Source organism: Mustela erminea, chromosome 1 (assembly GCF_009829155.1).
Source record: "Mustela erminea isolate mMusErm1 chromosome 1, mMusErm1.Pri, whole genome shotgun sequence".
NCBI lineage: Eukaryota > Metazoa > Chordata > Mammalia > Carnivora > Mustelidae > Mustela > Mustela erminea.
In genome coordinates, this window is record NC_045614.1 from 211,817,053 (window position 1) to 211,961,231 (window position 144,179).

The 144,179-nt window shown below is 47.4% G+C and overlaps 1 protein-coding gene and 2 long non-coding RNA genes across 5 annotated transcripts; 2 read left to right on the plus strand and 1 right to left on the minus strand.

The window, feature by feature from the left end:
* Positions 1-9,233: 9,233 nt before the first annotated feature.
* CLDN14 (claudin 14) lies at positions 9,234-69,163 on the minus strand. Of its 3 annotated transcripts, XM_032354713.1 has the most exons (4): positions 68,874-69,163; positions 46,172-46,305; positions 43,628-43,765; positions 9,234-10,330 (listed from the first exon to the last, which is right to left on the minus strand). In XM_032354713.1, exon 4 carries the CDS (start codon positions 10,282-10,284, stop codon positions 9,571-9,573), a length of 714 nt encoding a protein of 237 aa, XP_032210604.1. In that variant the 5' UTR covers positions 10,285-10,330; positions 43,628-43,765; positions 46,172-46,305; positions 68,874-69,163; the 3' UTR covers positions 9,234-9,570. The 3 variants fall into 3 exon arrangements, with proteins under 3 accessions (XP_032210604.1, XP_032210599.1, XP_032210616.1); XM_032354708.1 differs by lacking the exon at positions 46,172-46,305; XM_032354725.1 differs by lacking the exons at positions 43,628-43,765; positions 46,172-46,305; positions 68,874-69,163 and adding an exon at positions 21,617-22,010.
* LOC116597257 lies at positions 32,323-35,755 on the plus strand. The gene is made up of 3 exons (XR_004288531.1): positions 32,323-32,409; positions 32,896-32,949; positions 35,019-35,755. It is a non-coding gene; the product is annotated as an uncharacterized LOC116597257 (long non-coding RNA).
* A 42,165-nt stretch (positions 69,164-111,328) lies between the features above and the next one.
* Positions 111,329-132,760, plus strand: LOC116567644. Its single transcript, XR_004276284.1, has 3 exons — positions 111,329-111,602; positions 128,976-129,201; positions 132,602-132,760. It is a non-coding gene; the product is annotated as an uncharacterized LOC116567644 (long non-coding RNA).
* Positions 132,761-144,179: the final 11,419 nt, after the last annotated feature.

Here is a 144,179-nt window from a genome sequence, read left to right on the forward strand (position 1 = left end):
TTAGTCCAACTATGGCCTAGAATCACCTACCACAGTTCGGAAACTATCCTCAACTTTTATGAGGGTAAAAACAGATATCCAAGGGAGCCCATTACCCTAACATTAGCCATATTACTAGGAATTGGGGGAATAGCAGCAGGTATTGGAACGGGAACCTCTGCCCTACTCCAAAGCAACCAGCTTATGCATTTACAAGCCGCCATGACTAATGATTTAGAAGCTATAGAAAAATCAATCACTGCCTTAGAAAAATCCTTAACCTCCCTCTCCGAGGTGGTTCTACAAAATAGGAGGGGACTAGACCTATTGTTCTTAAAAGAAGGAGGATTATGCGCAGCCCTCAAGGAGGAATGCTGCTTTTATGCTGATCATACTGGAATTGTTAGAGAAACCATGGATAAACTCAGAGAAAGACTAGCCCAAAGAAAAAAGGATTTTGAATCCCAACAGGGCTGGTTTGAAAGTTGGTTTAATCGGTCTCCTTGGTTCACCACGTTACTGTCCACCATTTTAGGGCCCCTTATTATATTTCTACTAATTCTTTCAATTGGCCCTTGTATCTTAAATAAACTCATACAGTTCATAAAAGGTCGCCTGTCAGTAATCCAGACAATGGTACTGACACAGCAATATCAACTAATTAAACAGACTGGCTCCCAAGCGGACTTACTTCATGAACAAAGTAAATGGATATAGGATTCTATCCATGATAAAGAAAAAGGGGGGAATGAAAGACCCCCTTCCTCCTTGGTAAGGTTTGTTTTAGCAACCTATTGTCCCCATAGCCTGATGGCAACACATTGTCTGTGGTCACCCGGTCTGTCAAAAGGAGAGACAAATGAGAAATGAAATGTACCGGGACTTTCCAGAGTGCTGCCCCAAGGAACCGCCAGAACGCCCTGACCCCAACGCCCAATCATGCCTGAATCAAATTGATCAATTAGACTCCTGTAACCATGCATATCTGCTTCTGTAGGATCGCTTCCCGCCACCGCCTCCCGCCAGAACAAACCATTATGTCCTTGCCTTGAACACAGTGCCTAACAATGCTTGATTTAAGTTAACCAATCAGACCCCTGTAACCAAGCATCTGCTTCTGTAAACTCGCTTCCCGCCACCCCAACCTTGCCCTATATAATCTGTTCCCCAACCTAGCCCGGGGCACTCAGCCCACAAAGGCTGATGCGTCCGCAGGCGCCTGTGTAACCAATAAACCTCTTGCAACTTGCATCCAGTGGAGGCTTGGTGTCTGCTTCTTGGGTGCGGATCGAGGGTCTTTCAATTTATGTATCTGATAACAGAGCTTCAAAGCACATGAAGTAAAAGCAAACAGAATTGCAAGGAGAAATAGGCAGACCTCAATTTATAATTAGAGATTGCAACACTCCCTTCTCAACAATTGGTAGACCAAACAGAAAAGTCAGGGCAGACATCAAAGAATGGAACAACAACAGGACAGAGAGATACAGTCAAGGAGGCAATCTGGAGAAGTCTGGCGGGTCTGAGACCCCCAGTTTGTGTGAGGAAGGCTCTTGAGAGGGAGAGAGGCAGAGAGGAAGCAGAAGCAGGGATTAGACAAGTGAGCTGGAAGATTTGGATATAAGACGGGGGAAGCTTAAAGTCTTTTCTTTAAACATAAATGAAAAGATTTTACTTTCATTAAAAGAATTCCATGCATGGAAGACAAGGTGTGCGAATGCTCAGAGCACCAGACTGGGACTTCTGTGCTGCTCACCAAGGACCCTGATTTAGCCATCACCCTGACCACATTTGGGCCCAGCAGGGGACTGCGTCTCTCTGCTGTGTATTATTGACTCTCCCGGTGAAGCGAGATTCAACCTCCACTTGGAAAAAGGGCTGGGCTCTGGGGCACTGTACAAAATACATCCCTACTTTTTCTTCTCCTTTTCAGCTTTGGGCAAGTGGAGTTTCCAACAACTCAGTGGCCCATGATGGTAGGGGCCCCTGTTTTCCACACAATGTGGCCCTGGGAAGTTCTGTGCAAAGAGATTTTTAAAATAAATGAAGTCACATGTGAAATATGTAAGAAGAACTGCATATCTAAAGGGATTCAGTAGCTCTTGGGGAAGCACAAAGCCGTGAATTCAACCGCAAGTCACTTGTTGAAGAACTACCTTGTGCAATGCCATGGGAATAAAGCTCCCTAGATCAGGGAGATTCACAGTCTCATGGCAGATGGAGGCAAACACAGGGAGAGTTTTAAAGAAAACAAAACAGAATAAACATATCCCAATTAGGAATGTCCACCCAGATAAATGATCATAGAGTGACTATAACTGAGTAACTACCGCCCAGATCTAGAAAGGGGACATTAAGAGCACCCAGAAGACACCTGAGGACCCCCTGCCCATGACTGAAGTAATGGTACTGATTTGCCTCCTCCATTCTGGGAACAGAGGTCGCCATTCCTTCCCCTCCCTGTCAACACTTGATATGTTCAATCGTTTACATTTTAGCCATTCTACTGTACATGTAGTGATATCTCATTGTGGTTTGAATCAGAACCGGATTTGATTTCAGAGAATCAAAGTCGTGTGATAGTCGGATATCTGGGCATCACCGACCAACTGATAGTCATTACAAAGAGGGGTGGTGAATTTCGTAACAGAAGTATCTACGGAGCTGTGAATGGAAAAACAGTCTGCCTCTCCAGCCCAGAAGGTTGTCTGGGGAGAGGCTGGGGACTGGGTTTGGTCTAGGCTCAGGGACTCCCGAACATAGCCCCGGATCTCCTTGTTACACAAGCTCGACACTGTCCTGGACCCTCATGGCCTCCAGCTGGTGTTGACCAAGGTCGTGGTGAATAGCAACCCAAAGCAAACACCAGCTCCCCCAGACACCGGTTGAAGCCACCAGACCAAAACTCTCCCGCGTTTTCCCGGCTGTTAAATCCTGCCTTTTTGCTATTTATTAGGCTGGATGGGAAATCTATGCAAATGCTTTATTTTGGAAAAATGCCTGGGATGACTAAAAAAAAAAAAATCCCAGACCTCCCCAGAGCTGGAGGCAGCTGGTGCTCCCGACCGGAGCTGGTAGGCTACCCTGGTGGGACGGAAAGCTTGGGTCAGTCAATCATTTACCCAGCAGGGAGGCAGGGTGACAAGCTTCTACAGAGAGAGCGCCTCAGCAGAAAGGAATTGAGGTGCATGCTGTGCATCACTCTGAGCTTTCCTGAGGTGAACCTGCTGGAGAGGAGGTTTGAGGAGGACGCAGGTGAATCACCCCCGGGGGCTGGGCTCTCCCAGATTTATGAGGTGACCTCCGTTGGCCTCTCCCAGGCAGGAAATGGGCTGTTGGCTCTTTCCCCTGCCACGCACACCTGCAAAAGCCAGTTGGTAGTATTTTAAAATAATTTACTAGAATGAAATTTCTGTGTTTTCATTTGGATGGTTGCCCAGGAATTGGCTTTGTGCTTTTTGATTCAAGAAATAGCTTCAAATATCCAGGTCCTCCGATTTTGATCTCTCCTCCTCCGTCTCTGTCTCTGTCTCTGTCTCTGTCTCTCACTCACACACGCCCATGGCTCATCCTGGGTGGGAAAGGTGTGAGGATTCTATAGGAGACGCGTGAAGGCTTGAGTCTTCCAAGTCTTAGTTACACCTGCTTTACTCACCTCTCATTCCCCGGCATCTCCTGCTTGACCCTCCCTCTCCGGCGCGCAGTGACTGTTAAGCGACTGAGCATCATTAATTCTAGTTTCATTTGTCTAAAACTGACGCTTCTAGCAGAAGAAATGGGTGCTGGGTTTGTCTTTGCTCTTGGCCTGAGCAAAGGTTCAGCAAGGCCGTTCCCAGGGACTTGTCTCTCTCTCTCTCTCTCTCTGTCCTGTCTCTGGACCTTACAAACAGCCACCAGTGACACAGGAACTCCCACGCCTGTGTGCTTATGCCTGGTACTGCTCCGGCCACCGTGAGGAGCTCCTGCTCTGTCTACAACACGGGGATACCACCTGCGGGTCACTGTGATTCACTCCCCTGGGCCACCAAGCCGGCTCTAACTGGGTGGTTAAACGTGGAGCTGGGTTTCTGCTCTCTTCAGGAATCATGCTCAGGTCTCGGCTGCTGTTCCGGTGTCCCTTTACCCCCCAGATATAAGGCCTCTGAGGTCCCCGGGGAGCTTTTAGGGTTTATATTAATTTTTTTTAAAGATTTTTATTTACTTATTTGACTGACAGAGATCACAAGTAGGCAGAGAGGCAGGCAGAGAGAGAGGAGGAAGCAGGCTCCCTGCTGAGCAGAGAGCCCGATGGCGGGACTCGATCCCAGGACCCTGGGATCATGACCTGAGCCGAAGGCAGAGGCTTTAACCCACTGAGCCACCCAGGTGTCCCGGGTTTATATTAATTTTTAACAATTTTTCTGAAAGTTATTATTTTTTAGTAATCTCTACAGCCAATGTGGGGCTCGAACTCACAACCTGGGGATCAAGAGTGGCATTCTCTTCAGACTGAGCCACCGCGCACCCCTTCTAGGGTTTATTTTAGTAAAACTATTACTTATGTGCAGAAGGAAATTTGAATTTCTGGTTCCACGAAGTCTTTTCAAGTGATGGGGTTTTAAACGATGTGATGGGTCTTTACGTCATCTGAACAATTTGCTTTGAAAATTTCTTAAAATACTATTTATGCTGATTATTGTTTTGGCCTTGCAGTATTTATTACTGAGTATTGTCATGTAGTACATTCACAAAGGAGCACGACTGTCGCTAGTAATGTCCTACTTTATAAATATTTTGACAACACATTTCAATTTCATTGGTTTCCTTTTTGAATCTTACGTAGCTATCTTTTTTCTTTATATTCAAAAGTATTAAGGCTGCGTGGAGGCCCTGGGAGCTAGGACAGAACCTGGCGAGAAGACTCCTGATGCGTTATCTCGGGGGAAAATCCATGGTAGGTCTGCCTTAAAGCTTATGTGTGAGCTTTAGATTTTCCCTGAGGGCTGTTGCAACCTTATGAACTGGCAATAAGAGTGTTCTAACCTCAGGATGTCCAATTTCCACTTGGGTAGCTTGCTGTCTCTGCCTGGCAACCCTCAGCTCTCCCTTTACTTTTCTAAGTCCAGTGCCTCCCCTGCAAATGAAGCCCTTTGTAGAGCCCCCATCCCACCTGACTGTGAAGATCAAGTTCATTTAAAGCTTCTGATCACTCCCTTCTCCTTGGTTTCTAGAACATCCTCTTCTTAGTTCTTGCTCACTGGGCATTGTCCCTCTGGCTGCTGGCTAGAGTTATCCAAACCTGAACATCTCTGGCCTCTTTGACTCCTCCGGGTTCACTTCCAATGGGATCCTTTCCAGCTGCTGACTTACGTGGCCTTCCTGGGCTGAGGGCCCCCAGCGTGACCTCTCCCCGGACTTCAGTCCACTCCACATCTGCACTGGAGGCAGCTCAGACCAAAGCCCTGGAAAATGGGTTTAATCTACCTTAGCAGACCAGAACATTTTCTTTTCAGAATCTTCTTCACTTCAGAAAATAGTAACCCCATTCTTCCAGTTGATCCAGCCCCAAATCTTGCCATCAACCTTGAAGCCCTTTTTTTCCCCCACACCCAGAAGCAGGACCTCAGTACATCCTACGGGCTCTGCCTCCAGGCACACCCTGGTCTCTTCCATCCTGCCACCTGGTCCGCACCCACATCTGCTGCCCGGATTGTTGCCATTCATGCCTTTCCCTCTGGCTGGCAGGGAGAGAGCAAGGAGGGACCAAGGCAGGGAGGAGCAGGGTAGCATTGTGGCCAAGTGTGGGCCTTTGGGGCCAGGCACTGAGGGCGAAATCCTGGCCGTCTTCAGTTTATCGCTACAAAGTAGTACGTGATTGTTGTATAGATCGTAAGTAAGCGGGAGTTCTCAGATTGTTTCCATTTAGAGTGACAGTGGGTGACATGAAAGCAGGGTTCTCTGCGAGATGTCAGAGGCCTTTGATTTCAAGAGGCAAAATTCATGAAAGCAATCAGAATGTGTTATCCAAGAGGGGGACACCCAGGAGCTTCAAGTATGGGAGGGGCGTGGCTCCAGCTTGTCAACTGGCTTCCAAGAGACTGGGCTGGACAGAGGTTCCCAGGGTTCAGGTTTCCAGCGTCTGCTCACGCGGGGCCAGGGAGCCCCTGGGACATGACGTGCAAGACCGTGGTGATGGACGGTGATGGACGGGCGGTGGCCAAGGAGGGGCGTGGAGAGGGCCTGGGCTGTGAAGGCATCGGCGCCAGCAGTCAGTAGGTAACAAGGCATCCCCCAGGACTAAAGAATGGCCTTCACCCCTGCACATCCAGGGCCTCCCTTAGTGCTGGGGCCCAGAGACATCCTAAATGCAGGGGAGGAACCGGAAAACATGGCAGGCTTTAGACCTCTCTGGAGCAGAGCCAAACTTGGTTTGATTTAGAGAAACACAGAAATGTAGCATTTTTTAGTCCCATGAGAGTCATCGTAATTTATATCCATAACAACGGTGACTTACGTTTCCTTTTTATTCTGAAATTTGGGGCTGTGAGTTTTACCTCCAAAAAGAGATCATACTGTCATCAAAGCAAGCTTGGTTAAGAACACCCAGTCCTGGGGCGCCTGGGTGGTTCAGTGGGTTAAAGTCTCTGCCTTCGGCTCAGGTCATGATCCCAGGGTCCTGGGATCAAGCCCCGCATCGGGCTCTCTGCTCAGCAGGGAGACTGCTTCCTTCTCTCTCTCTCTGCCTGTCTCTCTGCCTACTTGTGATCTCTCTCTCTGTGAAATAAATAAAATCTTTAAAAAAAAAAAAAAAAAAAAAAAGAACACCCAGTCCTGAAGGTTTGGGCAAAAACGGAAAAAGGCATCTATTTGTTGGCCCTGGTGGTAATTTGGCAAAAGAGGGGCCTGCGTGGCCTGAGGTACTTGTCCTGGGAGTGAAGGAGGAAACTGGGAACTGCATTCTTACGCTCTGTTACTTGAGAGAGAGAATCAAGGTCCTATTCGGACCTACTTCCTGTTCGGGCTGGCCAGCCATAGGACAGAGCCGTCCCCGTGTCCCTTCTTGTGTGTTGCTTCCTGCTTTCTATGGGGACCCAGATTTGGACCTCTGGGTCTGACATCACCATGTTTCACCAGTCCGGCTAGAGCCCAGTTAACAGAAGCTCTACGGAGAGATGATGTGGACGGAACCATACATGGTCATGGACTAATGTCTTAATTATTTGGAAATAGTCTGGATATAAAAGTAATTAGACCGTGGGTCATGACACTATTTGCGGGAACATATTTGTTCCCTGCTTACCTGTCTGGCTTTGAATCCTGAGCCTTTTTACTCACAGGCTCTGTGATCCTGGGCAAGTAACTAATCTTTGTGTTTTAATTTCTCCCCTTGTTAGACGGGGGGAAGGGAATACTGTTTATCTCGTTGGGTTCTCATGGTTCTCATTGGACCAAATTAGTAATCAGAAAGTATGCCTGGCATATAGTAAGTGACCAATAAAATGTAAGCACTATTGTTATTGGTCTTTCCCCTGATTAGGAGATAGGGACACATTTTATTTCAGCAGTGACAGAATTAAAGAAAGAATTAAAAAAAAAAGCCATTTTATTTTTTTTCTTTCATTTGTAATAAGTCTATTACCTAGCGTAACTTCACCAGATACCTTCTAGACCATGACCATCACGGCAGGACTGACAGAATGTTCAGTTTTTAGAAGATTTTCGTTCCCTTCTTTATTGGTTTAGATTGACTTATTTTTATAATTTAAATAGTAAGTTAAAATTGCTTGTTTCATCCTACATGAATGATGAACTTTCTGGTCTAACTCCCCGGCCTGACGGGATGCAGATCCCAGCCCTCCCAGCTTCTCTGTGGTCAGATGAAGGCTAACGCGTGCTGCACCCCCACCTTCCAAACAGACGTTGTCTGGGGTCATAAGGTCAACAAAAAGTGGTATAGGGCTGCTCCTTTAACCTCCACTTCTCCATGTCAGGAAGCTTCTCCTCTTATAAGAACTCAGCAATGGGTAGTTTAAGGTAAGGCCTTAACTGGTAAGGCCTCAAGGAGCCAGAGGGTCTCTCAGTGGACACACATTACTCCCGAGAGCCTCTGCCTGCAGAAGAAGTACATGGTGGCTGGGTTTCTCGTTACCGTCTCATTGTCCTGGTCTGAGCGCCTGGAGGACGCCGTCAGGAGGAAGCAGGAAGTCAGCGGAGTATAAACCCGCCTTTGGCCTTGTTGGGTTCAGGGGATCCAGGCTGCGGCCGGCCTGGCCCTTTGACTCTTGTCTGGGAGGCTCCCCTTCCTCCCCCACTGGCCCTGTTGCTGCACCAGTTGCCCGCGGGCTCCATGTTTGTCCTGACCGGGGGTGGCTCTCTACTTTGCAGACAGTGGCTGCCGGAGCCCTGGTGGTCTTTCTCCAACACCCCTTGAGAACGCAGGGATTTCTTTAATTGATGCCCCATGTCTAGGTGTCAGGTCCCCCCTTCCGCAGGACAGGGTATGCTCTTACCACGTTCAGAACTTGAGGTTCTGGACAGAGGCAAGAGCAGGGCACCACAGGGCCCGTGATGGGCAAGGCTATGAAATGGATGAATGTACGGTCCTCAGGCTAATAGGCGATCAGTGTGTGTATATGTATGTGTGTGTGTGTGTGTGTCCATGTACCGCTCTCTGATCGTGAGATTTAGATCATAGCCAGACAGCATCATCAGTGTTCTTAAAGCAGTCAGAGCTCATCTGGTTCTCTCAGCAGTTTGTTCCAGCTAAAGGAGAGGCCAACATATTCATTACCCCTCTGATGGCAGCTGCCATCCTGCCTCTGTCCCCAGTAAAAAAGCCAGTGGGGTCCCGTGCAGCCCTTGGGCACAAGCAGTGCTCCTAACCGGGCTTCTTGCCAATGCCCAGAGAGCCAAGCAACGAGGCTCCTTTTTCTGTGTTTTTAATGCTGACATTCGCTTCCTGACTAGTGGGGGCTACGGGTAGAAAACATTATCTTTACCGTGGGGTTTCTGACAGCCATCGTTCCTCCTAGGAAGTCCAGTACTTCCTGCCCCGCCTCTGGGCTTCAGCTGGAGTGACTGTTTTCAGTGGGTGCTGCTCAAGCAGCTTCTAGACAAACGTCAGCCCAGCCCGTCTCTGATTTCTCATCATGTGTGGGCTGGGGCCACTCCCGGAGTGTCCCCATTGCTTTGCAACATGGGGCCCTGACAGCGTGCTGTGGGAGTAAGACCCCAGCAGACAGAACAGACTGGAAACGGAAGCAGATACTGTCCTTTTCATTAACAACCACATCCACAGGTTTATTCCTATATCGCAAACAAACCCTACAGACCAAACTCCCAAGTTGCCTTTCATTCAGCGGTTATTAAATCACCCACATAAATACATATAATAAATAAAAAACCAGAAAGGATGAAGTCTTTGGTATATAGAGATTTTCCCCCATTTTTTCCCCTCCGTCTCTGTGTTCTAAGCCCACTCCCTCGTGTTCATATTATTCCTCTGGACGCCAAAGAGTAGTCCAGAGGTCAGCTGGGTGCCAGGACACGGCAGGGGTGCGAGCCCGGGTCCTGCGGCGTCTGTGCGCTCGGGGAGGGACAGGCCCTGGGCACTCACACATAGTCGTTCAGTCTGTACCCGCTGAGGGAGGCCGAGGTGGCCGAGGGGGCCCGGTTGTCCTTGAAGGCGGCGGGGGGTCGGTAGGCAGGTGCGGTGGTGGCCGGGGCGCCCCTGGGCTGGGTCTGGTAGGGCCTGGAGGGCGCCTCGTCCTGGCAGGAGAGGCAGAGCAGTGTGCCACCGATGAGCGACAGGGACGAGGAGATGAAGCCGAGGTACAGGGCCTGCCCGATCTCGAACTTCATGCCGCTGGGCAGCAGCGGGTTGTAGAAGTTCTGCACCACGTCGTGGGTGGTCCAGGACACGGCCACCATGCACAGCAGGCCGGCCAGGATGAAGAGCGCGCCGCCCAGCGCGGCGAACGTGGCCTTGGCCGGCGTGCCCTTGGCGCAGCGGGTGCACTTCATGCCCACCACGGCGCAGGCGCAGGCCGCGCCCGACAGCAGGCAGGAGATGACCATGAGCGCGCGGGCCGCCTGCAGGTCTCGGGGCAGCGCCAGCAGCGAGCGGTAGATCTGGCACTGGTAGATGCCCGTGCTGTGCCACACGCACTCCATCCACAGCCCCTTCAGGTAGGACACGGCCGTCAGGATGTTGGTGCCCACGTGCGCCGTGCGGCGCCAGTGCGGCAGGAGGGTGGTGATGAGGGTGCCCACCAGGCCCAGGAAGCTGAGCAGGAAGCCCAGCAGCTGCACGGCCGCGCTGGCCATGGCCCCCGTGGCCGGCTGCCGGCTCGCTCAGGCGCCCGCCGCAGTCCTAATGAAGCCGGGAGGTGGGGCGGGGAGAGAGAGGAAATGGGTTAAAGATTATCTTGATGCATGCATTTCTGCCGCCGAAACTGAGTTTTCCATAGGCAGTTGGTAGAACAGTTAAGAGTTTTAAAAATAGTTTCTGCGACTTCCCTGGGTGATGGATTGCGCTGCCGGTCAAAGACAGTTTTCCCCTCCAGGGGAGGGGGCGAAGGCAGACATCTGGCTGGCCTGGGCTTCCCAAGGACCCCGAGCAAGGGCAGTCAGAGCCCCTCTCCTGATCTGTCAGCCCTGAGCAAGCCCTGTGGAAAGTTCTACCTTATGTCCACCCTAAACCACTAATGCTGCATTCGAATCTCATTCCGTACCCTCTGATTAGTGGTCACTTTGGTTGTTAAACCAACACAGGGACTGACAAGAGTTAAGGCGTGTGCTACCTACGACTTGAAATTAGCCTCGGATTGCGGGTCAGGATGAGATGTCTTCCAAAAGTGGGTGACTTCCCTGTGCTCTCGGGACGTGAGAGGGTTTGTACCCACAGGCAGGTCTGACGCTTTCTTCCAGAATTCTAGAGCTGGATGTGAACTTAGAGATTGCCCACGGATGCCAGGGGCCAGGAATGACCAAGGTCACCGTGCCTGAGGTGCTGGGGCAGGACCGCAGATCAGCAACCACCCCTCCAGCAGGCCACCTCCTGTCACACCTCTCTGCAGAGGGGTGGGTTTGCTGTGAACTGGGTACTGCTACCGGCCTTCCAGAGAGACAGGAATGCAGAGCCATTTCAAAGGTTTAAAAATTCTAACCACGGCAAAATCCAGCGCATTGTGTGGGGCAAGGACCCAGGACCTCTGTCGTGACAGACAACTAGGGGACACTCGGGAAATATTAGAAAGGAGGAAGGAGAGAAGCAGGGAAAAGGAAGTGAGGAAAGAGTAGGGGAGGAAGAAAGAGTAGCGGTTTAGGTGGACCCCAATGGACCCCGCGGTCTCCTCTCTGGCCTGGGGCACGGTGACCATCCGTGTTGCCACCCCCACCTGCTGGGGGACTCTCAGGGGGTCTTTCCAGGCTCAGCTTCTTTCTCTAATATGAGGGAGCTCGACTCGGTGGACCCAAAGTGTCTCCTGGTCCTGAGGACAGTAAAGGGATGGTTCTCTGCAGGTGAATAAATCTTTTTTAAAAAATTTATTTATTTGACAGACAGAGATCACAAGTAGGCAGAGAGGCAGGCAGAGAGAGAAGGGGAAGCAGGCTCCCTGCTGAGCAGAGAGCCCGATGTGGGACTCGATCCCAGGCCCCTGGGATCATGACCTGAGCCGAAGGCAGAGGCTTCAACCCACTGAGCCACCCAGGCGCCCCATAAATACAATCTTTTAAAAAAACAAAACAAAAAAACCCCCACATCTGTGCAAGGATGATTTGTTCAGGACACCATGTTTTTCACATACACTTCACACTGACTGGCCACCTGCACCTTGTCTCCCCACGAAGGGTTTTTCCTTCCACTCAGCAAGGGCACAGTTGGAGATGCTGGGCTCAGGGTGGGGGGGGACCCTGGCAAGTCCCTGCCGCCCAAGGGCCGGCTGTCCTGCAGTCACTGTGAGGGAGGAGAGGGTCCCACCCAGGGGTCACTCTGCTGTGTGGGCCAGGGCTGCTTCAGCGACCCCCAGCCCCCACCACCGATGTGCTGAGCAGGCTGGCCGAGCTGACACCCAAAGCGCCAACTTCCAGATGTAAGCGGTGCCAGGCGCTGTGCAGACAGAGTGCTGCCCGGTTTACTCCCCACCGTAACCCAGGGATGCAGCAGCTGCTCATCCTGTTTTATACGCGGGGCAACTGGGAGCAGGGGATGAGGTACTGGGCCTGCCTGGCTGGTCTTCTCTGTAGTTTAATTCCTCCTTCAAACACTTGCTCAAGTAAATAGTGACACTGCTGTGAAGTCCTCCCCAGGGGTGGGGAGAGGGGGGACGGGTATCATCGGTGCCTTCTGGAGAGTTGACTTTTCTCCCCAAAGACGGCCCAGAACATTGGTCTCAGTCCTTTTGCAGTGGTCCAGGCAGCCACGGTGACCGACCATTCTGGTTTGCTGGAGACGGGGAGGCTTTCAGTGTGAAATCGGGGTAGTCCCAGGCCGAACCGGACACTCGGTTCCTCCAGGAAGCCCAGAGGCTTCGGACTTTTCCAGGTGGCCTTTAGGATGCTTCCAGTCCTGTCTGGAGGCTGTCCCCAGGCTGATGGCCGTGCAGCCTGTCCCTGGTCCAGGGCATTCTGAGGCTTCTCAAAGCTCTAGCTTGTCAAGGTCAATCATTAAGTACACTGATCCTCAAGAATGTGGCACAGAAGCTAAGCCTCCCTGACCCCATTAGTCTAGGGAAGTGGACCAGAAGTTTACTGGAGGTCTAAATATTTATGGAGAGCCATGAGTGCTAATTTTAGAAACCATTAGGTTTCTATTTTTAAACTTGTACTAGAAGGATTTGCTAATTTAAGAAGTGGGTGTTAATGAGCCCCCAACTCCCAGCCACCAGCTCCCTCACCCCTTGCCGGTAGTTACCAGCAGCTGCTACTGGCATTAGGTCATAACTCAACTTCCCCGCAACCACTTTTCACTTTGGGGCCGTTGGATGGAAAAACAGCTTCAGATGAATGCATCTCCTTGGAAACCACATAAAACTCATCCCTGATACTCCGGAAGGATCCTGCCCAAGCATGCCTCCCAGGAGGGGCCGTGCGTGCAGAACTCAACAAGCCAGCCGTGTTGAAGAGCTGCGACTAGCTTCACCGATGAGCTACTCTTTTCCTGCAGATGTGTGTGTGCTTGTGGAAGCATTTGCTAGAGAGACGTGAGTCCAAGACAAATATGGTCCTAAGACTCGAGTTCCAAAAAGACCCTGACAGGCTGGGCAGGTGCGGCTGAGCGTAACAAGATTAGCCACTCCAGGAATAAATGTTGGGTCCTGCACTGGGGTTCGCAAAGTCCCCAAAGCACCCTCCGGGGTGGGTAATACGTGGCTTAGTTGTGTGAGCGAGCAGGATTTAGGATTTGCAGGATGTCTTGTGTGAGGAGTGTATGTGTCAGGTGGCTTTGAGAAGGGCTGGTGACTGCTGGTCTTCTCACCGCTCTGTGCAAGCCCTGTGCATCTCCCAGAAAATTCTGTGTAGCATTTGCTAAACTTACTTGACTAGGGACATCGTCTCTTGGCTCTTCCAGGAAAACCTTAAGTCAAATCACTCTGGCAAGCAGACCCAGAGGGTACAAGTCCCTTAAAAGTTTAATGGAGCAATGGTGAGCTAGAGCTGCTAAAAAAGGCAAAACCAAGTAATTTGATTTTCGGGAGGCTGAATGAGCACAGATAGGAAGGCCAGCAGGACGTAGGGTTTGCCCCCAGCAGAGTCTCAGAAAGCCCCGGGGCTATAAAGTAACATGAAAATCCATGAAGGGCAGCTGTGGAAAACACCAGAGCACTGTTGGCCCCTCAAACTGGATCTGGTTTTATGAGCACCAGATCTGAAAGGTGAGGCTTTTTTCCATAACTTTTATGTTGCTCCTTCCTCTGTTGTCTGTGAGCTACAGACAGCTTTAGCACATGGCAGAGTTCAACCTCCCCGCCTGCCTGGACTCCAGCTGTCTCCCAGTGGCCAGTGGGGACAGCCTGGCTAGGACGACAGACTGAAGCACTGTTCTCTCAGCCCCCTGCTCCTGCCTTCTTACTGTCCAGCAAGAGATGTCCTGAGCACATCTAGTTCATTCTTCATTTGCTGGAGTGTGAGCTCCGATCTCCCCCACCATCCAGATGGCCTGGAGGGGTGCAGGTGTGAGGCCAGTAAGACATTTGAGTCACATGATGTCCCCATGCCTTAGAAATCTCACCTTTGGCTACCTGTAGCTGTCACCTACCTTACCCCTTGAAAACTCAATCCCATTACGAGTAGCTCAACTGTGGGCAGGCATGGCTTGCTGGCCCTTCCCCACCCACAGTGCGGAAGAGTGTGTCAGACCCGGCGTGGGGGTAATGGGAAAGGAGGGCACAGGCCGGGTGTGTGGGATTCTTTATCCTGTATCCCCTGGACACTCCTGTCTAGAGGAAGAGTTGGAAGGTTTGGCCACTCAGCCAATTTTCAACTTGGAACTGGCCTGCAGTGGGAACAGACTTATAGCCATCTGGGAATGAGCCAGCCTACACACGTCTGCCCCAAGGGCTCCTGACGTGGTGTTGGGTCCATAGTGGAGACAGCATACAACCTGGCTTCCTAGAGCTTATCAAGGACAAGGAAGAGCTGCCTTAAAGAAAAATGGCCCTTGGACTTCGTAAGTATGCAGAGTTGTTTCAACTTTGATAGTCAGCAATTTAAGAAAATGTTTGGTTCAAAAAACCCAACTGGACTGGCTCTTTTTTTTTTTTAACTTAATTTAATTTTCTTTATTTATCTGACAGAGAGAGAGAGATCACAAGTAGGCAGAGTGGCAGGAAGAGGGAGAGGGGGAAGCAGACTCCCTGCTGAGCAGAGAGATCGCGGGGCTCGATCCCAGGACCCTGAGGACCATGACCTGAGCGCAAGGCAGAGGCTTAACCCCCTGAGCCACCCAGGAGCCCCTGGACTGACTCTTCATTATTGCTTAGCTATTTCATAAATGCTACACCTTAGGAACTAAGAATAAACTCAAAGCAGATTTGGATTCACCTTAATGAGATGAATTAACAAAATGAACATGAGAAAAGAAATGACTTTGGTGCTATATCCAAATGAAATAACTACACCTAGTATTTCCTAAGTATATGTTGGGCACTGTGTTTCTTATTAATGTACAAAGCAAACAGATCTCTTTTCTAGAAGCTCAGGTATACTCTGGAGGTATGTTATAGTGCATCCTCTTACCCAAATATATAAGAATCAAGAGAAAAGGATCAAGTAATATTTTGGAAAAACCATTTCATATTCATTCAGGATGGGCCACACTGTGGAGTTTGGGGCTCTAAAAATAAAGTTTCCTTCATTACCATTCCAAACGTTCTGTAAATTTTCTTGGGTTATTTTTCAGACTGGTAGGCATCTGTAGTTTAAATTTATGAGGATTTCTCTGCCATCTACAGATGTTGCAGAAGAATGGCAGTCTTTCTGTGACAGCCAGAGACAGAATAATTGTATGACTAACTTATTACTATCATGGTGGTTAGAGATTGCTTGTGCTAATCAGGGATATTGATGTGAAATATCGTGCCCACATCATATAGATATGACAATTTATAGATTAAAATTTTCCCCTCTCTTTTGGATGACCAAAGAAAAATCTATTTTTCATAACAAGCACTGGTTTGGGGAGAAGCCTGTGTTAATACAGATGAAAACCATGGCTTTGTGGTTAGACCATTTTCAACTCAGTGAGATTGAACAGTCTATTGATTTTAGTGAAAACTGTAAGTTTAAGTAACTGCAGCCATAAAAAATTCTAAACCATTTCTCAGGAGACATTATCTCTCTAATTTCAACTCACCGGATTGAATTAGAATCCATTGCAAATACAGCAGATAAGTATTTCTAAATAAAATGATTGACTTTCATTTAATAAAATACACTGCTGCTTTTGCATAGCTGTTTTTCCTGATGAGATAGTTGTCTAGATTTGTTATGTTGTTGTTTTTCATTTTTCAAGGCATAGGTGAATAAAAACCTGTTACACAACAAATGTATTAAAAGGTATGGGGCACCTGGGTGGCTCAGTCATTTAGTGTCTGACTCTTGGTTTTGGTTCAGGTATGATCTCATAGGCGGTGAGACTGAGCCCTGGATTGGCCTCCATGCCCAGTGGGGAGTCTGCTTGAGAGTCTCTCCCTTGCTCCTCTCCCAACTTGTATGTCTGTGCTCTCTCTCTCTCTCTCTCAAATAAATAAATAAACCTTTAAAAAAAAAAAAGGTAAGAAGATATGGGTATTGTCTAAAGTATTAAATGAGGGGCACCTGGGTGACTCAGTGGGTTAAGCCTCTGCCTTCAGCTCAGGTCATGATCTCAGGGTCCTGGGATTGAGCCCCGCATCAGGCTCTCTGCTCAGCAGGGAGCCTGCTTCTCCCTCTCTCTCTGCCTGCCTCTCTGCCTACTTGTGATCTCTCTCTCTGTCAAATAAATAAATACAATCTTAAAGAAAAAAGTGTTAAATGATGATTAGATGACTCACAGCTAAAATGTTTCAAGGGAAAGTTTTGTATAAGGGATGTTATAGGCTGAATTATGCTTCCCCCAAGAAGCTAATGTTGAAGCCCTAATATCTAGTGCCTCAGAATGTGACTTTATTTGGAAATAAGGCTGTTGCAGACATAATTAGTTAAGTGAAGTCATACTGGAGTAGGATAGGCCCCTAAACCAATAAGAATGGTGTTCTTATCACAAGACGGCCTTGTGAAGACACAGAAAAATAGGCAGGACACCATATGACAGAGGAGGCAGAGGTTGCAATGATGTATCTTCAAGCCAAGAAATGCTAAGATTTGCCAGCACTCTCAGAAGCTGGGAGAGGGATATGGAACAGAGTTTTCCTCACAGTCCTCAGAAGGAACCAACCTTGCTGACTTCTTGATTTTAGACTCCTGTCTCCAGAATTGTAAGAGAATAAGTTTCTGTTTTTTTAAGCCACCCGATTTGTGGTACTTTGTCACAGCAGCCCTAGGAAATCAATACAGGAGACTAGCTGAATGGCAGCATGGCACGTTGTAGAAAAGAAGCGCTCGTGTCTGAATATGAGAAGTGGATCCTTCCCAGAACAGGCATCGAGCACAGTCTGATGACTTCACATTTGTCATGGAAAACAACAAGGCAGTAATTAGCTTTATGTCCCAAAGTGGAGAGGACAGAATCTAAGGAGAGGTTAGAGAACACAGAGAAGGAAGAATCTGGAAGACTGTAGTTGTGGAAACTCAAGAGCAAGTGCCAACTACAGTAAGTAACCCATACAGCAATCAAATAACTCAACCTCTCCAAATTGGAAAAGTGTATGAATCCATTGATCCCAGACTGCCAGGCCTTCCTGTGGAAATCCAGTAAAGCTCAGTGGTACCTCCCTTAGGACCTTAATGTCAAAACAGAAATGAAAACAAGCAATAGGACATTGTCCTAGCTGGGCCAGAAGCCTCCATGAATAAGGTAGCTTGCGAAACTGAACTGGGGATATATTGCAGTGACTAAAAGTGTGGTGTCAAATGAAAACATATGACTGAAATTTATTAATGCTAAATAAAATATAGTTAAAAATGATGTTTAATGTTCATTCTCTGTAAATTTAGCTTTTTGAGCCCAGGTGCACAGAAGCTGTTCGTTATTAATGCTAAGAGTAAAGCAATCACAGCTAAATGTACTGTTTGCAAAATGCCAAACATAGGCTAAGTGCTTCTGTTGGCATTACCTTATTTAATCCTTTAAGAAATCTGTGATGTGCATGTTGTTGTCCCCATTTACAGATAGGGAAACTGAGGCTTAGAGAGGTAAAGTAACTTGTCCAGGATCACACCTGGGCTGAATCAGAGACCAATGCAGATTCCTGTAATGATCCAGTTCACGATGCTGACAGTAACAAAGGTGAGTGCTGAAAAGAGGTCGGTGAGGCTGACAAGGTTCACCGACAGGTTAGCTGTGGGGTGTGAGAGACAGGAGTCAAACACAGCCCCAGGGGTTCTGCTCAGGCAGCTTGAGGAACGCAGCTGCCAATTATTGAGAAGGTAGAGACAGTAGGGGATGGGCAGGTTTGGAGGGTGAAGGGCAGAAAGAATCTTGTTTTGAACATGTTGAGTTTGAGATGGCTATCACTGCCCAGGTGGGGACACCCATGGTTAGATGAAGATGTGCAGAGTTCAGGGAAGAGACTGGATTGGAAAAGGCCATTTGAGACACAACAGCACACACCTGGGATTAAGAGCCATGAGACTGGATGACACCCATGGACACGGAAGGGCAGGGCCTGCCCAGTGACTCAGGAACCCTTTAACATCAGAGATTGGGTGACGAGGAGGAGTCAGTAGCATGGGGCACAGGAGTGGCCACGAGAGGGGAGACAACCCAGCGTAGTGAGTGAGGACAGAGATCCATGTTGGAGAGACTGATGCGCCAGGTCAAGTCATCAGACAAATCAAGCAATCTGAAGGAATACTGAGAAATGTTATTTCTTAGTGGGGTTCAGCAACATGAAGGAAACTGTAGACCCTGGTAAAAACAGTTTTGGTGGAATGATTGTAATGGGTTCAAGAGAGGACCAAGATGGGGCAAATGAGCCCAGAACATTCTTTCGAGGACTTGGACAATCAAGTACCCGCATAGCAAGTTTGTTTGGTTTGGTGATAAGTTTGTTCTTACCACCCAGGCCTCTTTTACCCAGCCCCTCCTGGGTACTCAGCCCACGTCGTGTATCAATCTTGGCCAACATAGGGCATTTGTATTTTCCTGGATGGCCCCCTGAGAACAAATCTCCTGTCCTTGGCCCCAAAGACTATCACTCACGTCAGTAAAGATATGACTGGATCAGCCCTAGGAGGGAGACCAGTGATACTTCCAGGTATGCGTTTCTAAGACGTTTTAAGAAATTTGAAGTTAGGGGGAGCCAGGTGGTGGGTATTATGGAGGGCACGTATTACATGGAGCACTGGGTGTGGTGCATAAATAAGGAATTCTGTTACGCTGAAAAGAAATAAATAAATTAAAAAAAAAGAAATTTGAAGTTAATTGAGTGAGGTATGAAAGTCCAGATTGCAGAAGTCTTCATTAAGGCAAAAGCCCGCTGATGAAATAGCGCACGGCGTTTCTAGCTTAGTCTTCAGACACATACAAAGGGCCGTGTTGTGTGTTTTCTCTGAAGAGTACAGGCCACCATAGGTTACATTTGCCCATTCTCAGGACGGGCTACATCATTGCCAGAAGCCAGTGCAAAATGAAAATGCGGGGTTCCTTGTTCAAAAATCATTACGAATTTCAAGATGAATGAAATATAATGCAGTGCATCCAACAAGCATGGGCCACTCCTGAGGGTGGGGTCTTGTGGGACCTGGCAGGTGGCAGGCCCTTGAAGCCTGTCCTACTGGTTATGGACAGAGCCAGGAGCTGGACGTGGGGAGTTTTCCTTAAGCCCATGAGCACATCTCATTGAGATGTTGAACAGGAGACACTTTTGCAGTATGCTGCAGAATAAAAAAATATGGTTTCCTATGTTTATTTTTTCCTCATTTAAGTGTAGCCCAGATGCCTCGGTAAATGCCTGGCAAGGAGGAGCCTTTGGAAAACAAAGCTATTGCCGGCCTCCTGTGCCCGAGAGGGGCCTCCAATGGAAACAGACCTGTCGTTCTAAATCTGTTTTCACTTTCCTCTTGTTCCAGGGAAGCTGGAGGTGTGCGTGCCATTGGGTGTGCACGTCCAAGCCCAGGAGCGAACAGCTAGCTGCCTCTGGGTGGCTTGCTTCTTCTTGGAGACTCTGCTCCAAGCCCCCGGAGTCTGGCAGGGCCCCCAGCCCCTAGTGAGAAGGGGTGAGGTGCCTGAGCCCCAGCTACTCCTTGTTCCTTCCAGGGTCCCCCACACGGGAGCCCTCTGAGTGCAAGCCCTGGGCCCCCTCCCAGCACACAGCCCCCAGTGGAAAATTCCCGATGCCTTATTGCTGTTGGCAGCCCCGGGAAGAAGCCTGTGGCCCTGGCGGCTGCTCGTCCCGCAAACAGTGTAAGGAGTATGAAGATCATCTGCGGGGAGGAATGTTTGCGTTTCAGAGCGCCAAGAATCACTCCTGAACTGGCAGGACGGACGGACCGTCTGTATTTTAAAACAAGGCATCGGAAGAAGCCTTGAAAACAGGCTCTTAGCCTTCTTGTTCTGTGTAATGGAAGAGATTCCCTGATAGAAACGAGAGAACAATTTTTTTTTTTTTAAAGACAAGAATTGGCCTTCAATTGTATTGATTTTTATCTAGAAAACCCTAGAAAACAAATATTTGCAGTAACATTTTCATGGTACCAAAGGAAGAATCTATGTTTCTTGCCCCGCCCCTTTTTCTGGGACAGGTTTCTCTGCAGATGCTTAAGAAGCATCCATCCCATTGTAGATGTGGGTAAGTGACACACAGTAACTGGTAAGTGACACACAGTAACTGTCAGAGATTTTTGCAAAGCAGATGGTGCCAGATAAGAATGGAGGCTGACTTCAAGTCTCACTAATTCGAGCAAACAGCTCAGCCTTACATGACTCACCTGGCTATCTACCTCATAACAGCTGCTTCCCAGAACTGTCTAGAAGATGCTGAGATAATATATGTAAAAACCTGTAAGTGCGGTGAGGACGCCCGGCGAATGCAAGGCCTGTGCTGCAGATTTATGTCATCACGAATAAATCCGTTCCTGACTCCATCCAAGCCAGCCTGGACACCCGCACTGAGCCCAGAGCTGGCACGGAGTCGCCGGAGAACACAGCAACGGAGCTCTTCTCTGGTTTCCCGAGACTTCAAAACTAAACCGAGCGATTAAAAGATTTTTGGTCTTGAAAACTGCAGGAATTAAATGTCTCGGTGGGAATGTGCAGCCAAAAGCCAGTGTCCTGAGTGACTCCACGTTTGGGGACCCTCTCAGGGCACTAATCCCAGATCCTTTTCTACGTTGCCTGTGGCCCTCCCAGCAGGCCTCGGGAAGGCCGCCCATCCTGGGAAGACCGCGGCAGCTGTTGGGATGTGGGGTTCAAGGTAGTTGAAGGATTAACTGACGGATCAGATTGCATGGAATTTCCCCCTGTTTTACCCTTATTAAGAGAGATCTATAACTTTCCTGCCCCTTCTCCCATGCAGTGTGTGTGTGTGTGTGTGTGTGTGTGTGTGTGTGTGTGTTTGTGTGTGTGTGTTGGCGGCGAGCGGTGCGGGTTGTGGGGAGGATAAGTCTCCAATGTCTGAAAACTCTGGACGCTCCGCCTGGCCCTCTTTGCAGGAGAAACAAGCCAGTCACAGTGCAAAGGGTCAGGGACAGTGAGCTCAAGCCGACACTGCCTTGAAACACTCAACAGATTTCGTCCTTGCCCCCAGACCGGGGCCAGCCAGTGATGAAAGAGTTCTGCCCGAACACTCAGGAACGGGGTCTTGACCTTCCTGGCTCATTAGGAACCCAGCTGCCCTCACTCCTGGCTGCTGGGGTCCCCCCAGGGGTCCCCAGGCCCCCTCCAGCTGCCTTCTTGCCTATCACCTGGAGAACACTTGCCTGCCCACGGCGCTGGCCGGTAGGGCCTCACAAAACCCCCAGACAATGGACTGTCAACCCCAAACCCTCCCGACTCATCGCCTCACCGCAAACTCACATGCAGCGGCTCTGAGTTCCATCCGCTTCATCAGGTCCCTCGTCAGTGGGGCTGCTCCAGACCCTGGCCCGGCCAGCCCGTGTGGAACCAGGATTCCTCCAGGACGCCGCCACCTCCAGTCTTCCCTCTTCCACCAACTGGAAGCTTCAAGGCCAGAGGATTTGAGAGAAAAGTATTACCTTGCCCTTTGAGAAGGACCTGCGTGGGCACAGGTGTTATCGGTTGAATGGTTAACTGCCCTGTGCACGATAGGAGGCAGCCCGGCCAAGGCGGACATTCAGGACCAACCAGAAATGTCATTTCTGCACTTTGGAAAAGTGCCCAATATATCTGAACATAGTCATCTCCTCCCTAAAACACCCTCCAGTGACTCTCCAGGGCGGCCGGCAGAAAGCCTTGACTGCCCCGCCAAGCGCCGAGGTCCACCCACTGTCAGCCAGGCCACCTGCCTGCGCTCCCTGCGCCGGGCCCATGGCCTGTGCGCTCCTCCTTGGCGTCCATACTCAAGACGCGCCTGCAAACAGCCCGATGCCTGCCCATGATCCAGCCCCTCCTGTGGCCCTGACCACCCACCATCCCCGGGGCCGGTCAGCGGGTAGTGGTTCCCGTGCCGCTTGGGACTTTTATCAAATTGAGCAACCCAAGAGTTTCTCAACTTGCAGGCCACTGTGCTCTGGACACAAGCCATCGAATTTTGGCCAACATGCAACCGCGTTTTATTTTTTCAGCCACAATTGCAGATATAGGCAGTTAGGTGATGTCTGCCGGTAGAGTATGGGACGGGGTGGGTCGTGGGGCACGTGTGGAAGGAGGGACGATTTGCTTTGAGTTGGAGATAAGGGACAAGGCAAAGTCTGAAGCCGGTGCCAAAAGAAGAAGGTGGCTTTCTTGGGATTTATGAGACATTTGCCTGGAGAGCCTGATAGGACTGGGCATAATCCTGGAAGGTAGGACAGCACCCAGGGGAACGGGGCTGTGCTGGGCGTTCTGGGATCCAGAATTTAGCTAGACTCGTGTGTCTGTCCCTTTCTCACTGATTCCATCACGATGCTCCAAGGGCGGGGACTTGGGCCCCTGTGTTCTCTTCACTGCAGTCCTCGGTCCGCATGGCTTTGGTGGGTGCTCAGCGACGACAAAGGAGCTCAGCCACGGGGGCAAATGGCTCTGAGCAGGGACCAGAGTCTGGCCTCTGTGTCGCTGGCAATGGGAAGGTGAGAGCAGAGGGCGTCTTGTGGAAGCGCTGGGAGCTTGGAGCAGTTCAGACGGGTCTGTTACATTATTACTGACCCACAACCAAATCCACACAGCTTCTTTTTAAAATCTCTTCTCGAGAAGTAACTGTTGTAAACAAAACCATCTTCAGTTCTGAGCCCTCCCAGGGCCCGAACCTCTTCTGCCCAGTGAATATCATCTACAGTAAAACGCACCCGCACCATCTGTAATTTTATGCTGGGAGTTTGGGGGGATGATTTTTATCCTTTTGTCTTTGGGGGTGATTTGGCTACGAGTAATACATTTAATTTACAACTGTCTTCGATATCTTGGCACTGATTGTGTATATTTGGGAAACCCTGCACAGACAGACAAAATGTGAACCCAAATACTTTCAAAAGATTATGTTTTTATAAATACTACATTTAACAAAGAACAAAGTGCACAGAATGTTATGTTTTGTAGACTTTTTAAAAATTTCCATTTTTAAAAAGCTTTTGTTTATTTATTTGACAGAGAGAGAAAGAGAGAAAGAGCAGTAGGATCCCCTCCCTGGGATCATGACCTGAGCCAAAGGCAGACGCTTAACTGACGGAGCCACCCAGGCGCCCCTATGCTTTATAGACTTTTGTTAAACCTTTGTTAATATCGATTTTCTCTGAAGCAATTCATTTCTGTTCTGGGCTGAAGTGTGAAAACTCTGAGGCCCATGGCCCTGGCCTATGGCTCCTGATGGACAAATGAGCCTTTCCTGGGCGAGAGGATGAAGACACAGGTTCATCAATTTATTGACTGATTGATTGATTGAGCTCAAACCTATGTGAGCAACAGGGGGCTTGGTGAGCAAGATAGACACTGCCCTTGCCCCCTCAGTGGGTGGAGGGTGCGGATCCTGCTGCACGAGCGACAGTCGGCAGACAGGGAGGTTAGGCTTGGGGACTCGGCCCCTCCTTTCCAAACAGCCGAGACCCTCATCCTCGTCTCCCCTACCTGCCATCAAAGCCCACTCTTGGATTCTTAACACTTTATCCCGCCCAGGAGGTATTTTTAAGTCTAAAGGATAAAGGTTTAATCGTGAAATTTCAAACACCAGTCAGGGTACAAAGGCGGATCGGAAGAGGAAGGTTTTGAGCATTTTCTAATACTCCTAAAGTCACTCCATTGACTGGTGACTTCTGTCCTTGCAGATATGATAGAAGCCAGGAGATACTTCAGATTAGATGGATGGACAGATGCACGGATAGATGGATGCATGGACGGATGCATGGACGGATGCATGGACGGATGCATGGACGGATGGATGGACAGATGGATGGACGGATGGATGGACGGACGGATGGACGGATGGATGGACGGACGGATGGACGGATGGATGGACGGATGGATGGATGGATGGACGGATGGATGGACGGACGGACAACAGATGATGGACGATTCTATCACCTTTATTCTCTCAGCTTGTGTTTGAAGCTTGATTCGTTTTCTGACTTCTCATAGAGCTAGGCTAAGGTCTGACAGACATTAGGGAGTTGGTAAAAAGTTTGTTGAATGAACAATTTAATGAAAGGGAGGTTCTATATGAAGGAGGCCTGTGTTTTTGGGGTTTCTGTTTTGGGCTCCTTTTGATTTGAGTAACACACAAGCAGGCAACTTGAGTCTGCAGTTAGCAGAGTCTTGGCTCTCTTCTTGGGGTAAAGGCCATTGAAAGCTTGACCTTGCTCAATTTATTGACAGCATATCCAATCGAAGCCACGAGACTCCCATGGAAACCTCTGTTTCAGATTTCATTTTAACTTGGCAGAGGTCTGACCTTGGTGGATTCCTCGTATCAGTAATAACAATAGTAAAATGATACCAAACACTAACATAGCACTCACTGTGTGCTGTTTGTGGTTTTAAGCACATTACATATATTTACTAACTTAACCCTTAAAATAGCCCTTTGCTTTAGGTACTACTATTTATACCATTTTATGGGTGGGGAGATGGAGGCTCCAGGAAGAGAAATGACCTGCCCAGGGTCACCCAGCTCTAAGGGCAGAGGCAGGACTTGAACCCAGGCAGATTGGCCTCAGTGTCTGGGCTCATATCACTGTATACATCACATCCCCAACATCAGCTGGCAGCTGCCATGCTGCCGTCACTAAAGGAGAGTTTTTGCTGCCCCCTCCCAGAGAGGGCTCTTGTGGGCACCAGGCTGGTCAGGGGCTGGTCTGGAGTCCTGGCATCGACGATGGTGTAACCTATGGAGGGACCGGCGAGGTGGAGGCTGCTCCTTGCCTGCCTGCTGTCAGCTCAGGGGTGAAGAGAAGCCCAGTTGCAACAAGGAAACAACCAGCCTCGCATCCTTACCACCCCACAGTGGGCTGAGCGGGGCAGGGACAGGTGTGTATCCATGTATCCATCAGAGGACTGGGCAGTCTGGTCTCTCTCCTGAGGATGACCAGGGACTCACTGGCCCTTCATGGGGAGGCATGGGGGGGGGCATACCAGACCATCAGGTTCAGCCACAGTCTACTTCAGAATTGGGGGCCCTGGGGCCATTTGGGAGAAAAGATACTAGAAATTTACTCTCTCAATTCTGGAGGAGGCCAAAATCCAGGGGGCAGCAGGGCCACGCTCCAGAGCGTCCGGGTAGGATACCTCCTTGCCTCTCCCGGCTTCCAGTGTGGCTCGCCATCCTAGCCCTGCTCGGCCTGCAGCTTGTTTTACTCCAATCTCTGCTTCTGTCTTCACTTGGCTTCTGGCCTCTGCGCCCTCTCTTCACCGGGCATTTTCCTCTTATGAGGACACCAGACGTATTGAATGAGGGCTCAGTGACCTCGTCTTCACTTGATTGTATCTGCAAAAACCCTATTTCCAAATGAGGTCCCCTTCCCAGGTACAGAATTAGGACTTAAACATCTTTTTTGGGGGGACAGGACTCAACCCATCACAGCTGGGGGTATCTGTGGCTCACCAGGTACTTCTTACGATTTCTATGCTGTGGGATGAGACTGTGATTTTCATTAGGACCAGGAAGTCTCAGCTGGCAGCATTGATACCTGAATGTGGGCTAGATCGATAGAGCAGAAGGTGCTGTATCAGTGAAGTTCATTTCCAAATACAGAGCAAAAGCAAGATGCCGTCCTAATCTTACACTTTGTTTTCTGAAGCTTCTGCCTTGGCTGCCTCAGGACCCTCTCACCCTGAGTTAAATGGCAACAAAGTGACAACAAAGGCAAACCGAGTAATTATCTGGAAGCCACGCAGCCTCATCGAGGGGAACCCCTCATTTCCCATCAACTGTAAATCACAGCATTTGCCCGTTTCTTGAAAGAATTCTACAGAAATAGCTAGGGTTAATAGTGCTTTGTAGTCTACCTGGAAAGAGTGTTGGAAAGAATTTAGTGGGTACATTTCCAAGTAGAAAATAGACAAGTGGGGCGCCTGGGTGGCTCAGTGGGTTAAGCCGCTGCCTTCGGCTCAGGTCATGATCTCAGGGTCCTGGGATCGAGTCCCGCATCGGGCTCTCTGCTCAGCAGAGAGCCTGCTTCCTTCTCTCTCTCTCTCTGCCTGCCTCTCAGTGTACTTGTAATTTCTCTCTGTCAAATAAATAAATAAAATCTTTAAAAAAAAAAAAAAAGAAAATAGACAAGTGAACTGATGGCAAATGTATTTAACAGGGAAGACCATGGAGAAATGAATTAAATAGGATCCTATTCCTGCTTTTATCCTAGAAGACGAGGTAGATTTTAGTTCAAGCAGGGCTTCTCTGGTGCTGTCTGAACATAGATATGTTGGCTAAGGCTGGTCTCTTGGTAGGAGATGGGAAGTTTCTGAAATTTAAACAACCCATCTGTGAGACATAACCTCCCTTTTATTAATCTGGTGCCCCTAATGCAGCTGACCGCAGTCTCAGCAACACGTATTTCAATGTGATCTTGTATTTGCTAATGGCTCTTTTATACTGTGGACACAGGAAGATTTAACCTGTTAGATGAGATAGATACCAGGAACGCCACAGCCCAAGTGCCCAGAGATCATGATACGTAGTGACCACGAAAGAATTATGGCTTGAATACTAAGAGGCCACAAGAATTGAAATTGGAAACTCAAACAGACATTTCTACACCCATTTCATTCCAGCATTATTCACAGTAGCCGGAAGGTCGAAAGAGCCCACATGTCCAATGACAGATGAATGAATAAGCAAAATAAGGTCTCTCTAAACAGTGGAGTATTGTTTAGCCTTAGAAAGGAATGAAATTGTGACACATGCTACAGCACAGGTGAACCTTGAAGACATTATGCTCAGTGAAATAAACCAGTCACAAGAGTCAATATTACATGATTCTACTTAAGGAAGGTCGGTCCCTAGAGGAGTCTGATTCATAGAGACAGAAAGTAGCAGGACAGATACTGGGGCCTGGGGAGGGGGAGGGGGAGTTGGTGTTTAGTGGGGACTGAGTTTCTGATGCTGAACAAGTTCTGGAGACAGTTGGTGGTGATTGTTCCATGAGAATGTGAATGTACTTGATGCCACCGAACTGTACACTTAGAAATGATCAAAATGGTAAGTTTGATGTTCTTTGTATTTTACCACAGTAAAAAACAAACACACACATACACATAAGATGTGTGTCTTGTCTTTGCCAGTCCGTGTGGGGCCACCCCATTCCGTGTGGTCTTGGAGGAGTTCGTTAGTTTATGGGAAAGGAGTTTCATTGGGATAAAGGTTCTCAGATATGAACCGGGACAGCTCTGTCCTCTTATCCCTGTTCTAGATAATTCTGAGAGCCAAATGCCAGATCCAGACCCTGGCCGGCCTGGGAGGTTGGAGGACTGTTGGAGGATTTAAGGCCAGGAAACAGGGGCCTCCCTGCAGTGAGTCCTCCTTTCCTCGAGGAGGCACTGTGGGAAGGCCTGCTCAGCCTGGTATAGGTCGAGGGGGGGGCCTTGCAGCCCTTTGCAGGACCTGATGGGGAGCCCACGGCCCGGTGGGATCAGTGAAGATTGCCACGTCTTCCGCCTGCCATTCTGAACAAAGGCCTCACCTGTGCCAGACTCCTAATTGTTACCCTCCCCACGCGCAGACAGTCGGATGACGTTGGTGCCACACCTCTGGGTTCCCCACACCGTCTAATTTACCAAATGCTTTCGCGCAAACTATTATCTAACCCTACAGACGGCTCTGTGAGGCATCTGTTATCAAGTTTAGGCATCCTGTCCAGTCTTCACAGCTGGTCCTAGAAAAATCTGGGCCTCCAACCCAAGCTTCAGTTCTTTCCTCCACAGGCTGCCAGCCGGGAGCTCATCGCCCTCTCTCAAGCCTTCGGAAAAGGCCTCGGTGATGAGCAAAGTGGGCTCAGGGCAGAGCCCTGCAGGCCGGCACGGAAGGCTCCATCAAGGTTTGTTGAGTAAGCAAGAACGGGGCTCAAGCAGGATTCTCAGAAAGGCCTTGCTCTCCGTTCCGGTCCTGGCTAATGTTCGTTGGGGCTGAGTGACCAGCACGGCTTTGCTGGGGCCCAGATGGAAACTGTTCACAAATATCTCAGCTGCCACGGATCAGGCAGCATGTGGATGGGAAAATCGGGTTCTCAAGACACACTCAGACACCATCAGGCCCCTTTCCAAAGGGACAGGAATATTCTCAATATTCAGTTTGAGAAGCACAGAGTGACGTTTGCGTGTGCCCTCACGGACCTTACTCAATCTCCCTTCTGAAGTTTGTGCCCTAAAATGAGGCCCTTGAATCTCTACCTTCAGCAATTAGTGATCCAGAATCTCCCTCCCTGACCAGAGGCCTCTTCCACGAAGAGGTTAACCAGAAAACAAGAAAGAACACACAGAGCTTGCAAACGCAGAGCAGCAAGGAATGCACTCTGTTTCAGAGAGTCGACGAAAATAAGAAAGAAGCCCGATGTCAAACTTAACACCATCATTTTAATTTCCAAGTTCTTTGGGGTTTTTTTCATGTTGGTTTCATGGAAATTTATGTTTGCGGAGAACACTGTATTTGCTACAGGATCTTGCTGTATTCATTTAGCCCGGTAATAAAAACCATCTGCCTGAAATCCCTTTTGGAACAAGAAAGGGTATAAACAAATAGGCAAATAGGCATAAATGACCATGGGAAGGGGGGGCTGTTTCAGAAAGGGGGAGCGTGGGTGAGCCCGGAGCAAACGCTGCAGGCCAATATTTGCAGGAGCTGTTACCTTTGGAAGGCATGTGTGAGGCTATTATGAAAACCTGTACAGCTTTCAGATAAGTATGGTACATTTTGGGAGAACGGGCAGGCACCTTTCCCTTCCTGAACACTCACTCTGTGCTTGGGGTTTCACCACCAGAGTGAGAACAATATTAGGAAGTACTGACCCACGAGTCTCTGCAGTGGGTTGGGTAGTGTCCCTGCACCCCAAAACTCATATCCACCTGGAACCTGATTTGTGGCCTTATTTGGAAGCAAGGTCTTTGTAGATGTAATGAAGAGAAGGTCATACTGGATTGGGGGGGGGCTGTCAATCCAATGGCTTCTCCTTGTAAGAGGAGAAGAGGAACAAGAGGAGAGGCAAGAAGAAGGCCATATAAAGATGAGCCAGAGCCTGGGGTGATTCAGCCACAAACCAAGGAATGCTATGGGGTGCCAAGTGCCTCCAGAGGCTGGAAGAGCTAAAAAAGGATCCTCCCCTACAGCCTTTGGAGCCTTCAGGGAACATAGCCTTGATGACATCTTGATTTCACTCTTCTGGCCTCCAGAACTGTGAGAGAATCAAGTTCTGTGGTTTGGGGGGGTCTCCTGATTTGTGGTGATTTATTATAGCAGTTACAGAAAATGCATACAGCCTCCCCCCCCTTCTGCTGGGAGCTGTTTAGGCTGAGAGAGATGGGGCATATTAGAACCAAGGAGAACTTGGTGACATTCTTGGCCCTTAAGTTAGGAGCCGAGGTCCTGGAGTGGAAAGAATTGATCTTGAAAGAATCCATATGGAGCCAGTGTTTTGGTCAGCTGGCTTTTGTCTTGCTACCCGTGAGGAGATCGCCGGATGGCCACTAGCTGCTCCTGACCCCAAGGAGGAAAGAAGGCGGCTCTAGAGCAAGCTGTTGGTCAGAGGCTCTGTCCTATCCTCCTGGTCTTGGGGTCAGCTCCACAGAGTGGTGGGGCACCCTAGGAGTCCTGGCTGAGCTGGAGGGTCTGTGGGTAGAAAGGGCTGATCTCCTGGCTGTCCTGGAAGGCATGACATGGAGAAAAACTAGCAAGATACTAGGTTTTCTACTTCTGATACTCAACATAGGATTTTATGTTCTCAGCAAGACAGTGTTCTTAAAAATCAGGCATTGAATGGCAAGAGATAATTTTAGAAATTCCTTTAGCTCCTATCACCATATAAGGATTGAGGCCTAGAGATTCAATATCTGAAATTCTTATAATCTAGAAAACTCAAGACATTGCATACAAGTTTCTGCTCCGAGGAACAGGGGAACCTCAGTTCTTTCCAGCCCTGGTGAATAGGATAAGGAAGACCAAAGAAGGGAAAGTTGGTGATCATATCTGCTTGTGCCAATCTGCCCCAAACTGAATGTTCTGGGGGTAACCCAAAAAATGGGCTTTTCTTCTGCTCCCTGTTTGGATCCTTGGAGGAGATAACCCCATCCCCACACGGGGATGCCTGGGTGTCAGGGAGTGAAACATGGTCACAGGAAGGTGGGATGAGTGAGCTCAAGTCGGGATTCCTGGCTCCCTTCACCTCCTCTGAGGCCTGCAGGTGTCCTGGGGATCCTCACATGTCCCCAAAGCAGGTACAGCATGTAGCTGAAAGCCTGGCTGGGAGTCAATGGCTGTAAGGAGCCCACCTTGGACAGGGATGGAGTGGGCATCCCACCAGACATTGGGGGATCTCCAAAGTGGCTTGGTCGCACTTGAGAGCTCCTAAGCCTCGTCTCTCAGTCCCTTGCGTTCACAAGGACATCAGCTGGATGCTCAGAGGGCAAAGCCAGCCCATGCTTCCCCGACCGGGTACCTATCAGTATCAAGACCAACATAGCTTCTTGGTAGAAAAGACCAGTACAGGACTGGATGGGAGATCTGTCACCTCCGCGTGGGGCCTGGGGGCTTCCCTATGCCCCAGCTGCCAGTTCCTCTGTTGAAGTCCCAGCCCCCAGGACCTCAGAATGTGACTGGGTTTGGAGACAGTGCCTTTAAAGAGGCAAGAAGGCAAAATGAAGCCGTATGGGTGGGCACTGGTCCAGTCTGGCTGGTGGTCCTTCCCAAAAAGACACGCGGAGGGAAAACCATGTAACGCCAGGGGCAGAGGCCGGAGCGGTGCCGCCACACGCCAAGGGCTGGCAGGTCTGCTGCAACGGCTGGGAGCGGGAACACGCAGGGAAGGATCCTCCCCCAGAGCCGTCAGAGGGAGCGCGGCCCTGCTGACAACTTCATTTTGGACTTTTAACCTCCAAAATTGAGAGAATAAATTTCGGTTTTTTAAATCACTCAATCTGTGGCACTTATTTCTGGCAGTCCTAGGAACCTGAAAACACAAACAACAACGACAAAAACCCCAAAACCCCATGTCATCAAAATTGGGGTTTCCAAAGGACTGTGCTCTATCTAAGTCTAAGTGCATTTAAAAGCCTTTCTCCGGAGGACAGATGCCTCCAGATTTAGGTGGAGGTGGCAGGGCATCTCCGGGAAGCGTCCCTTGCTCCCCCTTCCTGCTGTAAGTCACCTGGTCTGGAGCCCTAAGAGCAAACTCAGCATCCCGCAGGGCTGCCTCCCACGGCTGGAGGAGCAAGCCAGATGGACGGACGAAGGAAAGAGACACACGGCACACAGGCTGCCTTTGCCTCCCTGAAGGAAGCAGCTCCAAGTCTGTTTTCTTTTCTCTTCTGTCAGATTGCTCTTTCCTATCTCCAATAACTCCTATTTTTCCGCAAACTCAAGCAGGCCGGCCAAGAGCTGTGAGGGTAGCTAACTTCAAAGGCTTCACATAAATCCTCTTCAAGCCCTCAGCCCAGGAAGCCGGATCGACGGCGAGAAGTCACTCCGTAATTCATCGCTGTGTAACTGCGACTTTGTTCCCCCTGCAGGTCCCATCTGTCACCTTCATGGCCGCCACCAGGATCCCCGCCACCTCCGGACACCTGCATGAGCCACCCTGCAAGGGCTGAGGGACCGAGCCGCACCCCAGAGCTGCGGCTCGCGGCTTCCAATTATTCCAATTATTGCTGGGGCAGCCTCGTGGTTCCATTTCCTTTGCCGATTTCAGGGTAGCTTTGAAGCAAACGGAGGGACGCGATGGGGCTCCAAGGGGGTCAGTCTTTGGTCTCAACCCCTGGCAGTGACCTTGTTGGCAAGGGGGGAATGCCTTTGTGCGCAGGGACAAAGGAGAGTGAAGAGCAAAGGAAAAAACATGACATGATAATAATCATGCCTTCTCTCTGGTCCGGAGGGATGAAGCGTGCGCTTTTCCTGCTACCCAGAATTTTGTCTTCCATCTCCTGTCTGGGTTTAGTTATCCAAGACCTGGAGGACAGCAGACGGCAGAAGCTGCTTGGCGGCGGGCTGGTGGGATAACATAAGGTTTCCAGTCTCGGATGAGGTATGTGCACTGAAGCTCACCAGCTGGGTTATGAGGATGAGCCGTGTCTGGAAGAGACTGACAGTGGCAGGCAAGACAGGCCCGCAAGGCAGCCCACCGTCAGGCGGGAGCCCCTGGAGCAGAATCCTTGAGCTCCAAGGCAGAGATGACCAAGGATCCCTGGTTCTAGAGCGGGACCGGGCTTGCCGCGCCCTCCGGTGCCACGCGGGCTCGGTGCCCGTGGGGTCCTCGCGGGAAGCTGAAACCCAACCAGGGCTCCGCTCTCCAAGCCCCAGTCCCTGTCCAGGGGTCACGTCCTTTCCTCCTAAGTGACTGACTTACTCAGCACTGAAATATTTTTTGGACTCAGCCACCCAGACGGGGATGTCCTTTTGCAATCCGGCCATCGGGTGAGGCCCTCCCCTTTTTAGAAACCAATTTTCAGTTTCCATGTGCATGAGCCGCCCTGATAGGACAGAAGAGAAACCTTTGTACGGTTGTTTTTAGGAAACTTCACAGAGGGCAGGAGGCAGAGCGACATGATATCAATGATGGCGAGTCGTAAGTGACTTCACACACGGGTTGGGGTTGGGGAGCACAGAAGCCCGCAACTCACGGGAAAGCTATCCTTTGGAGTTTTTGTGTGAATGGGGCCATTCTGCCCTCAGCCTTCTCCAATTTTGAATTTATAGGGGGAAGTCCAGGGCTATAATTTAGTGAGGAAAATGGGGGCATTGTGTTTTCTCTTTGAAACGACCCAATACTTAAATGGAAAAACAAGACCTGCTCTTAACAATCATTTGGTACACATTTAATAACCAGAAAAATCCTTTAATTTCCGGAGGAGGCTCAGAAACCTTTAGGAACGAAGCATGTGGCTACGGTGGTATCTGTTTAGGAAATGCGTGGAACAGGAACTAGGAAGATGTGCAGGGGCGCCGAGGGGCAAGCCGTCTGTCTGCAGGCTGCCTCCTGGGAGGACTTTGCCCCCTGTCTTCTGTGGATGGGGCTGGAGGCAGGCAGGGCTTCCTGGCCGCTTCCTTGCTCAGGTTCCTCTGCTGAGCCACTGTCCAGCCACCCTTCACTCCCGAGGGTGCCCTCACCTTCTCTTCTTCCTCAAGCCCCATCCCCTACGCCCCTTCCTGGCTTCCTGGGGGAGGGGGGCAGGAGCCAACACCCACAATCTGCATGCCTTCAAACAACAGAAATTTGTTCTCTGATACTCAGGAGGCTACAAGTCCCAAATCAAGGTGTCAGCAGGTTGATTCCTCAGCGGGGCTCAGGGGGTTGCCCTCAATCACCGGCCCTCCTTGGGTTGCAGAAGCATCACCCCGATCTCTGCTTCCCTCATCATCCCTCTGTGTCTGTGTCTGTGTCTCTTCTCTTCTTAGAAGGACACCAGTCATAACTGGATTCAGAGGTCACCTTCCTCGGGTATGATCTTGTCTTAACTCTACGAATTATGTTTGCAATGGCCCTATTTCTAAATAAGGTCACATTCTGGGAATCTAGGAAGGACATGAGTTTGGGGAGGGGGACACTGTTCAACATAGCGTACCCTCATTCTGCACACACTGAAGTCCCCGGAACTCGGAATCCCAAGGACGTCACCCATGGGAGTTCCCAGCCTTGCAACCCTTCTCTGAACGTTATGCCCCAGCGAAGAAATCCATTCCCCTCTACCCCTGTCGTTAGGACCAGACTCCTCTACCTCCATTTTCAACATCCCTCCCCGCCGCACAAGGTGCGTCCCCCCACTGCCCATGCGCTCCCACTCCCTGTATCTCCTCGGCCCTGCGGCCACCACACCTGGTCTCATGGCTCTTGTCCTCGCTCCTTCCAGCCGTTCACTGTGCGCGTCTGTCTGCTGTGTCACTGGCACACAGTAGGTCTCAGTTCACACGTGTGTGGTCCATTGCGTGGGATCCCCTGCCGTCTCTCCCAGGCACCTTGGGGCTGCACTGACATAGCCTCTGTTTCCAGGACCCAGGAGCAGTGATCCGGCGGAGGTCCCTCCGTCCCTGCACCACGCCCTGACTCTCCAGTTCGCAGGTGTTCCACTCAAAAGCCATCGCCCCAGCTACATTTTAGGCTTCTTGAAGGCTGAGACCCTGATAGACCTGTTTCTGGCCTCACCGCCCACTCCAGGCGCTGAGAACCCTCAAGAAGTTTTCCCTTCAAATGAGTCAGATTGAAGCCATTTTGCTTTATGAGCCTGGGTTCCTAGAAAGAATTACTCACTGGGGTTTGAGTCAGTGTATGATCTTAACACAGTACGACTGGGGATAAAATCAAGCTGTTTTATATGTGTTTTGAGTTCTAAGGGTGGACCTGAGGTCTGCCTGTATTAGCATCTGCACGGCTGCTTGTTAAAACCTGGGTTCCAGAGCCCTGACCCAGACCTACTGAACCAGAATTTCAAGAGGTGGGTCTGGGGGTTGATGTTTTTCCACCAGCCCCGGCCCCCTCTGGGGGATTCTTACGCAGGGTAAAGCTGAGGGTCACGGATCTAGACACGTAGACAACAAATATTGATTTTAGATATCCTAGCGGATTCAAGGACAAACTAGTGACTTAAAGCTCACAGACTCAGCCAGGGCAAAGCCAAAAAACGTCTTATTGCTTCCTAGGTGACCAGTCACGTCAAGGGCCGTCGTAGTCTTCTGGTGCGGAACGACAGTCTCACAAAATCAGGTGGCTGGTGGAGAAGATCTGGGGGGCTCTGGAGTGACCCCATGGGCGGTGTTGAGCCTGAAGCCTGTCCCAGCTGCAAACAGAGTCTACCTGTCTTCCTACACTGGTTTCCCCCGAGGAGGAGAATTAGAGAATGCTGTTCATTTATAATGTTTGCTTTGCTTTTGGAAACACCTCGGGGCAACTCAGGATAGGTTTTCACAGTGGTGTTTGACTTGGCTTAGTTGCAAAGTTCCCCCTTTTTAGTCTATTTATTGCAAGTTAGCGCACAGCCCCTATGCAGGAGTCCAGCACCAGGTCTGACAGAAGTCGAGGGCAGGCACATGAAAGGAAATGGTGGGAGGGCTGAGTCGTGTGTCCTCACACCTTCCTTCCTGGCTGAGAGCTAAGCCGAGGTCCGACCTGTTCCTGCAGCCCAGTGATGCCTCGGGATGGAGGGATACCTCCAGCCACGGCCTCCCCTCCAACAGGGCCCAAAGCATTATTTTCCAAGAAGGAGATGTAATCCCTTTTCTTAAGCTCCCGTTTGGCTTACCTGTTTCCTGTTCTTTGTAAAAATTCAACCAGCTTTCACTAGTAAATTGCTGGTCCTCTTGATGTTTGCTTTCAAGCTCCAGTAGATGGGGGCACCTGGGTGGTTCAGTGGGTTAAAGCCTCTGCCTTCAGCTCATGATCCCAGGGTCCTGGGATCGAGTCCCACATCAGGCTCTCGCAGAGAGCCTGCTTCCCTTCCTCTCTCTCTCTGCCTACTCGTGATCTGTCTGCCAAATCAAAAATGAAAAAAAAAAAATTTAAAAATTTTAAAAATGCTCCAGTAGATGCCATGTTACATTTTAATAATAACCTAACCTTCACCACTGTGCTAGCTGTTGCATTTACACCGCTTCATTTAACCCACACAAAACTCTGTGATGGGTGTTATTAGATCTCATGTGATAATGAGAAAACAAATACAGAGAAGTTAACCGAGTGGCCCAAGGTGGCCCAGCTCATCAAGCGAGACCAAGGCTTGCGACTCAGCGCCGTGTTTTCTCAGTGATGGGAGCGCTCTCTGCCTGGTGATGACCTACGCCGGCCTGGACCTTGTTTCTCTGCCTTGAAGAAGAAGAAAACGAGTTTGGCTGCTGGCTGGAAGATTTGCCCTAAAGCTAGCCCCTGTTTGCATGACCTGTCCAGCTCGTATTAGCAAAATGAAAAGTGAGGAGATCTGCAGGCTTATACTGACATGTCTGCAGAGAGTTTCTGTCCCTATGATTCTTTTCGGAAACCTGAAAAGCGTGATTGAGATTCACTAGTTTGAGGGACAGAAACAGTTTAAGATCCAATCAGAACATAATTGGGACTTTTAGGATATGGCCACCGTCATCTGACACAGGGAGGACCGTGCTCAAAGGTGTGGGTATTGGGTAGAATCTGGTACATTTGGGGCTTAGACTGGCGAACTGAGTTGGAACCTATGGACTTCAGTGCCCCACACCTCCTACTTGAAAATTGCCTTCCGACTGCTTTCCTTCCATATTTCCTGCAGTGTGGCATGGGCGCAGCCTTCCTGCCCCATCCCCAAGCATGGCCATTGCAATCCGTGGCTATTGCTGGCTCTGTTAATCTCTCTTAGCAGCAGCCTGGGCCTGAATTACAGGACCCCTGCTTCTCTCTACTTCAGGGGTCTCACAGCAGGCTCCCAGCCAACTCCTGTTCCTGGATAAAGGTTGCTCTTCGGGGCATGAGGAAGACGGAAGTGAGAATAGTGTCGGACTTTGTTACTCAGCCATGAGAGAACACTGGATAGAAAAAAGAGTTCTATGAATTTAAAAAGCCCAGTGACGGATGAAGCCCAAGGACCCCTAACGGGGTCCAGCTATTGTTTAAACATGAATCCCATGTCTGAACCTTGTCTACCTCAGTCGATGGGGGCCGGACCAGCAGGCTGGAAGGGGTTAATGGTCCTATTCTGCCTCGACTATGCCAGACCACGTTTTGACTTTCTGTGATGAGCTAAAAGCAGTAAGAATAAACCACCACGAGTAACAGTAAGCTCTCACTACCACAGCAGCTGCCCAGTATGTGTTCTGGTTTACAGATACGAATTCTAGTAGCCACAGAAGCTGAAGTCGGTGCTGTTACCCCAAGTTCGCATTGAGGGGAAACAACAGATCTGACTTGCACAAGATTACAACGTTAGCAAGGGGTAGGGCCCAGAAATGAATGGGGTCCTTTCTTCTCCACACTGTCTCCCATGTAACACTATTGTTTTCCCTGCTGTGGTCTGATGCGGTATCACATTCTCCTCCTGCACTAGCCAGGTCAAGAGCCATTATGCCATCCTGGTAGTATGCCGAGGGGTCAGTCCCGGAATTAACAGGGTTCACTCTCAGCCAAGAAGAGAATATTCCGAGGAAATGATACCTTAGATGTTTCTTCCCCCCTTAGTGGATAGACATTACTTGGGAGGATTATGGTGTGTTACAAATATATTACTGTGACATCTTGTAAATTTCATAGCCACTGTTTCATACTTCATCGGCATTCCTGATCTCATCGTGGTGTTTACTCCAAATAATATTGTGTAAACCTCAAATGCAAGTTGTAACATTATTTGATGAGACACTAAATGATGATGTCTACAGGAATGGATTTTTTTCTTGAATATCATGGCTTTAAGGTTATCCATGATTCCTTTAATACGTAGAGTTTCTTTGCATTCATATTATAATATGAATTATAATATGTAAGAAAATATATATAACAATATAACTCTTGTAAGAAACAAGAGTTGTTTACTCTTTGTTTATAAAACAAAACACTGAGTGTTTCTCAACTATTAAAAATTCCACTTAATCTTGAAAACATCTGACTTGAATGAGGAACAAGTTCTCAGTCAACGCAATGGAAATTAAAAGTTTGGAAGCTTTCGGGGCACCTGGGTGGCTCAGTCATTACACATCTGCCTTAGGCTCAGGTCAGGTCATGATCCCAGGGTCCTGGGTTTGAGCCCCATATTGGGCTCCCTGCTCACCAAGAAGCCTGCTTCTCCCTCTCTGACTCCCCTTGCTTGTATTCCATCTCTTGCTGTCTCTCTCTTTCTGTCAAATAAATAAATAAATTCTTAAAAAATAAAGTTTGGAAGCTTGCAAAAATTCTTTTTTTTTTTTTAAAGATTTTATTTATTTATCTTACAGAGATCACAAGTAGTCAGAGAGGCAGGCAGAGAGAGAGAGGAGAAAGCAGGCCCCCTGCAGAGCAGAGAGCCCAATGCAGGGCTCGATCCCAGGACCCTGGGATCATGACCTGAGCTGAAGGCAGAGGCTTTAACCCACTGAGCCATCCAGGCACCTGGAAGCTTGCAAAAATTCTTAATGTGTGGGCTTCATCCCTAGGCCTTACCCCTAGACCTATCATACTGTTAGGTCAGATCTCTGAGAAGTGTGGTTTGGCTAGTTATAACTTAGAAAATTCTGCAGGCCATTTTAATATGTAGCCACTGTTGAGAACTACTGGGTCTAGACAAAAATAGATTTTTAAATTTAGGGAGTTAGATCTGATTAATATCAATGTATAAATGTATCATAAAGGAGAAAGACCTACATTATACATCACAATGAAGAGTTTTGAAATATAATGCAATTAAAATGTACGCAATGAATATAATACATACAGTAAGTCAATACAATACAGATACAATTCAATATTCAATAAATATTACTGAATGAATGAACGTCCTACAAAGTTTCATATGGAAATTCATATTTTGATGAACTTAAGAAAACTGTAAGAAGTATCAGTGAGAAAAAAAACTTTTAAACTATGATACACCATATATTATAAGCTACGCTCCAGTTTAAAAAATGCTCAAAACTAAGGGAAATCGGTTTTATAATGGGTGGGCTACAGTACATATTAGTAATGACCACTAGATGTCGCTCTAATCTGCTGCTTCAGGTTTCAAAGGCAACCTGAAAACTATTTTTCTCCAAGTACTTAAAATTGTAATAGTTCCGCTCTTTTAAAGACAAAAGACTTAAAAATCTCACATTTTGGTGGGTTGCTGCTCATTTTTTCCCTTGTATTAAGACCTACCCGAAGTATCTCACAAGGTGTAAAATTGTTTAAAATGTGAATTGAAAAGTTTGAATGACTTGATAGGAAAAGTGCAATTGCTTCCCTTTTATCCACAAGCCTAGATTTCACATTTCTCCTGTTTGTAGTGAGTTATAGAGAAGACACGATAATAGCAAGGCTGATGTTTGACTTAAATCAAGTAGAAAGTAAAATCTGAAGGAAAGAAAATGATGTCTTCTAGTTTGAAGTCAGGAGATCATGGCACCCTAAACACATGATTACTGCTTGCCATGATGAGAAAGGCCAGGTGAGAAGGGGGAACCCGGGTCAATCGGACTAGACCCCGAGCTTAACCCACGCCTGGTGTTAATGCTGAGAATTGACCCAAGGCCTCTGTGGTTGAAAGCCTGGATGATTTCCCCTATTGGGTGAAGATCACTCTCCCAGTAAAAAAAATAAAGGTTTGGGGCCAAAAGGAAGTTCACAGAAGCGTCTGGAGAAGTGCATTAGAGCAGTACTCAAACTGTTCCAGATCACCAATGAGATGAGAACAGAAACTGAGATTAAGCATTTCAAAACAGTTTTGTAGCAAAATAACAAAGTCATTTTATGTCTGTGAAATGTAAGAAGAAATTGAACTTGCATTTTGTATGTATTTTTTAATTTCATTTTTCTAGTAATTCAGTATTTCTAGTCTTTTACAAAAGTACTAGTTCATAACAAATTGGAAATTTTTAAAAAGTAGTCTTTCATCCCAAGTAGCTTGGAAAGTACAGCTGCAGAGGTGGGAACCCTAGGACAATGACCCAATTAAACCCCTTAATAATTTTCTAATGGACAACATAGGCCAAAAGGGGCTGAAGAACAGGGGCATCTTGACTGTGAAACACAGAATGACTGGAAAGGTGAAAGGAAATCCTAAGAACAGCACATCTCAGGGAGTCCCAGCCTCTGAGCCCACAGTTTGCAGCTCACCCCAGGACCCCACCAGCTCTGCAAGGCTCAGAGAACCCTTGCCAGCACCCCAAAACTGCTCCCCTTCCACAATGCACACACACAACAAATCGGCCTTAGGCTAAGTGGAATTCAGGTGGCCACAGTGAAAAGAAAATGCAAAAACCACTCGGAATTGCTCATATCTTAAATATACAGTTTCATAAGAGAAATGCAGAGAGAAGGGCATACATAAACTTCTTCCTGGCTTGACCCAGCCTAAATCAGCTGGCTTTGATGGAAATGAGGCTTAAAGCATGGTGGTTTTCCATGTACGGATAGCCGAGTTGGCAATTACTTCTCTAAAAAAAAAAAAAAAAAAAAAAAATTCCTTGTTGTACTATCATACTGTTGGTGTCATTTTTTGGAAAGCAAACTGGGAATAACTATCAAAATGTCAATTGTGAATACTCTTTAACCCAGCAATCTGCCTGCTAGAAATTCATACTACAGATATCCTCTTACAGCAAGCAAAGGCACACGTAACACAATACCAAGCACTCATTGGCTCTTTCTTCGAGGGATAAAACTAGATGAAACCAAGATGGCCTCCAATGAGACTAGTTAGCCAATGGCACCCCACACAGGAGAGAATGCACCATTAAAAGGTTCAGTGCTCCTACAGGTAGTCATGCAGAAAGAGCTCCAAGACACAGTTTTAAGAAGCCAGTTGAGTGCAATGGGTACAGTGTGATCATATTTGTGTAAAATGAGAAGTATATGCATTTTGATCATGCAGAGAGCCTTTCCGAAGGCTGTATAAAAATCTGTTCACTGTGGTTACCTCTGGGAAGTGAAGTTAAGGGTCAAGACGAAGGAGAAAGACTTTTCTATCTGACATCACATGCTTCTGTTTCCTTTTTTAAGTAAAAAAAGTATTAATATAACATGGAACAAGGTACCTATTGCAGAGAATAGAATCAAGAGCTATAAGAAATGGCAGCACGTATCAGTCAGCCAAAAGTTACAACATGAGACAAAGGGCTGCATAAAAATTCAGTCATGCTGTAAAGGTCAAGAGACATCGACAAAGGGAAAAACACAACTCATAGATTGCCATCACCAGTGGCTGGTGAGTATTTTTAGTAACAGGCAATGATCAGCCTCTGGGAACCATATAAACCTCAGTGGAAGGTGTGGCAGGGGATCTGAGGCTTCCAGGTATCATAGCCATCACCAGGTCCAAGAGTCCAGAGACAACTGCCTCAGTATTTAATTACTCTGTGGACACAAAATGGGCAGAAGGGAGGTTGGGGTTGGTTAGTTGAATAAAAAAAAAAGGTTATCTGGCCCTGTGTCCTGAATAAAGGGAGTGTCTTGGCCACCCGAAGCTCTGTTAACTTCTACAAATGAGGCATACGCATTTCCTGTTTAATTCTATTCTGCACGGGGCCAATTCACTGTGATACCGTTGGTCTCAGAAATAATTTTCTTAGAAGTGATATATAATCACTCTATTTATATATGTACATAATCCCAACCAGTGGGAGCTGGGGAGGGAAGCTCCCTGCCCACTTGGGGCCTTCAGCACAACACAGTCTCCACTACAAGTCTTCTCAGGGCTGTCTGAGGCAGAGTGAGTTCTGCAAAACACACTGCTTGCTCTGCTTTGGGTTTTCTTTCTGCCTTTTATCCCATATTCTAGGGAACAGTTGTGACTCGATGTTGCAGGTCAAATGTGTTTAAGTGATCATTTTGGACTTGCCTCAGACAGACAAAGGAAGAATATTACGCTGGATGTCCAAATGCCAGTTTCCAGGAAGCAAGAGCTGCTTTCATGGAAATGGTACAGGAGGCTGGAGCTGAAGTTCAGGGAGCCATAGGGGATGGGTGCAAGTGCTTTGCAATTGTAAGGAGCATCATAAGCAGAACTGCACAGCTGGGAGAGAGGACGGAGGGCCCCTGAAGGAAGCAGAATCAAGCTCATGAAGCCCTGCAGAGCCAGCTTTCCCAACTCCTACATACTGTCTGTGTCATGCCTACCTGATACTATGTGTGTGGGGTGGGGGTAGGGGGTGGGGCCGGGACTGGCTGAGCCAGGAGTGGTGGGCACGGGCAGCCGGGCATGCGGGACAACCCCCTCCCCCAAGATCATTACTGCTCAGGCCTCCTTCTACACTTGGAGGGAGGCTACACGTCCTGTTGGCCAGGGCAAGCCCGCTGAATGTCTGCTCCAGCCCCCGAAACGCCAGCAAGACAGAGACAACAGTCTTTTGCAGAACTGCCCTGGGGGGTGGGGTAGCTGGGGACAGGGAAGGTACTCGAATAGGGCCTGGAGGGAGGGGTGCCGAGGCCAGAGTGAGGACAGCGCCCTCTGACACAGGCCAGGTGCCCCGAATTGCCAGGCTTTTGTTTTGCTCACAGGGGCCTGCGGATTGGAGGCCAGAAATGAAGTCTCTGAGCGGAGGGGAGAGGCTGAAGCTGCCCCCAAGGGCCCTTCTTCCTGCTGGGCCCTCCCTTTGTTTATTCAGAGCACTCAGCCATTCCTCTAAGCAAATACTGAACAAATATTTTAAAAAACCACCTTTTAAACAGTGTGGAATTATTAGCCTGTCTCCACCCGGGCCGGGCACAGCTGCTGCGCTCGCCACAGTGCACAACGCCTGTGGGCGGGAACTGCGGGGCTGGCAGCGGGCACTTCCGGCGGCGCCATCTTGCGAGGAGGCTTCGCTCCGACCTCCCGGAAGCTGCGTGGACCAGACCTGCGCTCTGACCGGAAGTCACGTGCACAGCACCCGGAGGCCGCCAGGTTTTGGGCTAAGTCAGGAGAAGCTTTGATGTGTGGGCGTGGAGCTTTCCAAGGGGAAAAGAGTCGGGATGAGATGGAACTTTTTAGACCCCGGGAAGGGGAGCCGTGGAGTGCTGGCTGTGGTGTTGTCTGAGCGTCTCCCCGGAAGACGAGCAATACGCGGACGGGCGGAGGCAGCGCCTGGAGGATGGGCGGCCGCTCCCACATTGAAATTGTCTCTAACAGCCTCAGGAGTCCGGAGGCGGTTCTCTCCGGGAGAGCAGTAGTGGCTCCCTCAGAGGCACTGGTTTCAGAGCGACACCCTAGAAACCGAGTCTGTTTGCCAGCCCCTGCCACGCTGCCAGGGGGAGAGATTCAGGGCCCTGCCTGAGACCCGCTTCCTCCCGCGCGGGCTCAGCGGAGACGTCCGGCCTCGGCTAGAGCCGGCGGTGTGAACGCCCAGAGCCCCGTTAAATCCAGGGCTCAGGCGTGTTGTTGGCCTCCGGGTCCTCAAATGCGGGGGGCACAGCTCCCGCTCCGCTCCCCTGAGCACTGAGCTGCTCGGGGCACTCTCCCATCAGCCCGACTGGAAAAACCGGAAAAGCAAGGGTAGCTGCCCTCAGAGGCAGCGTGGGTATTTTCTTTCCTTTTGGCCAGTGCAAGTTTAACTAGAAACTGGAATAATAATTATAATGATACATGTTTACAGGTTTTAACTAATTGATCCCTTGGAGTCCTCTTCTGGGGGGAAAGCATTCTACCCACCTCATACATCAGGAAAACAAGAGGCCATATGGTTGCGCTGGGCTGGGTGGTCGCTGGTGTCAGTAGGAGAGTGGAGACGTCGGTGTCAACAGTTCTTGACTTCTTGGCTTGGGTCCAGATTGCTGGGTCTTGCAGCCCCTGGAAAGGGGAACACATGAGAAACTGATGTGGACCAGACCATAAACTACCAGGAGCAGTTGGCTCTACTCAGGGCCCTGCCTGTGCCTGTTTCTCTTGGAAAGACGGGCTTGGAGAGGAGGAAAACCCATTTCTTCAGGAGTGTTTTGCCCATCTTTAATTACCAGTTAAAACAAAAACATTCTGTAGAGAAAACTCCACTTGAAAGAAAACTCCAAGTTGCTGTGAAGGTTTCATCTTTCCCTTTTGAATTCCAGGGTCTGCAGCCATATAATCCAATGCTGGCCTGAAAAAATATTTGTCTACAGAAACACCCACATGAGGTGAGGGGGACATCGGTGCCAGGGCATGGAGGTGGAACCTGTATGGTAGCTCCCAGCCAAGTCCCTAAAAATCAGGCTCTGACCTATTTGTTATGAACCCTCTTAACCCTTTGTAACAAAGGTATCTAGATTTTTCTCCCGATTCTACCTTCCCCATCTGCCAGCAATAGCTTCCTCAACAAATTTGGGTGAGATGGTGAGTGTAAGTCTGGCCTGAAGGGCCATAAAGATCTTCAGTAATCATGACTATTTCAAGTTTGGGGAGTTGGTACAGACACAGAGGGGGCAGGTTGGGAATCCTCCAACCCTGACATATGAAGACGCACACAGAGGCAGGCAAGTCAGCAAAGAAATGTAGGCTGGGTTCCCAGAGAAAATTGCTTGTGTGTGTGTGTGTTTGTTGGTTTGTTTTTTTAAATAAGTGAGCAGAAGGGTCAGGTACAATTCTTTCAGAGTATAACAAGACAGACTCCCAGCCCTTTTGGGAAGAATACCCTTACCATCTCAATAGATTCTCACCCTGAACCCATAATAGGCATTTACTTAGTCTTGATCCCATATTACCTGGTGGTGGTGTCCAATATTTCATATATGGGTACCTTAGTTCCCCAAACACTTGGAGACTTTTCAATAGTAGGGACCAGAGTTTTCATAATCAATACTAATTAAAATGATTGATCAAAAAGTTTCCCCTTGTGTGTTATCAGCTGAGGAACATAAACTAATTTCAGTTTCATTCCTATTGCTTGATTTCCTTTCATCGTTCCAAGTTTCCTGTTAAGGCCCAAACTTTGAGAGTCTTCCCCAATGCAAAGAGCACATCTGGGAGACATGTGTTTCATTTCTTTGCTTTTTCACAATGGTAATTTTTTCAGCTACCACAGGAAGCTCATGGATTCAGAAGTACAAGGAGCCCCACCAAGGCCTAAGATGATATCCATTGATGCTATCAGCAGGTCTGACTGCCAACATCTGCTTAAAGAGTGATTGCCTTGAGAGGTTCATTTGGTTGGTCTGTTTGCAAGTGATAACCTCATATTGAAGTAATTTCTCCCCACTAAAGGGTCTAGAATAGGTCCAGTTGTAATCTATTTTATGTAGTTGTGACTGCCTTAGGAAACCTGGAAAGGGTTATTAAGAATGTGTATCTAAGCAAATGGATAACTTTTCCAGCTCAACAGTCTGTGAACACCATTAGTAGCCATTGAAATGGTTCTCCAGGAAGTGTGGGCTGTTAATAACTCTGCCCCGATGTTCCTATGTGAGCTGAACAATGAGATAATGTATAACTTTGCAAGTACCCCAAGTGCTCTGAATTGACAACCGCTCAGATAGATTGAGATGTTGTGCTGTCCTGTACCCAGAAAATACTACCAAAGGAGCAGTGGAAAATTATCAACTCTCTCTTGCTAATAGATTTATTTGTCACTCTTGTTGGTAGACAAAAGAATGACAAAGTGATAAGCTGTGTACCTTTACTGGCTCAGAGAACAGCTCCTCGTCAGGCCACTAGAAGTACTAAGACAGCTCTTATGTGGCAAGGGAGAGAGAATCCTTCCATCAATAGCTGTTAACTGACTTTCGTTTTGTAGGAAAATATTATATTAAGTGCCTGGATATAGAAAGAAAAATATGTCCTTGGAATGTTTGTGCTCCCGCTAGAAAGATAAGGCACAAGATTGAAAGGCTACTTAAAATATAAGGCAATGGAATATCTACCTTTGGGATAATATTCAGTCATTACAATGAATGAAGTGGATCTAGAAGTACTGAGAGCTAAGTGGGAAAAGGTCAGAAGCAGAGCAAGATACCACTTATGTAAAAATGAAAGTAAAGCATCTATGTGTGTATGAACATAGGCTTATAGGCAAATGCATAAAGGAGATAGGACAAGGACACACCAAAATTGAGACAGAACTTCCTTCTGGGAAGGAAAGTGAGATTGGGGGAGGGTAGTGCAAGACACAGTTCATATTTCTACTCCACATACTTCCGTGTTGAATAAGTTACTCCGAGCAAGAAAATATTTATGTATTTCTTATGTAAAAAAGGAAAAGGGTAAAAAATATAACAAAGCACGTACATGATAGACAGCAAAGGGTGACCCCAAAGTTTAGTGTGGTGGTCTTGCAAACTCTGCAACTGCCCCCCATCCCTTCTCCTTGTCTTCAGAGCCCGGCTTTGCTCAGGAATGGGTGTATATGTCTCCAGAGACACCTGAAAAAAACCAAAATAATGGAGGTTCCAACTCTCTTCAGTGTTTCCTTGAGCTTGATCATAGGATATAATCAGGGCCAGTGAGAATCAAAGGGTTGCCCAGGGGACCACTGGTTAAGCTTCTCTCCTCTTGAAGAGAGGAGCAAAAAAGATAAAGCACCTCTTCCTTCTGCTAGGTACTGCAGTGTCTGGATGTGAGTACTGGCAGGTGGCGACCACCTTGTTCCTTAGGGAGCTACCCCAGCAACCAAGCCAAACACTGAGGATGCTGGCAGAAGAGAAACTTGAGTCCTTGAAAAAAAAAATTATTGAGCCAATGAATCAACTGACCCAGAGCTGCCCTGCCTCAGGACTTCTGCTCCAGTGAGAGAACACATTTTTCTTTTTGTTGAGGTGGGGTTATGTGTTGCAGCCCAATGCAACCTGATGGACATATCAGTCAACAGGAGTCCTGTCTGAGGCCTCAAACCCTTTGGGCACATCTGAGGGGACCTTTGGGTCCTCAGCAAGATGGCTTCTTGGTACTAGAACCTACTCCCAAATGGGGAAGGGGTCATGAACTCTTTGGAGGAGACTGGAAACTCATCCTGAGACAGAGACCCACACCCCTGGCATGTCAGTGGGTGAGCAGGGCTGCCCAAGGTAGGAGGATATAAGACAAATAGCCCCACAATTGCCCCCTGCGGTATTTGATACAAGTTCCTAACAGAGGCATGAGCTGCACTTGCAGGGCCAAAAACCATCACACCAAAGGCTATTTGGAGGGAATGTTTCCTTTTCTTGGAGCAGAAAGCCCTCCAGTGCTTCTGGGGGAGTGGGAAAGAAGGACATCAGCTGATTCCTGAGAGCGGGAATGAGTGTGGGGTTGGGCAGTGGCTGCCCTGAGTAGGACCTCAGGCTTGCAGAGCCCAGGCCTGGCAGCAGTGAGATAAATCAGTCTGGAGGGAACTCACAGCAGCGGACACTGAGGAAGAGGTGGGAAAGGCTGGGAGTCTGCCTGCTGCAGGTGTTCCCAGGATCATCCCCAACATTTCCCTGGAAGTGATGATCATTTTGACTGGTTTGTAGAAGGGTCTACCTGAATCAAACTCCAGCCCCCAAACTGCTGTTGACTTAAAATGTTTTAAACGGGATGGGGGGCACCTGGGTGGCTCAGTGGGTTAAGCCTCTATCTTCAGCTCAGGTCATGATCTCAGGGTCCTGGGATCGAGTCCCACATCGGGCTCTCTGCTCCACAGGGAGCTTGCTTCCTCCTCTCTCTCTGCTTGCCTCTCTTCCCACTTGTGATCTCTCTCTGTCAAATAAATAAAATCTTAAAAATAAATGTCTTAAACTGGGATAATTCCTTGCAGTGTGTTGGAGCTAGCCCCGGAAGGGAGGGCAGGGAAATGAAATCTTACTTATTGTGGTTGCTTGAGAGAGAGAGGGAGGAGGGCGTGGAGAGACAAAGAAAGAGAAAGATGATTTTTAGTCCCAAACACCCACCAGGGGGATGGCTGGTTTCGACTTGGGCTCTGAACACCAGACCTTGCATGGAGGTATCTGTTTCTTTTCCTAGTCTCACCTCCAGTTTGAAATCAATCACCCTGCTCACTTCTTGGAGTGAAGTCAAGGAAGGCTTACTGTTAAATCTTAAACTCTGAGGTTGAGGTGGGGGCTGTAGAAAAAAATCCCAGCCCCTTGGTTTCAAACTGCTCTGTGGAACTCTAAAGTGATATGACTGTGCCCCGGGGTCCCCACATACTCAACTCCAATCTCATTAAAACATTTTTCCACTCCCCACCCAGTAGGATGGCTATCAAATATATATAATCATATATATAACAGAAAAATTTTAAAAAAAGTGTTGGTGAGGATGTAGAGAAAGTAGAACCCTTGGGCATTGCTGGGGGGAATGGAAAATGGTACCATGTCTTTGGAAAATGGTATGGAGAGTCCTCAAAAAATTAAACAAAAAATTACTATCATATAATCTAACAATTCCACTCCTAGAGGTATATCCCCAAAGTTGAAGGCAAGGATTCAGACAGACATTCATATTCCCATGTTCACAGCAGCAGTATCTACAATAGCGAAATCTAGAAACAACTCAAATATCCATTGATGAATGAATGGATAAACAAATGTGGATACACACACGATAGACTATTACTCAGTCTTTAAAAGGAATGAAGTTCTGATACATACCACAACGTGGAAGACCCTCAGAAACATTTTGTTACATGAACTAAGCCAGACACAAAAGGACAAACTGCATGATTCCATGATATAGAAGGCATCTAGAGGAGTCAAATTCATAGAGAAAGAGAGTGGAATAGGGGCTTCCCGGCGCTGGGGAGGCAGAAATAGGGAGTTAGTGTTTAATGGGGATAGAGTTTCTGTTTGGTGTAATGGAAAAGTCCAGAAATGGATGGTTGTGATGGTATGAATATATTCAATGTCACTGAATTCTACACTTAAAAACTGTTAAAATGATAAATTTTATGTTACATATATTTGACTGTCATTTTAAAAATTAAAAGAATTCTAATAATTGAAAACTATAATAAAAACATCATAAGTGGGGTGCCTGGGTCGCTCAGTTGGTTAAGTGTCTGCTTTCAGCTCAGGTCATGTCTCAGGGTCCTGGGATGGAGCCCTACATCTCTACATCTCTGCTCAGCAGGGAGTCTGCTGCCCCTCTCTCTCTGCCTACTTGTGATCTCTGTCAAATAAAAAAATAAAACCTTTAAAAAAACAAAACAAGACATCATAAACATTCAGATACCCAAAAATATACTGTTTATACATCAGAGACCATTTGTGTGTTAATTTGGGCTTCTTTCTTGCTTTCTCTTTGTGCCCTCTCAGGAATCAAGCTTCTCCTGGCATTTCTCAGAGAGAGAGATCACGTTTATTACAAATATGCCAGTGGTTACGATGTTTGTATCTCCAGCACTAATCCTTTAAAAACTCAGACTTACTCTTCTCCACTCAGATAAAATTGTGGGAGCATAGCTGTGACCTGCTCTTGACCCTGCCACAGAGCTTGTTGTATAAAAATACCTGTGATGTGCACAATCATATTCTATTTGTCATTTATTTAAGTTTCTGGTGCATCATATATGACTTTTATATTTACAAATATACGACTTTTATTATTTACAAATAAGAATATAAACTACCATCAGATATTGTCAGTGCTCTGCTGTGTTAGAGAAGCTTCCCTCTCTCTCCTCTTTCAAGCATTGGACAGTTTAATCAAAGAGCATCTTGACACAGTCATCTGGAACTTTCCCTTGATTTTCATATTCATCAAAACATACAAATGTTATTCATTTGAACTCATAAAATAAAATTTTGCTAATAAAATACTATGTTTGCTTTAAATGTTGGGATTTCTATCAGATTTGAATTCCAAAAAGTTTTTGCTGAGAGAAGTCGTTTCAAAAGCACTGTATTTGCTCAAATCCCACTTGACTCAATTTGATAAATATTTATCGAAGCCCTTGTTCAATTGTTAGCTGAACACACAATAAGTTCATGGGGGATGTAAAGTAAGAGAGTTCAATTCACACTGACTGCAAGATAGAAATGCTTTTTACATTTTAAATGGTTGGGAAAAAAATCAAAAGAAGGGTAGTATTTCATGACACTGAAAAATTATATGGAATTCAAATTTTAGTGTCCATAAATAAAGTTTTATGGGGACACAGTCACATTCACTCATTTTTGTATTGTCCTCACTGGTTTCATCCTACCACTGCAGAGTTGAGTAGTTGTGACAAAGACTATGTAGTCCCAAAGCCTAAAATATTTACCAGCTGGTCCTTTACAGAGTTTGCCTACCCCTGGATTAGACAATGGCTATCTATCCGGTAAAGTCTGAATATTGAGACCTGAGAAGCGCACCAAAAATCTTGATGTTGCCAGCATTGGTTAGGGGTAGAGGAGGAGAGGGGCGTTGCATCGAAGGCAGGACATCTGGGTCAGTGGTTCTCCAGCTTGGGCAAAACTAGCCTCCTCTGAGACATCCAGAAGCATGTGGACACAACTTCTGCTGTTCCAATCATGGGGATACCATGGATGCTATGCGGACAGGGACTTGGGATCTTAAATACCTGACAGTGTATGGGAAAGAGCTACACAGAATTGTTCTGCCCTAAACATCAATGGCACGTCCACTGATAAACAGTGATCCAGAGTCACTGTGACGGTTGATCTTACGTGTTGACTGAGTTGGCCATGTGACTGGATGATATTTGGTTAAACATTATTCTTTGAATTTTGAGTAAAGCAGATTACCCTCCATAATAGGGGTGGGCCTCACCCAATCACTTGAAGGCCTTAATAGAACAAAAAGTTATCTCCCTGAGCAAGAAGGAATTTTACCCTGTAGATGGCCACTGGATTCAAACTGCAACTCCTCAGGAATTAAAATGTGGAAATCTGTTCCATCTGTTTCCATCTCCTCATCTCATTCTCTACTGCAACAAAAACCATTTTTCTGGTCAGCTTTTCCTGCTACCAGGGAAGGACACATGCTGATGTTGATGCCATTGACCAGAGGGGCTTCTCCATTGCCTCCTGCCACTCAGTTGGGAGCTTTCCCAAGAGGGAGTTTATAGAGCACAGAGTCACGGGAGGACACACGATTCAATGCAAGAGGTACAGACATCCAGAGAGCATTTCAGAGTCCTGGAGATGCTCTAACTATCACCATGAACTAAGTGGCTTAAAACAATAGAAACATACTCTCTCACAATGCTGGAGGCTGCAAGTCTGACATCAAGGTGTTGGTAGGATCAATCATGTGCCTTCTAAAGATTCTAGGAGAGGGCCCATTCTTGTCTCTTCTGGGGCTTCTGGGGCTCATCCAAAATCCTTGGCACTCCTTGGCTTGTAGACTCAACACTCCAGTCTCTGAGTCTGTTTTCTCATGGCCATCTTCCCTCTGTGTGTCTGTGTGTCCAAATCTCCCTCTCTTTATAAGGATGCCAGTCAATGGATTAGGATCAGTATTGCCTCATTTCAACTCCATTATATCTGCAGGAATCCTACTTCCAAACAAAGCCACATTCACAGCTATCAGGTTTAAGATTTGAGAACCTCCTTTGGGGGGACACAATTTCACCCACCACAGATGCAGGCTCCATACTTCTAAACAATCCACCAGAAGCCACATAGAACATCTCTTTCTGGGGCCATTAAAGCCCCAGCCTCCTGCCATTTGTGTGCACACAGGTGCCATTCCAGAGGCCCTGGGAAGAGAATGGAAAAGGAGTCATCCACTCTTATTGGACATCTGGTAGGAGGGAGCTAGTGGCTAGTATGCCCTCCTCTTACCTCCCCCCACAGAGCAGCCTTGCTGTTCTGCAGAGAGGCTCTTGTGGGATCCGATGCAAGGCTGGGCTTTGTAGCCTGGGCAGCAGGTCACTTCAATTCCTGAGCCACACAGAACAGGCAGCCCAGAGTGACAGTGGCTTGGGGGATGGCCAGACTTGCTCAAAAAGCTATCATTTCATAAAGGAAGGGGAAAAAAAAATAACATCTACCTTTTTTTTTTTTTTTTTTTTTTAATAGGCACTGAGAATCAAAGCTTTAAAAACTTGGCAATGACCACAGATTGTCTGACGTGGAGCTGGTCTGTACAGATCAGCCTCTTCAACCAAGAGGCCCTCCCGCAAGCTGCTGGTGGAAATGCCATTGGCTTGCCTGGGAGAAACCTGGATTCACATGGGCCCTGCTGGTTCCTGAGCAGGGCAGGGAGGGCAAGAAGGAGAGCAAAGGTAGGGAGTGAGTAGAAACATTTTCGGAAGGTGGTTTCATCCTCTCCCAGCTTCCTGATACGCAGGAGGGGAGAGTTAAGGGAGGGACCCGCTGAATATGTACTGAAGACGGAAATACGGCCTCAGACATACCATCTTGTAACTAGAGCCACACAAACCTCTACTCCTGAATGTTCCCATGGCAAAGACACAGATTTTCACAACATTCCAAGAAAATCCTGAAATTGAGTCCTGTAGATGGCTTGGAATTTTTTTGGCCAAGGAAATAATATTCCACGCATCAGAGGTGCATCTGTGTGGGCAGATGTCCTGGGACCAATGGAGGGAGCTCCAAAGCTGGTGGTCACTGCTGGGGGTTGGGGCTGGAATGCAGGCGGGAGGGCGAAGTCCCCCTGCCGCAGAGGCACTGCTGGGCCGGGGGCCCAAGGCCAGAGATGGGGAGCAGCGGGGTAAGGATTCAGGAATGCGTTTATCTTCCCCAACCCCACTCCTTACTTCTCGATGGAAATGGCAGCATTGGCGTGATTTCCCCACCAAAAATCACATTGAAGAATATTTGGTGTTTTATTTAATTATTTAAAAGATTTTATTTATTTATTTGAGAGAGAGAAAGAACGAGAGAGCTCAAGGGAGGTGGGTGAAGGGGAAGGGATAAGCAGATCCCCGCCAAGCAGGGAGCCTGACGCGGGGCTCAATCCCAGGACCCTGGGATCATGACTGCAATGAAAGAAGACACTTAACTGAATGAGCCACCCAAGCACCCCAATATTTCATGTTTTATGCACAGAGTCCAGTGGTCATTATCATGCCCTTAGGCTTTAGAATTTTCCATCAACAGCAAAACATCAGCTAAAAAAAAAAAAATCCTTATCAAATCATTATAGGAAGTTTATTCATGTTGTAACCTCAAAAAAATAAAGGCCTGGGCCTCCAAGCGGAATCTTTGCACTCCTCCTTGTGGATTAAACTGATCCCCAAACTGAGAAAGTGGCAGGCTTGCTGGCACCTAGGCTTATTATAAAATCCATCTTCTTTTCATGTCCAATATAATCAAGGCAGCCACACCCCACCCTCAGCCGGTCTGGCCTTTCTTTCTCCAATTCCAGACCCTACTTTATGCAAGAATATATATAATTACCCTGGTAGGCTCAGAGCCTGTCTTGAAATAAAGCATCAGAACCACAAGGGAGAGACTCAAACCCAAATTGTGCATCCTGACTTGGCACATGTCCTTCCTTGTCTTCACTTGTTAACTTGGGGAGGCCCTGAGAGCTCCCCAGGATGGGTGGGGTGTGTGTGCAAACATTCCTGCCCCAAGCCCTGCAAAGGCCCGAGGAGCAGAGCCCAGAACTCCCCTGGCCTGCACCTCAGCCCCTTTGGAGACAGAAGTACAGCTCTGCCCATTCCAGCTGCCTCCATGCTCACGCCACTCTCACAAACCCCAAGCAACAGCATCTGGAGGACGCTGTGATATATGGTGCCTTTCAGAGAACAGGATGCAGATGTGTGGGGGAGGGTAACCCGAGAACTGTGCAAGAAGATGCTTCTGTCCCCGGAGTTTAACACATAAATCACAAACCACAAGTTCAGATTGGAAGGAAAGTATTGACATTTCTCTCTTTCCCTAACTCTGGCCTTTTGTGCTCAAGGTAAGTTTGAGAGGACTATAGCTTGGACCCAGATGACCTCTTCCCATCCTGTTTTAGCCCTCTGCTGGGTCTGCTACAAATAGTATGTCTGTCTCGGTGACAAGGTCATGAGCTGTAAGGACCGTGCGTTTATTGTCCTGCCACTGGCCAGCTACAGATCCCTAGTGTTGATGCGTGGTCTTTCTGGGGAGCAGAAGGGATTTGCTAGGGGAAGGGGAAGTTGAGATGGTACACACAGAGGTTGGTGGACATCCAAAGCATTGGAGAAATACAGCCTGAAACCAGTTAGGGCATTCGGAATGGACCACCCCCCACCCCACCCCATCCTGTCCAGCCACACTCATTGTCGTGAATGGACACTTTCCCTACCCCGTGCTTCCACCCTCCCAACTACAAGGAGCAGGGAATGAGCCTGGGTGCACCCAGGAGTCCCACACACAGAGGGCTACAGGTGCTGTCACCTTTGTGTCTTTCTGATCGCCTTTGCACAGAGCAAACAGACAGTTTCAAATAATAGGTTGGTATCCTGCGCATCATGCCATGTCTGTCCCAGGTTTTAGATCCTTCTCTTGAAATTCCATTGGGATACAAATAAATGGGGTATGTGTGTGACAAATGGAATATTCTTCAGCTAAATTGTTTGGATGGTCTGTGTTCACCTAAACTTTGGCAAACAAGGAATTGCACTCAGAACTTCAACTCTATAATAAAATGATTAAGGAAGTTTCCCACTTCAGGTGGAAAGTGGATTAGGCACATCCTATGTGATGGACAGTAGACAGAATGGAGAGACAGGTGACCTCAGTACTGGGGTCGACTGTCCTCTACGAGCACAAGGAGCCCTCTTGTCAGTCCAACTCCTGCAGCAGGGCAAGCTGCTGGCCATGGTCATCTGCCACTAATCTTAACCTGCACGAGGGAAAAGGGGAGTCAGTTACACTGAGAAATGAGGCTCCCCTCCCTGCAAACGAGGCTTCACATGACCCTGGCGGAGGCTGACGAAGGAGGAGAATGGTTAGTATGGGTGCCACGTGACAGCCAGGATTATAAATCCATACCCTGTGGGACCTGGGCCCACTGGGGCAAATGCAGCCATTTGGTGTTCAAATATTACATTCAGACACAGCCACGGGTCACCTTCCAATAGGACCAGCAGGCACTGTTAGGAGGAGAAATGGGACCCCTGCGGAGATATTCTGCCCTATGCCCTCAGCACCGGGCCATGATACACAGTGGGACTAGCACCAGGGTGAATGAGGGGGCAGAAATGCTCACCTCTCAGGTCATTCTGGGTGCATGCTGGGACCCAATGCCCAGATGCAAGGGGCTTTCTACTTGGCCTTCCCTCCAATGCTGGGCACCTTGACTCTCACCTTTGGAGTTCTGGGCCCTCTGAGAGCCTCTCCTGTCCTGCTGCCCATGGCAGCTGCTCTGTGCACCCTTACACAGCTGAGTGGACCGTCCGCCCGCGCACAGGTGCTCTGTGAAACATACCAGTCAATCACGTCCCAGGGAGGATAAAGGCGGGGTTGGCCAGACCACTCAATAACCAATTACACACTGACCCCTAGTCGAGGTCCAATCCTGGGACCTCAAGAGAAATATAAGACGGAGACCCTATGGTCAAGAACGTGTAGTTGTGCATGGAGCCAGAACTGAGGAGCACATAAGGAGAAGATGTCAGTCTTCTGGAATATGCTGGAGGAGGGGAACCGCGCTTGGTCTCGAGAGATGAAGTCGTTGAGCTCACAGCACGGAGAAAGGGAAGGTTCTGTGGCTGGGGAGCAGCAAGTGACCAGGGAGGGGTTGAGTATAGGATGAGAGGCCTATAGCCAAGACAGGGAACGCTGGTGACAATAGAGGAACCCACACAGGGCTGGAGGCATCAGGGAGGCTAAGCTGAGGGGAATTTTGGAAACTGGGCTGAGACTCCAAATGGTGACTTTCTGACCAGAGGAGCAAAGGCTGGGAAGGGCACCACCTGTGGGATGCCTGGAGCAAGATGCCCTCTGGACAGCGTCAGGGGTTGCCTGGTAAAGGTCTCCCTCCCCCTGACAAGATCTGACCCACCAGCTACAACAGTGCTGGGGAGCCATGGGTACCATCAGTTTCCTTCCTGGGAATCATCTGCTGCAACTTTTGAACATGGTTTAGAACAGAGTTATTGCAACTTTAGAACATGAGCTGGGGCCCCTTGCCTGGCCCACTACCCCTTCCACTGTGGGCTCCTGGGCTGGAGGGAAGCACACCAGGAGGGGAAAAGGCACTTTTTTTTTTTGGCCAACCCAGCCTCCCCCTTCTGACCTTTTCTCCATCAGTGCTGTCCTTCCACTTGGGCATGCAGAAGCCTTCTAGTCTTTCCTTCTTCCCAGAGTCATAGATTTCACAGTTGGAAGGAACTTATAGGAGGGTCACCTAGTCCAGAGGTCAACAAACTTCTACCGTAATGAGCCAGAGAGTAAATATTTAAGGCTTTGCGGGCCATACAGTCTGTTCCCACTGCTCAACTCCGCTGTTACAGTGCGAAAGCAGCCATGACAAAGAGGAAGCGAATGGCATGGCTACGTTCCAATAAAACTTTATTCATGAAAACAGGCAGGGGGCCGGGTCATAGTTTGCCAACCCTGGAGGTAGGATTTGACATTCTCATTCTACAGAGGGTAAAGCCGAACCCAGAGGAATGAATTGACTCGACCAAAGACTCAGGGAACAGAAGGTGCAGTAGAGCAGTCAGGACGTTTGTGTTTTCACTGAAGTGGAGAAAATAAAAAACAGATGGACTTTCTTGTTTGTTTCTTTGGATTAATTCAAATAAACTAACATCTTGCCAGGTAACTACAGCTCTCCATACACGTGAGATGGGCCCCAGTGATAACACCTGAGACAAATTTCACTCCAGTTTAATTATGACCGATCTTGCCCCACCTGCTGACGTCTTCCACGTGCTGCGTGAGATTCTCAGCACCGGCGGGTCCCTTGCCCGGACGGCAGGGCCGGTATGCCTACTCCTGAGACGTGGGGCTTCGATGGGTAAAACCTCTGCTCTGAGGACCCCTGGAGAAGCACTGGGTTTCCCCAGCGTTTCGGTCATGCTTGCAGTAAGAGCCTCTTTCTCTTGTCATTGTCAACTATGGGAACCGTGCACCCCAAATAAGAAGAAAGCACCACTCTCAAAGGGAAAACGTGGGGCTCCATGGCACAAACGGACCAACGGCGTGATGCTTAACTGTCCTTCCTTTTGGACGTGATAATTTCGTATTTTTGGACCACCCTGTCAGCACGTCAGATTTAAAACATTACACGTGGAATAATGACAAATTGCCAGCATCTCACCACCGTCTTTTGATTAATGGGTAGTTCCTTAGAGATTGATCAGTTTGTTTGATTTTGTTACTCAGAGTGACGGATGGCGATTTTAAAAAATACTTAGCTTTAGAATTACCGTACATGAGATAATTTTCCTATGCCTTGTGTAGCCCCGTCTAGAATAATTGGACTTTATTGCCTTCCTTCCATGCATGAACTGAGGTTCCCTGGAGAAGCAAAACAGATTCAGACTTTGTTGCTTTAATATTTCCACGTAGATCAGCTGCTGTATTCATGGAGCGGCTTTGGCCAGATGGCCAGCCAGCCTTGTAGTGACATTTCCCATTTCCCGTCCATTACTCACCAATGGAAAATAATGTGATGTGAATTCCCCATTTTGGGTAATATGTGGTTATAGGCTTGTTGTACCTGCACTAAAGATAAATGACTTATCATGCAATAATTTCTTAACTCTCTAGGGAGAAAATAGGAGAAACAACAGTTCACCATGTTTGGCAGGAAAAGGAACCATCAATGTTAAGGTATTCACCAGGACAGCTAAATTTAATTTCCTAATTTTTTTTTTCATATTGCTTATTTTCTGTTACTTAGAGAGAAAGAAAAGCTTGATTTTGCTGTTTAAGATAATTAAGCTCAGGTTTGAGAAGGGGTCATCACCAGGATGTCCTTTTTCTAAACCCCAGTACGGTGCAGAGCTGGGGTGACAAAAATTAATGGAAAAAATTCCAATTGGATCATCCAGACTGACTCATTGAATTCTTGTTCAAAGTCGCGTTAGAATTTTTACTTTAAAAAAATATTAGTTATGGGCGCCTGGGTGGCTCAGTGGTTTAAGCCGCTGCCTTCGGCTCAGGTCATGATCTCAGGGTCCTGGGATCTAGGCCCGCATCGGGCTCTCTGCTCAGCAGGGAGCCTGCTTCCCTCTCTCTCTCTCTGCCTGCCTCTCTACTTGTGATCTCTCTCTGTCAAATAAATAAATAAAATCTTAAAAAAAAATATATTAGTTATCACTCCTCGACGTTTGACACAACGTTGTCATCCTTGGTTTTCAACCTCTCTGTTTGATTCGCCCTTGAAGTTAATTTTTTAAACTAACACTCCCTTTAATTACCGTTAAAGATGAGCAAGTAGTAAGGATAACATTAAGAATAAAGTATGCACAATCAAAGCTAACGTTTCTTCAATCCTTAACATGTGCTCGGCAGTGTGGCCAGAGTTTGCCCACTTAAGTCATGTCGTCGAGCCTGCTGTCCTTTGGGACAGGTACTGTTATCACCCTCCGTTTCTGGGCAGGACAGGTGAGACTGGAGAGGAGCACGAGCCTGCCCACGTCCCACAGTCTGGGTGGGATTTGAACTCACATATCTGATTTTAAGCTTTTAACTTCTGTGCACTGGGGAAGCCAAAGTGGTAGGCCACCCTTCTTTCTGGAACATTCCAATTTTCCCCTGGTTTCTACTTCCTGGTTTCTGCTCTTCCTGCTGGGCTGCGGGTCCCTTTCTGACTGATTCTCACAGGAGGGCAGAGCTAAGGAGCCAGGCTGGGGTCCTTTCCCCATGAGTCAATTCCAAGGAATGTGGGTCCCTTGAACCATCCCATTTATAGAAGGGGCGTCTGTCCCTGTCTTGAAGACGGGTGACTCACCGGGCTCTCGTCTGGCTGCTGGCAAATCAGTTTTGCTCAATGAAATAATCTACAGGTTGGAGGCAGCAGAAGGCTCTGGAAGCTGCAGAAGTTTCTGGAAATGACTTCCTCCTTCCTCCGCTCCTCCATCCCTACCACAGGCAGAGTCTGTTACGGGGTGAGCTGCAACCTTGCCAGGGCACTCCATCCACCAAGCCCAAGGAGAATGCGAGTCAGGCTGTACCTGACAACATTTAGCAACAGAACTCAAACAAAGAAGGTCACCTGCCCGCCAGTTTACCCCGTTAGTAACTCAAGCCTTTTATAAACTCATTTGTATTCATCCAGACGGCTGTTTTGGCTAGAAAGAAATGCCTCCTCCTCACTAGAATTACAAATAATTTGAGCAGAAAGCTACAGGCAAGACATATTAATCATGTTTGAAAGGATGCATCTTTTCATACAAAGGGTTTGCTTCAACTAAGGGGGAAAAAAAAAGACCAAAAAACTTTCCCTGATCTGTACCTATATTTACTGGCGGTTTTAACAAAGAGAAAACGCACAGCTTGCTTTCTTTCTTTATCTCATTCCCACATCCCCCGCAGGTGAGAAATCCAATCCTTATCCCATTGATGAGCCCTTTTGATCAGTCTGCCTCAGTAACTTGTATGGGGTTCGGAGGAATGACCTACTATGGAAATTTTTCTATAATATTTTCTTTTATCCCTTATTTGTACTCGTTAGTCTAAAAAGACAGTCTTACCCAACAAATGAAATAAGTGTATTAAGGAATTAAGGAAATGCCTATACTGCTAACATATAGTTTGTATGTTTTGTTAACGTCATGTCTGGATGCCAGCTACATCTGTCCCTCTCCGAGGATCGTGCAAAACAGATGCCCGAGTGAGCCACGCGTGGGAGGTAGATTTTAATAGGATGATTAAAAGGGTTAGCATTTCCATGATTGGTTTATGCTTCACCCTCCACTTCTGTTAAAGATTAAATCTTCACATCAGGCTGTAGCTCAAAGGCAGGTTTGGGAGGGGTGTGGAGTATTTTCTTTCTTTAAAAAAAAAAACCAACAAAACAACAAAACCTCCCAGATAGAGTTAAGTTTATTTTTAACAGGAACAGAAGCACGGTGGGAAGCCGGTTTGCAGATTCCATTTCCTTCACAGACCTGCTCTGCAAACAAAAAAAGCTGCCTTGAGTCTCCTTAGGGGAAAAGTGTGCTGGGGGGTGCTCTGGGGCAGCTCCCCGCTGTGCAGGGGCCCCGGCTGCAGGCCGCTCTTCACCGAGGCCGCCTTCTGTCTGCCCTCAACTTTGTGCAGTGGTTTCTCCTGAGGTGTCCCCTTGCCCCAGCTCAAGCAAGCCCACCACCCTTTACTGAGCACCTGTTACATGCCCGACTTGGAGCGTGGGTGCCGGGTGGGTGAATAAACACAGACACTGACCCCGTCTTCACAGAGATCGTCTGGTAGAAGAGGGGGGGTTAGAGTAATGAGGGAAGATGAAGAGTTGATAGAGATGTAAACGAGGGGCAGCTGGGTGCCTCCCTCGGTTGAGTGACTGACTCTTGGTTTTGGCTTGGGTGGTGACGTGGAGGTCGCGGGATGAGCCCCCTGGTCAGCCCCTCGTGCAGAGTCTGTTTGAGATTCGTCCCCTCTCCCTCAGCCTCTCCCCCTGCTCACACGTGCACTCTCTCTCTCTCAAATAAAGCAAATATAAATAAATAAATAACATCTTTAAAAAGAAACAAGACCTAGGTGAAGTGCAAGGAATAACAGGACACGTGCGTTGATCACAGAGACAGTGCGGCGAAGGACGAATGCAGGCAGAGGCAGGGGGCAGAGAGGGCTGCCTGGGCAGGGGCAGGGCTGATAGGGCTGTGCAGGCGAGCAGCGGGAAAGGGGGAGGTAATTCAAACAGTGGGAGGACTGGGAGGATCCTTGCGTTTTAGAAGCACCTGGTAGAGCAAGGTGCCGGCGGCAAGGAGGCGTCCCGGCGGAGGGAGGCCAGAACCAAATCTTCCAATAGCCCCAATAAAGAAACAAGGGCTTACATCTCTATAGACAAACAGAAAGATCTCCAAGACAGACTGTTGACCAAGAAAACAAGATGTGAAACAAATAACATTTTTTAAAAACCACTAAAAACAATATATATTTATGTGTGTACACATATATATTTTAGGGATATATGTGTGTGTGTGTGTGTGTGTGTGTGTGTGTTTCTGTAAATGTGTTTTTAAAGGTCTCTATTATATATATTTCCCAAACCAGTAATAGTCTCTAGGAGGGACAGAAGGGTGTTAATTGGGGGTGTGGGACAGGGTGGCCTCCAGTTTTTTTCCTGTAATGTTGACTTTTTTTTTAAATTAAGGAGAATATAGTCTGTATTAGCTATGTAACCAATAATCTGTTTACTTTTTTAAAGATTTTATTTATTTATTTGATAGACAGAAATCACAGGTGGGCAGAGAGGCAGGCAGAGAGAGAGGAGGAAGCAGGCTCCCTGCTGAGCAGAGAGCCGGATGCGGGGCTTGATCCCAGGACCCTGGGATCTGACCTTAGCCAAAGGCAGAGGCTTTAACCCTCTGAGTCACCCAGGTGCCCGTTTACTTTTCATAACGTACGCACTGAAGAATATTACATTGTCTGACCACGTCTAGGTTTGGGATTTCCAAGTTAAATGCATTCTGGAGAAACGGAATTCCTGGTCCATAAAACCTCAAGTTCACCAGGTCTAATTCCGTTATTTTACAAATGAGGAGATGTGGGTTTCTCATGGCCTTTTTGTTTAGAGTTATAGGAAGAAGTTCGTAAAATAGCTCATGGAGAAGTCATTGTTGCCTTTGGGTTTTCCAGGTAGCTATGAAAACTACATTGCAATGCGTTTTTTCTTTTTCTTTTTCTTTTTTTTAAATTCATTTGCCCAACCACAGAAGGCATTTCCTCTGCAGAGAGGATGCTCTGGTACCATGCTGAGCACCTCACACTAGCAGTGGGACCAGGAGCCAAGTTCTGCCCAGTAGCCGCCACGTGACCTTGACTGAAGCCAACCTCAGCGTCCCCATCCTACCCCTGGGGCACTTCCGAGCCCTCAGGAAATATTTTTACTTCACAACAAAGGGAGGTGCTGGCTTTCAAAGATGTGCTCCAAACATTTTCCTAGAGCAAGTCTCTAACCTCGTCTCACAAGATCTCGGATACAAAAGCTTGTTTGGTGGAGTTGAGGAACAGGAGGATAGTAGGGGCTTCTCTGGGGAATATGGCGCGCGCGAGAAATCCGTATTTCGACTAAAGAAAATATTTAACTTATGATCGGAAATATATTTGCAGAGAAATTAAAAAAAAGTAAGTTTTCCCCCTCCCTTAAATATTCACAGCTGGCTCTCCGACCATATAAAGTTACTGTGCTACCAAATGACTCAACTTGCAACATCTGTATTGGTGACTGACATCATGTATTAAAGGCTATCTAACTCTGCGAGTCACGACACCCCTGTTTGATTGAGGTTTATTTTACTAGCACCAAGAGACTCACACATTTAACATCTGTGGTGCTGCTCCTGAAATTCCAAGCCGTAAAACAAGGAAATTCAGCATGGTCTGAAATTCCAGAGCAGAGCGCAGCAACCAACTGTACAGAAAATACATTCGGGGCAGAGTGGGGGGTGGGGTGGGCGCGCTGGTCGGAAATCGAGCAAGGCTTAGCTCAGGCGGGACTGCACATCTGGCCACATCTCCCCCACACCCCACACCAGCAGGCAGGAGCACGTGCCTGCCGCCTCCGTGCTCTGTTCTCACCATGCCACCCTCGGCAAGTGTGGGAAGGAGGAACCGGGGGGCGTCGGAGTCCGGCTGAACAGCGAAAGATGAGGACAGTCAGCCTGGGGAAGGGTCTGTCCTGATGCCACGCTGTTGGGAGGGGTCCAGGGCTGCTCCCCTCTCAGTACCGGACTGTAGAGACGGGGCACTAGCCGCTTGACGCCCTGTGTTGTGGCTGTGTTTTCAGAGGCTCACGGTTTGTAACTGTGGGTTTACCTTTGTATTGAGCTTGGGAAAGAGTTAAGCAAAGGTGAGCTCCACTGGTCTCTGGGCTAGCACAGTACCTTTACTTTTTATTTTTTAAGATTTTATTTATTTATTAGAGAGAAAGAGAGACAGAGAAACAGCATGAGTGCTGGGAGGGGCAGAGGAAGAAGGAGACGCAGACTCCCTGCTGAGCAGGGAGCCCAATGCGGGGCTGGATCGCAGGACCCTGAGATCCTGTCCTGAGCCAAAGTCAGATGCTTCACCGAGTGAACAACCCAGGCGGCCCACAGAGCCTTTAAAAATGATGGCTACCTGTATGTTGGGCCAACGTGGGAAAATGCTGACGGTCAGACTAAGCCAGAGACGAAGAACAGACAGGGGTCTGGGCAGCAACAATGTAATGGTAATAATTTGGCAAGACCTGATGTACACATGCAGCCCAGGGCTTGAGCCAAACACAGAAAAGCAGCAATAGTTCAGTTCACTGGGGTGAAAGGATTCTTTTAAAGAACAAAGTCTATGAATGGAAATGGAAACTTTTTTATTACATGAATGGAAGTTATGCTAATGGAAATTAATCGTTTTAAAGACATAATCCCTGCTTTTTAGGAATCCTAGAGTCCTAGGGGAGGTGTGGAGGCTCCATACGAAAAAAAAACCCTACAAGGTCAATGCTGAAGAGTTATGGGAAAAGCGCAGGACAAGCCCCACGGGAGCTGGAGAAAGATCAGGACTTCAAAGCTCTTTGACAAGTACAGGATGATAAAAACACATGGCTTCCGGAGAGCTCAGGGCTCCCCATCTTCGGGGGGCTGATACCCAGAGGTCCTTCAGGTCCCTCTTTCGTGCGAATACACAGTGTGCTTTGGATGCAAACATACTGGAGAGACGAGGGTGGCTGAGTCCCCACGGCCCTCTCCCATCACGGTGACACACAGACTCCTTCGCAGCCCGACTCCCGACACCCCACAGCAGGAGCACGTGCCCTGCCTCCGCTTACCGCCCAGCTCTGGGTTCTCATTCACGTGACAGCCCAGGTCATCGCCCGCCGCCAGCCCTTGCATGTTAATACCATGACACAACTTGAGCTGACCCGGCTGCGTCTTTCCCAGCCACGACCGGAGGAAACGGAATCGCCTTTCCCTCTAAGGAAGGCAGAATCGAACCCTCCCAAACCAGCAAGAGTGGCAGCCGCCCCTGCTCTTACCATTATAGACACGGGAGTGTGATTCATGTAGGATGAAAAGGAGTCATGAAACAACAAGTTTTGTCCAAAAATGGGGCAGTGGCTCATTAAATTGTAGAACATCCATCGGGTGGAAAATCACCTATTTATTTTAAAAAATGATTTTTAGAAGATTTTTATTTATTTATTTGACAGAGAGAGAGACCACAAGTAGGCAGAGAGGCAGGCAGAGAGAGAGGAGGAAGCAGGCTCCCCGCTGAGCAGAGAGCCCGATGCGGGGCTTGATCCCAGGACCCTGAGATCATGACCTGAGCCAAAGGCAGAGGCTTCAGCCCACTGAGCCACCCAGGCGCCCTTAAAAAATGATTTTTTAAGGACTATGCAGTAAGGGGAAAAAACACATGATATGAAATTAAGTGAGAAAAGGTACTATATACAAATTATAATTATAAATATGAAAAAATATTTTAAAGACTGTAAAGGAATATGAGTATAGATATATGTATATAATATACATCTAAGTATAAATGCATGGAAGGGGCACCTGGGTAGCTCACTTGGTTAAGCATCTGCCTTAGACTCAGGTCATGATCCCGGGGTCCTGGAATCGAGCCTCACATAGGACTCCTTGCTCAGCGGGGAGCCTGCTTCTCTCTCTGTCTGCCATTCCCCCTGCTTGTGCTCTCTTTCCGTCAAATTAATAAATAAGGTCTTTAAAAAATAAATACATGGGTAATCGCAAGTTTTACTGCAGAAGGGAATAAACAGGTCCCCTGATAGAGAACAGGAGGGCTCATGGAGATTCTGTGAGAGCAAGTGGCTTAGCTGATTTTCAGGAGTGGTGAGTTTATGGGGGACTTTCTCTATTGCCCAGAATTTCGGTGACATCTTACATAATGTGTAATTGAAAGTTAATGTATTGTGGTTTTCTGGCAGACACATTCCAGAGTTTGAATGGGCATACTAAGCTGGGTAGTTGCATGGGGTACGCTTACAGTTAACCCACCCCGGTGGCCTGCCTGGAGGTGGAGGCAGGATGGCACGAAAGGGGCCACACATGTCCTCCCTCCTCCTGGAGAATGGAAATCCATCCTCATTCTCTCTTCTCTAAGTATTTTCCAAAGGACAGGGGAAAACAGCATGGCTGTGCTGTTCTGAGCTTGGGGTCTGCATTTATGCAGACAGAAAACAAATTCTCAGAAAATCTTGGTAGAGCTTGCAAGTCCAGCTGTGGCCACATTTGTACAGAGGTAGTAGGATGGGGACGGGGCCGAGGGGGCTGCCTGTCTCAGGAGCCCGTGCTTCAGGCTCTCCCGGCTTCATATTTGCAGCCTTCCTTCCACTAGCTCTACCTCTATCTCCAGGGTTCAGTGGGGACTTGCCGCCTTCTGAGGACCTGGCCAGGGGAGGCCAGTGTCAGCAGCGGGGAATTGAGGACAAGGGTCAAGGCCAGGTGGTCTCTCGTCTAACCATCCTCAGGGCGTGCCAGTTCTCTGCTAGTATCAGGAAATCAACTTACATAAACTGGACTCATTTAAAAAAAACAAAAAAAAACCTTCACTGCATTCCATTTTAGTGTTGTGTCCTTGGCATTGACCTTGTGTGTACAGAAGCAGCTCAATGAAGAGTGTTCCCAAATCACGGATGAAACTGTTAGAAGATGCTCCTTGTTATTTTGTTTGATGTCATTTGTCTAATAAGACTCCACGGGACAAATTATTTTTGCAATCTAGTACAGTCGAAGTTCATATTTCCTAAAGACAACTTTTTAGTTTTTTGGGTTGTTATTAAGTTTTTGCTTTGGCAGCCAGAAAACTCGCCGTCACATCTCATGTCCAGTCACGTTAACCACATCAGTGTGTGTTTCTGGCGTATTTGCCCCCTTCATCCTATCTCCCACCCTCCTACATGGTAAAAAAAAAAAAAAATATATATATATATATATATATATATATATATATATATATATATTTTTTATTCAACAGGCTTCCAATTCTATCGTAAGCTGCCTTAAATTCTTTTTAGGTGTAGACAGTGTATAAATAAGGCCACACAGTACCATATCTTGAGGAAGCGGATCATAGGCAGACGTTCAGTTTTATATCTTAAGGAACGGTGTTCACACCGCTTAAGCAAAAGCAAATCCACAGCCAGGACAAATCCAGAACACTGGGCTTTCTATCAGACAACTGGATCGGACAGTTCAAAAGTCAAAACGATACCAAAAAGTCTAGGAGATTGTTCTAGATTAAAAGAGATAAGGAGACTCAACAACCTACATAGGTTGACCTTTAATTGGATCTTGGTTCAAGGAAAAATAAAACAAAACTCTAGCTGTAAAAGAGATTTTGATGCAAATGGAAAAATTCGAACGGCAACTAGATGATAGGTGATGTTCAAATGAAGTTAATTTTAATAGGTCTAACAATGCTACTGTGGCTATACAGGAAAATGTCCTTCGGAGAATGAAATATTTAATGTGAAGTTTCATGATTGTTTACAGTTTACTTTTAAATGGATAAGCAAAACAACATGAAACATACACGTGTGTACACACATATATACATGCAAAGAGGGAGCAAACAGGGCAGAATATCAATAGCACCGCGCTGGAGGCTGAAAATAGCCCCGTCACATCCCTCCCAGTTCCAGTCATCAAACGAACATGCTTCCAACTCGTGCCTGACTCGTGAAGCTATGACCCAGCTTCTAACCATGGAATCAGAGCCACACATCTTATGTCGACTCACTCCATACTGTTGGCTAGAGAGTCTCTCTTGCGCCTCACGTCAGTTTAAGGGATACTGAGAATGAGCTTCAAATCATTTACTTGAATCTTTTAAGAACAGTTAATGAGCACCTACTATGTTCCAGGCACTGTGCTAGACAAGAACTTACATCAGTGAATAAATTAGACAAGGGTCTTGCATTCATGGTGTCTAAGGTCTAGTGGGAGATGCAAATAATAAAACAGGCAAACAAACAATATGTGTGTGTTTATACCTGTATATATAAATACACCTCAGTACAAATTGATTTGTTCTCAAAAGGAAATAAACAGAGTCCTGTTGGGGTGCCTGGGTGGTTCAGTGGGTTAAGCCTCTGCCTTCAGCTCAGGTCATGGTCTCAGCGTCCTGGAATCGAGTCCCACATTGGGCTCTCTGCTTGGCAGGGAGTCTGCTTCCTCCTCTCTCTCTCTGACTGCCTCTCTGCCTACTTGTGATCTCTCTCTGTCAAATAAATAAATAACATCTTAAACACAACAACAACAAAAAACAGAGACCCATTGACTAGTGGTGGACACTGGACAGCATCGCCCTCTGAAATCGCATCCCTACTCTGACGAGAACGAGGGGGGCGCAGAGGTTGAGGAGAGTCTCTGAGGAAGAACGGGGCTCCTAGACGAGGGAAGGAGGGAATCAGTGCGGTGAGAGCTGAAGAGAATACTAAGTCCAGAACCACAGGAAGCAGGTCAGGAGGAGTTGGAGGAGAATGACTGAAGATGTGCCTCAGGTAACCTTGGGTCTGACCTTGTCAGTGACAAACAGCTCTGCATTATTCTAAGTGGAGAGGAGGCCACTGAATAATTCCAAGATGTGCATGGACATGATGTGATTTAGGTCTTAAAACACCATCCTGCAGCAAGTCGATTACACGTAGGCAAGAGTGGGAGCTATTGCTGCCGTTTGAGTGAGTCATTTTTTCCTTAAGTAGGACAGTGACCGTGGAGTAGGAGAGAAGTGGATGGAATTGACAAGTTTGGCTAATGGGTTGGATGCTAAGGTTGAGAAAGGAAGAAATTTCTGGTTTAAGCAAATGGTAGTACCAAATGGGGAGAGAGGAATAGCCTGAAGTGAACAGTCTGGTATAGAAAACACTGAAGTCAAGAGTTTAGACAGAGCTTTCCATCTTCTGAAGAATAACCTCCTCCCTTACTTGGTGAGGGTTCACCATGTATCAAACTCTGCACATTCACCTTGACCATATTTTTTTCAATGATGATGATTTGAAAGGTCTCGCAATAAAAGTCCCAAGTATGAGAAAACTACTGAAAAGGTGTGTGTGTGTGTGTGTGTGTAAACATAAGAGCCAAATAACAAAAGGATGGAAATCATAACACCCTAGTCCTACTTCTGAAATAAGTAACAATGATTGCAACCAAAAAACTTGGCTCTGAGCTTCCTAGCAGCCAAAGCAAAAAGGGGAAGGCGAGTTTTATGGAGTTCATTGTCTCATAACAGGAAGCATGCTGGTTTATGTGGAGAAATAAAACTGTTCTTATTCTCTACTTTGAAAGCCTTTTTTTCACTACATAACTTCTCTAAAGGCCAGTGATCAATAAGGCAAAAAATTCTGTCAATGAAAATTTAACACAAAATACAAAACCCTTCCATATAAACTTGCAAAAAGCCCAAATATCTGGGAGAATGGGCCATCAGGGGCACTGCTCAAGGGCATAGGTCTTTTTCTTTCTTTCTTTTGTTTCTAGTAGTGTCATTGTAGCAGCTGTCTTGGTATCCACGGACCTAATTACATTTTTTGTCCTAGGATGTACATCTCTTTTGTGATTCTTTCTGTGTGTGTAGCTGTGTGTGTGTGTGTGTGTGTGTGCGCGCGTGCTATGTGGAAATTGGTTGCAGACCTTCTAAGACGTTGTAATAAACCTCACACACTCCCACATTCCCTCCCCTTGGTTGGAAAATTCTGACTTCACTTGCCCTGGGAAAACAAGCCTCACGCAACAGAGCTGCCAGACCTCCTTCATGTCACAATGAAAATACTCATGAATTCCTTTGTTTCTGTCCCCTGATCAGCTGAGCCGCCCGCGGCAGACTGCCAGGGAGCGCCCTTCCTCCTGGGGACCGGGGGTGCTGCAAACCCTCAGGGCTAGCCTGAACCAGACTACTCAAAAGTAAGGCGTTGGAAGCATCCTAGAGGGGCCTGGGATGGCCACGCCCAGGGGCAACCCCGAACTCACCGGTGCTGGGCGGCTTCGCACCCGCTCATGACCGCGCAGGGGTCGGTAGCTGGAGCGCGGCGGCGCCCCTCGCGGTCCCGGGAGGCGGGGAGCAGGGTGAGCCCCGGAGAGCCGCCGGCGCTGGGGCCCGAGCGGTCCGCGGGTGGCCCCGAGAGCGAAGCGCGCGGCGAGCGATGAATAATTGACGCGCGGAGTGGAATTACGGCTGTGGGTGCCCACGCCGCCCGCCCGCAGCCCGCCCGCAGCCCGCAGCCGCCCCTGCCGCTACCCGGGGGAGCGCTGCCTCCTTCAGAACCGGCTCCCCTGCCAGCACGCTCACAGGCAGTGCCTTCTGGCTGGGAATACATTTGCATTCTCCGTTTCAGGTTCCAACGTGTGCGCATAAAACAGGATTAATTAGCACAACCTGGCGAGGTTCCCCTCCTGCCTGGCAGCAGGAGTGTGAAAACCCCAGCGGGCTGCGGCCCACCCCAGATCCCGAGGGCGGGCGGAGGGACCCGTCTGCTGGGGCTGGGGCTGGGGCTGGGGCTGGGGCTGGGGCTGGGGCTCTCGTCTGGGGCGGAAGGAACACCCGTTTCCACCGAGGCGCTAAGAGACCCACCAGCTGCTCTTCCGGTCTCTGCCCTTTACCATGCTTCCCCCCCCCCCCCAACAGACATTTATTGAGCATTTGTTACGTGCCAGCTCTGTGTAAGAGGGAGGAAGGGAGGATGCAGCAGTGAAAAAACCAAGTCCCTGCTTTCCTGGAGCCTCCGTTTGCGTGGGGGGTGGGGCGGGAAAACAATAAAGAAATAACAGTGGATGGGAATGATCTGAATAATTACCCGTTAAAGAATGTTGGAGGAGTCATTCAAGATAATCAAGAGATGCGGTTCTGTCTAGCAATTCTTGGATTTTTTTTTACAGTAATTTAGTAAATATTATTATTTGATGATGACATTTACCAAGCACTTAGCATGTGCTAGGCGCTTGAATGAGCGCTCGAGCACTTGTGCTTTATGCAGTTGTCACAGTGACCTCCCAACATGGATCTGTGGCCATTTTATAGAAGGGGAAATGGAGGCAGCGGGTTCCAAGGCCACTTAGCTAAGGAATGGTCAGGCTGGGACTTGAACTCCAAGCAGCTGGCTCCAGGACCCCATTCTGAAATGCTCAGCTATGATTTACACATTCTTATAGTTTTATATTATATATATATATAATAAATTATCTATGTATAATTTTCCCCACTTTCCCTAATGTGTGGTAAGACCAAGATGATCTAATATGCATAAAAGCTCCTTGAAAAGTAATGGGCCACCCCATTCGGTCTCCTTCTTTCTTGCCCAGCTTTCTAGTTGATTCCTAAAGCAACAAAGAGAAGGCATGACTGTAGGGACCATTTACTAGGTGAGTCGCACAAGAGTTTTCAAGCTGCCTGAAGCTGGGGGCCAGTGTCGCGGATTTGACCTGTTACTCTAAGCTGCGCCAGCGCTGGCTGCGATCCTGTAACTGGGTTTCAGTTTGGGGACCCAGTGGGCGACACCCGAGAAGACAGGAGTCACACCAGCTCCCGGCTGGTGTCAACCAGGTTTCCATTACAAGGGTGCTGCCTGCCAGTCAGGTGGGTGGTGGCACCCTCCAGGAACCGGGGTCACATACATGTCCCGCTCAGGTCCCCACCCAAGGCCCCACTTGGCTGCCATCCACCTCACTTTTCGAGGAAGTCCGTGCGAAGGACAGTGACCTTTCCATGGCGGAGGGCGCCAGGGAATCAAGGCCTTGAGCCAGAGAGAGCCAAGACTCCAAGCCACCCCACCCCATCCACAGGGAGGTCTGGCTGGATTCTGTGCACCCTCCAAATGGGACTCAGCCACGGAGACTAGAACAAAGCTCTCCAGGAACTGAGAAAGTCAGCCCTGCCCCCATGTCCCAGGCTGTTCCCTTAGGAGGATTAAGTGGGGCTGGAGCTGGGATTTGGAAGGGCAGCAAGTTCAAGGCTGGGGAGAATATGGACTGTCCTGTGCTTTAACCACAGACAGCTATTCCCTCCCCCCAGACTACACTCTCAGACCCCCAATGAGCCAAAATGAAATTTCTCTGTGTTTTATCCAAATATGCCGTGGACTTGGGAATGAACTCTTCCTCCTCCTTCCTGCTGACCTGACTGCAAATCAGCTTTTGATGGGGTTGGACAGTTTGGAGAGATGGGCAGCGATCACGCTGAAATATGATGACAGGGGCAAGACTGGAAGGACAGCCTCGAGGTAAGGCATGTGCGTCGAGCAGCCATGTGAAAACAATTAGGACAATAAATTCACTAATTGCTGAAAGTAACTTAATAGCAAAACCACAATGGTCTCTGCTAGGAATCCCAGCTACCGCAGCGGGCGCCCTATTGCGTGGTGGAGGCACTGGCTGCAGTGGTTGTGGACATCAAGCAAACTGAACTGGGTAGCTGAAAAGAAAAGGACTCTCTAGCCTCCAACCAATTCAAAGGGCCAGGGGTTTGAGGCATTTCTTAAGCCCTGGAGAGACAGGAAGGAGGCAGGGCCCCGCTCTCCTGGTATGTCTCTCTTGTTCTCCATCACCTTCTGCGCTTTCTACATTTGAGCTAGAGCCATAGGAGTTACTCAGATCTGGGAGGCTTAAGATGATTTTTAACAAGTGGTGATTCAAATGCAGTGTTTTGAGGAGTGCCGGAGTTTTAAGATTGAATGGGTAGAAATGGGGTCGTAAGCAGGTTCAGGGAGCCGTTCTGAGGTCGGGTGAAGAGCCTTCAGTCTTGAGGTCCCCAGGTCTTCGGGACTGCTTGTTATAGGTGAATCTTCATCAGAAATTAAGCATCGCATCTTGGTTTCAGGTATATAAATGCAGTATGTTTGGGGCCTGAAAGAATCCCTCTCCCGCCAGAAGATCGAAGATTACCATCAAACGTGCCACATTCAAGAGCTCACAGACAGGCACAGGACTGAAATTTCCCTAAGTAGCTGAGCTCTTTGTGCCCACATTTCTCTTAAAGTTGCCTGAATCTTCAAGGGTTTGGATCACTGAATCCTCCTTTTTTTCTCTCTCTCTCTTACATATCCAGAAAAAAATAGACCAAAAAAAATTTTTTTTAAATACATTCTTATCTGCTTTTACAGTGTGTTTGACTCTGTATCTATGGGAAGGTAAATTTCAAAAATGGAGGGTCCAGTTGATACATTATTGTGATGTTTTTTATCATTTCAATGATCAGTGCAACTATTTATTTCCAGTTAAAATGATCATGGCCTAAAACTTTGAAATTTGAACGACCAGGTTTGTTTCTGCAGGAACATCCTCAGGGGACGTCTGACCAGCCCTCCTGGGAGCCTGCGTGGAGGAGGGGCGAGATAGGGTATCCGGAACTTTCTGAGGATGCTCAGTTTTTCCACGGGGGCTTAAGTCCTCTCTCCAGCTGCAAAGCCAGCCAGGATGGTTCCCCCTGGACAGCTGCCTTAGAGGAAGCAGAGGTTATAACCTTGGACTTTTTTTTTTTAAAGATTTTATTTATTTATTTGACAGAGAGAGAGAGGGAGAGAGAGAGAGCGTGCACAAGCAGGGGGAGCGGCAGGCAGAGGGAGAGGAAGAAGCAGGTTCCTGCTGAGCAGGGGGAGCCTGGTGTGGGGCTCCATTCCAGGACCCCAGGATCATGACCTGAGCTGAAGGCAATGGCTGGACCAACCGAACCACTCAGGCACCCGGCCTTGGGCTTTTCTGAAAAGTCAGAGAGAAATAATCTTTCTGAGGCTGTCCAAACGGTGGCTGCTCTGAAGCGTGTTCTTGGATGAATCCAGAAGTCGGGAGAGCTGTGTATGGGAGTGCATTGTTTTCATTCCTCGCGGAATTACTTTTACCAGGTTGTACGTTAATCTTGTCTCACTGACCCACTTCTAAAGAATACTCCTTAAGAGGACACATTCTCGGGCCCCATGCTGGAGTCTGATTCAGCATTTCCAGAGGAGCTCGAGGAACGTGTATTTCTGCCGATTCTGAGCCGAGGCGACTTTCCCGTTCTATTGCCGTCATTACTAGGAAGAGCTGCGCTTGTTCTGAGCAACTGGGTTCTTTTTTAATCACCAGTCCCCGGTGCTTAGGCACACATACTTGTTGTTCTCCTTCTACTTACTGCCTCTGCTTTCCTTCCCCTCTGTCACACTCGCTTCAACCTACTCATTAATCATTTTATTATGAAAAATTTAAAACATAACATAAACATTTATCTTTGCTATTAGAAAACATTTCAAACACACAAAATAGTGAGCGTGCTGTAAGGCCCCCTCGTATATCCATCACCAAGCTTCAGTGATTTTCGACTCGGAGTCCATTTTTAACATCTATAGTCACTCTTACTGGGGCCTTGAATCTTTGCAAGTCCCCCAGACCCTTCTTCTTAAGAGAGGGAGAGTACATTCTTAATAACCACAGTAAGTCAGTAGCTCTCATCTGGAGGTGATTTGGTCTATTCCCGCCAGAGGACACTTGGCGACATCTGGGGACATTTCTCGTTGTCCTAACTAGGTGGAGGGCAGCGTTGCGCTGAAATGCCATGTGTAGCGGTGGGTATGCTGCCCCTCGACACGCAGGGCGGCCCCCACCACAAAGAGTGATCGGCCCCTAATGCACTAGTGCTGAAGTGGAGGAATCTCGCCCTGAATGAAAAGGAGTATTTTCCAGAGTAGAAAATTGCTAGGAAATTGAGTGAACTCACTTTACTTGCATTTTTGAGTTGAAAAGTGTCCTAAATGCTATAGGTTTGGTGGTTTATAGTACTTTCATTGTACCTGTGCTAGAACACCAGTAAGAAACCGGTCAGCAGTTGTTGGGGCGGGGAGGGGAGTGGAGGGTCTGGGGACAGGGAAGAATATTTACTTTTTACCGGATTTCTCTTCGTGTCTTTTAGAACGCATGCATGTCTTACCTACTTAACGTAATATGTTTGAATAACATGGGATATGTGACTATTTTCAAAGGATCGGAAAACACAGAATTCCTACTAAAAAAGAAAAGGTTTTAAACGGTTGTGTAAGGAGCCTGGGAAGAACCTTCGGAAAGGGCTTTCCGGAGCACCGGGAGCCTATCAGACACGGCGTGGGGCTCGCAGAGCACAGGGACCATTAAGGGAATCAGAAACACGTGGAGGGGCCGCCGTCTAGTCCTGGCATGACGGATCGATTGTGGGAGAGGGAAGTTAAATGAGATGGTCCCCGTGCCAAGCTTCTGACACTAATGAGCCCTCAACTCAGGGCGCAGGTCTCCCAGGGCCGGGCAGGGAGACATGGGGGTGACGAGCAGCCTCGCTGGCCACAATGTAGGCGGGGACCAGCCCCCTCCCCTGACACTGAGTCCTTGAACTAGTAGCTATGAACGCCAGGGAAGTCACCTCACGTGCCCTCTGCCTGATCTTCCAAAGGAGATGCCTATGATGACCTCTAGATGGTGACAGAAGAGAGGTGAGCCCCTTGCTCCTTTCCAAGTTCTTTACCAGTTCTCCAACAGGTCCAGCAAAGAGGTTGCTGCTGTGGGTGGGCTTAAAGGTCCTCCTATGTCAGTGTTCTCATCCTCCAGGCTCCCACTGGCCTCTCAACTCCAGCTTACAGGCCTTCTGTTAGCCCCTTGCATTTGTCAGGCTGCCCTCTACCACAGGGCCTTTGAACACGCTGTCCCTTCAACCTGGCACAGCCTTCCTTCCTTTCTCTCCTAGTTAATGTCTGCTCTTCTCCAGAGAGCACTCACCGACACCCCTAGTTGGTCATATCCTCTCCTTACAGGCTGTTTGGTCCTGGGTCCGCTCTCTCCTAGCCCTTGGAAAGATGCACCTTCATATTTTATGTGCAATTATGTGATAAATGTCTGTCTCCTTGCTGGTCTGTAAGCTCTGTGGGAGCAGGGCCTGAGTCTAGTTTGTTTATCTGATTCTGAAGCAGCATCTGATACAAACTTGGAAGTTAACCAGTATCTGTTGGCCAAGTGACCAAATAAGTCACAGAAATGGCCCTGCCCCAAAAGTGTGTACCCCTAAGAACTTGTAAGGGCACTTTTGGAAGAGTAGGTGAGGAGTGAGGAGTACAGGGGCCCCCAGGATGTGGAATAAGTGGACCTGGGCAGCCTGGAATTTTCTGTGACTTTGCTAGGAGTGGTGGACTATGGGTGGCCAGGTCTGGTCTCTGCCAAAGGACATGCCTGGTAGGTCCCCTGACCACTTCTTAGCTTCTTTCATTTCTCCCCTCTCCCACCTGGTCCTGATGGAGGAAGGCAGACGTCCCTGATGCTCAAGTGATGAATCAATTACCCCCTGGTGTTGGTCAGGAGTTGTAGGAGCCCAGGAGTGGGGGGAGCTAAGAGAGTCTCCAGGATAATAGGGGAAAACTAAACAAAACAAAAACTTCCAGCTTGACACATGAGAGGAATGAGGGGTTCTCCTCTCTACAAAGGTCACTGACTACAGTGACCCCAGACTGCATTGGATGTCCCCTTTTCAGAGTCCCATAATACCCTGGATGTATTCCCGTTACTAAGCAACAGCAATAGTGACCTTGTTAAGTGCCTGGTACTGAACTATGCTGTGAGTCCCCCAGAGCAAGACTATGAGGATTTTCTCCTTCCTTTTAATTGCTACACCATGCACAATGCCTCAGTTATCCAGGTGCTCGATAATGTCTACGGAATGGGATTCCCACTAGATCATATGTCACCATGCCTAGATGATTAATTTTTGGAATTTTTTTTGACTTGTCCATCTTGCCACAATTTCTGTTGGCAGGAGCAGAAATGGAGACCAAAAGAAAGGGTTTGCTTCAAGCCAGACCTTTCTATTCCTTCAGGTATTCATTAAACACACACACACACACACACACACACACACACACACACACACTATCTCTCAGCTACCGACAATTCTTGTTGAAGCCAAAAGTGCTAGAAGTGTAAGAAAACACTGTAAGTTGAGAAAGATGTATTTGGTGTTGAAAAGTGAATTGATGAGCAGAAGTAATGTGTGGGCTCCTGGGTAAGGCGAGCCGCCCCGGAGAAGTGGAGGGCCCAGCCAGAGCCGAAGAGCCACTGGCAGGTGTGCGGGCCTCCCCTGGAGACCCCCCCGCCGCAGAGACCACGGAGGACATTTTTCCTTCATTCTCTTTCTACGGAGAACAAACCTCCTCCAGAATGCTTCCCCGAGGAAGGGCTGGTGGCATGCGAGTTGCTTCTGGTGGTTGTTTCAGCTCAGGGATGAGCAGGGAAAGAGGAGGCTGCTCTCCCGCGGGACTGCTTGTAAGTGCTCAATGGGTGGGCGGGAGGCTCCTGCGCAGCTGGGGAAGTCACCTGCCCCAGGTGAGCACATTGAAGCCAAGGCTGGACTCTGCTCGTGTACTTCCTGTCCCCTGTGGGGTTTTCACTCAAGTGTCCCCTCGGGGAGCCCTCCACTGCTCTGCTTCCCACCTACAACCCTTCCCTGGCCGGTGGCACACACATTCCCTTCCCACCGAAGTTTAGTCTCCCCACTGAGCACGGAGGGCTCCCTGAATCCCATGCGTGTTGCTCATTCTCTAACATCCCTCTCTCCCCCAGGGACTGTAATTTGCAAGATCCCCCCCCATCGGCCTAGCTCACTGCTCTGTCCCCAACATCCAAAGCACTGCTTGGAACGTTGGTGGTGACCAGCTGAAAGAATGAATGATCTTCATCATGGACAGCTGCTTTGGGAATGGTAACAACCTGCATTCTGATTCATTTAAAGATGCTGCTTTTCGGGGCTCCTGGGTGGCTCAGTGGGTTAAGTCTCTGCCTTCAGCTCAGGTCATGATCCCAGGGTCCTGGGATCGAGTCCTGCATCGGGCTCTCTGCTCAGCAGGGAGCCTGCCTCCACCTCTCTCTCTGCCTGCCTCTCTGCCTACTTGTGATCTCTGTCAAATAAATAAAATCTTAAAAAAAAAAAAAAAAGATGCTGCTTTTCTAAATTCCCCCCAAGCACTAGGTGGTCCCAACTTATGGATAAATGTCAGTGAATTAAAAGAATTTTTTCTTCTGAAAATATATCAAGTGTTTTACCAGTGACCCCCTGAGATAAATCAGACTTGCAGCCTTTGCATTGGGAGGCTTGGCCGTTGTCATGGTAGCGACACTCTTAGCACCTCTTACTGGGACCTGACAGGTAGAGTAAACTCTTCGTTGGTTCGGAAAGGAGGTAGAGACATTTATAAACATCGTTTTGCAGTTATTCTACATGGAAGCAGCTCAAGGCTGAATTTTAATAATTATAAGTTGAGGGAGGGTTTGAGTGGCCTAAGGAAAGAGATTTGCTAAGAGTCATCTAATAACGAGAGATCAGTGAAGGAGTGGCCTAACCTTCCCTTTGCTGGGGCTTCTCAGGTGGTCTCTGGAAAGTTGGGTCCATGGCATTGGGGGCCTAGCCCTTGTGCCATTGTTGTTGTCCTTTATACACAGATGTCCCCTTTTGTGATCTCATCCCCACCACGGGCCTTGGATCATCTGCTCGCTCCTGGTGTTCTTCCCACTGTGCTTCTGTAGGGCTCGGTCCTTATCCTGCCCGTCTCCAGCTCTTGTGACCTGTTCACAGATCCCTGCCCCACACTCTCTGCTTGCTTCCTCATGCCAGCCACTACCACCGTGCCGGGGGACACACGCACGTGCCACCAGCCACGTTCCCTGCAGAGATGGTGGCGGGCTGAGAAGTGTCCCCTGTGATGAGTGAACAGTCCTCGGGAGTGGCTGTCCCATGGCTTTCTGCAGCAGAACAGTCCTGCTCACACCACCAGCCTGGACGGGTAGATAAGGGCCTGAGCTTAGGATTCCTGCCCCGTGCTCCTGCTGTGCTTTTCCCGGGGCACCTTTTAAAATAACCACTTAGGGGTGCCTGGATGGCTCAGTCAGTTAGGTTGCCAGTTCTTGAATTCGACTTGGGTTCTGATCTCTGGGTGGTGGGATCAAGCCCCCTGTCGTGATCCCTGCTCAGCGGGGAGTCTGCTTGATATTGTCTCTCCCTCTGCCCCGGCCCCTAACCCTCGAGCTCACTCTCTCTTTCTCTCTAAAATAAATAACTACATCTTTAAAAAATAAAATAAGATAACCACTTAGAGTTGCCCCCATGAAAATTAGTGACCCCAGCCCAAACCACCTTATAAGTAGTAGGTGTTTGCTACCCTGCTGTCTAGACTCTCCCTGCTGGGGACCTGGGGCAAGGGATGACCCTTCCCCTGGCTCATTGCCAACCACCTTCCTCCCCACCCCACCCCTAATTTCTGGGATGTGTAAGTAATGAACCCTGTGACTTCCCTTCCTTCGTGTGGGTGTACCGACATTGCTCCTGCAATCAAAAGACCTCATGGTTTTCACGTTCCCAAAGTGGGAGCCCAGAGGCCAGGGGACCTTCCTGGTCACCCTGGGTTATAATCTGCCCATTCTTCATTTAATTCACCAGCTCCAGCCCCCAAACACACCCAAACTCATGTCCTCTAGGACCTCAGAATGTGACCTGATTTAGAAATAGGGGCTTTGCCGATATAATTAGTTTAAGACGTGGTCATACTGGAGTAGGTGGGCCCTTAATCTAGTACGACCAATGTCCCTGGAGGGAGGCTCTTTAGAGACAGGGACACAGAGAGACAGCGGTAGAGGGCCCTGTGCACGGAAGCAATGCATCCACAAGCAAAGCCAAGGGTTGCTGGCAACCACAGAAGCCACACAGGAGACACAGAATGGACTCTTCCTCAGAGCCTCCAGAGGAAACCAGCCCGCCAACACCGTGATTGCAGACTTCTGGCCTCTGGAATTGTGAGAAAATAACTGTCTGTTGTTCATATCCCCAGATCCGTGGCACTTAATCGGTGGCCCCAGCAAACTAACACAGAGATGCAACTGTCTGATGCCTGGCAGACCTGCCCTGGGCCTTTCCACTGGAAGAAGAAGTGGCCCCAGAGAGAGGTCCAGGCAGATACATGGCTGTCCGTGGACAGGCTTGTCCCTTGAACCTCGTCTTCTCCCAGCTGGCCATCCCCCACTTAGTGCTACTCTCTAGCTTCCCAGTTTCCTCGTCCATCTGCCCTCCTTTGAGGCTCCATCCTTATTTTGTCCCACCTTCAGGCCGAGTCGCTGGCCCAGGACAGAAGCACCAGGAACATGGTTGGATCATAGCCAGCCCATCCTTTGGAGGACAGATGGGTCACAGCAGTCAGGGAGGCTGCGTTTCTGATCTGGGTCAGAGATAACAACCTTGGGGTGGTGATCTAAACCGGTGGCATCATAAGGGCCCCTCCTGGAGACCCACAATGCACTGTGGCCCACAGCAGGGAGCAAGTTTCACAGGAAAAGAAAAAGGATGTGGAGTGAAATTCTCACCTGCTGCCGAGATCACGGCCCCAGACCAGCCCGGCTCAACTGTTTCTGCCCAGCGGCCGAGGTGAGCGTGGCGCATGGTCCCATCGGTCCTGCCGCCCCGGCCACAGACGAGCCATCCCTCTTGGCTGTCATCCTCATCATGTTAAAAGGACTGCTGGGGGGAGTGGGTGGAGGAGGAAATAGGGAAGGAGCTTGTCTCATGCGAGATTTCTTCAGTTCGCTCCGAGTAAAAAATGAGCGAAGTGATAACTTTACTCCATTCATCAGCCATCCGCTCGCAGACATTTGCAACTGATTATGCTCTGCAGAGCTGGTGGCGAGCCACGAGGTCTTCTTGGAGGCAGCCTGCGCCGTGAGCCAAATGCAGGGAAACTAGGAGGCACCCCTGAAACGCATTCAGAAGGAAAGTCTCCGAAGTTATAAAAAAGATACAGAGACTGGTAGTTGCTTTTCTCAACAGCAAAGCTTCCACCGTGGCTCCTTAAAAAACAATAAAATAGCCGTGACTCTAGCAAGCACCAAGACGCGTGTGCTTTTCCTGCCCGAGTTGACAGACACGTGGACTTTCTGAATCCTTGTCCTGGTTTCAAGACATCCGGTGTGCGGGAGGGAGCTGATGGTTGCGTTAAACGGGCAAACCCATGCTCACTTGACTGCGTTCCTGGCCAAGCCAAGTCGACTGGTTGGAGGATTCATTCTCCTGAAAGGGTCGCTATTGATATTTGCTGGAAATCATTCCCCAGAGAGCTCTCACGTCAGCCTTCTAGAGGCGGCATGGCTGAATGAGTTGAGATCAAGGCTCACCTGAGCAAAAAGAAAAACAACCACCCTACTTTTGGCCACTGCTAGTTTTTACTGACTTACAGAGTGAACTAAATTTGAATCTCCGTCACACAACAGGACAGGAACCAACCCCCCTACTGACTGGAAAGGGCACCGGCGTTTGCTACAATGGATGCACCGGCATGTCTGCCAGCCTTGGGTTGGTGTAGTCGCTGCTCTGAAAACTGGATCTCTCCCCTGGAAGGAAGCCTTGCTCCTGCCCCTTTCCTGCTCTGAGCTTTGGGATTTCTGACCGATTCTGGCACTCACCAGCCATTTCCTGGGCCTGTTCCCTGCCTGGGCTTTGGGGCAGCAGAGGCCCCTCCTAGCCCCGTCTCTCCACAGGGTAACTCAGCTGTCCCGCCGCCTGGAAGCAGCCAAGGGAAGACAGGCTCAGGCAGACCTGACAAGACAGAGCTCGACAAATGCGCGCTATTCCAGTATTGGCTGGATGTGCACTGACTCTTCTAGAGGCTTCTAGAGCTGACAGAGGCGTTGTGTGTCTAGGAGGCTGTGGCCTCAGAGGACCCCGGCCATTGGAGGTCTTCCCACTCCCCACCATGGACGGGACGCTCGGCCTGAATACAGTTGGCAGAAGCTGGTAGAGGAAGATATGCTCACTCTTGCCACAGTGAAGGCCACGGTGCCGGAGAGGGTCCAGGTGCCATGGCCGGACCACGCCTACCATGTAAAGCCCTCCTGGTCTGGAAGCTCTCAGTCCCTCTCTGCGGTAGTTCCAGAGCTGCCCCTGCCCACTCCTTCCTGTAAGGACATCGACTGCCTCCCGGTGCCACCCGGTCCCAGCACTCCAGCCACACAGCCCCCGCCCCCAAAGAGGGACCTAAGGACCAGGATAGTAACACAATACATACTTAGGCCTGCGTCCTTCTGAGTGTTTCTCTTACTTACTCTTTTTTTTTTTTTAAGGACTTTATTTATTTATTTGACAGACAGAGATCACAAATAGGCAGAGAGGCAGGCAGAGAGGGAGGGGGAAGCAGGCTCCCCACTGAGCAAAGAGCCCAATGTGGGGTTCGATCCCAGGACCCTGAGATCATGACCTGAGCCGAAGGCAGAGGCTTAACCGACTGAGCTACCCAGGGGCCTCTCTCCTACCTATTCTTCACAACGTTCCTAGAGAATAGACACTATTCTGATTGCTGTTTCACACATGGAGGAAATGAGGCACAGAGAGGTTAAGAAACTTGCCTAAACTCACACAGCCAAGATGGTGAACCCGAGATCTGAGGCTGAGAACTGGGATTCTGGTGTTTTAACCACTGCATAACCATGTTTCCAACAGTACAGGCTTGCGGATGTCCAACCTTTCCAACTACTGTTTCCCACTAGTTCCTCATGGGCAGGGAGTGCTTCTATTAACACCGCCCCCCACCCTCGGATGTATTATCACCAAGGAGGCACTTAATAAACACTGATTGTGTTCTGTCCCTACCTCTGCAGCATCGAGCGGCCTGCGGCAGGCTGGGGGGGATCTGCATAATCTGGCATGTCTCCCCATGACCCCCTCCAGTTCCGAAGCCTCCCCCCACTACAGCCACAAATGCCTTTTGCCAAACCCCTCGATGTTTATAGAACCATTTCTTCATTTGCTGGCCACCCCAGCACACTACGGGCCCCCTGAGAGCCAAGGTCAGCCTCTCTGACATTCCCAGGAGCTCCCAGAGCACCCAGAGGCCTGGCAGGCCATGAGCCATTGGCAGACATTTGTCAAATGAATGAAGGAATACCCCCACCACTGCCTAACTCTGAGGGGCCTAACCATGCCGCTTTCCAGAACCCCCGTCAGAACGCCGTCTAACCAGAGAGTGCTGCTTTTCCAGTATTTGGAAGGTATTAGGAGGGGTTTCAGACAAATTGCCAAGATACATCAGGCCCAAACCGCCTTAGCTTTGCCAGAAATCACTGGAGAATACGAGCCAGAGGAGGGGGCTGTGGGCCAATGACCCTCGCGAGCCCTCGATGCAGGAATCTGTCCCCTGGAAAGTAGGATTTGGCTCCCTGCATCCCGTCTGGGGGTGAACGATTAGGCTTCAAAACAGAACTTATCAACGATTTAGTCTCATTAAGTTGTAAGAAAACAGGCAACGCGTTCCAAGGTCATAAGTTTTCTCAAACTTTCAAGCGTTTGCAACGGTTTATAAAACCAAAGGAGTGCCGGAGTCCACTGGGGCTTGCTAGGGTGATGGATATATGTGGAGTTTTCGAAGAGCCTGTCCAGGCCGTCTTAAAAGCCCCTCATTACAACTCCACAGGCTACAGGCAGTTTCCCTTTCCTAAGTGAAGGCTGGTTCGTGGCATGTGTGTGACGATCTCCAAGACGTGCAGGATCCACCTAGCATTTTTAACCTTAATGGAAGCTTCCAAGACTGCTCATGTGACTGTCTAAGCAGTCTTCCTCTGCTTTTCTGTAGGGCAGCATGTGTGCGTGTGGGTGTGTGTGAATGTGTGTGCGTGTGGGCATGGGGACACACACCTCCGGGTCACTCTGCACAGTAAATCGGGGTTGTGCTGTCCTTGCCCAGGATCAGAAATTGTAAGAAGTTTTACTTTGAGCATTTCCCATCCGGTATCATCTGTCTTATGCCCAGAGAAGCCACTCTGAAAACATCAGCCCCCAAACACTCGGTGATCCGACAAGGACACTTGGCAGCGGTCCCTGCTGTCTGGAGGGTGTGAGTAATTTCATTACCTTACTTCCTGGTGCTGAGTGTGGCCGCCTTGTTTATGGGCTGGCAGATCACAGTGGCAGCTACAGCTCACCCTGGGGGGTGGGGGAGACACCTAGTCTTACAGTTTTCATTCTCAGAGCAAAAGGACTTGTCGTTCACTCCTCTGGAGTCCTCCATTGATCAAGGGTGTCCTCCAATATTTTCTTGTTTGACTGGCCTACATCACAGAAAGGAAAATCTCCCATTTGTATTGGACTGGACCAGGGCTGGAGGTGACCAAGGCTAGAAGTCTACACACCAACAGAAGCAAGCCACGGACCTTGCAAACCACTCAATCAAGTCCATTTTCTTGGTGTCTCATGGTCAACAGACTTCGTACGTTGTAGGAAGACTGCATTTTTTTAGTCCAGATGGCGTGATTTGGAAGTCTAGCTCTGCACCCTCCAGGAGTATGACTTGGGCAAATTCCCGAACTGGATTCTGTGTGGTCTCACCCTCCCTGAGAGAATGGTGTTGGCTCTGTGGGTATCCATTAGCATTAAACAGGATGACCCACACCAAAACACAACAGCATTGTGTGACTGAGGCATACTGGCTACTATGAATTCTCTTTACCCACAGCTGTCGTCCTGAGAAAAGTGTCGGTGAACGGGATTGCCTTCTCCATTGGTGTACACCAAGTATGACCAAATATCTCCCTTGTATCTGAGAGAAAATTCAGTTAATTATCCCCAACGCTCCCTCTCATGTGTTTGGGGGGACACTATTTAAGGAAATAGATCTATCTGAAAGTGAGACATTCTCAAAATCCCAGAATATTTCTCTGTAATGACCAGCCTGGTGACTGAATTTTTCAACATGGGATCTGTGAACAGATATTTGTCTTTGAAATGATTGCTTGACAAGGCAAGACCATGATCATGACACCTGGGAATGGAAGCTCCCGGAACTCAGAACTTGGTCTCTGTTTTGTAAAGTTGTACTTTGCTGGGATACCAGGCCCATACTTTCTCCTAACTCTGCCCTCACAAGCTCCACCAGCTGGGCCAACTCCACATCTTCAAGTCAAATCTGGCAGCCTACTCCGGTTGAAGCCCCATGCTGCTTACCCCTCAGGACATGCCCCAAGGAGCTGATAGGTCCCGGGGAGGGGTGCTCGGAGGACATCAGATAGAGTCACCTCCCCTCCACAGAGCCACACTGCAGATGTGTTCCCCCAGTGGACCAGCCATCCTGGGAGGAAAGGAAGGACTTGGGAGATGAAGTGGGAGTAAAACTGGGAAAATATGTATTCTCATTATTATATATTATATATATGTATATATAATTAAATACTCATATAATCACTATACATTTATATGAACTCTAATAATTTATATAATTATATAATATTATATAAATATATATATAAATAAAATAGCTCGGACATGCAGGAAACATTGCAATGTCACTTCTTGAATTTTTTAAATTAATCTGATCTTCCTTTATAAGTCCCTATTCACTGATTTGAAGGGAAAAGAATGTATTTAGTCTGGTTTAAAACCTAGTTCCATCCATAATCCCATGCTTCTCAAGCTACTTGTGGTAAGGGACCATTTTTGTTGCTGTTTTTAATTTCCAATGAGTTGCAGATACTTTCATAAAGTCCATAGAAATGAACTACTACAAATAAAATTTAATAAGACACACAAAACACAAGCCGCTTTTATGATGATGTCAATAAAATTATTCTGTCATATATTTTTTTAAGATTTTATTTATTTATTTGACAGAGATCTCAGGTAGGCAGAGAGAGAGAGGAGGAAACAGGCTCCCTGCGGAGCAGAGAGCCAGATGTGGGGCTCGATTCCAGGACCCTGGGATCATGACCTGAGCCGAAGGCAGAGGCTTTAACCCACTGAGCCACCCAGGTGCTCCTTCTGTCATATTTCTACAAGAACTTCTGAATGTCCACCCTCAAAGTTTTCACTTACTCTTAGTTTCTCAGTTTTAATGATTCTATTCTTTGATTTAAATTTTAGGGGGTTAACATTTTGGCTGCAGGAGTAGAATTCAGTGATTCATCACTTACATATCACACCCAGTGCTCCTCACAAGTGCCCTCCTTAATGCCCATCCCCCATCTAGCCCATCTGCCCCCTGTGACCCACCTTCAACCCCCAGTTTGTTCTCTATAGTCAAGAGTCTCTAATGGTTTGTCTCCCTCTCTGCCTTTTTTCCCCTTCCCCTATGTTCATCTGTTTTATTAAATTCCACATATGAGTGAAATCATACAGAATTTGTATTTCTCTGACTTATTTCACTCAGCGTAATACTCTCTAGCTCTACCCACATTGTTTTAAGTGACAAGATTTCATTCTTTTTGGTGACTGAGTGATATTCCATTGTGTATATATACCAGCTCTTCTCTAGCCTCAAAGTTTTTACGCCTGTGTCCTCCTATGATGGCAACAGTTTGAACAGCGGTTCCAGTGCTCAGATCCACTCAAGTGGAACTGATTTATATAGTCTCCAAAGGTCTTACTTGACCTGTCTGATTTCATCCTCACCCCATTGCTGCTTCTGAGGTGAAATCTGAGCATATGGAGGGAGGAGGTGGCACATGTCCCCTGCGGGTGTTGGGCGAAGTGACCTGGTACTAATGCAGGTCTATGGGAGCGTCTGGCTGTTTCTCCCTGGGGTAGAGTTGGCCAGCTGATGTCCATGGCTTATGAAACCTTCTTGACCAGTCAGGACTAGGTTGTCCTATGGCTTGAGATAAGAATTCTGCTATGGCCTCCTTCTACCTCTGGACGTCCTCTAATGCAGGTCACATGCTGCCCACCCTACTGAGCCTCTTGGCAGATCCTCCACCACTCAACTTAGTCATCACTTAGTGCCAGCAGACTCTCTCTGCCCGTGAATGCTTCTCCATCTTCTTGGTTTCTCTGGGGCCTTCTATGTTGGTGAGGAGCTACCCAGCAAAATGATGTCCCCCAAATAGAGAGCACACCAACTCCTCTGCTTTCTGTATCTTCCTCAACTAGTGTATGTGCTTCACTCTCTCTGGGTCTCTGCCAGGAGAGATGAGTTGGGACTCACACATCTCACTACTCATTCCTCCTTCTGCCTGCTGCCTGTGACCCACAATACTCCAGGGCTGGGAGGAATTGGCACCGCTCCTTCCTTCCCTCTGAATATAAAAACTCTATGGTTTAGTCCTCCATGTGTGGCTCTTGATATGCCAATGGGATAGGAAAAAATCAAGGAAGTCCCTTCTCTCAAAAACACCTGATTTTCAAGTTTATTGTTTTGCTACAAAATCCTATTTTGAATGGCAGAAGCTTGATACTATTTTTTTCATTTTAATTGCATTCCTTTCGTGGTACCCTTAAATCTCTCCATGCATGAAAATGCAGTGAAGAGTGTCATTATTACGATCTGCAAGAGGTAACATACCATCTAGCTAATGTGTTCCACAGGGTAATTTCTCCGATTAATCTACTCAAAACCATTTTCCTTTTTTGTTTTTTAAGAGTTTATTTATTTGAAAGAGAGTGAGAGAGATCACAAGTAGGGGCAAGGGGTAAAAGGAGAGGCAGAGTCCCTCCTGAGCAAGGAGTCCGATGCAGGACTCAATCCCAAGACCCTAGGATCATGACCTGAGCCGAAGGCAAATGCTTTGACTGAGCCACCCAGGAGCCCCTCCTCACAATCATGTTCATGTAAGAAACAGAAACTGAAGAAATAGGGCTAAGATGAGTAATGTTTGATGGGGGTGGGAAATCTGGGACAATGGAGCTTTCCATAGGACCTGCATTGTGGGACCCTTTTAACAGACATGAGTCACCAGGACAACCCAAGATCAGGAAGTTGGCCACAGCAAAGAGTTGGGATCCAAGGGGAAATAGGAAACGCACAAGGATAAACTTTATCCCCTTCATAATTCTGTTCATCCTTCAGATAAATACTAAACTATCCCCCCTACATTCTGGCTCTAAAAACATAACAATACCTCTTCTGGGGGTATTCCTGAGGAAAAGGATCCATTTAATGTAAAGCCCCACCAATCCTCCATCGTGGATAGCTTCCAACCCACGTGTCATCTCGTATTTATGATTTACTCATCAGCTTTGCTTTAAAACATAATTTTCAGTAACCTCTAAAGAAATACTTTCTCTCTTATCTTTAAAATATCCAAACGACCCCCTACCCATTCCTTGCTCTTTTTGCATGAGCAAATTACATCTGGCCTCTTTCCCACCTGGGAAGTAGACAGTGATCATGAGGATGGAGGGCTGGCTTGTGCTTGGCACACTGTCTATTTGTCAAGCAGTGCAGTTTTGTGGCGAGCCCACTGGCCTGGGAATTCTAATAAGCCTGACTTCATGGGTAATTTGGGGTAAGTTATTCATTCTGTTCTTCATTTAGCTCCTCTGCAAAATGGGGCAAATAATAACCAGCGTGATTTTGAAGCCATAACAAGATGATGGGAATGAAAGCGGTCACCTTCATCTAACCATGATTTTGGGTGCCACACAAATGCAGAATGAAATGTTATCATTCTTTAGGGGAGTCACATTTCGTGACGAGTTCCATGCTTTACTTACTCATTTTTTTAAAAGAAGAAGAAGAAACAAAGAAGATTGCAGTGTAGGACACTTGGGGTACTTTCTCTGCTGCTTGTTTGAACAAGAAAACTGCCACATTGTTTTGAAAATTTGATCACTCAGGACTTTGAAGGATTCCATCGAGGCCCGTGTGCAGGTACAATAGGAAAATATATTGTGGCCAGAGTATCTCCATGCATTATTTGGGTTTTAAATCCCAAATCACTACCTAAAATGCATGGTTTGGTTTAGGCTACCCAACTAGACATGCTGGCCTGGCTCCTCACTCTAGAGTGCTCTCCTAATAATCCAACATAAAAAAGCAGAGCCTTTTTCAAAGTTGCAAGTCAATGTGCTGTAAATATGGGTCTGAGGTTGGAATATTGAATTCCATGAATATCAACAATCTGTCTTACCCCATTAATCAGAGGTTTGCAATCTCTACAGTCTTATGAGCCATGGGGCCGTCACTGATAATTCTCTGTCAAAGAGAAATGTAATCATCTAGACATGTGCTTGAAGAGGAATTTTTCCCCTTGTTGATTTTATGTAGGAAATGATTATTAGAAAATGTTGGCTGACTTGGTGGCTTAGAGGTTTGGGGAGGAGGCCTTATGTCGGGGATGGTAGAGACATGGGTGACTCAGAAGGCCCTTTGACTGGGTTCTGCAAACCCAATGATGTTCAACAATTTTGGGGGCTGGGTCTCCCTCTACATGGCCTCCCCTGGGACCCATTCCCAAGCAGCGAAACTAATAATACTCAAATCCACTCCCCCAAACACTATTACACCATATTTGAATTATGTTATCAAGAGAGAGATGTTGGTTCAATTCTGGTTGATTCCCCAAACTCAAAGGAAATGTACTCCTTCCCTGGTGGGAAAGTACGTTTGATGACCCAAGAGCCTTAGGTCTGTCACCCCCATCTGCCTAGTCAGCTTTGCCCCATCTTGCAGAGTCCTTGCGAATGCCAGAGACAATGCAGGTTGGGAAATAACACTAAGGGGGAGGCCAGGGATGTGTTTCAGTCCCCTGAGGTCAGCACAATTAACCTTCTTTTGCGTTCATAAGTCTTCCATTACACACCCATGTTGTGTGTCAAGAAGGATGCCTGGTTCTTTAAGTTAGATGTACCTGCCATATGCTGGGCTTTAACATGTGTATAAGCGTGTGAGGCACCAGACAACTTCAAGCTCTTTCCAAGCCAAGCAGAGCTAGAAATTAGAGACATAATTTTAAGAAGTCTGGATAGACTAAAAATTTAGGGGAGGAAAATAGTAGCACCTCTGGTTTGCATCCTTAAGACTACAGAAGTACCTGATAAACCCATTCCCAGTATCTAGAACAGGTGTGGTTTTACCCCTACATTTCCCTAGCTGTCACTGAGGAAAGAGGCTGGGGTTGGTTTAGTCATTTTGGTTAGGTCCCTCCAGAAAAAGACAGATGTTGTTCTAAAGTCACTTCCAGGGTGTTTCACTAAAGACCTTAGCTGATATGTGTTGCTGTGATAGGCAAAATCATTTCTCACCGAAGCTGTTCATGGTGTGATGCCAACCTGTGAATGTGTTATGGTCCATGGCAAGGGCCAGTTGAAATTGCAGATGGAATTAAGACTGCTTACCAGCTGACCTTATAATAAGAAGATTATCATGGGTTATCTGGATGGACCCAATGTCATTACCAGGACCCTTACATGTGGAAGACAGAGGCAGTGTCAGAGTCAGAGAGATGCAATATAGAAAGCCTGGATTGCCATGGCTGGCTTTGATGATGGAAAGAGGGATGATGAGCCAAGCGTGTAAGTGGCTCCTAGAAGCTGGGAGAGGTGAGGAAATGTGTTCTCCCCTGGAGCCTCCAGAAAGGAACCCAGCCCTGCCAACTCCTGGATTTTAGCCCAGTGAGACTGATTTCTGACCCGCCAAACTGTAAGATAGTACATTTGTATGAAGCCAGTTAGTCCGTAATTTGTTATAGTGGTGATAGGAAACTAATATAGTTGCCTCAAGGTTTTCTGCTGACTGACACAAGTGAGAAAAGAGCTAATTTTGTTGTTTTCTCAGAATCACGAAAGTCAGGTAGGAACAAAGTTTAGAGCAGAGGCTGGCTGTGTGGGTAAAAGCAGGCACAGGATGGGCTGGAGGTAGTGGGTGGATAAATGGCTTTGTCTCTCTGCCTGCTTCTTCCTCTCTCTGCTTGTGAGGACAGCCATGAGGTCCCCAGGGTCTCTCTCTGGTTCCTGAGGAAGATAGCCTTCTTGAACACCAAAGTCACTGATTCTTCAAAATCAACTCTGCAATCTTCTTAGAGTCCTATGATTTCCATTTTCTCCCATTTTCCTTTCTTCCCCACCTCTTTCTCCTCTTCCATCCTTTAATATGTGACCATGCCTTGCTGGAAAGATCCACAGAATTTCAGATTTCCTTTTCTGGGGTGTACCAGTCAGCTGGTTCTGGGGGTGGCAAGTAGCCCTGCTATAACATCTGCCAATTTCTTTCTCTTTTTTTCCTTTCCTTTTCTTTTTTTTCTTTTCTTTTTTGAGAGAGAGTGGGGGGAGGGGCAGAGGGAGAGAGAATCTTAAGCAGGCTGCATACCCAGCATGAAGCCTGACATGGGGCTCAATCTCATGACCCTAAGATCAAGACCTGAGCTGTCAAGAATTGGGTCCTTGATCAGCTAAGCCACCCAGGTGCCCTTAGCATCTGCCAATTTCTGCAGTGTAAATGTTTCTACTATGGCTGACATCAAGCTACCAACATCACTGAATGCAGAGGTGGGAAGAGATGTTCACAGGCCGAACTGGCCAGGCTTAAGCACACCCTGAAGCATGTCTAAAGTCCCCCACCCTTCAAGAGGGGCCTACAGAGCCCCAGGCCTTCAGAAAGCACAGCACATTTGCAGCAATTTGGCCTTTACCATAAAGAGTACTGTGGAGTCTTTCAGAGCAATTACGTTTTGTTTTACAGATGGTCCTGTAACTAAATTTCCTCATTCCCCTATACTGCAGCTGCTCAGAACCAATGGAAATCCTCAAGAGCCAAAAAGCAGTGTCACAAGTAGCCATGAGTCAATTAAAGGCCCTAGTCACCAATTGTTAAGACCAGTTTTAACTCTGGAATGTGCTTTCTGTAATTCTTTTTTCCTTTTTAAGTTATTTTTCAATTTAGTTTGATACCATAAGATTTACTTGAAAACCACTGAAACCTAAAATCATCAGTACTCAGAAAATTATTAAGAGATCTTTGATCATATTAACATGTCTTAGTTTATACCTATTACACCTAAGTAATCTAGTAAGTCTTATTTCTGTCATTGATTGTAGTAGGACCTGTTAGGTAGTAAATTAGTATGAATATGAAATGTTTAAACCAGTTTGTGGGAGGAAGTTTAGCACACACACATATAAGAGATATTCTATGTACTTAATAATATCACCATTGAATTGCAATTGGTGTATGAGAAAGATACTTCATAGGCCCATAGTAGGTGTTTTAGGAGGGTCTGCTAAACAAATATAAACAAACAAATACTATTTTTAAAAACTGAGAACTTAAGAGGCCTGTGACTTAAGAGACTCAGCAAATATCACCCAGCCCTGCAAAGAAAACCATGGCATTCCCCTGTGTTTTTCAATCAAAACCTTTTTCCCTTTCCTTTTCAGTGAAATGGGACAGTCGCAGTCACCCTGCCCTCCGAGGTGGGCTCCTGGGGCTGTACAGTCACCATAGCCTGCCCTTATACATAAGCTCTTCCTGTTACAGTTCATACAGTGCTTCCTGGAGCTGCTCTTCTGTGATTTGGATGGACAGCCCTCCATCCCTTCCAGATGTGGCACCAGCTGGCTGCCACGTTCACACAATGACACAGCACAAACCTAAATGAGGCGGCCCATCTACTCTGGACATCTCGTCCTCCACCAAATGAACTCCGAAGGCCAGGTGATGCTCTGGCCTCCGCAGGCCCTGCTTCTTGGGCTCAGGATTGTAAATCAGGGGCCTCACGGTGATGGGCAGGGAGGCCGGAAGACATCCGTCTAACCGCAGGAAGGGGGCGGTGCCTGCAGCCGCTGCACTTCCGGGGCCGTGAAGGTTGGGATAAATGGAGGAGGAGGACATTAAAGATGCTGATGCTACATTTTCCAGAGAACTTCCTCATCCCGTAGTGAATTGATCTGCAGGCCTGCATTTCATCAACGACGGCGTTCCCCAGAGTCCCCGGGAACGACGGCCGAAGACGCGAGCTCACCGGCAATTAGGAGCCTGGGCCTGGGCCTGCCGGCTCGGGTTTGCGAGCCTGCGCGTTCGCACAGACCCCAGTGAAGCTCTTGCCTCGAAATTGAATCCAGTTTCTTTTTCCTCCGTTTGTTTTGCAATCCACCCTTGGAAGGGGAGAGCTGATGGAGGAAAGCAATAATTCTCCAAGGCACACCGCTTCAATTAAGAGATAGAGAAGCCCAGAGGGGCCCCAGAGCCTCAAGAGGCTCCAACCGCAGATTAATGGATGTTAAGGAATGTTTCGTTCGAAACCGGAATTCCTGATTTATATCTATTCACGTATTCCAGAGCATTTTACTCACGGCATTCCTTAATCATAGTGCGATTACACGACCGCTCTCAATTGGGGGCGTGGGGGTTGGGGGTTCTGTTTACTCCGTTCAGCTTTCATAAGCTCTTTACTACAATGCGTTTTTTTAAAGCCAGAACAGTTTCCACCCTGTCTGCTCTGTCTCTCTGTTCCTGGTCCCACATAGACTCTCCTTGGCTCTTCTTCTTCTTTTTAAAATATTTTATTTATTTGTCAGAGAGAGTGGGAGGGCACAAGCAGGGAAAGGAGCAGGCAGAGGGAGAGGGAGAAGCAGGTTTCCCACTGAGCAGGGAGCCAATGTGGGGCTCCATCCCAGGACTCTGAGATCATGACCTGAGCTGAAGGTAGACCCTTAAGGACTAAGCCACCCAGGTGCCCCCTCCTTGGCTATTCTTAACATGCAAACCACTTTCTCCCTTGGAGCCTGAAATCATCCAGGCTCTGTGCACCTCAGCGCCAGATGTAATTTACCCAGGGCAGTTTGGGCAAAGTCAGTTCAGCCTTTTACCTTATGGAAGGGAGAAGTAGGGAAGTCAATGTTTTCCTGAGGATGAGTCAAAGTCCTATATTCTTGTTGTTGTTGTTTTTTCATTTATTTGTTTCACTCAGAGGACATTTCCTTAGCACCTACTATGTGGCAGATCAGTACTGTCAAGACAGATTCAGAAAGAAATAAGATTGTCCCCCTTTCGTATGACCTCAAAGTCCAACCTGGGAGACGGATGAAAAAATCAGCAGTTACAATAGAGTGAGAGACCTGGAGGAAAGGCAAGTAGGAAGCGCTTCTGGGAAGCATTTCCAGGATTGTAGAAGCTGGAGCTGGACATGGAAGGCCAAATGCCTCGTGAGGAGCATGTGAGGGGACTCGAAGAGCTGTAGGAAGCCTAGGATGGGTGGAGCATGGGTGGTGGGCATGCAGCTGCTGAGTCAGACAGGGGTCCCACGTGCCATGGTGCAGTACAAGGTGGTCTACTCTCACCCCCTTCAAGAAAAGTCTCACTGTGGTGCAGCCACTGTGGAAAACAGTAGGATTTTCCTTCCCACATTAAAAATAGATAGACTGTATGATTCAGCAATTCCACTTGTGGGTATTTGCTTGAAGAAAATGAAAACACCAATTCAAAGACATATCTGCACCCCCACGTTCATTGCAGCATTATTTCTAACAACCAAGATATGGAAACAACCTAAGTACCCATTGATAGATGGATGGATAAAGAAGATGTGGTAGATACATACAATGGAGTATTATTCAGCCATGAAAAAGAATGAAATCCTGCTGATTGCAACAACATGGATGGAACTTGAGGGTGTTATGCTAACTGAAATAAGTGAGACGGAGAAAGAAAAATACTGTATGATTCACTTATACGTGGAATCTAAAAAACAACAACAAAACAGAAATTCTCTCAGAGAGAAAAAATTTGGCTGCCAGATGGGGGAGGGTTTGAAGGAATGGGTGAAATATGTAAAGAGATTAAGAGATACAAACTTCCAATTATAAAATAAATAAATCAAGGGGATCTCCTGTGCAGCAGAGGGAAAATAATCACTAATATTGTAGTAACTTTGTGTGGTGACAGGTGGAAATGACCTTACTATGGGATCATTTCATGATGTATAAAAATAAAGGATCACTATGATGTATACCTGAAAACAATAAGATATTGTATGTCAATTATACTTCAATTTAAAGAAAAGGGGGAGTAGAGTTTGCTGTGTCTCATCAGGTCTGTTTCAGCTCTTGAGCCAAGGTCATGTTGTCCTTGTGTTGTCCCAGCCAATGGCCGAACAAGAAGGAAGAACAAGGTCCCAGGCATTGCCACCTGACATGGGCTTCTCTAACGGGTCATGTGTGCTCTGGAGCTCCCCCCTGGGCTTCCCTAGCACCCATGGCACAGGAGCAGTAGGGTGAGGGAGGGGAGTGAACAGGGTGGCCACTCAGATCCCTTTGGCTGATAACGCAACAGTTGAAATCCTGGTACAAGAAACAATGAGGGAAGTCCCTCTTTCTACATCCCCTCCGTCTGTTCACAAACACACCTTCCCTATTATTCCTTGAAAAATTCAGACTGGGGCAGGGTCACTGTGAGGCTCCCAGACAAGTCATTTGATGGAATTGATCGTCATTTTAAACCAATACCCAATTAACTTAATTAACCAATTTGGCTTTTTCTTTTGTTTATTGTGAATTAAGGGATTCTGCTGAGTTTACTGGTTCTCTGGTGTCTTAACCAATGAGCCATCCCAGGCACCCCTCTCTGGTATCTTATATACCTGGAGTTAGATTGGTATACTAAAGCCATTTACACCAGTAAACTGAAAATAATGCAGCATTTACAATATAAAGACAGTGAATTATTTTATTTCAAAGGTTCCAGATAATAAGCCAATTTACTCTAAAAATTGGTAACTAGAGTGCAAGTGTTAGGTTATACAAAGGGGTTACCAAACAGCCCTGATTTTGAGAGAAAACTCTTCATTATGAAAGAATGCTAAGAAATATCAAGTAAATGATCAGATTAGATCACTTTGGTGGTGTCTGGGTGGCTTAGTTGATTAGGTGTTCGAATCTTGATTTTGTCTTGGGTCTTGGTCTTGGGTGGGGATTGAGCCCTGGCCTCTGGGCTCTGCAGGTCTGCTTAAGATTCTCTCTCTCTGCCTCCCCGCCAAAATAGGTAGATAAATCTTTTGAAAAAGCAAGAAATAAAGGAAGGAAGGAAAGAAGGAAGGGAAAACCAGCAATTTGCAACCTGGAATGAAATAAGTGATTTGTCAGGGATCGTCAGTGGACACTGGAAGTTCAGAGGGCACCTGATAATCCACAAGGACAAAGTCTTGCCGCACAAGAGACTTGCAAGAGTAAAAAAGACAATTTTGTAATAGAGATAGAGATCCATGGGCACCCTCTTAACCTAGCCATCAGTCTTGAGTCATGAAGAGTGGGGTAGCCTGGCACCGACGCGATGCACCATGAAGTGCACAGCACCGTCGGTGAAGGGTTCTTGGCAAAAACACATTAAACCTAAAGTTAAGCAATCCTTGAGACCTACCCACCAGCGAGCAGGAATAGCAGGATAGCGCATTGCCAGTGAAGACCATGAAGGCAGCGTCAGCTACGTAGGAATGTGTCCATATACTCATGTAGTAATGTCACAGCAACAACCCAGACTGCTGCAAATGTGACAAAATACTAGTAATTATTAAATCTGGATGTCGAGCGCACAGGTGTTCATTATACTATTTTTTTCTTCCGGGTATGCTTGAAACTGTTCACAATATAAAGTAAAAGAAGGAGATCCTGAAAAACAAAACGTTTTAAATGAAAGCTTTTGGAGAACAGGCCTACTTTTTTTTACCAAGGATTTTTATGGCACTGTGTAGAAAGCCACATATTCTTGGGGGTTTTGTGAAAATAAGATTACTGGCCCAGTTTAGAAACAATTCAAGTTGGAAAAATAAGCCATTCAGAAGAATAGCAGTGCACAGCATGTTCCCTATAACACCCTTATTGAAGTATATTCAAAAAAGTAATTCTCAAGTGTGCTTAAATTATATAAGGGAGGACAATTAAAGTACTTTTAAACCTCCTCCTATATGCCTTGTAACACAGAGCTTATTCAGTGTAATGCAAAGTTTTGCCAACTCTTGCTTCTGTGTTATGTTGTTTGTCCACAACATGGTTATGATGTCAGATGACATACAGGGTCCCAAGAGAAGGTGTCCTTTAATGTCTAGAAGCAAGCAGTATCCACTCTTGTGGATACTGCTTGTGGACCCAAGGTTCAGAGCACACCTCAGGCTTGGGGGGTTTCCAGTGGCTCAAGGAGGAGATGCCTGCAAAGGAGTGAACTGCCAACCCAACTGCCAACTGAAAAGATGGAGAATCTTGGAATGGAATGCCCTTTGGAGCGAGAGAACGCACTGTTACCCGCAGGTGCCCTGATTGATGTAGAAAGACCTTGCCAAATTCCGTTCCCCAGACTGGAAATTCCAGGAGAGTGCTGGTACCTGTGAGTGACATTTTCTTGGAACGTCACCAGGAGTTATAAAGTACTCTCCTCACCCCTACGTGTCTAAGGTATGAAGGGTAAAGGTCAACACAAAGAAAATTTAAATGATCATGAAAACAATGCTGTGGAGTTCACTGGGAAGAGTCTGCAAAAGATGGAGTCTGGCTGAATCGTCTTGAGGCCATTTCTTAAGGACTCCCTCCTCCCTCAGTGAAACCAGATACAGCGACGGGACTGCCAAGTTCGGCCTGCACTGAAGCACAACAGGCTTTGTTTTACAAGCGTCTCTTTATGATTCTGGACTCTGCAGCATACAGGGCAACCTTTGCAGTTCTGGTGCTGATGCTTTCCGGGCTTGTTATCCCAGGCTTTTACTGCCCTTGGTTGGGTTTGTTTTGTTTTGTTTGGGGGTCGCTATGTAATTCTAGTCCTGGCGTCATCAGCATCTGTGCAGGGGGCTTGTGTGGGTTGTGTACATGTGAATTGAATGTGCTCTTCCAATGACAGGCGGCACCCCAAGGGAGCACCACACGGCAGTCCAACTCACTTGATGTGGCCCATCGTATATGGCAGCTTGGGTGGCCTGCCCTCTGTGGAGATTGGCTTTGGTGTTGTTTCTCCAGCTATGGAGCTCTGCAACCCTTACACAGTTGCCCATGGTAACCAGGGATTACGGACGAGATCTTGGTCTTCCTAGTACCTCACTTAGGCAGCTGATGGAAGATATTACCACACCTCGACCATTACATAGTAATAAATGGAAGCTAGTATCATTCCTTATTGGCCTAAGAATTTTTCAAACCTGGCTAAATTCCTTTTTCTATAGGAAGGATGCTTCCCTTTTCAACAGATGATTTGGAAGACACTGGTCAACGCTGGGGCTCCAAAGTCCAGAACTTTGATTCAGATCTCAACTCTGCTGCCCATTAGCTATGTGGCCTGGCAAGCAATGGATATAAGCCTCAGTGTCCTGGTCTGTAAAAGAGGTTTAATGATGATTCTTAATTCATAAGGTCTTTGAGAGGAATAAATGAAATGATGCATATTAGTCGCTTAGCTCAGTTCCTAGTATGTGGTCGGGGTGCCCTAAGTGACAGCTACGTGCTCCTCCAGCTCCATGCCAAAATGAGCATGGGATTTACCAAATAATAGTAGAAGGGTATTTCAAAACAGTGTCTGCTGTGCGTGTGCAGGAAATAGATGCTGTAAGAATTGGAGAAAAGTTATTGAACTAGATAATAGCACTGCAGCTATTTCAAATGGAAAATTCTCTAAACAAAGGTATAAATTATAAATAGTTACAAAACCTCGGGACTCAATTAAGTTTAGGGGCTATTTAGATGCTTAACCACAAGGTTTTAAAACCTTGCAATTGATATGAAGGATTTGTTTTATACTTTTCTCTGTGCAAATCACCCCCATCAAAACTATCACCATATCCCCACAAAAAAAAATTCCTTTAGAAATAAAGATGTACTGACAGAGGGTTAAAACTGTAACATCTAACTTTCCTAATTTATTTACTGTCTAGTTAGTTATTAATTATATTATATCAAGAAAACACTGTGGATAAATAAATCACTGGGATTCATCAAGGGTGTAAGATACAAAGTCGATATAAAAAAATCAGTTTTATCACTCTATACCTTAACATACCCTTGAAAACGAAATTTTAAAAATCAATACAATGGCATCCAAAACTTCAAATACTTAGAAATAAACCTATGAAAATACATGTAAGACCTCTACATAAAGACTACAAAATACTTCTGAGAAAAAACAAATGAGACCTAAATAAATGGATATGCCATGTTTATAGGTTGAAAGACTCAATATTGTGAAGATGTCTCTTTTCCCTAAACTTATGTATTGGTTTAACACAGTCTGTATAAAAATCCCAGCAGGCTTTTTTTGAAGAAATGAATGTGTTGATTCCAGAAGGATCTAGACTATCCAAAATGATCTTGAAAAAGAGATACCAATTTGGAGGACCCACACTATGTGATTTTGAGGTATATTATGAAGTGACAATAATTATGACAGCAGGGTATTGGCATAAACATATGCATATAAATCCATTGAATAAAACAGGTAGTCAATCAATGGACCAATACACAGATGGTCCGTTGATGCCAAAGTCATGAAGAAAGGAAAGTCTTCGTAATAAATATTGCTTAAGACTCGATGCACCATATTTATACAATGCAATACAATTCACCACTGAAAAATAGAATAAATTGTTGATATACCCAACAACAGGGATGATTTTCAAATACAATATGTCCAGGCAAAAGAAGCCAAATTTGAAAGAGTATATACAGTCCGATTCCATTCATAAGAAGTTGAAATAAAGCTCAAAGTAATCTCTATATATAAACCTATAAATAAGTCAGAAAGTTATGGTTGGAAAGGAGATAGGCTGGAAAGATTCAGGGGAATTTCTGATATGATAAAAAAATGTTCTATATCTTGAGTGGGAACTACCAAAGTATATACAACTGTCAAAAGCCTGTTGAACTAAACATCTCATTTATGTTAATTATGCTTAAGTAACACCTTTAAAAATAAGAAATGAAAAATTCTTAGAAGTTAAAATGTTTAATTAGTGAACTGCTCTCACACATGTGCTTGCAAAGAATATACGTATCGTGATGGTATTGATCATACTGTGAGACTTCTGAAATTGTAGACATATTTGAAATTTTTAGAATTCTTTTCATGTAAAAGAATTTTGAGTAATGAAAACACAGTAGAATACACTGTTGATGGTGAAATAGTTTCTAACATAAAGAAACTACGTTTTCCACTTAACTAAATGACAAGGCTTTGATTGGACTGTTTTACCATCCTGCTAAATTTCTAGGGGATTCAGGGAATAAAACTCTTTAAAGCCACTGACCCACTTTCCGATGCTGTGGTTCCTTCCCCTTTGCCCCTTCTCCTACACCTTTAGTTACTGGTAGAGACTATTTTAAGAAATAAAATCATATTTAGCAAGGTAAGTCAAACAAAAAACAGACATCTTTGTGTCTCCCTAAAAATGAAAATACTAGAACATTTCATCATATTAAATCATTTTATAGAATTCTCTATACCATATTCTTTTTTATAGAATTGAAGTTTCCATTTTGCAAATGATCTCAGATTATCAACGTTGGTCACGCTGTCTATTTGTTGTTTCATTTACCATCAGGCAACATGCAGGGGTCCCTTGGTCCACTCTTGGCTTCCCTTTGGATTTACCAACTCAAACTGATCCTGATGCTTAGTGAACTCAAACCATGACAATCCACCGAGAATAACTGATCAAATGAATGGAGCCCATGCTATATGCCAGGTACTTATGTTAGTATTCATCTCCGTAACTATGGAGGTAGGACTATCATTATCCCCATTTTTCAGATGAGAAAACTTGAGGCTTAGGTAATATAATTTACATCTACTAAATGGTAGAGCTGGGGTCTGAATCCAGGTGGTTTGTTCCCAGAATTCATGTTCTTGGCCACCATCTCTTGCAATGTCACTAGTGCTTTAGCAAAAAGAACGAATAAAAACACAAGCAGTGATGGTGCCCTGTGTGGTGTTTGGTAATGGAGACAGTCTCGGGAGTGGGTACATTGTCCACAAGAGGCACAAACAGCATTTATCAGCATAGACAGACACTCCCAAACACAAGTTCCCAGGTGTTTATGGTCCTTGAACTTTACAACATCATAGCTGTTAATGAAGTCCCTCATGATTTATACTTGGTTTCCCTTACTCCCTTGAGGACGGAGCCATATTGCTTTTGGAGCTTAAAATGCATCACTTGCCTTTTTCTGGCAAGATGAGCTCATAAACTCAGAGAACAAACTTCTCTGGAATTCCTTAATAGAGAATGCAGTGACATTTGTGCAGTGGCTCTCCCAGAAACCCCCACACAGTCCAGAAGTGCAGTACAGTTTATCTTTCCTTTGGAAACTAATCTTGCTGTTAATCTACATGAAGACAAAGCCTATGTATCCCAAAATCATTATCTCATTTTCATGTACTCAGTGATGGAAAAGTAATCAAACCATCTCTTCTTAGCAAAGTAAGGTAAGAATAGGAGTATGTTTTGCTGATATCCTCTAGAGTCTAGATAAATAGATTTGTCTAGATTCTAGGCAATCAGAGTCACTTAATAAAAAAGCTGGTGAATTAATCATTGGCCACCCAGCTGGCTCGTTAAGAAGCATAGACATTTCTCATCATTTCCTTCCTTCCATCTTTTTCTCCTTTGCTTGATTCCTTGCCCATCCAACCGCCGGCTAACCTGCCTGCTCTAATTATTCTAAACCTCCATGGTCAGCAAACTCCGACGTCAAGATAAAGTTGAGCAGAGATATAATTTATAAACCAGAAGTGCAACTCACCGTGTTGGTGTGTGTCCCACCCTGTTCGGTGCTGTACCTGAATGTTTTTCGGAGCTCCTCTTGAACATCTTACTCAGCCTCTTGCTCAGGTGCTCCCGGTGCCTGACTTTTGCCTGGTCAGGTCGTGCGTTCTCTCTCCGTAGCTACTCCCAGCTTGACCTCGCCACCAATCAGGTCCCCTCAGTCTCCAGTCAGACTTTATTTACTCATCATTCCTGAGGCCGCTGGACTTTGGGCCAGTACCCCGCCTGCTCCTGCACAAGATGTCTCTCAGACCCTCTGACAGTCCCGGTGTGTGGCACACTTAGTTTCAGCTGCCAACCTTGCCCTTTCAAGACCTGCCATCCTAACTCTGTCCACTCTAAAAAGGGGCCAGTGTCTCTCTCAGGCCTGGCTTAAAGAGTCACTATTCTCTTAACAAAGGGACAATCAAATACTAAGATGGTTTCACTGACGTCTCTCTCAGCTCAAATAACCTGTTTTCTTAGGCCTCATTGTTTCTGGTCACTGCTGGTGCCTCTTGGTGTTCAAATTCAGAAGAAAGCCCAGACTGAGCGACATTAGGAAACAAGAAGGAAAAGCAAGGAGGTGAACGGGGCCCGTGGAAGAAAAACATGCTACGGAAGGGCTGGCAGTGAAGCCTTCGAGGAGGGAAAAAAACACGGAAGAGGTGGCCAGTGGGAAAAATCCACCCAGGAAGTGAGGAGAAATACACACAGGAAGCAGCTTCTTAAGGAATGGTGAAGTCTGGGGAAAGACAAGAACATGCCCCACCCCCGCAAAAACAAAGGAATAAAACTTAAAGATTAAAATTAAAATGTTTTGTTGTCCAGGAAAGGTGAAGGGAAAAGAAACTTCTTCCTTCCATGTGTTCTATGCCCAGGTAACTTTCCCAAGCACATCCACCTCCATTTCCCCACATGAACCTTATCTTAATGACCAAAACCAGTCAGGTATTATGGTCTTGGTTGTTCAGCTCAAGTCCAGGATCCAGAAAGATTAAGTATTTTCCCATTAGGAGGTTCCAATGTTGTTCTAGAGCTTAACCTAAAACTTAGTGTGCTTATCTTTGTTCATTATTCATTCCTATCTTGTAGAGTATGTCCTCCGATTGAAAGCCAATCAACACTTTAATGCATATTGGTACATCTGGTGTGTAAGATGTGTCCTGTGCACCAGAGTGATTCAGCATGGCGGCCTGGAAAGCAAAACCATTTAGGAGGTGAGTAGACTTGGGTTTGGGTCCCAGCTCTGCTACTCATCAACTGTGTGCCCTCGCATGAGCGCCATATGCCCTCTGAGTTTCTGTTTTGATCTTTAAAATGAAGCTGGAAATACTTGCAGGATTAAGGAAAAGAATGGGTATAAAGTGGCTAGCACAGTGCCTTCTTGCATTCAGTGATTATAAATGGTGCCAAATTCTCCTTCTGCATCTATCTCTCTGATGTGAGTTTTCCAACACCACTAAATAACTCTCCAATTCTCAAAGGACACTGACTGGTGTTCTAGAATTTAACTCAATTCTGACACTATCTACCTGGAGATAATATCAGATCTCCCAGGTAAAGGCCTAAGTCCCACAAGACTGTTCCCATCCCCTTCAGACACCAATCTCAAGTCCATGTTGTTACCTGTGCTCTGACTCATTGGCTATCAGAGGTTCCCAAGACCTCCTCCTTGGGTTTGATCAATTAACTAGATAAGATCACTGAAGACAGAGAAACATTCACTTATGTTTATCTGTTTATTATGAAGATATAAAGGATTCATATGAGCAGTCAGATGAAGAGGTGTATAGGGAGAGGTCCTGAGAGTAGAAGTTTATGTCCCCACTCAGGTGCACCAACCCCTGGCATGTGGATGCATTCACCAACCAGAAGTTAATCAAATCTCATTCAAGAGTTTTTATGGGGCTCAATACGCATCCAACCTCTTCTCCTTCCTAGAGGTTAGTGGGTGGGGCTCAAAGTTCCAACTCTGTCATTATGTGGTGTCTCTGGTGACCAGCCCCAACCTGAGGTTGGGGTCACCTCATTAGCACTAAGCTCAAAAGGGCTCCTAATGAATGACAAAGGCTCTTCCACCACTCAGGAAATTTCAAGGGTTTGAGAAGCTCCATATCAGGAATTGGACAAAACCCAAACATATCTCTTATTATACCAGCAACCTTCTTATAATATGACATGGCTGATTTTCCCATCAGAAGACAGAATTTATTCCTCCAGCCTCTGAGCTGGCCTTGGCCATGTGACTTGCTCCGGCCAAGGGGATGTTAGAAAATGTGCTGGATCATGGAGATCAGAAGGGTGGATGTACTGGGACTCTCCTGCACCACTGCTGAAAATCCATTAGCCACAACAAAACAAGTGCAGGCTGGGCCCACGGAGGATGAGAGACCACGCGGAGAGAAGCCCCAACCATCTCAGCCTTCCACCGGAGGTCCCCGACACAGGCAAGATGGTATCCTGGACCATCCCAGCCTCAACTGAGCCTGCTCAGATGAAAAGAACTGCTTGCCCAACCCACAGAATCATGAAACATAATAAATGTTTATTTTAAGCCATTAAGTTTTTTGGGGGGATGTTACATAGCAAAAGCTAACTAGTATAGCAACTTACAGCTGGTGATAATTACCAACACTTATTTAGGGTTTATTTACACAAGGTACTCTGCTGGGCACATCCCAGCCCACCATGCTGAATCTCCCTGATATCCAGAACAAGACTTCCAGACCAGAGACACTCAGTAGATATCACTGTAAGAATTCTTTAAATTTGGGGTGCCCGGGGGGTTCAGTGGGTTAAGCCTCTGCCTTCGGCTCAGGTCATGATCTCAGGGTTCTGGGATCAAGCCCCACATTGGGCTCTCTGCTCAGCGGTGAGCCTGCTTTCCACCCCACCCTCCCCGCCCCGCCTGCCTCTTTGCCTACTTGTGATTTCTCTCTGTCAAATAAATAAATAAAATCTTTTTTAAAAAAATCTTTAAATTTATTTTTCTTGTGCTTGAATTCAGAAAGCTTAAAAGGAAACTAAAACATGACTGAGTTGCATAAGTTAAAAAGTAGATGTAAGAGAAGAAAGTGCAAGTATAAGAAACGATGAAATTAAGAATAAGGCAAAAAACAAACACAAACATATATATCTATATGGTGGTCGCAAGTAGGTATATTAGTCAGATAGAGTTTTCTAATAAAGTACCACAGACTAGGTGGTATAAACAACAGAAATTTATGTTCTCACCATTCTAAAAGCCTAATTTTCAAGATCATAGCGTCCCTAAGGTTGGTTCCCTCTGTGGCTTCCTGACTTTCTTGCCTGCCTATGAGTGGCCTGAACCTACATTTTGCAGACTGTGTTCAGAGTCAGAGCCCATCCCAAAGAATGTCCTGCAAAAAGGGATCCCATGGGCAGAGTTTATGAAACATTGTATACTCTATCCTGCCCATTAAATGTTCTGAGAATTCCTTCAGTAAAACAGGCCCTGCAAAATTCTGCTTAACCCAGCCTTTCTTACACTCCCTTCAACACAGAATGTTTTTATTAGGTGTCAGCACTTTTGCAAATGCTCCTCCTGTGATGGTTAATTTTATGTGTCAACTTGGCCAGGCCACAGAACCCACATATTTGGTCAAATGTCATCCTGGATCTTTCTAGGAGGATACTTCTGGGTGAGACTTACATTTAAGTTGATGGACTTTGAAAGTAAAAGCAGGGGTGCCTGGGTGGCTCAGTGGGTTAAGCCTCTGCTTCGGCTCTGGTCATGATCTCAGGGTCCTGAGATCGAGCCCCGCATCAGGCTCTCTGCTCAGCAAGGAACCTGCTTCCCCCCACCACCCGCCTGTCTCTCTGCCTACTTGTGATCTCTCTGTCTCTGTCAAATAAATAAATTAAAATCTTACAAAGGAGAGAGAGTAAAGCAGATTATCCTCCCATAATGTGGGCCTGGATCAGTTGAAGTCCCGGATTGAACAAAAACGCTGACTTCTCCCGAGTAAGATGGTCTTCAGACTTCATCTGCAAGATCAGCTCTTCCTGAGTCTCCAGCCTGCTGGCCCGCACTGTAGATTTGGGACTTAATCCATCATCATGTAAGCCAATTCCTTAAAATATCTATCTACCTACCTATCTTTCTATCTATCTATGCAGTGGTCCGGGTTCTCCACAGAAACAGAACTAATAAGATATATAGAAGAAGACTCATTATGAAAATTGATTTATGAGATTATGGATACTGAGAAATTCCAAGATCTATCGTCTGCAAGCTGGAGGTCCAAGAACGCCGTTGGGGCAGTTCCAGTCCAAGCAGGAGGGCAGGAGAAGGTGGACGCCCCAGCACGAGCAGGGAGCAAATTTGCCCTTCCTCTGTTTTTCTTTTCTATTTGGACCCTCAACAGATGGGATAGTCACCCCCTTCCCCAACTGGTGAGACCGATGTTCTTTACTCAGTCTTTACTCTGTCTACCAATTAAAGTGCTAATTAACCTTTTCACAGAAACACCCAGAATAATCTTTTACCAGCTACCTGAACATTCCTTAGCCCAATCAGGTTGACACATAAAACTAACTATCACAACATATAAATACAAGTCTTCCTGGTTCTGTTTTTTTGGAGAGCCCTGACTAATGCACCCACAGAACACAACTGGGGAACATCGGGGTGCTGACTGCAGTCTCAGCCAGATGAATGATCCTGTATTTGATGCCTTGCTTGTCTCCAAGTGTCCCACCAAGCGGGCTGTCATGGGACAGAAAGGCTCACAGACCAAGTCAGGATGTTCAAATCACATGATTTATTAAATCAATTCAAATCACACAGCAAGAAACAACGAGAGAGATCGGGAAGTAGCTGATGCATTCAGGATAGGTGCCCGTGGGGTGGAATGACCACACACCCCGAACTACGCCATGTTTACATGTCTTGTCCGTCGGCTGTGTCAGCCTTCTTAACTGATGGAGGGGCTACAGGGATCAGTCTAATAAAAAAAGTCCTTCAAAAAAGGCACTATGCCAAGATTATTCTTATTTCGTATTTTTCTTGTTTCAAGTAAATGGCCTTGATTTGAGATGCAGGAAAAGCAAGTGGTTTTTCTTTCATGAAGATTAGAATCTGCTTTGCTTTCAATCCATTCCAGAAGTTGTGAATATGAAAAGGCATATCGTCTTTGGGCAGAGTGAAGACATTTTAGAAGGTGGTGCATTTTGATTAGAAGGATGGCTTGTGCCAAGCCAAGGAAGGGAGGGTGCAGTAGAGCACACATCATTGCGTTTGGGCTCCACCAAGGACTCACAGTGGGCAGGCGGGGTGGATACAGAGGTGTGATAGGAAAGAGAAGGCAGTACAGTAAATTTAAAGAGAGAGATGCATATGTAAGTTATAAATCTTGGAAAAGAGAAAAGATTAAGAGTGAGACATGGGAAGGCTGAGAGGTGTTATCTGAATGAATCCATCGAATGAAGGGGAACATTTCACAACAGGATTAGGTAGAAAAATGCAACTTTCCCCCTTTAGCCCAAACAGGCAAGATCCTGCCAAGGAAATCTATTCTGCTTGAGAATGGCAATTTTTTAGCAATAGAATCAGACAGTGTGGAGAGGAACCTGATAAATGGATTCTATCTCAGTGGTCAGGAGGTAGCGGGAAAACAGATGCCAATGGCAGGCACTGAGCTCCCAGAGAGAAAGGGAGAAAACTGAGCTGGGAGTCAGGCCAGCACTGGGGTCTGAGAGGCAAATGCCCAAGGTGAACTTCAGTCTGCTAATCTCTGCCTTGGCTCCACAAAAGGACTGGCTTCCATGACGCAACTCATCAGCCCACCAGCATGTCCCACTGTTGACCCAACAGCCACTGCTTTGCCTCAGACCAAGAATTTCACACAGCTTCTATCTATGACAAACCAGCTGTAGGGAATGGGTTTCACGTCTCCAGGAATGAAAGTTTCTCTTTCCAGAACATTCCATTATCTTGAAAATTAAACTTGGTAATGACCTAGCAAGACCTGCAGCTCAGATCTCCTGTCTCCAGCCCTCTTTAATGTCAAGAATGATAGAAGAGCACCTGGCCAAGGCCTTGAAGGAGCAGTCAGGTACTCAGCAGCATCTGGAAGGGAACAGTGGCATCCTGTAACAACTGTCCAGTAAGCCCCAAAACTGCTCGGTCCACATGGGACTACCCCTCACCACCTCTTCCCAGCCCTCATGTGCTGTAGAGGAGCTAACAGAGTCTCAACAAGGTTTCCTTTCCTGCCAACCCTGGGAAGAGAGTGGGTGTTGTTGGGCTGGATGGGGGGTGAGAAAGCCCTTCCAACTACACATGAAACTCAGGGAAAGCCACCCCAAGAGTCTGAATAACCTGTGGGTCCTGCCTGGAGACTATTAACAGAAGCCCAGGTGAAATCTAGCAGTTTTGCAGACAAATTGCGCCAGTCAGGGATGTGATTGACAGACTAGAAAGGCTGCAAGCTTCGCAGAGACATGGGGCCCCTCTGGACATTAAGCCATTGGACAACCCATCCCATGCTGCCACCTTGTAGTCTGGGTTTTGCCATTCCTTCATCTTTACTCCACCAAAAAGACTCTACCACCCCTTGCCTGAAGGGGCCAACTAGGTGGCCGCATGTTGGAACTTGCCAATTTGAAGGCTCGAGGCAAGAATTCTTGCTTTCCTCTTCTAGCTCCTACATCTTGCTGGCAATCTTTGGCATTGCTTGGTGTCGGCGACTGCATTCCTGTCTCTGCCTTCATACTCACATGGCATTCTCTGCGTGTCTAGGTTTTCCTCCTCTTTTAAGCACACCTGCCATATTGGATTTAGGATCCACCCTAATTCAGAATGGTCGTTTTTTTTTGTTTTTTTTTTTTGTTTTTTAAGTAGACTCCATGTCCTGTGTGGAAAATAACATGGGGCTTAAACTCACAACCCTGAGATCAAGACCTGAGCTGGGATCAAGAGTCAGATGGTCAACTGATTAAGTCATCCAGGAGCCCAAGGATGATCTTATCTTAACTTACCTCTGCAGACACCCTATTTCCAAATCAGCCCACATTCTGAGGTTGCCGGTGAACATGAATTTTGCAGAGATATTACCCGACACAGTATGGTAACTTATGGATAAAGAATGCCAGAACTTTTGACTTTTTAAGTATAGCCGACTTTAGCTGCAATATCCCATTTTCCTCCCCAAAGCACTCTGAAATGACCATGGGTCTCCTTTTTCCATTCTATAAACCTGGTCTAATACAGGCAGGGCTCAGCTTTCAAATAAAGGAGTTTTCCAGAGCCACTACAGGCAAGGACATGTGCTCACAGTGTCTGCTGGCCGGGCTAGGCCCCTCAAGATGACAGAGTCCATTAACACACCTCTTGGCTCCAAGTGAGGGAGTGCATTAACACAACACTGGCTCCTTCTAACCCTGGCTCCTGGTGAGAGGGTGCATTAACACAACACTGGCTGCCTCTGCCCATCATTCCCAACCTCTTGATTGGTACATTGGAAAGAAGAATCCAGACGTGTACAGTGAGAGGCCCCAGATTCTTGGTTTACTATTAAGAGTGAGCTATACCTCCAGGAGGGCTCTCTATGGGGCAAGGGGGATATGCCCAGATCCCCCATATATCCTTGACTAAATTGGGTCTTCAGAATTAGGGAGTTTATTTGCCTGCAGATAGATATAAGCCGTATCTTCCAACATAGACTTTAGCAGTGGTAAAGGTGATCTTGGGGATGCCTTACTCCTTGATTTCACTTCTGAATTGGTTCAGGGGAGAGCAGGGAAGAGCACCCCATGTATCAGGCACCCCAGATAGAGACATGCAGGGCCCACTCTTCGCACCAATTAGGTTCTCAGCACTTTACACACCATCCATTCATGCCAGTCTCCTTCCCTGTGTGCCAAAAAAATTTTATACCTGAGGCTGAAAAGGAGAGTACCCAACCCAAGGCAAGCTTGAACTTTCCATAAAAGGCCAAGCAGTGAATTGATTTCTCTTCTGATATTGTTTCCCCCACAATAGCTGGTATGCATTCCAAAGAAGGCCACAAAGAAGGCAGGCCAAGTTATGGAAAGGAGTTTAAGTGAAAATTTTCCAAAGACCAAAATCTCAAAGGAGAGGAAGTCGCTGGCCACCCCCCTTGGCCCCGGTTCATCGTACCAGAGCCTGTTTCTATAGACTAGGCTTCCACGATTATCTATTTGCAGAAATGTACAAACACAGCCAGAGTACTCTGTTTCTGTGGAAAGACCTAGATCAATACAAGTAACAGAAGAATGAAGGAAAGAGAAAAGGAAAGATTTTATCAAGCCTATTTACTTTAAAGTTACCTTGAAGACCTGCACAAACACACCTGCTTCTTCAGGGCCGCGGAGAACAGAGCAAACACATCTCATTTCACAGAAACGTGCAGAGAAAGAGACACGGTAGCCCCAAAGCCAGTCCCCGCAGGAGGCGCTAGCATCTCCGGCCAGTGAAGCTTTACACCCAGATCAACCTTCAGATCAAAGTCTTCAAAAACGAACCCAGGCTCATTGTATCAGTGGGGCTCGGAATTAACCCCAGGTCAGGCTTGGGACAGTGGTCTGCGGGGGAGTGTGGAACACCTGGATTGCTAGCAGGGGCTTGGGGAATAGCTGATTTGTAGCATCTGCCCATCTCTGTGGTGTAAATCCTCCCACAGTAGCTGATTTCAGGCTACAGTGAGACTCACTGAGGGAGACTTAGAAAGATGTGAAGTTGCCCACTGCTGGTTTACACGGGTTCCACTCACCTACAGCTGAGCAGAGGTAATAATGCTGGTCAGGGGCACCCCATCCCCCGCTGTGCAGTGGAAAAGCCGAGCTTAACTTCGGACTTCCCCAAAATCTAGCTACTCAGAAAAGACTGTTGACTGAAGTCTCACTGATAAATCAGTGTAAACAGCCGATTAACACATATTTTGTGTGTTACATGTATTAAGTATTGTATTCTTACTAATACCTACTTTTTCTTATTTTGGGGGTTCGTATTTCTAGGCTAGGTGGTTTTTTTTTTTTTTGAGATTTTATTTATTTGACAGAGACAGAGATCACAAGCAGGCAGAGAGGTAGGCAGAGACAAAGGGGGAAGCGGGCTCCCTGCTGAGAAGAGAACCCGACATGGGGCTCGATCCCAGGACCCTAAGATCACAACTCAAGCCAAAGGCAGAGGCTTAACCCACTGAGCCACCCAGGCACCCCAGTTTGTCTTTTTTTTCAATTTTTAAAAAAACTGTCACAAATCTCCAAAAAAGTTTCCAATATATTTATTAAAAAAAAAATCTGCGTATAAGTAGACCCACACAGTTCAAACCCATGGTGTTCAAAGACCAACTACAAAATGTCCTAAAATAATGAGGAAGTGGTAGGTTTGAAGATTTATAACTTTTGCTTGAAATGTAATTTATTTAATTGTAAGTTGATCTATTTTAATTTTTAATAATGACTCTTCAACGATGAGCTCACAAAATTTCCGATTTAAAAACTGGCTTGAGTTAGAATAAGCCCTTCTAGCCCATCACTGTCTGGGAGTCTTTTTAAAAATACCCAAACCCTCCTCTCTCCCCCCACACCACACAACTAATTGCCAGAGTCCCCCAGAGCGGGGAACAGCACATGGGTATTTATAAAAGCTCACCAGTGTGGTTCTAGGATACCTTCAGCTGAGACACTGATGCAGCGCACCCTTCGTTTTACAGAAAGGGAAACTGAGGGTCAGACATTTAATGTCCTGCCTATTATGTTATAATTTGGCAAAGCTGGGGGATGATGATGATTTAGTTTCTGTTTCTTCCCCCACTCTTCCCACCCTGGTTTTGGGCAACTTTGAGTCTATTTTTGAAATATTAAGACTTGTCTGAGGATCCATCTAGCAAGATCTCATTCCTTTGTAATTATTTTAACAAAGACTGAAGTCAAGTTTACCTTTAGGCTGTCCATGAGAAAACGAGAGCCTAACCAGGATATTCAGAGGTCAGCAAGATTCAGAGGAGGCATCCATGTTCTCAAGAGTCTTTTAAAGCCAGTTTTGCATCTCCGTTTATACAAACCACCTACATATTAATGACAAATGACTCTCCGTTCCCCACAAAGAGAGGGCTGACTGGACGAGCCATGTTTAGAAGTTTCAATTATTAAATGGTTAGTTTAAGTTATTCCTTTAACTTAAAAAAAAAAGTTACTTTTTTTTTTTTAGCAAGACAATGCATAAATTTCAGTTACTGTGATTTACTCCTATATTTTTTCTAAATTGTCTTCAGCAAGGATAATGTTGTAACGCTGGCATATACTTTAAAGAATTAATTAATTAATTAGAGAGAGCCCACAAACAGGGAGGGCAGAGGGGCAGGAGGAGGGAGAGAGAAAGAATTTCAAGCAGACTCTGCACAGAGCGCCCAGACCATCGAGGGCCTTGATCTCACAACCCTGAGATCACGACCTGAGCCAAAACCAAGAGTCGGTCGCCTAATCGACTGAGCCACCCAGGTGCCCTTGGAATATACTTTAAAAATGTCTTTACATTCGGGGAAAAGTTGCATTAATAATAACCAAAAAAAAAAAAAAAAAAACCCACAAAATCAATTCTATTTCTACCCCCAGGTTTTTGGCAAACCCAGTCTGGCCTTTCCCCTGAATATTCTAAAGAGAGCAATTGAGGATTTTGCTGCAGCTCCAACTCCCTGAAGCTTTCTTTTCTGGATTTTTTTCCCCTTCTCCTTCCCCCTGAGAATTGAAGGTAATGTCCTTTAATTCCCCACCCCAGTCTGAGGCTGCGGGGTGCCCACAGGCCAGGACCTGGTTCCCTCAGTGTCCCTCTCAACTGCTCACAGTGGAGACCTCAGCCTCCAGTTGTCTCGTGAGGAAGCTGTCGGTCCCAGAACAAGGTCTCAGCTCCTGTTATTTGAGAGAACATTCCAAGACTCATTGTGAGCTCATCCCCCAAAGATACGACCTCTGAGTTTCCGTGGAAGCCGGTGCAGTTAAGCCATGTGCAAATAAGAACACACCTCAGCTAAGAATGAGGCCTGCTGATTCCAGCAGCTTCCCTGTGCTCTCTGTCTGTGTGAGGGGGCATTCGCAGGGGCCGCGGGGACCCCACTGAGTACCTTCGTTCACCCACGGTTAAGAGAGCACCCCATCTGTGAGGAGCCACGCGTAAACCCAAAAGACCTACTCCTAAGGGGAGAAACTTCTCCCCAGCGCAAGGCTTCCTGAGCGGTCCTCACAGCATCTCGGGAGCATGTCCTGGCCTCGTCCCTGAAGAGGAAGGGGTTGGTAAGGAGGCGGTGTCAGGGCCGGGAAGCTGAGTGTGCAGGACTGTGGGGGCTGGGCTGGGCTGGAGGCACCTGCCGAGGGGAGACCTCAGACCATGTACAGACCTTTTATCCTTTTCTCTTGGTGCGGGGGGGGGAGCACCCTTCTTGGTGCAAGAAAACTTGAAAGCAATTTTCTTCTCATGCTCCAAGCACCTGGCTTCTGCAGCCCTGCGGACCCTCACGCCCGTTTCTAAGCCCGCTCTCCCTAAATCCCAGTTCTCAGCCGGGCTCCTGACACTCAGGAGGCCACATGCAGTGGCAGGTTTCCCGCCAGGCCTCTTCCACACCTGCCCTTCCCCACGGCCCTCTCCCAACCCTGGGGTGTAGACGGTCATAGGGAGCGCTCTATCAGTGTCCCCTTGATCCCAACCCTACTGGATGTGTGTTCAGAGGAGTCAGGTGACCTCTTAGTACCTTGGTGGCCTCACTGGCCAGCTGGGGAAAACGATGTGACCCTTGGCTTAGGTGGGCATTCAAGGAGCGACAATGGATTACCAATGCCAGAAGCCGTCACCAAGTCTCCGTTCCCGCAGACCTCTCCTCTGAGTCCCCTCGGTCCCTGTGCCAGCTCTGTCATCACGGCTCCTGGTCTCTGTATGACCAGGACGGTTGCCAGATCAAATACAGGGCATCTTGTTAAATCTGAATTTCAAGGAGACAACCAATAATTTTTGGTGTATGTCCCAGGCAGTATTTTTACTTGCTAAATCTGGCCACCCTCACGTAATGTTTCTTGGGCTGGGCACCAAACTAGATTCGTTTGTACTCCCAGCCTGGCACAGAGCCTGGCACGGGAGTGAGGAGCCAGAAGATCTCGGTTCTCAGCAGGGGCGGTACTGCCCCCTAGGGGTTATTTTGCAGATCGGCGAAGGCGTTTTTGGTTGGCACCTTAGGGTGCAGGGAACAGGGGTTCCTGGCATCCAGGTGACAGCAGCCTGGGACCTGGCGGTGCAGAAGAGCAGCGCTGGACAGAAAACTGGCCGTTTGTCCCACGCACCATTCGTGTACATGAAAACCTACACGAGTGCTTGAGCCTGGAGACTACCTCCATATAAGGTGAATTTTGCGCCACACTTTCCAGGAATGCAAACGTCGGGTAAATCAAGGAAAGACTCTCTTTTGCTTTGTCCATAACCAAAAGCGCTTCACTGCCTCAGAAGTCCTCGCATCAGTGTTTTGAGAGCGTCTGTCACAGCTTGGACAGTCGGGCTCTGAAGTCTGCCCTTGGTGGAAGGACACCCTTTCTTCCCCTCCCCCACTCCTCAAGGCTCTGTGCTTCTCCCACTCTCCCTCCCCCCCACTCCCTCTTATTTCCCTTCCTCTCTCACTCTATTCCTTTCTTCCCCTTCCTGGGGGAAACCCCTATGTGCACGCGGATGTCTAAGAGGACTCATTTAGTATATTATTATGAGACTGGCGTGTGACACCAGCCCCCGATGCTATTCACAGTCAGGAGACCCAACAGTGGAGGCTCATCAGCTCAACTCAGTCTGTCCTCCTCCGGGAGGAGAGCCCTGCCAGCCCTGCAGCCCCCTCTTTGCCTAAGGAGCCACCTCCTCCTGACCCGGGCAGGGGGTCAAACCCTCAGAGGCCCCACTGCACCCCAGTTGGCTGTGGACTGAACCATTCCCCTGAGACTGACACCCAGGTTACTGGCCGGATGAGGAGGAGCTGTTTGAGGATGGTCCGGGACTGACCTGGCCTGAAGCTCTGGCACTAAGAGCCCCATCTTCTGAGGACCCCCAGGTAGCTGGGGTTAAAGGCCACACATCTGTAGAGTTTCTGCCGGAGACAAAAGAGCTCTGAAGGTTCTCTGATCCCAGGCATCCCTGAGATAGCCCCACTTCCCTTCTCCCTCTAACTCCCACCTGCATCCCCGGAACGCCCGTCTCCTACCTGCTCTAACTGAAGTTCGCACCACAAGCCAGGGCTGGAGCTTCCTCCAAGCAGTCCTGCTGGGGAGTCTCCAAAAAGAGAAATCACCTGCCATATTTCTCATTCTCTGTGTTCCTCCGGTAATCTCACAGCCCGGGAAAATGCCTCCTACCTTTCCTTTACAGTCGATTCCCCCTTTTTATTGCCTACAACAGGGATCAGCAAATTTTCTTCTGTCAAGAGCCAGATGGTAAGTATTTGGGGCATTGCGTGCCATACAGGGGTCTCTGCCACAGCTGATTCATCCATAAGTAAAGGGGTGCGGCTCTGTTCCAATAAAACTTTATTGATAGAAACATGCAGTGGGCCAGATTTGGCCCACAAGTCATAGTTTGCCGACCCCTGGCCAATGAGTTTAAAAAGGTCAGAAGCTTTCCTGTTGGAGTCGTGGAACAAAGCAAGGTGGACCCCCTTTCCACTTTTACGATAGGGTCTCTTGGGCTCTTCCTACCTTCTACACCCCAAGAGAGGCGGTTGGCGCTTCAGCTGCTCCACTGGTCACCGGTCACCGTGGCCTCCATGTCTCGGCTGCTGGCGACACTGGCTGTTCCTCATTCCCTACAAGTTCTTTAGAACGTCCTGCTGCTCATTAAAAACCTAGAACCTCCCAAAGGAATGCACCCTCTCTGGTGTGTCGTTTATAAACTCTCAGGAACTGGCCTTGTTTGGAGAATGTTTTATTACTACCTCTTGCTGAGCGAGTGCCAAGCCCGTAAAGATGAAGAGAGGGGAGATTCTGCTCATTTTGCTTCATAGGAAAGAACAACCTCCAGTTTCTCGACTCAGGATCCCTTGTGCCTGCCTCCATTCTGGTGCTCCTTCGGTGGCCCAGATAGGACCAGCGCCAGTGGCCACACCGGTGATAGAAGGGTCTACAGCAGGGAGGGAAACTGGGCATCTGGGGATCTTGTTACAACAGAGGCAGTTTGAAATGCAAAGGATCCCTTGGGCTTTATTAATGTACTTTCTGGCTGTTAGACAAAACAGCAGTGTTTCGAAGCCAAAGAAACAGAGTCTCTTCCTAGATGACAGATTGCGTTTTTAAGAACGAGACCTTCGATCTCCCTTCAATCTCTTTGATGAACAAAGGTATGAAGTTCAGTGTTTTTCCCTCAGAGCAAAGATTCTCCAGAACAGGGTCTTTAAACTCCTTCGGGTGGCGGAGAGGGAGACTTTTCTGAGTGGAAGACTGTGTTCCACACTCACTAAACACACTGAGTTTCCTGAGTAGGTGATCTACCGCCTCGAAGGGAAATGATGGTTTCTGAGGGAATTCTGAAAAGACGCAGGAAAAGCGAGGGAGTAGGGAGCGGGTATGAGGGAGCCAGAGCATTCGCTCTGGGTTTTCCTCTGTTTTTTAGACGATTGACCCGCGAGAATGTAGAATCAAGACTAAGACATAGACACGCCTGGGTGGCTCAGCTGGTTAAGTCTCTGCTCAGCGGAGAACCTGTGTCTCCCTCTGCCTGCTCTTATGCTCTTGCTTTCTCTCCCTCTCAACTAATAAATAAACAAAGAAATACAATCTTAAAAAGAAAAGACTAAGAAATGATTTCAAAACAGAGTAAGTAAGCCAGCTTTCATTGTATCTCCAACCCAGCTGGTTATTTGGCCGCATACCTGGCTTCCCTCCCCTGCTCCGGCCAAGCGCACATAAGTCCTGTTAATACCCACAAGTGTCGCTGGGGCTCAGGTGGAGAGCAGCTCCCCCGGCCGATGACCTGGGTCCTAGCCCTAGTTTTAAGGCACGACCTGGACCCATCACCGTTCCTGGAAAGGGTAACATGGCATTTGCAAGAACATTTGAGTTTAGTGATATATTGTTTTTTTAACTGAGTTCAGTGACCTATCCAGAGGAGGACACAGTCGTCTCAGCAGGGACACGTGGGTGTCAAGGGGGCAGCTTGGCATCTCCGGGTTTCCTTGGTTTCCTCATCAGTTAAATGGGGAAAGATCACCGGCTTTACAGAATCGTGGATCTTCTTAGTATATTAAGGATCCTTAGTAAAGGGACTCATGCTCTGTAAAAAATAGCCAACACCAACAGCGATCCTGGAAAGGAAGACACCCCCCCGCCCCCGGAAGACGCAGGCCATTGTCACCACCAGCGTCTCCTGCCTCCTGAGTTCCTGGGCTCTCCTGTTCTTGTGGCCAAATGAGCTGCCTACTCTCTACCTCTCCTTGCCCCCAGGGACAAATGTCCTTCCCCTGTGACCCCTCCACCACCAGCAATCCACCTGCAGGATGCCAGGAGCACCTTGGTTGTTTCTCCCGGGGAACCACCCCATGTGCAAGCTCGGCTGCTGCTCAGAGGTACTCCTGGTCCAAGAGTTGGGCACGGGATGGGTCAGAGCTGGCCCCCCACAGTCTCTCTCCTGAAAATCCGAATTTTGGGTGGTGGGACCCCAAGATGGAAAATGGCCCCTTAAGCTTCTCCCTCCCCTTCCACCAGCCCCACTCTGAAACCTTTTCCCACCTAGAGGCAATTCTAGACCCTTCCTCCAAGAATGCCCCCCTCTTTGCGAGGGAGGCCCCTGCCCCTGTCTTCATGAAGCCTGCAGGTTGCCTCTTGAGGGGCTGGTTCTGACTCCCCAGGTGGGCAGATGCCCCCACTGCACTGTGAAACACTCACCAACGTGCACCACTTCTTAGTATGCCCATCTGTTCCAAACAACATTCCATGCTCTGGAAGGGCTGGGACTCTGTTTTAATTACGTTCATACCCCAGCCTCTGGGACATTGGCCTGTGGGCTATGAAAACTGTGCTTTGAAGGAGGTGGCCCCGTTGCTCACAGGAAGGCAAACACCAGCAAGATCCCACAGCCTGGCCAGTGTGGCCTCCCTCCCCAGGCAGGAAAGCCTCCCTGTGCGGTTGTGACAAAGACAGCCAGCCCCAGGGAACAGAGACTGATCTGTGTAAGGTCGCTGGTTCCAGCGGGAGCCCAACCCGCCCAGACTGCATCTGGAGAGCTGATGGGGTGAGTGCTGGGAAGCCAGCATCCTCCCTGGAAAGAAGCATCTCCTACGGGGAAGCTGGGCACCACCCATTCCTAAACACAGAGCCATAGGGTTAGGGAAACCACGATCCTGGGTGCCTGTTCCGTTAGACAAACCCTCCAGCCCATCCCACACACCGCATCCTACAGGGAGGGGCTATAAGAAAACCCAAAGAGCTGCTAGTTTGCACCAAGAGCCAGAGAAGCAACCCAGCCCGGTTCCTGCCACCATAGCACCTTGCAGAGCCCAGGGACCCAGAGGAGGCAGCTTCCAAACCTGCCCCTAGGACTTGAATCCTGGACGCGGGATCTGCCTTCTCCACTGTGTCCCAGACCTCAGAAGCCCCACTCTTGTCTCCCCAGAGCCAGGAGGGGCCCAGGGTCTGTGTGGGCTCCCAGGCCTGCCCACACCCCCATGCCCAGGGGCCTGCAGAACCCAGGCCAATCTCCAGATGACTCTGGCAGAAACTCAACCACAGCCAAGTGGTGCTTAGGAAACAGAGGGGCTTTTGACCTAATTATTCCCAATTGGTTGTCTCCATCGATCACACTCTCTTGATAATTGCCCAGCTCCCCACTTCCAGATGGGGGTGCAGTTCTCGCATGGGATAAATGGGGTGTGACGCTGAGAAACGTGCAGCCCCTTGCTTTGCACACACTGGGCCCTTTGTGGAGGAGTGTTTTGTTTACTGCCATTAAAATGGAAGGAACACAACCAGGGAGTGTGTGGGGGCCGCGGAGGGGCAGGGGCTGGCTCCTCAGGGAGACACTGGGCTGGTGTAAGCTGATCTTGGGCCTGGCGGCCGGTGGGAGCCCTGCCATCCGGCCCAGACCCCACTCACTCGGTCACTTGGTGTTTGCAAGCCCTGATCTGTGCGGGTCCCCGGTCATGGTTCCCTCCCTGACTTCATATAGGACCTCAGCCTCCTTGGCCTGGCACTCAAGGCTCCCCAGCAGCGACCCTGCTGTCCCCTCACTCCCTCTCCCGCCAGTGCCCCCTATGAAGGACCTGCTCTGCTCAAGCTCAGTCACGGTACCCGGAAAGGACACTGAGAAAAAATGTGTCCCGCCTGACCCTACTTTCCCTGCTGGCTTCTGCTCATGCTCTTTCCAGCTCTGTGCAGCTTGTGGGGCTCAGTTCAGCACTCACCTCCTCTGGGGATGCTCGCCCAGCCCCCTCCAGCTTTGCAGAAGCCTCCCCTGCAAGCTCCCAGCGCCGGTCCCTTTAGCCCCTTGTGGGTCTGCAGGTCCTGCTTTTCCCTCCTCTCTGCATCCGGGCTCCCCAGCTGGCCTGTGAACTCTCGGGGGTTCCCCAGGTTGGTCTAGGTCCCTGCACTAGAGCGACATCAGTGTCACTCAGGGCTCAACACCCACACCTGTTGGTTACTAGAATAATGGGGCAACTGATGCTTTCCAATGGCATTGACCTCACTGGAATCCACTCCCTTTGAAGAGCAGGGCCAGACCTGCTGTCTTCTCTAACCTGCAGGGACCCACGTGGCTCTGAGACCTCTGAGACTAACGAGAGGCTTCAGCAAATGGGAGCCTCTCCTCCACCGGTGTCTGCTTCCCCTGCGCCAACAATTGCACAGACAGTAATCGGCAATCAGGAGTACGCTAAGTGGGCAGGGACTCAGGACGTTTCCACCAAACACAAAGGACTTACAAACTGACCTCTCCTTTTTCCCACCTTCCTCCCATGGTCACTCTAAATTGAACTGATTGGACCTCGGGGCCATGACGGTCGCTAATGTCAACGTCACCCAAATGCACAACTCCATCCCTAGAATGAGTTGGTGGCTTTGATGACCCTCGTAACTTCTGTCTTATAAATTCTCTGTTCCCCTAAATTGGAGTATCTCAACCAGGGCTGATTTAGCAAGCTCCTGCCTCTGCCAAGGGGAATCTGGAAACACCTGATCGTCACAACTGGGGAGAGGAGTGTTGGTGGCACTTAGGGGACAGAAGCCAGGGCTGCTGGTAAACATCCTACACTGGATAGGATTACCCCCACTGAGGGGTCAGTGGTGCCGAGACTGACCACCCCACTTGGGTTCTGTACCAGATTTAGGAACGTATCACAAATTGCATCTTCTAGATGATCAGTGTGATTTCAACTGCGAGTTGACGTCTGCTGCTTGTCTTTGCCAAGGGAAGTCATCAGCACCCTCCCAGGGGAACGAGGAATGAAGAGCCAGAGGAGGCTTCTAACTTGGAGACCAGGCAAAGGGCGCACGACATCCCCCGCAGGCAGACGCATGCGAAGGGAAGGGCTAGCAATCCCTGCGCTTCTGCCCACCCCCCTCGGAATTCAGAGCTCTCAGTCAGGCCGCTCACAGGAAGGCTCCGAGGAAAGGGTGATGAGAGACATGGAAAGAGAGCGCTTTTGTTTCTAAACTTACGGGGAAGGGCAGAGGATTTTGCAACAGAGCCAAATCACACACACCACTGCTGGGCCCTGAAAAATGTGTGCATCAACAAGACAAAATAATGCACGTGACTCAGCTTTTCATGGGCGCTGCACACGGCTTACCAAATGAAATGTGAAGGCTTATTTGCTCAGTGGAAATTCTCCAATAATGGCTCTGCCTGTCGCAGCAGGTAAAACGTGCAGTTTCATTGTACGGGAGTTTTTCAACACAGGATTTCTCTGTTTGACAATATTTGAACAGATGGGGTGTGTGGCGGGCACTTAGGACAACAAGATGCCTGAGCCATTTCCAGCCTGAGCCCCGGATCCAAATGTCTCCCACTGTTGGCCGACGCATTCACAGAACTTGGAGCACCCAAAGATCTTGCCTTCTGTATTACTTATATTCGACTGGTCTTAATTTTGCCAGCATTTCCCCCCTACAGTTCCTTGATTGTATGAGTTGGGATTGCTTTCAGCCGCAAGTGATGGCAAACCCACCGAAGACGGGCTTACGAAATCCAGACGGTCAATTACGGCAACAACAAGAAATGGGAAGTTGAGAATTCCCAGGGTTGCTCTCATGTGACGCAGTGAGATTGTGGAGGACTCTGAGTCTGCTCAGGTATTTCCAACAAGTTAGATTTTCATCCTTAAATCTGTCGCCTCATGGGTGTAAGATGCCTCGGCAGCTGCAGATACAAGATCTCCAATAAGAAAGAAAAGGTGGTCAGCATCTAAAGTGACCAACCAGCCCCCCTTTGTGCAGGACTGGAGGGGGGCCTTCCCCGGAAAGTCCCAGGCAGACTCGGGCAGGCTGGTCACCCTCTGGCCCCCTGTTATTAGGGAAGGACATCTCCTTCAGGAGCCCCAGCAATTTCCCCTGTGTCCCCCTAGGACACACCCTCACCACCGGGCAGCAGAACAGAAAGATGCCTGGGATCCCATGTCATGATTCACCCTCTAGGGCAGGGAGGAATGCCTCCCCCATGCTTGCCCAACACTTGAATGGATTTGAGGTTCTATTACCCGGAAAGAAAAGTGAAGACCGAACATCTTCTAGAGTGCTCATGAAAAAATGTAATTCTCCAATGAACCAATTGAGCAAAGTCTTAAAGACTGTTCATTCATTCATTTATTCATTCATTGAATAAATGTGTATTGAGCCCTACTGGCCTGTGTACTGGGAATATAGCCTCTGTTTTCTCGAAGCTTCCAGCCACATGAGGAATTATCTGCACCGAACATGTAAGGTCAAGTGTGATGAGTAGTTGCAAGAGTGAGTAGCTGCAAGAATCAGAGTTCTAGGGCCCATGGAACCGGGAAGCGAACTAGTCAGGGGGGTCTTCCTGGAGGAGGTGACTGTGAAGTGGGGACCTCCAGGGTAGGAAGAATTTGCTAGAAGATGGCAAGGGGAGAGAGGCAGGAGAGGAAGAATAAAGGGAAGGGCCACACAGGAAAGGGCCATTTCCCTGCTCCGAGTGGGTGGGAGGGAGGTCGAAGTGGGTGGTTTATGTTGGGGGTGTCTAGAGGGCACAGGGGGAGGTGCGAAGGGCACTAGCGAGGGACTAGGTTGGGTACCCACTTTCTAGGGCCCTGCTGTGTTCTTCTCCATCCCCAGTCTGAAGGGTTTCATGGCTTCCTTTCACTTTGCCTTGCAGCCTGAAGCAGAGCAGGCTTCGCTCCCCACAGGGCTTCCTGAGGGGCTGAGCTCTTGCGCTGCTTGCACTCCGCTTCTCGGAGGAGAGCGTTCCGCAGCAGATGGCTCCCTCCCGCTCCTCCTCTGGAGGTCCTGTCTCGGTGACACCTTCACCCAGTGCTTCTCAGACTTCAATGCACATAAATCCCCTGGGGCTTGGGCACTACTCAGTAGCTCCCGGGGATATCGATGCTGCGGGTCTAGAGGCTGCACTTGGGTAACAAAGGGCTTGGTCTGATTCTGGAAGCTTCTTGCTGCTCACATCCTGCCCAGCTCTGACCCTAACAGCCATCTCCAGCTCCTCTGCTCTCCTACCTTTTCTCTCTTTCCTCCTGTGTCTTCAATTGCTTTAAAATTTAGGATGGGACTCTCCTCGAACCCCAACCGCCATAAAAAAATCCCCATATATTAAAGTACTCATTCATTGGGGCGCCTGGGTGGCTCAGTGGGTTAAGCCTCTGCCTTCGGCTCAGGTCATGATCCCAGGGTCCTGGGATTGAGTCCCACATTGGGCTCTCTGCTCAGCAAGGAGCCTGCTTCTTCCTCTCTCTCTGCCTGCTTCTCTGCCAACTTGTGATCTCTGTCTGTCAAATAAATAAAAAAATATTTTTTTAAAAAAGTACTCATTCATTGAACTAATGAGTCCTTCCAATGGCCATTGAATGGTTGGAACTCTGGGCCACCTTCACGGGGCCACTACGGCTATGAGCAGTTCCATGGGCAATGACATCATCCATCTAATGATCAAATCCCTCCTACATTCTGGGTATTCTTCGAGGAGCTGGGGATAAAGCAAGAGACAGAAATATCTGCTCCCATGGAGCTGACATTTCACTGAAGGGACAGTCCATAAAGAGGAAGAATGGTATGTGTGAAGGAAAAAAATATAAGGATGGAAAACTGTAGGACACGTGTAGGACACCCAGGGAAGGCTCCGCAAACAGTGTAGACTTCATTGCAAACTTGTATGGAAGCGGGAGGCTTTGTTTCACGTTCACAGCACGAACCCCCTTTGTGGGCCTGTGGGCCTTGTCTCTCCCTGGCAGTCCTGGTCCCCAGGGCAGCACAGCTGGGCATGTTCCTGAGGAATGGTCCCACAGGCGGGGCAGCCACATGAGGTTTCCCTGGAACCCCAAGGAAGACAGTTGCCTCCGTTTTGTTGCAAAGGGTTATGGGCTTTCTGGTTACAGCAATGGAAGTGTTGTGGGTGTTGAGCCGGGGCGTGGGGGAGTCGCATATGTCTTGGAATCATTCCGGCTTCAGTGGGGAGACAATAGCCCCCTGGATTCGCGGACCACTTTATGCCCTTGACAAAACCACCTTCAATTCTTTACAAAACAGGATGGCTATAAAGAAATTACCCTTTTAAAAAGGGCTTTCACACCCACTCTGACTTGAGCTTCAAAACAACCTTGTAAGGGTACAAATCCCTCCACCCTGGTTTCCCAGATGTGTGACTTTGGTGCATTAACTTCTCTCTCCTTCAGTTTTCTCATCGGCGGGATGGGGACTATTGCACTGATTTCAGAGGACCGTTTTAACAGTTAACACAAACGCAGTTGGCATGGCAAACTTTCCAAATATGGAGGAATACGAAGAGATTCCTGGCACATAAGAAGTGCTCCGTGAATGCTGGCTTTTGCTGCTTCTGGTCATGTTATTTATCTGTTTGTTTATCACTTCTGTAATTACGCAGACCTTTGCACCTTTCAGTGACCACCTCCGCTCACCATTCTCAGCACCTAATTTTCTCTCCTTTGTCAAATGAGAACTACAGACATATTAAACTCCCCACCCTGACCCGACACTCTACTCTGGGCACAGTGGCTGACAGCAGGTCCCGAAACTGACTCCCCGTTCTCATCTGGGCTCTGGCACATGTAAGCAGGAAAGCGGAGAGAAAGCAGAAAGTCCCTTCTCTGTGCAAGCCAGGGACAGTGATAACACCTACGTCTGTGGTGAGAACTATGAATAAAGCCTCAGACCATTTTGTTGTCCGTAGTCAACACTCTAAAAATATAAGCTGGGGCACCCAGGTGGCTCAGTCGGTTGAGCATCTGACTCTTGATTTCAGCTCGGGAGATGATCTCAGGGTTGTGAGATCCAGCTCTGCGTTGGGCTCCTCGCTGGGCGTGGAGTCTGCTTGAGATTCTCTCTCCCCTTCGCCCTCTGCCCCTCCCTCAACCCCATGCTCTCTCTCTCTCTAAAAAAATAAAATAAGATATAAGCTACTATTATTTTTATTGTGCACTGCCCAGTGATTCAGAGCTTGATTTTTTTTTTTTGAATCCCCATCACCTATTTCCCCATCCCCCATCCCCTCTGCCCCGGTGACCATCAGTTTGTTCTCTGTTGTTTAGGGTCTCTTTCATGGTTTCTCTCTCTCTCTCTCTCTTTTTTTCCTTTGCTCCTTTGTCTCATTTCTTAAATTCCACATAAGAGTGAGATCATCTGGTATTTGTCTTTGTCTGAGTTAGTCCACTTAGCACGAGTCTATCTGACCTCCACTCACGTCATTGCAAATGGCAAGATTTCATTCTCTTTATGGTTGCTTAATATTCCATTTATATATATATATACATACATACATATATTTCATTTTTATATGTAAGGAATATAATTAATATATATTAATGGAAATATATGATGGAATATTAAGCAGCCACAAAAAGAATATGTGTGTGTGTGTGTGTGTGTGTGTGCATATACATATATATGTATATATAATATCTTCTTTATCCATTCATCTGTCAATGGACACTTGGGCTGTTTCCACAACTTTGTTGTTGTAAATGATGCTGCAATCAACATAGGGTCCATGTATGTTTGTGGTGATTTTAAAACAGGGCTATAATATTTTTCACTCCTTCCTTTGCAAGGGCAGAGTAAGAGGGAATGTAAGTCTGCATCTCCTCTGCTTGAGTCTGGGTGAGCTCTCTGACTCCCTTAACCACTGGGATACAGAAAAAGTGTGACTTCTGATATTGTGTCATGAAAGTTTGTGCCCTTCTTCCTTGTTCATGGGGGGACCCTTGCTCTCGGAGCCCTGAGCTAGGGCTGCGGAGATCAGCTACCCTGAGACAGCCAAGTGGGGGTGCTCTGGACCGCAGTCCAGCCCCCATCCCTGCATAGTGCCAGACATCATAGTCCCTCCAGATTAGCCCACTGGCTAGGTGAGTGCCACCAAGGACCTCCACCCAACAGTACCACATGCAACCGAAGAGTCGCCCAACCCGGCCCCATCTGAGTTTATGACTCACAGAATTGGTTGCTAAAATAAAATGATGGTCGTTTTAGGCTGCACAGTGTTGAGGTACTTTGTTACACAGCAATGGCTAACTGGTACACTACTAGTACCATTATTCTTATTAGTGGTATTTTTACTACCATTATCAGTATCAGTACTAAAAGACTGACAGGCAGGCACTAGAGCGCCTTCCTAAAAGAGCAGGAACTAAAAGGAGAAAGTTCTAAGGTTTTGAGCAGGGGACTTTTCAACACAACTGGTTTTCTGGGTTCGGCATCCTTCTGACCGTCCGGCATGACCTCTCTGCGAAGTCTTACACAAAACATTTCTGCCTGGTAAACGGCCTTTGGGAAGCGACAGGAATATCCCTATTAGCTGTTGCCTCAGGACTCACTCTCCAGGAGGATGAGTCATTTCTTAGGAGCTGGCCCCAAAGAAACCCATCACACATCACACTCTGTAGATGGTAAACCGCACTGTGCTGATAGTCCTCATTAAAAACACTGCAAAATGCAAGCCAAACGAGTTGCCAAACTAACAACAACTCCCCTCCCCACCCCCACACACACTTTTTGAATTAAAATAATATAAAATCTAAACTCCTGGTCTCCCCTGAATATAGCAGAGGAGCCTTGGCAAATCTGATCTCTGTAATGCAGCAGCCAAGGAAGAAGGGCTCTGATGACCTATTTTTCTATCTGTCAGAGTGAAGGAGACAAACACAAAGCTTTTAATCAGTATTTATGTAACACTCACCAAAAGCTGTACTTGTTGAAGTAAAATATAACCTTTCTCTCTTTAAACACCTTTTACTTGTTATTCAAATAGGAAGTTATTCTTGCAGAATTAGCTACATCTGTCAGCCCAGCATTCCTGAGTGCCACATATAAAGCTCTTACCATGTCCCACCTTCTCAATAACTTTCTCTTTAGCTTAGATTTTTATTTATTTTTGACAACTCCCTGGGGTTCCCTGACAGGAGAAATCTTTAGGACTGGGGTAATATGGTTTTTACATTCAGGGATACATTATTTTTTTTATTAGTGTTTTCAACTCAGCCGAAGACAGTGGGACAAATCCATGCCAAAGGCACTCCATTTTTTATTAATGGTTCCACAGACCAACATTTATTTTAAGCCTTACTGTTCCAACTTTCTTGTCTCCTCCGTCGGCTTAAAAGGTGCCGGGTGTGTTCTCAAATGTGTTTTTGTTGGATCAGCCTAGGGTGCAGCCCCTTGGCAGGAAAGCATGGGTTAAGGAGACGAAAATCCACTGGATGCTCTCTGCAGAAGTCCGTGCGGGACTCCTATTGTTTCCTTACGAGGGCCATAAATTGATCAGGATGAAACCGTCTCCTTTGCGCCATTGATCATGGTTTGTAATGAAACTGTCTCCTTTGCGCCATTGATCATGGTTTGTAATCCCTTATCAATGGATGGGTTGTCCAGCTTTAGGCAGTGGTTGAAGACACTCAGATTATTTCCTTCTGCATTCTGTCCCGCGTCTAACCCTGTTTTTGAGCTCTCCCATCTATGGAGGGCCCTACCTTGTCACGCTAACTCTGTCATTGGGGCAACACAGAATTAGCTGGGTAGTTTCGCGACTTCCCTAGATCCGGGCAGGTCAGAAATTTTCCTACTTGCCTGAAAGGACGTTGCACAGAGGAAGCTTGGTCCCGGGGGGAGGAGGGTGCTGTGTTCGCAAAAGAATGGGTTTGACTAATCTGACCTCAGAAACTCTTGTGGATGCACAACCACACGGTTCTACCGGGGCTCTGGTTGGGGTCCGTCTGGTTTCAGTGGAAGCCAGGGAGGTAGAAACTGAGCTCTGTGACGGATTGGCGAGGTTTCAGGCCTGCTTTTTCCTTTTTAAAACATTTGCCAACCCTCTTTGCCTGCCACATGGACACAACCATTGCTAGGTTTTCTTGAACACCTATGTGGCCCAGGCTCTAACTAGCAGGCTTACTGTGATATTTTCCAGATTTAACTTAAAATGTACATTATTTATTGTACCCTGCCTTGATCCAGAAAGGGCTTAAGGCAGCTGACTGAAATATATAATCATGAAAAGCCAATTCAACTTATTTGGTTGAAGACATTCTGCTGTAAGTGGAAAAAAAATGTTTGAAATCCTCCTTTTCATTATAAGGTGATTACCTGATTTTACAACAAACAGACGTTTCTCGTAAGTGAATATAGTTAAGTATCTGTCCAAAAATTTCCTTTGACCTTGTAACTTACAGCTAATATATATAGTGTTTTCATTCCTTCCTAACCAGGAAATTTGATGTCATCATATAAATTATGCACAAGAATCGTCTTGTATGGGCCAAGCTGGACAGTCAGGAGAGGGGGGTCAACTCTGACGGAACGCACTAGCCTACAGCATGCAGGGTCCTCCGTTCCCATCCCTACAAGGATTATTTTATTTTATTTTTAGTTTATTTTATTATTCATTTATTGTTATTTTATTTTGTTTCCTCCATCATTGAGACACATCGCTTTCTCATTTTTTCCTTCCATTGGCCCTTTGAAATCCCACTTTTCTGTGATTTATTAAAATATTCAAATATCACTCTCTTGTTTCAAGTCTATAAGTGAACTTTTTGGCTGTACCTCTAGAGCAGAACGGAATTTTCATATTCTCTGGCCAGCTCAGGCTTTGGTAGGAATCGGTGGCAGTCGATGGCCATGAGGTCGTTCCTCTCGACTGGTCATTGCTGTTTCCTGATGTGTCTGCCATGTCCCTTCCTATGACCCCTCCCAGATAGCCCTCATGGATGGGCAGGAAGATTCTGGAGGAAGAAGGAGGGGGAAATGCTCCCACCTCCTTTCTTGTGTGCAGGTACATGCGGGGGAGGGATCCAAAGTCATTTGGATTGTATGTTCCCATTTAGCGGTCACGTGTGGGACAGTATATACTGCTCACCAGTGTGTGTGTGTGTGTGTGTGTGTGTGTGTGTGTGTGTGTGTGTGAAATCTGAGGTTAGGGGCTTTTACTTTTCTTTTTTGTGTATGTCTTATTTTTTTTTAAAAGTGTGACAACAACAAATTACACAACAAAGTGGAGAAAGAGAATGAAATCATGGAGGGGAACTTCTTTTAAAAAAAAGTCACTCTCCATGTTTTGAGCTTTGTGGGAGAGGGTGTTGTGCTAAGTGACCTTCATACACAGGATCTCCCTGTTGGGAGGACACCATCACCCCCATTTTAGAGATGAAGGAGCCAAGACTTAGGGAAGACAGGATGTTCTGAGGATATGTCTGGGATTGTTTTAGTCGGGTAAGCAAACACAGAAGTAGTTCTGGAGAGGACTCTGTACTCACGGTTCCCTAGAAATGGGAGGCGCAGATGCCATGCAGGCTGTGGGGAAGCCCCAGGGTCCGTCGGGAGGCAGAGGACAGGGAAGGGGAAAGCCTGGTCCACAACCCTTACTGGGGTTTTGTGGGAAGAGAAGGCAAGGTAGAGTAAAGCAAGTTTCAGATTTGCTAGTTTGAATAGTTATGGCAGTTTCTGGGCTATGGAACTGTCCCTCGATGTCAGGTACCTGGCCCTGGGGTGACAAAGGACCATGGTGGGGGGAGTGGCGTGACATCTGAGAGTCAAACATAGGATATGAATGAGGCACCGGCTCTGGATTGGTTCATTTCTGATCAAAGGCATGCTTGTAGGGCAGTCGTCCCTGACTCCAGGAATTAGCCAGCCCTGGAAGGGGCGTTTTCTCCAGGCTCAAGGCCCCACATGCCGGAGCATCAAGAATACACACAATAAGAAAACACAGTCACTCGGGTGTATGCAGGTAGTAAGGGGCAGAGCCAGGGTTCAGACCAGGCTGCCTGCCCCCGGTCCTTCATGGGATTCAACCCTGTGAACTGTCTCCTTCCCCCACTACCCACAGCTAGCTAACGGGGGCACAGGAGATGATTAAGGATGTGTCCTCCTCTTGGGAGCTTATTCTTGTCAGTGAAAGACAGACAGAAGGCTGAGACTCAAGATTAGGATAAACTCCACTGGTCATTATCAAACTTGGCCCAACAGTATTGTCAATGTCTCAGGGACATTTACGTTTTCAAGGAAGCTTATGATTCATCTTTTCTTTTTTTAAAATAAACTTTTATGGAAGTATAATTAACATCATATTAGCTTCTGATGTACAACATGATGACTTTCAGTATGTGTATATAACGTTAAATGATCATTGCGAGTCTAGCCAACATCCATCCCCATACACAACCACAAAATTTTTTTTCTTGCAATGAGAACTTTTTAGATTTATTCTCTAAGCAACTTACAAATGTGTTATACAGTATTATTAGCTAGGGTCATTATGGAGTCCTTTATTATATCCTATGACGTCTTTATTTTATAACTGGAAGCTGGTGTCTTTTGGCCGTCTCCACTCATTTCCCCCACCTGCTGCCCCACACCGCTGACAACCACCAATCTTGTTCTCTGCATCTATGAGCTTGGTTGGGGTTTTTGTTTTGTTCTGTTTGTTTGTTTGTTTTTTTTTTTTTTAGATCTCATATATAAGCAAGACCATAAAATATTTGTCTTTCTCTGACTTCTTTCACTCAGCATAATGCCCTCAAGTTCCATCCACGTTGTTGCAAATGGGAAGATTATCTTCCTTTCTTATGACTGAACAATACGGCATTGTTATATATATATATATATATATATATATATATATATATATATATATATATGTATGTATATATACATATATATATGCATACCACATCGTGTGTGTGTGTTTGTGCGCATAACATCATCTTTATCCATCCATCCATCAGTGGACACTAAGGTTGCTTCCATACCTTGGCTATTGTAAATAAGGCTGCAGTCAACATGCGGGTCCCCATCATTTTGAGTTAGTGTTTTCATTTTCCTTGGAAGAATACCCAGAAGTCAAATTGTTGGATTATAGGGTAGTTCTATTTTTGACTTTTTAAAGGAAACTCCATACTGTTTTCCACAGCGGCTGCATGATTCATTTTTTCTGCAAATGAACAACTCACTTCTCTTGCTTTCCTTCTTCAGACCCACCTTGCTGGGGCTGGAGAGAATCAAGTGTGTAAGAACAAATTTATTTAGGCACATTGATGTGCACGCCTGTGAGATTGCAGAGGCTGTCAGAGCTCGAGGTCCCAAGAGGCAGGAAGAAGTGCTGTCCTCCGTGTCCCCTGTGCCATCATCCACGTGCAGACTTACCACCCCCATGACCGACACTGGATGCGTGGAGATGTGTGCAGCAAGCCAGAAGCAGGTGAGCGGTGTACCGAGAGAAACGAACAAAGTTGGTAGATCTGGATCAGCCCAGCCCAGCAGAAACATAATTTATGTTTTCCAGTAGCCGCATTAAAAGATAAAAAGAAACAGCTGAAGTTAAGTTTAGTAACCTATTTTCTATAATCCTGTTTATCCAAAATATTATCATTTCAGCATGTAATCATTATAAAAATTATTTACAAGAATTATCATTTTTCTTACTAAGTCCCTGAAATCAGTGTGTATTTTATACTTTGCAGTGTATCTCAATTGGCACTGGCCACATTTTAAGGGCTTGGATCTCATATTTCATGTGGCTGATGCCAACCACAGACAGACCAGTAAAACCCAGGCCATTTGTTCTCTCCGTTTCCATGGGCAGCGAAGGGAAGGACTATCGTCCATCTGGACACAAAGAACTTATGGAAGACAGTGGGCTGACAGGAGCATTGGTACAGAAATGAGACCGGAAAGCAACATTTTTGAAAGAGGGAGAAAGCACAGGCAGGAGAAGCACAGAAAAGGAAGGAAATCTACAAGCAGTCCGTTCCCTGCGTTTGTTGGCTTGGGTAAGCTCAGTGCCGAGCTCCTGGCAGCTCACCCCGTGGAGTTCCTCCTCTCCTTGCTTCTGAGGAAGTCAAGCATGGCACAGGGACAGCTCACAGCTAGGAACCCATGATTACAGGAGTCAAACCCACTCTCGCGTGACTGCAGTGCTGCCCCTCAAGTTCCAGCAACGTGACGCGGACATCAATTATGTTTGGGCCAAGGTGAAAGATCCTCTACTGGCAAGATTAATGAATGAGTTACCATGAATCCAAATGTCATTTGTTCTTCAGTGTTCACCCCAATATCAAATAGAAAAATTAGGCAGGATGACCTCCTCAACATCACAAGAGGCCAGGAAGCCAAGGCATCACTCACAGGCAACCCCATAGGCATCTCATTGGATAAAAGGCACATTTTCTTCCCCCCAGAATGGAAATATCTGTATTTTTTTGTTTTAGGGAGGCACGTGTTTCATTATAAAATGTCCACAAACATACAAAGAAGAGTCCCTATAATTCCTCTCCCCACTTTGTAAGAATCACTGTAGATGTTTGTGCATGATTAGAATAAAAAGAACCCACGCGCAGGGCGCCTGGGTGGCTCAGTCGTTAAGCGTCTCCCTTCGCCTCAGGTCAGGGTCCCAGGGTCCTGGGATTGAGCCCCACATCGGGCTCACTGCTCAGCCTGAAGCCTGCTTCTCCCTCTTTCTCTACCTGCCACTCCCCCTGCTTGTGCATGCACGCTCTATCAAATAAATAAATAAAATCTTAAAAAAAAAAAAAGAATCCATGTAATACGTACCATTGTGTATCTGCCTTTTCCATGGTGCACCACTTTTCAGATCTTTGTTTCCACGGCAACACCCTTCCCACGTGGTTTATCCTTTTTGGGGGCTGTAGAATGTTCCATCAGTGAATGGATCCCAGTTTAACAATTCCCCTTTGACGGGAAGGCAGGTTGCGTCCAGTGTGTGAGGTAGAAACCACCCTGCAGGGAGCATTTCCTGAAGTTCACACATCTCCATGTGTCTCCAGGTGTTTCATCAGGACAAACAGATGTGGCAGGTTTTATGATGCTGCTGTCTCCATGCATGTTATGCTGGGCAGGACCCCCTGGGGGTAAAAACCCCACATGCCAGTAATGATACAACTGCATTCTTGGCTATGTCTGTGCCCACTATTGCAGGAACCCCCCAAGCCTCGTTGATGCACCCCCCTAAACTCTACACCTGGGGAGTGTGACACAGGCCTCCAAGCCACCCTGTGGTCTTCTTCCACTTTCTTCTTACCTTCCCTGTGCCCATCTTACAAGATGTCAACAGCCCAGTACCCTGTGCTGAGGACCCAGCTCCCGTGTCTGGAACCGCAATGCTCTAAGCTGACAGAGGAAGGGCAAAGTCGTTCCCCAGATCTGTCCCATAGTGTCCAAGCTCAGCATTGCCCTGGCTCTTGCTGCCTGTGTCCCTGTACCCGTACACAAGCAGTCCTGGAAGGTTCCAGAACCCTCGCTCCAGAATCCTCACTTATTATTATTCTAGGCTGGGCTGGAAGGTCTGCTGGCCCTTATCTTTGGATGGGTTCTTTCCTAAGGGACTTCTTAGGCCCCAGACCACTAGACTCCTGCCTCAGGTACCCGCAGGCTTTGGAATTGCCCAAACCCATCAAAATCCTACAGTGAGTGGGCTTAGATTCTTGCTTTGTCTCCACCCCAGGCTGTGGACCCTCAGTCTCTAGGGAGGTGACAGGGCCTCTTGGAGATTTTGTGGGAGGGCTATCATGGGCATCTCCATGTGCAGGAGACTGAGGAGGTTGGGGAGACTGGAGGGGACAACTCACAGGTAGAGTTCACATGCATTTAAGAACGTTGGAGTATCTGAGCTGGAGGAGACTGGCGTGGGTATATCAGTCAGTGTTGCTGCAGTAACAACCAGCCCTGAATTCTCAGAGACTACAGCAGCAAAGACATTGTTCTTACTATGTTATGGGGTCCGCTATGCTGTAGTGGCCTTGCTCCGCCCATCTTCTCAGTCCAGGACGTGGCTCAGGGAGCAGACCCGTCCTGGCTCTCAAGGCAGGGGAAAAGAGCAGGAGAGCTGGTGGAAGCTCCCAGTGTTTCCTAGACAGAGCTCGTCCTCACACATGGCTCAAGCCCATGTGCTCATGTTCCATTGGCCAAAGCATAACCCAAGGGTAAGCCCAAAGCAATGGGGCAGGGGTGTATAATACTATCACAGAGGAGGGGAGAGTGAGTAATTGTGAATACCAAACTCTTAACTACCATACAGAGCACATCCCTAACTCTGTGATACGCCTGGAGGAACTGAGGCACAATGAGGGAAGGTAGCTTGACCAAGTCCACAGACCAGAACTAGGATGAGCCCTGGATCTCCTGGCAACCAGCCCAGTGCTCTTAATCCTACTCCAGAGCTTTCCAACATGTGCTCCAAGAGATATTATCAAGGGTTCATGTCATAAGACATCTTAGAGCCTCAGATAATGCCATCAAGATTTATGGCTGTGCATATCAGGCTGTGCCTTCAGCCTTTCCCAACTTTTTTGACCACAAAACCCACAGAACCAGCGGACGAGCAGCCCGTGGCCCTCCTGGGAACACACTTGGGGAAACACAGCAGCACCCCACCAGCCAACCATGCTTATTCTAACTCACCATCGGGAACATGAAACTTGAAGTTTTATGTTGCTGTAAGGAATGCTTTAAAATAACATAACCTTTGTATGAATTCTTCACAGATTAGAAGTTGACACAGTTTTCCTTTTCAGAAAGTGCACATGACTTTGTGAGGCCATCATTAATTTTGATTATTTTTTCCACTTTCATTTCTTTTCCAGTCGCAGCTGAAAATGCAGTAACTAAATGAAACAGGTATTCATGAAGTCCTGGGTGAACGAATCACGGCTATCTGGAAAATGTGCTTGCCGCTGCTACAAGCCTTCCTTCCTTTTTTCTTTGACAAAGACAACAAATGTTACATATCATTTCTCAACCATAAAAATATGTTTTAACACAACAAAAACCTGTACTTTGGTGTGATCATGGCCACACATCCAGATGTTCTCAAGACATCTCAAAGGGTCATGTGTGGCCTCTGCTTGGGGCCATGGAACCATCCGGAAAAGGCTACAAAGATTAGATCATCTCAGATCATTAGGGTATTTTTTTCCACGAAGATTCTTTTGATCTGTAACATTTGTGAAATTAAAATAAACTTTATACAGTGTTGGGTTTCCCCAAACCCTTCAAAAAGTAAAATCCTATTCAAATGGCTCAAAAATCAAACTGTGGAATACACTCCAGTCACTCTTTAAAAGAACTTTCTGACATGCAGGGATCATAAGCAGAGTAGGAGGGCCGGTACCTTTCTCCGGGCCTCTCAGGCAGGAAACCCCACAGATCACAAGCTCTTGGGTTGGAACAGTTTACCTGGACCCTAAGTCCTCTTGAATGTGTCCCTCTAGGTCACCACACAGCTCCTGGGGACAGACCCTTTCCTTGGATTAGATCACATGGTACAAAACTGTCCTGTATGTCAACCTGAACAGACTTCCCTACAATTCCCATCTCTTGGGGAAGGGCGAAATAAGTCTAATTTCTTTGTTCCATGACCATCCCTTCAAATATTTCAAGACTGTCACCTTCCTCCTAGTCCTTCTCTCAAACACCTGCCATTTCTGGCATGAATGTTTCTGAGGCCCTTCAGCGGCTGGGCACGGGTATCCGCCTAAAGGAGCCTCATGCACCCATGAGACCAAGACTAGGCAGACACCCCCTCGGGCACCTGCACTGCAGGAGGTGGGGACAAGTGGAGGGCAGGTGACATCAGAGCCACATGTGACCAGAGGGAGGGAGCTTGTATCCTTCATTGCACTGGGTCACCATGACTATGTCCCCATATTGCCATGATGTGGCCTTTCTACCCAGGGCCACACACTGAAAATTTGGCCCTAAATTTGTTCCTGCAGTTATCCTGATTAATGGACCACCAGTGTGTGTGTGTATTATATGTCTTATATATTATATATTATATTCTAAACACATTATTTAAGTCACCTTCACAGATTTGTGTAATATCTCTATTTCTGTGGCGCTTGGGTGGCTCAGTCGTTTGAGCCTCTGACTCTTGATTTTGGCTCGGGTCATGATTTCAGGGTCATGAGATCGAGCCCCGTGTCAGGCTCCACACTGAGCGTGGAGCTGCTTGAGATTCTCTCCCTGTCCCTCCCCTGCTCTCTCCCTCTCGCTCTCTCTCAAAAAAAAAATTCCTACTACCATTCCAGGATTCAGCAGTTTGTCATCTTTCTAAATGGTCTACACTAAGTCCAAGATCTTAGGTGGTTCCCCAGACAGCACTGAAAATATACATAAAATAATATAAATCTTTTAGATACGGGGTCAGAAGAAAACCTCAGCCAGATTCCTGTCTGATGGGCTCACAGACTCCTGCATCTAATACAGGGGCGTCTTTTCTCCCCTGGGTGCTCTTCATGTCCCATGCAACGCTGCTTCTGGGATGAGTTGAGAGCAAGAATGAAAAAGAAGCTGGAGGAGAGAGTCCGTGGGTCCTCCCTGCCTCCGTCTGGACCTGCCCGGGGAACCCTGCAGGTTTTCCCTCTGTGAGCCCCGGGGCCCGCCATTCCCACATCCACACCTCAGTGAGCTGGAGGCCTCTGCCCGCCGCTGGGGTCCTTCCACCTCCCGGCCTCTCTGGGAAGCAAGCAGGGAGCCGTTGTTTTTGTGAAAGAGAAAATCAGGTTTTAATGAACGTGTGTGCACCCTCAGCCTCCTGTGCCCCCGGTTTCATCCTTGAGGACACGCTCCAGAGAACGAATGTGGGTGCTGGGGAGACCCCATGGAACCCCCACCCCGCAGGCCCCAGCTCTCCCCCAGTGCCCCACTGCGGCAGACACGGCCCCGTGGGACCCCAGGTGCCCCCTCGGACTCGGGGGGTGCGACTGCAGGGTGCACTGAAGGCCGCAAGCAGAAGCCGCGGGCCTTTTCTCACCGCAGGAGGGGAAGCCGCCGTCCATCGGCTGCTGAACTGACTTGCAGAAAGTCACAAAATGCTGAAATACCATACGGGTTATCACCTCGGGTGCAGCGTCTGCTTTACCAGGAGAGCCCCAGACTCCCCAGGCTGACGGCCCGGGTGCCACGAACACTCCCGCCACCCAGCACATGCATTCTGTTTTGCTCACAGCAAAGGGTGCGTAAAGCAAACAGCGTGTGCCCGGTGTGTATCTTTCTAACAGAGCAGTAAGAAAATATATGCTACCTAAGATATTTCTGGAAGTCAGTGAAGCAAGCAGTTCCACATGTGGGTTGCAGAGCCGAGCCTGCCTTTCTAACACACCCTGAACAGGCGTCTGAAGGGGGGGGGGTGTCGGATAAAACCTGCAACTTCTCTCGAGCGCTTACGGGCAATAAAGACACAAGCATCTCATGGGCGTCAGAACAGGCTAACTGCGTGTTCCCACATCCCTAGATGAGGGCTGTCCTCCAGGACAATAACCCTGCCAGCTTCCACGATGGCCCACGATGAAGATTCTGAGGCATCGACACACATGTGTGTGGGGAGGTCCTGAAGTTTCGCTCCTGAGGAATGAAGCTTTGTGCCACTCGGTACTCCCCCCATCCCGCCGCGTCTCCCCGGCCCCGCCTGGCTGTGGTCTCCTGTCCTGAATGGGTTTAGGCTCCATTCCTCCATGATGCTCGCGTACGAGGAAAGGGCCTGTCGGGACCCCATTAGGTTAGCCCTGGCAGAGTTGCTTCAGTGTGTTCATGTTTATGGTCATGCCCTTAGATTTCATTGAGGTCACTACAGGAAGCAGCTGGATGACGATTGCTTCTGCATTTGGGCTGACATTGTGGTCAGAGGCGGGGTTCCTTCTGTCACCCAGCTCCAGCGTGCCCAGGGGACGACCCAAGAAAGTTTTGTTTTGTTTTAGGAATGTAATGCCATGGGCAGAGAAAGTGTATTTACCTATTTATTTATTTAAGAATATAAGGTCAGGGCACTTCGCTAGCTCATTGGTTAAGTGTCCAACTCTTGATTTCAGCTCAGGTCCATATCTCAGGGTTGTGAGATCGAGCCCTGCACCCCCACCACTCATTGGGGAATCTGCTTGAAATTCTCTCTCTCTGTCTCCCTCCGTCCCTCCCCCACTCCTGTAACTCTCTCTTTCATAATTATTATTATATAATAATATAATAATAATATATAATATATAATATTTCATAATTATTTCATAAATAAATAACTATATAATGCCATGTGTGGGGGTGGGTTTGGGAAGCCCCTTAAGGATTGCTGGCTCCCCTCTTCCTAATAACGAATGTTATGTAAACCAGTGACTTCTAGGAGGTCCGAAGCCAAATTCAAGGGTAAGTCCCAGTAATGACATGGGCTCTGCTTATGCTACCTGCTTCCTCCTCTTTTGCACGGTCTTGGTTTTTCTGATGCATTAACAGAAGTTTGCCATGTGTTTGTAGCGGCTTCCAAGCCTTTGGGGAACGAAATGGCATATAGTAACCACTGCTGGAGAGTGCTACCTCTATAAAGAAGGCTTCTTTGGAGCATGATAATTTAATATCTCCTTGCAGAGCCCATAATGTTTTCTTGTTTTGAGTTCCTGCAACTTTAAAATACACTGATACTTTTCTTTGCTGACCTCCTTTGCATGGTATAGAAACCACTGACAGTAATTTCTTTTCTTTCTTTTTTATTACAGCAGCATTGACATGTAATGTTACTTCCGTTTCAAGGGCACAACCTCGTGATTCGACATGTCTACACATTCAGCTAGGCTCACCAGAACAGGTGTAGTCACCTGACAGAGTTATCGAGACATTGTTGAGTGTATTCTTCAGGCTGTACTTCTCACCCCTGTGACTTATTGATTTTATAACTGAAAGTTTATACCTTTTAATCCCTTTTGCCTATTTTACCCACCCCTCCCTTCTGGTGACCACCTGTTTGTTCTTTGCATTTATGATGCTCTGGTGTTGTCTGCTCGTTTGTTTTGCTGTTTAGATCCCACATATGAGTGAAATCGTATAGTCTGTGTCTTGGTCTGACTCATTCTACTTGGTGTAATGCTCTCTAGGTCTATCCATATTGTTACAAGTGGCAGGACCCTGTTCTTTTCTTTGACTAATATTCTATTTCATGACTGATGTGCTGCATCTTCTCTACCGATCTATCTATTGATGGACACTTAGGTTGCTTCCGTATCTTGGCTATTGTAAATAATGCTGCAGTAAACGTAAGGGTGCATATATCTTTTTGAATGTTTTTGTTTTCTTTGGTAAATGCCCAGTAGCACAATCACTGGGTTGTATGGTCTTTCTGTTTGTCACTTTTTCAGGAATCTCCAAACTGTTTCCACAGTGGCTACGCCAACTTACACTCACACACAGTGCTCAAGAGTTCCCTTTTCTCTCCATCCTTGCAAACACTTGCTACTTCCTATCTTTTTGATATTAGCTATTCTGGTAGTTGTATGGTGATGATCTCATTTTGATTTTGATTTGCATTTCCCTGATGGTTAGTGATGCTGATCTTTTCATGTCTCAGTTGGCCATCAGGATTCCTTCCTTGGAAAGATGCCTGTTCAGTTACTTCGCCCATTTTTTAAATCAAATTATTTGTTTTACTAATGATGGGTTGCGTAAGTTTTTTATATATTTTGGATGTTAACCCCTTATTGGACATACCATTTGCAAATATCTTCTGTCATTCAGTAACTTGTCTTTTTGTTTTGTTGATGTTTTCCTACACAATGCAAAAGCTTTTTAATTTGATATAGTGTGTGTGTGTGTGTGTGTGTGTGTGTGTGTGTGTGTGTGTGTGTGTATGGCTTTGTTTCACTTGCCTGAAGAGACATATCTAGAAAAATGTTGCTAAGGTCAATGTCCAAAAGATTACTGCCAGTTTTCTTTAAGGAATTTTATGGTTTCAGGTCTCACATTTAGGCCATTAAACCATTTTGAGTTTATCTTCATGTGTGGTGCAAAAAAAGTGGTCCGCTTTCATTCTTTTGTAAGTAGCTGTCCAGTTTTCCAAGCACCATTTATCGAAGAGACTGTCTTTTCCCCATTATATATTCTTGCCTCCTTTGTTGTAGATTAATTAACCATATAAGTGGGTTCATTTCTGTGTTATCTGATCTGTTCAATAGATCTAGATGCCTATTTTTGTGTTGGTGCTATACTCTTTTGATTACTATAGTTTTGTAAGGTAGCTTAAAATCTGGGATTGTGATACCTCTAGCTTTGTTCTTTTTTCTCAAAATTGCTTTGGCTTTTGTGGTTTCATACAAATTTTAGAATTGTTTGTTCTAGTTCAGTGAAAACCGCTATTGGTATTTTGATAGGGATTGCACCAATTCTGTAAATTGCACTGGATAGTATGGAGACTTTGACAACATAATTCTTCTAATGCATGAGTACAGTGCATCTTTCTATTTCTCCAGGCCATCTTTAATTTCTTTCATCATGGCTTTATAGTTTTCAGAGCATAGGTCTTTCACCTCCTTGGTTATATTTATTCCTAAGTGTTTTATTCTTTTTGGTGCAATTGTAAATGGGATTGTTTTCTTAATATCTCTTTCTGCTACTTTGTTACTAGTGTATAGAAATGCAAGAGGGGTGCCTGGGTGGCTCGGTGGGTTAAAGCCTCTGCCTTCGGCTCAGGTCATGATCTCAGGGTCCTGGGATTGAGCCCCACATGGGGCTCTCTGCTGAGCAGGGAGCCTGCTTTTCCCTCTCTCTCTGCCTGCCTCTCTGCCTACTTGTGATCTCTGTCAATTAAATAAATAGATAAATAATCTTTTTTAAAAATGCAAGAGATTTCTATTTACTAATTTTGTATCCTGTACCTGTACTGAATTCTCTTATTACTTCCAATTGTTTTTTGATGGGGTCTTTAGGGTTTTCTGTATATCATATCAAATCATCTGCCGATAGTGAGAGTTTCAGTCCTTCCTTACCAGCTTAAGTGCATTTTATTTCTTTTTCTTGTCTGATTGCTGTGGCTGGGACTTCCAATACCATGTTGAATTAAAGTGGTGAGAGAGGGACATCCTTGTTTTATCTTAGAGAAAAGCTGTCAGCTTTTTCCACTGAGTATGATGTTAACTGTGGGTTTGTCATAGATGACCTCTGTATGTTCCCTCTAAACTCATTTTTTTGAGAGCTTTTGTCATGAATGGATGTTTAATTTTGTCAAATGCTTTTTCTACATCTATTGAGGTGCTCATAGGGGTTTTATCCTTTGTTTTGTTAATGTGGCATATCACGCTGATGGACTTGGAGGTATTAAACTACACTGCATCCCCAGAATAAATCCCACTTGATTATGGAGAGTGACCTTTTTAACGTATTGTTGAATGTGGTCTGTTAATATTTTGTTGAGAATTTATACATCTCTGTTATCAGGGATATTGGCCTGTAGGGTTTTGTTTGTTTGTTTGTTTTGTTTTGTTTTGTTTGCAGTATTGTTGTCTGGTTTTGGTATCAGGGTAATACTGGCCTCATAGAACGAATATGAAAGCTTTCCTTCCTCTTTAATTTTTTGGAATAGTTTGAGGAGACTAGGTATTATCTCTTCTTTAAATATTTGGCTGAATTCATCTGTGAATCCAACTGGCTCTGAGTTTTTGTTTGTTGGGAGTTTTTAAATTACTGATTCATTTTGTTACTAGTAATCAGTCTGTTCTGATTTTTTATTCCTTCTTGATTTAGTTTTGGAAGAGTGTATGTTTCTGGAAATTTGTCCATTTCTTTTAGGTTGTCCAATATGTTGACATCAATAAACGAGCTTTGCTCTGCATGTCTCCATGAGTCCCTTGCATCTTCAGGTGTGGAGACACCCTCATGGCAACAAAGAGAGGTGCCCACTAATCAAAGTTTCCAAGAAATTTGCAAATTGGGGTACCTGGTGACTCATTCAATTGAGTGTCTGACTCTTGATCTCAGCTCAAGTCTTGACCTCAGGGTTGTGAGTTCAAGCCCCACACTGGGCTCTACCTTGGACTCTGCATTGGGTATAGAGTCTACTTAAAAAAATAAATAAATAAATTTGCATATCCTGTACATATGAAGAAGAGAAATCCCTGTTAGATCTGATTTCATAACTGGAGGACAAACACCAAGTGATTTTGAGAATACCAATTTTTCAGCGTAGTCCTGGGAAATGATGGGACAGATGCAGTATTTTCTGTGAGAAGCATTTTGTGTAAGAGTCCACCCTGAACTGCCCCTCTCTAGAAAATTCATTTTTTAAAAAATGCCCGATTTGGGGGGCGCCTGGGTGGCTCAGTCGTTAAGCATCTGCTTTCAGCTCAGGTCATGGTCCCAGGGTCCTGGGATCGAGTCCCGCATCGGGCTCCTTGCTTGGCGGGAAGCCTGCTTCTCCTATTCCCTCTGCTGTGTTCCCTCTCTCGCTGTCTCTCTCTCTCTCTGTGTCAAATAAATAAATAAATAAATCTTTAAAAAAAAAAAAAATTCCTACTTGGGGCACCTGGGTGGCTCAGTGGGTTAAGCTTCTGCCTTCTGCTCAGGTCATGATCTCAGAGTCCTGGGATCGAGCCCCGCATCGGGCTTTCTGTTCAGCAGGGAGCCTGCTTCCCCCTCTCTCTCTGCCTGCCTCTCTGCCTACTTGTCATCTCTGTCTGTCAAATAAATAAATAAATAAAATCTTAAAAAAATAAATAAATAAAAATGTCCTATTTAGAAACTCTACATTGTCACTGATTAAAAAGAAACACCAGTTCTGGAAGAGGAGTAGCACCCTAAAACAGAAGCCTCTCAAAAAGGTGATTAAAATATTGTAGTTTCCATTATTTCCCATGTCCCCACCTAATAACCAAACTATCAGCCACACACAGGAGCTGGGAAGGAGCTTAAAATTATTCCACCCCAACTGCAGGTTTTTCCAGTTAAAGAGATGAAGAGGTAGGAGGACCAAGTTCCCCATGATAAATTATCTTTGGTGTTCTCCTAGCCAAGGATTCTAACCCAGGCTCTGCTCTAGCAGCTCTGTCATTTTTTAGTAGGCATGTAGTAGACATTTAATAGACATGTCATTTTTCTTCTTGACCTCCATTTCTAATCTTTGAAATCAGGAACATGTCTTAGATGATGTTAATGTCTCCTCTTATTCTGAGACTGTCACATCCAGGTAGAACCAATCCTTCCTAGACCTGCGAACGTGCACCTTCCTAAGGAGAGTGTTAAAATGTCCACCAGGGGGCGCTTGATTCACTGCAAGCCCTGGCCTGGGGTCAGGACAACCTGTGGGCAGGTAAGGTGACCCCGATTTTCCCATCCAGTCCTGGAAGGATTCCAGACATTCAAGAAGGTTAGGTCTTCCCAGGGGTTAGGCTAGAATCACACCATCTCTTCTAACAGCCTGTTTTGCAATTTATCCCCGCCTCTGAGCAGCTGGTCTGGATAACTATTTCTGAAACTTCCAGCATTTGATAGTTTGGGGCCATCTGTCTATGTGGGAAACATCTTTCCAGTTCATTCATTTATGATTCCAGTAGTAGCCGAGGAACTGGGAACTGGTTGAAATTGAGAAAAAAAAAAAAAAAAGGTTCTCTTGTCTTTTGCCCTCAATCCCTGGACACTGAGAACAGGCCCAGTGGCCGACATGACCACTGTGACTTAGAGAGGCTGGTCAAGGAGGGTCCCGGATGGTGGGAGGTAGAGAACGTGCTGATATTCTCCTGAGACGGTCCGAATACATCTCCTTTCTCTCAAGGAAGCTTTAGTCAACTATGTTTAAAATATGCTGTTTCAGCCACTGCTATTTGTTGCTCGAGTCTCAAGCCAAATCAGAATTCCCAGGGTGTAAGTACACCCAGACACCAGATGCTTCTGTGCCCCCACTGAGGCTTCTTCAATTCTTTGGGGTGCTAGATGTAAGGCTTTTGAAGAAACTCCCAAGCACTGTAGACCATCTTCGCTGTGGGTCACGTGTCCCTCAAAAAGATGTGTTGAAAGGTAACCTTTTTTGGAAACAGGGTTGTTGCAAATGTAATTAGTTAAGATGAGGTCACTGGGGTGGGCCCTTAATCCATTATGACTAGTGTCTTACTGAGCAGAGGGGATTAGGGCTTGGACGCAGACACACAGAGAGAAGGCCGCGTGATGACAGGTGGAGATGGGAGTGAGGCTGTCCAAGCCGAGGAATGCCGGGCTGAGCCAGCAACACCAGAGGCCAGGAGAGGAAGGAAGCTTCCTCCCCTGCAGGTTTCAGACTGAGAGATGATCAATTTCTGTTGTTTTAAGTCCCCCAGTTTGTGCCAATTTGTGCAGCTCCGAGGGAAATGCGTACAATGGTTGCGTGTTCTGCTCTAGGTTGATCACTGTCCCTATCTAAAATGGTCTCCAGGGGCGCCTGGGTGGCTCAGTGGGTTAAAGCCTCTGCCTTCGGCTCAGGTCATGATCTCAGGGTCCTGGGATCGAGCCCTGCATCAGGCTCTCTGCTCAGCAGGGAGACTGCTTCCCCCCCACCGCGCCTGCCTCTCTGCCTACTTGTGATCTCTGTCAAATAAATAAATAAAATATTAAAAAATAATAACTAACTAAATAAATAAATAAATAAAATGGTCTCCAGACTCGGCTGCTGAAACTTTGTCCCAGTTTTCCTTCCTTCACTGAACAAATACTTACAAAGGACCTACTGTGTGCCAGGCGCGGTGCTCGGCCCAGGGCTATGGCTGCCATGACAGAAATGGCCCCCGCCTCCAGAAGCTTATGATCTTCTCATTTGTCTCTCCTCCCTCCTTCCTCTTTTAACCAACTAAATATGGAGTCTCCCAGGTTCTGCAACTGCCCTTTCTGCCCCTCTGCTCTTGAAGCTTCTGTTACAGGAACAACCCCCAAATCTACAACCTTGCTATTCCTGGGCCTCCACGCTTCCAGACCTGCCTTCAGTTGCTGCTCTGTGATCTCTCCCGGTGCCTCCGGTCCAGACGCCTTCCTCCCTCCCAGTGTCTATGTCCCCATCAATACAAGGGCCGTTCTCCCAGTGGAGCACCCCACACATGGCCGCTGTGATTCCTCCCTCTGACTTGACCACACCCAGACCCAGCTTCCTCTCCTCCCGGCTTTGCCCCTGGACCCTGCGTCATTCTAATCTGTCTGTACCACTCTGATGTGCATTAGTTGTCTGAAAACCTCACTTTCACATGCACATCTCACATCAGAAACCCACAGCACTGGACCAACTCCAGAGTAAGTCCAGTTTCCCAGCAGGGTGTCATAGCCCTCTTTAATGGCCGCCCAGCGCCACGTGCCCCTACAGACATCCCCGGCTCCTGCCAGCCCAGGCCGCTAGCCATCCTGAAACACACCCAAACCCCATCTTCCTCACTGCCTCCTTTCCCAATGCCCTCAAACTTCCCTAATCCAACCCTTCCAGCCATTGGCCCAGAGTCAATCTTGCCTCCCAGGGAACATGTTCTCGCCTTCTCCAGAAAGCTTATGGACCTCTGAAGCAGGCTTGTGCCTGTCGCCGGTGCAGCAGGCTGCCTCCTGCCTCCTGTTCCTAGAACCTGAAGGTTGTGGGAGCCACCCTAGGGAACCACGGCAGGACCATCTGTCGCCCTCTTGAACCACCATTACAGAAGTGGACCAGTGACCAGCCTCAGGTGAGGCCAGAGTTAGACTGAGAATATGGAATCTGGGTAGGAGATTGCAGCTCTTGGGGCAGATTTTATCCACCTTCAAGTTAAACATGAATCTTTAAGAAATAGATGGAAATAAGGTGACAAGCTCAGGGTGACAATGAGCGGGCTGTCCCCTGAACATGCACACTCCTCCCCTCCATGACCAGACTCTGCTGCCAAGGCCCCTGCTACTGAAATGTGTCCCTCCCCTAGATCCGTATGTTGAAGTCCTAACCCCCAGAACCGCGGGATGTGACCTTATTTGGAAACAGATTCGCCGTAGCTCTGTTGAGTTCTGACGAAGCCATAGTGGACCAGGGAGAGCCCCTCGTGCAAAGTGATTGGAGTCCTCATAAAACGGAGAAACTTAAATACAGACATGCACAGAGGGACAGCCATGGGAGGACCCAGGGAGGTCTGCACGACAAGGACAGAGGTCTTGGAAGAAGCCAACCCTGCTAACACCTTGGTCGCAGACTTCTAGTCCCCAGCACTGCAAGACGATGTACTTCTGTTGTCGAAGCCTCCGGTTTATGGCACGGTGCTACAGCAGCCTCAGCAAACAGACACAGTAGGGGGGACCCTCTCCAGCAGCCCCGGCTCTTGCGAGCGAGAGGAGGGGCGAAGACGGAAGGGAGAGGTCAAGCTGGGAAGGAAGCAGAGACGGACACCTACCAGCGCCCTCAGAAACATCTCCCATCCTCTGCCCTGGAGGACTGCATTTGCCGCCCAA

Excerpts from the sequence above, each read along its gene's own strand:
- CLDN14 (XM_032354708.1), bottom strand. The coding sequence starts at position 10,284 with ATGGCCAGCGCGGCCGTGCAGCTGCTGGGCTTCCTGCTCAGCTTCCTG.